Source organism: Nicotiana tabacum, chromosome 11 (assembly GCF_000715075.1).
Source record: "Nicotiana tabacum cultivar K326 chromosome 11, ASM71507v2, whole genome shotgun sequence".
NCBI lineage: Eukaryota > Viridiplantae > Streptophyta > Magnoliopsida > Solanales > Solanaceae > Nicotiana > Nicotiana tabacum.
The window spans coordinates 4,960,701-5,104,879 of record NC_134090.1 but is presented as its reverse complement, the minus strand read 5'-3'; the positions used below and the strand labels follow the sequence as shown (position 1 = coordinate 5,104,879).

Genomic DNA, 144,179 nt, shown 5'->3' with positions numbered 1-144,179 from the left:
TATGGACTAGTGGTTTTGGACCCGACCTTGGTAGAAGCTCGTCACTATTTTCAACCTACGACTAGGTTTGTTACTTACTCAGTACATGGGGTCGGTTGTACTGATACTACACTTATGCACATTGCGTGCAGATGTTGACTGATGTTGTTGCTGTGCTCGATGGTTGCGGGATTTGAAGATGTACCTGCGTTCCTGTTGTAGCTGCCTCTTGTCCATGGTAGCCTTATATTATAAAAGCTCTGTTTATGTACCATTCAAACAGACTATGTATTTATTTAATTCCGCTTTGTATACTCTATTCTTAGAAGCTCATGATTTGTACTACCAGTTCTTGGGGATTGTATAAGATCAGGATCTTTATTCACTTAAATTGCTTTAATAATTATGTCTAGTAGCACGGAAGAACTTTTCAAGTATTTCTCGTGGGATGATCGTGTATGAGAAATGTGCTAGGTATTCGGGCGGTGGAGATGGAATCAAATATGGCAATTCGTGTGTTCTATGGATTTGGATAATGGGAGTTCCTAGGAGCAGGTTGTTTCATGGTTGTGGACTGTGAAGTTGTGGCCGGAGGTAGCCAGATGATAAAATGTGTTATGATTTAGTTATTATGGATTTTCGGAGGGATTTTTTTTATATCTATTTATGGGTAACCCGAGTTGATTTGGGGGACCATAGGTAGGCCCAATTAAGATGTGTATTCTACACCGAGCCGGAATGGTTGGCTCCATACTGCTATTATTGAGGGATGTGTCATTCGGTTGATGTTGAACTTATTCGTGTTCTCAAATGATCTGTGAGTTACTCCTTTATGCAACGAGGAGTTGTGATTCATTGGTTATGTGCACAGATGGTGTGGTTCTATTTGAGCTTTATAGCGGAATTTGAGTGTGATGAGTACTTGGGTATTGCATGATCGATAGCGTAATGGTTATGTCCTATCGGGTTTTGTGCGGTATTTGTTTTGTCATTTGTCTCTCCGTCGTTATTAATTTGGAGCAGGGTAGTTCGGAGTATATAACATGAACCTCGTGTTAGAATCGGGTGATGGTTCTACGGTGTATGATGAATTTTCAGCGTTTCGTTATGGAGATACTTGTTAATCTGGCGGGGCAGTTCTCTCATTTGAGTCATATTCCATGACTGGGTACATTTGAATTGTTGCGTATTGGTGCACAGATGGCACGAGTTGTGGCTTTGAGTTATATTGGTGAGGCATGTCTATGGAATAGTTGTGTTTAGTAATATAAGGCCATTGGACCTAGAATGGGTACTATCAGGTTTGATTTCGGTATATTCGGGAGTATAATATTGAAAGTCGGCTCAGAAAGGGATTATGGTTCTGGTTGGGGGGAGAAGGCTCTGTGACTTGTTGATCTGGTAAGTGGTCATGAAATTTCGCGTGTTTCCTTTATTAACAACAGTGTACAAAGGTTTTGGGATAGAGTTTGGTTCGATATGGGTTTAATACTAGTATGTGGTTGGTTTTGGAGTAGTCACTGTGATCAGGAATGGTGCTACGAGTATGCGAGTTGTGTAATATGTTGGTTGATTATATTCGTGGTTATAGTTATAGCTCGATGCAACTTGTTCGGACTTATACGGTGTGTAAATATAAGATTTGTGTCTTGAAAGAAATTTTAAAGGTTGGAAATTAAACTCCAAGGTTTATGGGCTAAGGTTAAATTAATGACTTTCAGTTACATTGTGTAGTCAAGCCTATGTAGTGATTTAATGGCTTGGAAACAACTCTTGGCACGTTCGAGGATGAACGTATGTTTAAGTGGGTAAGAATGTAACGACTCGGCCGGTCATTTTGAGTATTACAACCCCGTTTCCCCATTTACTGCTCAAATTTTACTTTATATTTGTTGTGTGAATTATGGGGCAATTGGTTCGGGTCCAGTAAGGTTTTGGAATGAATTGGAACACTTAGTTTGAGGTCAATCAGACGTGATTTGATAGGTTTCGGCGTCGTTTGTAGAATTCGGGAATTTGGAAATTTATTAGGCTTGAATCCTTGTGTAGTTCGTATTTTTGAGGTTGTTAGGTATGATTTGAGGCCTCGAGTAGGTCCGTATTATATTATGGGACTTGTTGATATAGTTGGTTGAGGTCCCGGGGCCTCGGGTGAGTTTCTGATGGTTAGCGGATTGATATTTGAATTTGGAAGACTGCTGGAACTGAAACCTTCTGGTTTAATCGCACTTGCGGAAAAGTGGTCGCAGGTGCAAGCTCGCAAGTGTGAGCAGGGGTGTGCAGGTGCGGAATCGCACATGCGCGAGAAGGAGCGCAGATGCAGGCAGAGGGTTGTGAGGCATTGGTCGCAGGTGCGAGGGAAAATTCCGCACCTGCGTAAGCGCAGATGTGGACGGATGCGCGCAGAAGCGGAAACTGGGCAGGCGAGTGGAGTCCGCAAATGCGACATTTTTCTCGCACAAACGGATGCGCATGTGCGCAAATCTTGTCCGCAGATGCGGAAATCGCTAGGGCAGAACCTTAAATTCGAGGGTTCGACATTTTCACCCATTTTTCGGATTTTGGAGGTCGGGTTGGGCGATTTTGGAGAGGAAATTTTCCACACAACCTTGGGTAAGTGTTCTTAACTCCATTGTGATTATATTCCATGAATTAATCTTCATTTTTGGTGTAAGATTATTGAATCTTCAAGAGAAATAGAAGAAAATTTCTATAATGTCATTAAACGAATTTTTCAATTTTGAATACCGATTTGCAGTCGGATTTGAGTGAAATTAGTATGGTTGAACTTGTAATTTGATGGGTTATCGTATTTTGTGAATTTCATCGGATTTCGAGACGTGGGCCCTACAAGTAATTTTTGGGTCGTAATTTCGGATTTTATGGAAAATATTAGCATTTTGATATGGAATTAATTCCGATAAATTGTGTGGACTGAATCAAATTAATTGTGGGAGATTCAAGCCATTCGGGAGTTGATACGCGCATAATGGAATTTCTGGAGCATTGTTTAGCTTGCTCGACATTGGATTCGGCTTGTTCAAGGTAAGTAACTCTTCTAATCTTGGAGTTGAGGGTATGAACTCTGAATATATGTATTTCGTGAATTGTTGGGTGTGATGCACATGCTAGGTGACGGGCGTGTGGGCATGCACTATAGAAATTGTGACATAATTATTTCTGTGGAATTTTGTAGTTAAATGATCTTGACATTTTCCATGCGATTTTATGAGTTAAAGAAATTGAGCTGAAAAGTATATTAAAAATTATGTTGAGGCTATGTGCCAGTATTATTGGGACCCACAGAGGTCATATTGTTGTGAAATATTTATTTTAAATTAAAAATTCATACTCAGTCATATTGATTTTATTGCATATCAGATCTCAGTCTCTGTTGTTATTTATTGATACATCATATCATCATTTTGGGCTATTCTCATGACACTGCGAGCTCATGAAAGAGAGACTGGAGAGATTGATGACTGAGGGAGGCCGAGGGCCTAATTGTGAGGACATTTTTGGGATCGAACTGCATGCCGCAGCATTCTATGTTTACTTTATATATATTATACTATTGCACGTGAATTGGCCATGCGAGTTTATATATATTATACTATTGCACGTGAGTTGGCCGTGCGGATCTATATATTATACTATTTCACGTGAGTTGGTCGTGCAGCACGTGAGTTGGCCGTGCGGATCTAGATATTATTATAGCACGTGAGTTGGTCCTGCGGATCCAGATATTATGATAGCACGTGAGTTGTCCGTTCGGATCCAGATATGGTATTATAGCACGTGAGTTGTCCGTGCATCACGTGAGTTATCCGTGCTTATAGAGCTTGGGTTGTAGGAGCCCCTCATGAGTATGTACACCCCCAGCGAGCGCAATCGACTATAAACAAGGATCGGGCTACACGTCGTAGCAGGTATTGAATAGTGCTGAGTGATTGAGTATGCTGAGCACAGTGAGAGAATGTGAGACAATGAGAATGAGTACTCTGAGAGTGTGAGTACATGAGTGCAATCTCTGACATAGAGATGTGTTTTCCTCATTCTGTACTGTATCACATTATTCGTGATTTTTCTCACATATTGACAGATGGGCATAATGATGCATTTGTTTTACACTGGTTATCTGGGAAATAAAATGAGATATTTTATTTATTATTGAAATAATTTTTGGAAGAATTACTGTTCTCAAATTATTCATATTTTTGGCAATTGGGCAAACGATTTGGGTTTTCACTGATGTATTTGAAAGGAAGAACTATTATTTTTGAAATCATGATTCGACTGAGCATTTTATCTCTGTGTTTCTTGTGGTATTATTTGCTTTATGTTGTTATGGACTGTTGTGGACTAGTGATTTTGGACCCTACCTTTGTAGAAGCTCGTCACTACTTTCAACCTACGGCTAGGTTTGGTACCTACTTAGTATATGGGGTCGGTTGTACTGATACTACACTTTTGCACATTGCGTGCAGATGTTGACTGATGTTGTTGCTGTGCTCGATGGTTGCGGGATTTGAAGATGTACTTGCGTTCCTGTTGTAGCTGCCTCTTGTCCATGGTAGCCTTAAATTATAAAAGCTCTGTTTATGTATCATTCAAACAGACTATGTATTTATTTCATTCCGCTTTGTATAATCTATTCTTAGAAGCTCATTATTTGTACTACCAGTTCTTGGGGATTGTATAAGATCAAGATCTTTATTCACTTAAATTGCTTTAATAATTATTATTAAAATTGGTTAATTAGAAATTGGCTTACCTAACGGGATGGGTTATGTGCCATCACGACTAGTTGAATTTTGAGTCGTGACAAATAGGGTATATAGTTGTACGGGGTCGTTCCAACAACTACATATAACTATAAAAACTATTACATAATACACAAAATCTATGTACATAGGTACAAGAAAATCCAACACAGCAAAACATGATCATATAAATCATTTCAGAATGGAATTCACTTAAAAATGCAGCCAAAACAATCAAAAAATATTCCAACTACCATATGATACGAATATGACATATAATTATACCAATAGGGTATACAGTTCTACCAATTAATTTCAGGCAACTATATATGACTATATTACTATTTCATAATACACATGCATAAAGAGAAAAATCAAAAAATAGTGTACCACATATTAATATAATAATATATTTTAAGATATTGTACTATAATACTATTATATAAACCAAACGCATAAAGAAAAAATCAAAATGATTACATAATACACATGCATTAAGAAAAACAAAAACAATTCAAGATACTGTACTATTATACTATTACTAAATAAAAATTTAACAGTGTACTAATTAAATATAGCTAATACAATCAAAATTAAATATAACTAACATATGATACCAGTATAGTATATAGTTATACCAAAAGGGTATACAGCTGTACGCAAAGAGTTTAAAAAAGATTTTTTTAATTCAATTATTAAACAATCATTAGTCCTCTATGATACCCACATGATATATATCATATGACATTAGGATATCTAAGAGGACTGGTTCACCCCTTCAAAAAAATACTTTAGCTTAAATTTAATATTTTAATTTTTATAATATTTTAAAAAAATACTTGTGAAAAAAATAAAAAAAAATACATTCATATTTTAGATATAAAGTATCTTTTGTGAAGTTCATACTGATTTGCTTAGCTTATCATCGAACCATATCAAATTTCAGGCACCGGAATCACAATCAAAATTTAAAAAATGACTCGAACAATAACAAAGAGTTAGGAAAAAATATGAAATTTGTAGGGAGGGAGAGAATATTTTCTGACAATGAAAGGCATTCAATAGGTGATAATTTCATTCAACAAGAGAAAATTAAACTACATGCACGTAATGAGTTAATTGAATCGTAATTTGTACATATTGAGCAAACCTCTTTTGTTGTATACACAAAATCATCACATAACTAAATAATAGATATTCCTTACCCATTAATTTGTCAATATTTTAATTTTTTAATATCATAAAAATATTGCCTATCAGATAAACAATTTAACTTATGAAAATAAAAGCAAGAACAAAGAGAGGAAATTGATGAAGAGAGAAATTGAAATGTTTCTTACCTTGGATTGAAACAAGGAAGATTACGCGTGGGTTGGGTATATGTTCATTTCTCCTAAAACCTTTAGAGACTTCCTTTATGGCTAGACGGGTAATAATTTTATATGGAATAGGTATATTTAGTAATTACTATTCAAATAGGTAAAATCGAATAATTAGTTTAAGTTTAATAAGTAGTCCACGCAAATTCCTCTAGTTATTAGGGGAGAAATTCAAAAATAGTCAGATTTACAAGTGGTCATTCAAAAATAGTCACTTTTCATGTAAAGATAAATCTGAACGAAAACACTGTTCAAAATCCGTTGGAACTCTAGTATATTATACTGGAGTTCCAACATAAGTATACTGGAACTCCAGCATAATATAATAGAGTTCCAGCATAAGTATACTAGAACTCCAGCATAATATACTCGAGTTCCAATAAAGTATACCGGTCTAGTATAATATGTTGGAAGTTCATAGACATGTGCACCGAACTCCAGTATATTATGCTGGACCGGACCGGTCTCTGTTGCAGCAAAATAGTGGTTATTTTTTAATTACTTGGCAAATGTTAGCTATTTTGAATGATCAGTTCGAAAACTGATTAGCCCGTGCTATTTTTACAGTTATGGCTAGGCCCATTTCCTCCAAAGAAGAAAGAAAATGTAAAACGGAAAAGATTTGCGTGACACCATTTTATTACGGTACAATGAAAATTTGACTAAACGAAAATTTTAAAATCTTTCATAAGCCACATAACTAGAATTGTCATGAGGAGAAGCTTCATTTCCTTGAGCGCATTCTCTCAAATTATCAAATTCCTTTGTATTTGTGTTCTTCATTTGCCAGAAAGTCTGCATTTTGGTCTGCTTCCTTTCAAATATGTTTGAGAGTGCTATAGTCTTCCAATGTATGATTATTTTAATTCGAGTTGATAACATTGAAATATATTTAGGATAAGGAGGAAAACGACAATTGGAAAGGGGACAATAAAACTTTTTATCAAAAACATCAATTGTACCGAGCAATTGCGAGATATAACAAAGCTAGATCCAACGGGCAAGTGCACAAATGGTCGAGAGATTTTATTTAGAGATTAGTCATTACTTATTTTGTTCTAAAATTTTAAATTAAAAATTTTAATTTTAGAATAATTCAAAACAACAAAATTAAACTGAAATTCAAAACGCACTACTAATTTCTAAATAACAACTCTTTAGAGTTACTACATGATATTATTTCTACAAATTCAATTATGAAGCACTTTTTGCATGTTATATGTGGTTCTGGACTTCTGGTAAGTGAGATGTGAATCACACCAAAGTTGATTGGTTATCTTACATTAACTGATTATAACTCTAACTAAACATATTCGATTTAGAAACTTTACTTAAATAAGCGTAAATATTTACTAAGTTTGTGAATCACGCCAAATTTGATTGGTTTGTAAATTCAATTAAATAGGTCACCATCCATCATCTATCTAAATAATGTGCTACTCTTACTTTCTTAGGGCCGCTATTTAAGAATTATCACGTATTTGTGTTGTTCTAAAATTTTGAGCTAAAAATCTTATTTTTAAGACAATTCAAGACATTTATGTCACGAAAAATTAAATTAAAAAATTAAAGTTCAGAACATATTGATTAATTCCTAAACAACAACTATTTTAAAATGGCTACTTGGTACCATTCAAAAGACTAAAGACCACTACGAAAGATAGGTCGCCAAACTACCACCGAGATTTTATACAAGAAAGTTCAACTAAAATTTTCTTGAGCATTCTTTTCTAAAAGAAGGATAAATCCAAAATGATGAGCTAAATTAGTTAAATGTGATATTCTTGTTCTAATGTACAATGACTTGCCATAGTAGTATATGAAGTTTCATCACATGGATTTCCACTTTAACCATCATCATCCACTAATTTTGGTCCCAATCAAAAGTGACATAATTTCCTTATTGCCTATCTTATTTTGTTTCTTTAGTACATTCCACTTTGTCCAAAAAGTTGGGAGTGATAGATATGGTAACCCACACTCCTTATATTGGAGAATATTTATTGGATAAGCATGTTGTTTTAGTGGCATTGAACTATGCATGAATATTCTTGATTCTTTATTAATAATAATTTATCTTAAAAAAAACTTTGAGAACTTTTTTTACATTCACAATGTAAGAATTATGTTATACTATCAAGTTACTAGTAACATAACTTAAAATTTTGGGGTCCGTCACTAGGTACATCCCTTATAAATAAATAAATTAAATAAGAATATGTTAAATATGAAAAAGAATTTGTGATACCAAGCAAGGGAAGAGAATATGTATGTTCCCAACATTGCTCAAAACAAGACAACCAATGATTATTGTTTCCTTGTTATTATCATCAACGAACCAAGACACAAGATTTAATTATAGAAAAAACAAGAAAAGGCTGTAACTATACCTTTCAAATTGGGCTATCTCCAATGAAAAGTTATGCGTATTTCATTTTTAGTAGCATGTCATTATCTTTTGTATTTATTGTCATGTGCAGAGACAATGTGGTATTAATGAGTTTATTTAATTTTAGTAGCTTTTGATTCAGATTCTATATATATTAAAAATTTAATAAATAATATATTTTGAATTCAATAAATTAATGTGTTGTGGTAAAATACTGAACTTAAACTTGTAAAATTTAAATTTTAAATAAGCCCCTAATCATGTGTCCATGTGAATTTATGATTCGTATCCAATAGTTTCGTTGTCTTTCATGTGCATGACCAGATTTACGACATGATTAACAAGTAAATAATTATAAGAAGTTGGCATTATAAAAGTAAGATCCGATATGCTATGTACCAAACAAAGCTGGCTTAATATTGCTTATCACTTTTTATTTATTATATAATCCAGGTTTAATTAAACGTATCTTTAACTTTCTGTCATAAAAGATACTTTAGTTGCCAGCAAACTTTTGATTTTACGCAAATATAGAGAGGAAACCTCTCTATAACATGCTCGTTTGTTCCAGATATTTTTAGATATTATAGCGAATTGCTGCTATAGAAAACATATACTCCTTATAACAGAACATGAAATTTGATTTCGGAAAAACTTAACTTTTATAATGAAGTGTTATTATATAAGGATATTATTATAGAGAAATTTGACTGTATATGAAATATAATTGCCTCATTAATATAGATTCCTATAGCTTATGGCCTATTTAAGGGGAAAATGCTCGTGACCATGATTTCTTCATTTTTGGTGTTCAAACCTAAGGCATCTCGTTAAGGGTGGATGAATCATATCCATCCCACCTAGGGGTACTCGAGATTCAGTTTGGATCGATTTTTTCCTAAAAAGAAATCAATCCAAGTAAGTCGATTTTTCAAATATTAGAGCCAAACCGAACCAATTAAGTCGGATTTTTATGGATTCAATTTATGTCATTTTTTTGGTTTTTTGGGGTTATTTATCGGTTTTTTCTTAAATATGAGACATACACTACCAAGCACATATTTCAGCGACTACATTTTCAATGTAACACTATCAAACCAATTGCTCTTTGAGAAATCTATCATTTACCAAGATATATTGGTGATAATTGAATCAAATAGTGATAAATAATTTAAGGACTCAATTAAAATTAAAATAGATTATTTTTAACATGGAATAGATTCTTGTACTTAACAAAAGAAAACTACCAATCAAACAACATTATTATTATAGTAAAGGACTAGATTAAAAGTGCAAACGATTAACATATACCATAAAATAGCAAAGGACTGGACTAAAAGTGCAAACAAATAGCAAAGGACTAGACTAAAAGTGCAAACGAATAGCATTTACCATAAAATAGCAAAGAACTAGACTAAAAGTGCAACGATTAGCATGAGCCATAAAATTTTACAAACTTTGTATATATATGTGTGTGTGTGTGTGTGTGTGTGTGTGATAATAAATTTTAAAAAGCTTAGTCTTTTGGTTCGATTTTTTGATTAAAATCAAATCAAACCAAATTTGATCGTTTTTAAAATTAAAAACCACCCAACCAAACGAGAAAAGCATCGCTTTTTATCGATTTGGTTTGGTTTTTTAGATTTTTACGACTCTCCTCATCAAACCACCTCCCTTGGTAATAAAGTTGAGTTAACACTACAATATGTATTTGGTAAGTACGTATTTTTGAAGATTCATACTACTAGTGCTTGCCCATTTCATTCATTTCAGTTTTGAAATTATGTTTTGCTAATCATGAAAGCTTAAAGTCATATTTGGAATGGGTCATCAATTCGTATTGAGAAGTTAGTTAGCAATATCTAAGACTTAAATTGTTCTAAATCCAACATTCGTCCAAAACTTATGACCTAAGTACCTAACCTAAATGACAAAACGAAAATAACAAAAAATAATGTGGTGGTTAAGCTTATACTTGTATTTTTTTTTTAAAACCAATTATATAGACCTTATCTAGTCGAAAAAACTTGAAAGGTGTTCTTAACTTCTTCTTTGCCCTTTTTTGCTATAAGACAGCCAAAATAGATTTTTCTATTAATGGCGAGGAGTAACCTTCATCTGATTAGGATTTAATTTAAGCCCATTCAAGTCTCTTTCATTTGAGTCTTATAAATGTTCTTTTTTATTTTACATTTTCTCTAACGTAACTTCGTCTAATAAAATACTAGATTGTATTATCAAAATCATTATGTACACGAAAAATTATCAGAGAACTTTGTCAATTTGTTTATTATAGTACTGCTAGTCTACTTGAGAATTCATTACATATAAGCATGCAAAACAAATTTCACCAGTTGGTTTTCGATATATTGCGGGTAGTCCGTAAATTAAATATGATTACTTTCCCGTCGATCTTTGAAAGAGATTTTTCGATATTGCGGGTAGTCCACTTATATCGTAAAATAAGTGCGATTACTTCGGTCTCGATCTTTGAGAGAGATTCAACATAGCATGTAGATCTACCAGACTACAAAGAAATAAATTTGTAGCAACAAAACTCTTTCTAAACTACTAGAAACCATCACCAACAATAATCAATACTATACCTACGCAATATTTTAGAGAGACGTCATTAGACAAAGCAAACTGTAAAATAATTCACATAGATATTAAGGGGAAAAAATAGTTATTCAGATTTAGAGATCAATGAATCTAGAATTTAAACTTGATACGTTAAATTTTTAAGATTTACCACGACCACTCATTATAGTTTTAAAAAGTAAGGTTTTAAAATTTAATATTTATTAATAATTTAATGATTTTCCATATATGAAGCGATGTTCCACGTTATAAATATTGATTTCAGTTGAATCTATTATACAAAGATTGTATCCGCCTCTGATTAGATTGGAAAACCAATAAATATTTAATTTTTGTCAAGATTCGACTCTAATTATCTGTCTAAAAATTAAATATAATATATAGAATGTCATTTTCTGGCATTGTCTTCTGATAGTTGACTGCAACTTGCAATTGCTCTTCAAAGTTTTTGGTGACCTTTCTGGTTCTGAAACTGTGAAACATATAATGCAACTCATGTACACCTGACTCTATGAAGAACAAATTCAATAATTAAGTGAAGCCACTAATTATTAGCAACTATGCCTACCAAATGATATATTTATTCGTTGTTCTGATTTTTAATTTTGCTTCTCATCCGGTATTCGGTATTCGTATTGGGGCCGGGCTCGACTAGTTCGAATTCGCAAAAAAATCTCACATTGGTGGATAAAGTACTCCGTGATAACAGAATTTTATACCCATGCTCAAACCCGAGACCCCTGATTAAAGATGAACGTGTACTTACTACTCCATACCACAATCTATATTATTGGTATTTGTTATCCCCAGGGGCGTATTTAGGTCTTAGGATATGAGTTCACGTGAATTCATGCTCCTCTCTCTAAACCATATATAATAATGTTATATATCTAAAAATTACTCAAATATATGTGCGTGCACCGATGCTCAAGGACTCCTATGATACAATAATTATTGGGTGCACCTCTACAAGTGAAATTAGCAGTTCAAAACGCACTCCATAATTTCTTATAATGTTTTGTAGTATATATATATATATATATATATATATATATATGTGTGTGTGTGTGTGTGTGTGTGTGTGTGTCTGTGTGTGTGAAAATCAGTAAAATTTCAAAAAGTATAATTTTGAACCTATAATTTCAAAAGTCTAGTGGGTTAATTTAGGGTAAAAAACTAAAGTTAAACCCGTCAAATATGAATAATAGATCCATCTCTTTATAACAGTACATGCATCCTATTAAAATCGTGGATTGTCCTTATTAGTTAGTTATTAGTAATGTTTAGACTTCGACTACTTATTTAATTTGTTTCTTATTTATGAGGAATGGGTGGATAGAGGCATTAATCCAACGAAGATAAACTGGACTATCAGTAATGGCGACGATCATTTTCTTTTTTAATGTCAACGAAGGGTGACGATTATTCATTAATTAATTCAGAAAAAATAATGCCAGTACTTCATATTCTTATGATGGTTAGTCTATAGTTTATTTTAGTGATTTTTGTTATAATATTATCAAATTTTATCTTTTAGGAGAAATATGAATCAATCTAGGTTCGCTTAAGGATAGATGAACTATTCAATGTGGGGCTTGTTCTTGAAATTACAAGTGAAATTAAAAAGAAGATAGTTTGGCCTGAAATACAAATTATAAATATCTCCCTTTCCTTAAGAAGATTTAAGGGTCCGTTTAGCCATACAAAAATTTACCCTTTTTTTAATCACTTTTTTTCGAAATCAGTGTTTGGCCATAAAATTTTCAATTTTCACTTGAAGATGAATTTTAAAATTTTTTAAAAATTTGAAAAACTCCAAAAAGTTATTTTTCAAAATTTCCACTTCGGATCATTCACAAAAATTCAAAAATAGTCCAAAATTATATTCATATCCAACACAACTCTAATTTTCAAATATCATTTTCACTTAAAAAATAATTTTATTTTATTTTTTTAATTTTACAATTCTTATGTCCAAACGCCACTGATAGCAATGAGATTTTTTAAGAATACGACATTTCAACAACCCATATATATGACTAAAACAATCATGAATAAGTTGTTGAATCTAAAGTTTCACCTCAAGAAGTTATTCTGTCACGACCCAATTTTTTCTATAAGTCGTGATAACGCCCAACACTACAGTTAGGCAAAGCAACTAATAAATTAAGCATATATTGATAAAATTTAAAACCAAGAAAAATATAATAAAATCCAAACCAACCAATGTGTGTGCCAAAATCTGGTGTCATAAGTGTATGAGCAACTAGTAGATTATACAAAACCTCAAATGTTGTCTGAAATAAAAATAGACAGAATGAAAATACAAAGAGAGACACTAGTAGTTGCAGAACGGATCAGAGAAACAGCTCACCACTATGCCCCTAGATAACGTGTGTGTAAGACGATAGGTCCCCCACTAGTACCTGCACAAAAAGTGCAGCAAGTGCAGTATGAGTACGTAAACAACGTGTACCCAGTAAGTATCAAGCCTAATCTCGAAGTGGTAGAGACGAGATGACCGACTTTGACACTCACTATGGGTCAATAATAATAATTGAAATATAACTAGGATATTTAAATCAGCATGATTTACAGAATTTAAAATAATTTATTTAATCAACGAAAATAATTAAACTTCTTCAAATGCAACAATTCTCAATATATTAATTAAATTCCTTCAATTCAAATAATTTCCAATTTATCAATTAAATATCATTTACAGGAATAACAATTAATTCTTTAATAAGCAAGAATAATAATTCATTAAATTCCAAGGATTTTTCAATTTATCAATTAGCTTTGCAAGTTGAAATAAGCTATTAAAGTATCGTGTAATTATTATTATTATTAAGCACGATTTTTGTTGGGGACGTACGGCCCGATTCAGAGTGTCATGTACGTTGCCGAGGGACGTGCGGCACTATCCATAGATGCATGTATCTTGCCGAGGCGTTCGGCCCGCTCCACAAGAAAGGAAGATATTTTCTTATGTACCTACGGAAGGAGAGTTTATTTATTATGAGATAAATTTGGGAGGAAGAATAATTTTTTTTAATAATTAATTAATTTAAACAGAATATCAAATATATAAATTTTCCATCCTTTAATATTTTGATCTAACAATTCACAATATATATATATATATGTAAATATATCAAATAATATTAATTAAATAAGAAATATAATTTACACAAGTAATTCATGATTTGAGTCCTAAACTACCTAGACTTTAGCATTTATAGTAGCTACGCACGGACTCTGGTCACCTCGTGCGTACGTAGCCCCCGCAATTAGCAATAATTATTCAATTTAATCCCTATGGGGTAATTTTTCCATCACAAAAGTAGACAAGAGACTTACCTCGTCTCAAAGTCCACTTTCGATTACCACGTCGTGTAAAATTCTCTATTCAATGCCGAGAAATCCAAAACTATCCAAAAGTTATATAGAATAATTAATATATGTTAAATAATTCGAAATTCATCTATTAATAAATTACCCTATCCAAAATGGTAAAATTTTTAAAATTCACCCCGGGCCCACGTGCCCGGATTCTAAAAATTTTCGGATGAAAATGTTACCCATAATCTCAAAAACTCAAATATATAATTTTTACCCAATTCCATAACTATTTTCGTGGTTAAAATCTTACTTTTATAAAAATCTAGGTTTTTAACCTAAACCTTTGATTTCTAAGATTTACTAGTTATAATCTACTTATAATCTATGTATTTAACTCAAGGGGTGTAGAATTAACTTACCTCCAAGTTGTTAGTTGAAAACTCCTCACAAAGAGCTCCAAAATCGCCCAAGTATGGAAGAAAATGGGCAAAAATGGTGAATTCTCGTTCTTTTAAACTTTCTGCCAAACAGGTCTTTCGCACTTGCGGAAGTTGGAACACACCTGCGGAAAAATCCTCGCAGGTGCGAGTTTCACTTGCCTGGCCAATTCTCTCATTTGCGCACAAAGCTTCGCACCTGCGCGTTCGCATGTGCACAAATCGCATGCATCTGCGGTAGATTTCCCATTCCCATTTCTGCTTCTGCGCTCAAAATCTCGCATATGCGAGCGCCGCGCCTGCGAGCTTCTGTCGCATCTGCGAATGTCACACCTGCGACTGGCCAAGCGCAGGTGCGATTCTGACAGTAACTGGGAGCTTCAGTTTTGGCTCCCAACTTCCAACTTGGTTCGAGACTCGTCCGATTGACTCCCCGTCCGAACATACCAACAGGTTTGAAATCATAAAACGAACTTGCTCGAACTCTCGGAACGTGTAAAACAACATCAAATCTAAGAATCACACCCCAAACCAAATTGAATCAAACTTAAGAACTTCAAGTTCTTCAATTTACTTCCAATACGCCGAATCGTACTTAAACTACCCGGAATGACACAAAATTTTGCGTGCAAGTCTAAAATCACTATACGCAACTATTCCCAAACTTGAAATTCCAAACGAACTTCAATTTCTCAAAAACCTACTCCAAACCAAATTTAAAGAACTTTAAACCTTCAAATAGTTGATTTTTACTATTAAGCGTCAAAACGCTCCCGGGTTATCCAAAATCCGATTCGAACATACGCCCAAGTCCGAAATCATCATACGAACCTATCGGAACCGTCAAATTCCGATTCCAGGGTCATTTTCTCAAAATGTTGACCGAAGTCAAACTTGTCCATTTAAAGCTAACTTAAGGAACCAAGTGATCCGATTTCAACTCAAACGCTCCCAAACCCCGAACCAACAACCCACGCAAGTCATAAATTAATAAAAGCATGTTCGGGGAGTTTTATTTTAGGAAACGGGGTTCTAAAAATTAAAATGACCGATTGGATCATTACATATTCACTAATTAATTCTCTAATTTTTCAAGTTTCAGCATATAAAAAAACAAAAACAAAAAAAATGTTTTATTGTCTTTCTCAATCAAAAAGACTTTGCATCCCTTACCTAGAGGACGTCAGCCTCACGTTTTTGCCAAAAAAACAAGACAGAAGATGACTCCAAGATAGATTGATTTAGTACTGTGTTTGTTTTATTTGTTTTGGTTTGTAGTAGTACAGATTTTTCTTAAAATAAAAAAACTCATATATGTTTAAAAAAAGAATAAATAATATTAAAAAAAGTATATATTATAACATATTAAGAGAAAAGAGAGACGATAAAAATTAAACTTGCACAGTATTGTAACTAATATTTTCAACTGATATTACTAAAATGTAAACTTTAGTTATAAGATGAAAGCATTGACTTTGAAAAGTGTGCTCTAGTTCATACCGTGCCGTTACAGTTAGTTCATATATAAATATTAAAAAGAGTTAATATACGTATCAAACCAAATCGTGCAGCCAAAAAGAATTTCCCCTAAATATGAAAGTGATTGATCCAAAAGAGTACTATTCTTCTCAATTGAAGAAGCATTATTTCCAGTTGACTTATTGGTTATTATCATAAGAAAACTTGAAGATTCTCGTGGTTAGTGTTATGGAGATGCATTAAGTCTTGATTCTTTTCACATATCTTTTGCATCAAAAGAAATTTATGGGATACAAAAGTCATAGGTACATGCACGAAACTTCCAAAGAAAATACTTAAAAAAATAGGCCAAATTGCCAATAATCAACTTATCATCATCTCTTAATTTAGTAATTACCCATCTCAAAAAATAAACGAATTATCGTAATTAATCTCGATCGTCACATTGAAGTAGAAAAAGATAAATAACTGTAGGGCGTTTGGACATAAGAATTGTAAAATTCCTAAAAAAAAGTGATTTTTCTTTCAAGTGAAAATGGTATTTGAAAATAATATTGTGTTTGGACATGAATATAATTTTGGGATATTTTTGATGTTTTGTGAGTAATTTGAGTGAAAATTTTGTAAAATAACTTTTTGGAATTTTTAAAATTTTCGAAAAATTTCAAAATTTATCGTCAATTGAAAATTGAAAATTGAAAATTTTATGGCCAAATACTGATTTTGAAAAAAATGAAAAAATTTCAAAGAAAAAAGTAAAAAAAATCTTATGTCCAAATGAGATTTTTTCGAAAAATTCTTATGAATTTGTTTTATCTTAATATGTAAGCCAAATGAGAATGTTCATCTTAGGGCAGAGATCTTGGTAGTGGTCACAATCTACAACATCATAGCCAGCCATGTGCAGAATTTTTTTTTTTAAACATCTTTATAATTAATTCATACAACTTTCATATTTAAGATCTAAAAAAAAGGAAACTATTTAAGGGGATTTTATCATTATAATTTTTATTACATTGTCACGAATCAAACAAGATAACTCAATTACATACAAACTTAAGTATTTTAACGAACCAAATATGACCTCAAACTATGTGCATAGGACCAAATATGTCCTCTATATGGCGCCGTTTAAAATAAGGATATATATTTGGAATAAGTATTGGATGATAAAAATATTTTTGTGCGAAAGTATTAACGACCACTAAATTTCCTCAATTTTGTATAGATCAATGCATATTTGGAGAAAACATTGGACGACATTAGTATGTTAATATTAAAGTATTACCGACGAATAAATTCACTCAATTTTGTATAATTCACGGGTATATATTTAGACCTTTGTGTAATACAAAAAGGGGGGAAAGGGCTGTTATTGATTGGTGGAAAGTGCATAGGAAAAGGGGTACTGTGGACCGGCACACAGGAGAATAAAGCACCACTAGATATTTCGCCGTATGAAGTAAAGTACATAAATGTAATGGAAAAGTCAAATTTTCACACCGCGGGTGAAAAGTCCTAACCATCAAATTTGCTCATTAAAAGTAGGGGCAGTGCATGTGTGGTAATTATTTTGCCACGTAAGCAATTACCACTTGGGATCTCACAATCTTCATCACCCACAAGCGGCGCGTCCTTTTCAACACCAGATTATATGAATTTTACCTTAAAAAGATGATATATTTAAAAAAAATAAAAATATTATGACAATGTATTCAAGCTAGGGCTGCTTATCGGATTGGTCGATTGGATATTTATGCTTAAAATTTTGGTTTATCAGTTATTGAACACAAGCATGTTTGGTCATTCGATAAAAATATAATATATATATAAAAAAAAAATAGTAAATATGACTAGCTATTTGTGCAAAAATTTCATTTATGGGTTAAACCAACAAAGTATACCAATCCATAAGCTGTCTCTTCTAAATAGAAAAAATCAAAATGTACTGCACTTCAAAAAAAAAAATCATGATTCGATAAATCACCTTTTTTCTCTTTTTAAATTATTGATCACTTTTCAACAATCAACTTTAACAAACGAAGGTAAATGCATAGGCACAATTATTTCAGACAAAAACAAAGAAATGAAAGCTATTCAATTATGCACCCTCCAAATTACAAGAAAATAATTACATTGGGTAGAAACATAAATATAATAATTCTTAACTGGTTAACAGTTTATTCCATAAGAAAATTGAGTAATCTGTCCCGCACCTATAAATTGTTAACTATAAAATTTTAATCTGTTCACCAACTGTTAATTCGATAGCCCAATACCCAAAAATTCATAATTCAATTTTGCGTTTGATATATATATATATATATATATATATATATATATATATATATATATATATAAAAGTGCTTTTTTCCCTTGCTAGTTTGTCAAGTAATTCTCCATGTATGAGAATGAATACCTTGTTCTTTTCGAATTCTAGACATTAATTTCTCACGATTTATTTTAACTTTATTAACTGTATCATATTTGTTTACCCTAAAAAATGGATAACAATTGAATTTATATACGGATCTAAGAATACGTGATATAATTTGATACAAACCGAAAAAAATAAAAATATATATCAGTGCTATAATTAACTATAAAAAAGATAAATGCAAACCAAATAAGACAATTAGCATTTGCTCTTGAATTTGGCCACCTTCCAAACAAGTAAGGATTCACCTCGTGTATGAATAGTGTAACAAGAAATTGAGAGCTGAAAGAAGGCAATGTATTGCTTAGTATTGTTTTTCTGTCTTTACAAATGATCGAAAAAACCCTTTATATAGTAGGGAAGTCCTACTCTTAGTATAATTCTAAATATAGTAGGGAATCACATGATAGATTAATTAATTAGCCTTTTCTTGATATGTGTCGGGATTTCCGCCGTGATTCGGTTCCCAGTACGGATATTCTGATTTTCTGTCTTTGGGCTCTATATACTTTCTTCGATCGAGGTCGACCTCGTCCTCGATCGGTCTCTATTTTGCTCGATCTTGATCTTGGCCGATCTCGATCTTGATCGATCTAAATTTTGCTCGAACTTGATCTTGGCCGATCGCGATCTTGACCGGTCTCTATTTTGCTCGACCTTGATCTTGGCCGCTCTCGATCTTGACCGATCTCTCGGTCTCGAACTCAGCAACCTAACTTCGCATCATGACTTGATTTCACACGAAGTTGAACCTTGGTCTATCATGTTTCAATCTCGATTATTCATACGAAGGGAAAACTCGATTTTGACCGTATACAGATAGTCCCCTCGTTTCTCGAAAAGACGATAACGAGAAACGATATGAATTTTCGAACTCCGACTAGATAGGTAAGGGCGTCAGCAATGAGCCCGATTATGACGTTTGTGACAAACGTCCCGTCGGTCAAGTTACCAAGGCATTAAATGCATGTCAGTCCTTGGTTCATACTCATACTCATCCAATGCTATAAGTATTCAAACTTTCATACTCATCCAAACTTTTTCATTCAAAGCTGCTTCTCTACTCATCTTCTTCAGAAAATCCCTTTGCTTCATAATTTTCACACCGCATACAACTCTAATTCTCTTTTCCTTTGTTCATCAACAGCGAAAACCTCCAAAACAATGCCGCAAAAAGAGGCCACTTCTTCATCAAGACCCGCCGGCGGTGAAGATGCGACGGAACCTCACCCTGAGGAATTCGTTCTGGTAGGGTGCTCAACCGTCATCGACTTTAAGGTCGAAAAAGCTTCTTCGATACCGGGCCGATGTGAGCCAATCTCGAGATATCAATGTACAATCACCGAGAAAATCCCCGATAAAGTAAAAAAGGAATGCAACTGGGGTGAAAAGCACGTGGTAGTCCCATCGCCTGAAGGGGTACTTGAGTGTTTATACTTATCCCTTCATGTTGGGTCTCTTAGATCCTGTCATTGTCGCCTTTTGCAAGATGTACAACGTGACCCTCGGCCAGATCCATCCTTCTTTTTTGGAGAATAGTGATGCTCCTCCGATTCTTTTCTAGCAAAATCGAGGGGTGTCCTTTCACCCTTGATCACCTTATGCACATTTACAGCCCCGACTCTATCGAGGAGGGCTAATAAAGTTTGCTCGTCGAGCCACCAAAGCAACGTTCTCGAGTATAGACGAGACTCGTGACCGAAGTTGGATGGGCCGCTTTGTTCGAGTCATAACTTCGGACATGATCCCCGCTTATGTCATGTCGTTTCCTGATAAATGGAATATGAATCGTGAGTAGTATTCCTCTTTGAACATTTAATTTTCTGGTTCTGCTTTTCATTTTCTTTATTATTTTTTCTACGTATGTTACAACTGTGGCCCAGATGCCGGAACCGATTCTGGAACTTAAACAATGGGTTTAAGGCCTGATGCTGCAGAGACCGTACTCCGAGCGTGCTTGGACGGAATTATCAAAGGGTCGATGGGAGGCCCACAGTCATGGTAAGTTTCTTTCTTAGAACGGTTATCGTTTGATCTTCTTCTCTTGCTTACTCTTTTTTTTTTCTTTATAGGCCTTGGGAAGGACATTTCCATTAGCCCTACCTAGTGACGAAGAAGTCCCCGTTCCGAAGCAGGTCAAAGAAAAGAAAAGAAAAGAAAAGGGGCTCCGAGTTCCCCGGTCTCGAAAAAGAAAAAACCGAAGAAGAAATATCGCCAGCCCAAAGGGGGCTCTGGTATTATGCCTCCGGACTTGATCCGCCGATTGAGGTATGAGCCCGAAGAATTAGAAGATGAGGTAGCCTGTGTGCGGGATAATGTTATAGTTGTGATACAACAACCCTCCGAATTGGCGGAGATTGATAAAGGAGCTCTGGACATAATTCATGAACAAGGAAAAGTCGAGGACATTCCGTCCAGAGCTGAGATGGTCGAAGGATAGACCGGGGCAAGACTTCTCGGGCAGAAGGAGATATCTCGAGGGACGAGCTCGAGATAGTTGACATTACTGGATTCCCTAGGATTTTGGATGCTATGATCCGTGAGGCTAACATGTTGGAAAGTCAATCTTACGAGGGTATTCAGGGGACGACTGATATCCATGGATTCCTGGATGGGCTCGAGTCCGATGCCTCGGGGGATATTATCGGGTTCGGTGGGTTACCGGTACCGAGGAAAGCATCATGGTCGGGCACTATCGGGTCTTCATCGAGCCCAAGACTGGTGGACCGATTTCCGGCCCCGAGTGTTAATCCTGATTGTAGGCGAAAAATAATACTCTTCATCCCATAAGATGCCCTAGTTTTATCTCCTCCCATGGAGATTGCTAGTTACCTTAGGTCCTTGGTGATCGAAGAGGATCAAGTCATGATGAACGCGGTAGGAACCGCTTGCCTTTTCAATGAGGCCCAACATGCTCGGAATCGAGTAACTTCGAGGGTATCTCTATCGTTTATTTTATACTTAGAGTTGTAGATAGTTCTAACATCTTTTGCCTTGTTTGCAGGCTTCGGTGTTGCATCACGAGGCTTTCCTCCGAATTCGGGAGGAGCATGAGGTTGAGGTTCGGAACCTCACTGAGAAGAGTGACACCTACAAACTTCTTACTGAGAAGATTCAGGCAGATTTGGCAACGGCTCGGGATGAGCATGCCGAGATGGCTGAGTAGGTATTTTGAGTGCTTCACGATAGTGAAGATGAATTAGAGATAACTACTAATAATCTGATTCTGCAGTCCCGACAGAGGTTGGAACAAATCGGACGGCTCCAAACATAGGTGGATATGATACAGGCTGAGACGGAAGAATTTAAAAAGAACATGGACATTTGAGCCTCAAAAAAGGAGATCGTCCAAGCTCAACTGGAGTCTGCCTAGACCCAGCGCCAAGCTGTGAAAGAGAAAACCTCGGTGCAAATCGAGAAGATCAAGGAGCTTCATCATCGGTTGGATTTGGCCATTTATGATAAGGCAAGCTTGGCCGATGAACTCGAAGTGGCCAGATCCGAGGTGGCCGAGACTAGCAAAAGAGCTCATTCTAAAGTGGACCAGTTTAAGGTCGAAGTCAACTAGGCCGAGGCCAAGGGCATGGTAGAATATGTGAAATGGCAGGGGCGAAGGGAAACCTTCGAAGAGGTTCATGCCCAAGGCTTCGATATCATAGCTGAGGTCAAAAAGGCGAGAGTATAGGAAGCCATGGCCCGGAAGCTAGCCTTCCTTGAGGAAGACTCCAAGAATTCTAGTGAATCTGAATGCGGAGAAGATTCCGAGGACGAAGATACGACCCCCGAGGAATACCAAACCTCTTAGGGTTTTTTATTTTTTATTTTTTATTTTTTTTTAGGCCGATTTGGCCTTTGTAAAAACCTATTGTATATAAATATAAGGCTTTTCTTGTCCTTTCGGCTCTCGTATTTGTCCTTTGATTTTTTGTATTTACAAAGGTCGAAAATACCTTAGCATAAAATCATGTCGTGTTCGGGGGTTCGAACAAACCTTGCATTTATTTTCTTTTTGGGTTTTGGCGTTATAGGGGTTTGATATTTATCAAAGTTTTTTCCTGGAGAACATCTTAAGTCTGAAATTTTGCCGAGGGTATCCTTTTAGAACCGGTTATGATTTTTTTATTTATTTATTGAAGGCATATTTTTATTACGGATTTCGAACGTCTTCGAGTAGTGTTAAATTGGTCGTAGCCTTTCAGTTGGGGAGTTTACCCGTTGGGCTCTTTTTCCCATTTTATCTAGGCTTGCCCGAGATAGTAGTTCCCGAGTGGGGTGGCCGTGACTTTTAGAAATCGAGGCATGGCCTATTAGGTCTTTTGCTCCCAAGGCCCGATGACTTGGGCTGTTTGAGTCGAATGGCAGTCCTCGAGTGAGGGAGATATCATTGGTATTCCGGTTAAGTATTACCCTTGGGCTTATTTATAATCGAAAGTACGTAGCTCTTTGCAAACAAGGAAAAGAAATTCTTCTGATTTCAAAGCATAAGATGTTTGTAAGGAACATACTTCTCTTTATTCTCGATCGAAACAGGGTTCGAGCAATCTTTGTAAGGAACATACAACTGATCGAGAATGTAACATAATCGAAACAGGGTTCGAGTAATCTATATGGGCACGGTTCGATTCGACCGTTTGACCCTTACAATAAATCCTATCTATCGAGATCCTCCGTTTATGAAGTAGTTTCCTTTCTAGAGTTGATATTCACATATCCGAGGGTAGCCCTCTCAGTATTCGAGGTTGGTTGTAAAGGAACCTCGGATAATGTCAATATCGAATGGATCTCTTATATCGATTCGTAATTGGGCTTGATACTAAGTTAGCACGATTAGTCGTTGCCTCATTAAAAACCTCGTCGAAAAAACACATTTGGGATAAAACTCGGTCTGAGGGAAAATAAAATGCAACACGTTCTTTCAGACCTAAAGACTTCGTGACATTCGCTAAAAAATCTGTCGTCATTTCTTGTCTACCACCTGCATGTGTTCATCTGAAAATAGAAAAGGAATGAAAAAAGAGTGTACCTTAGCAATAGTACCGTTTTAGACGAGATACGTTCTAATTGTTTGGTAATTGTTCCCCATTCATTGTTCCGAGCTTGTAAGACCCTTTTTCGGTGACCTCGAGAATTCGGTACGGTCCTTCCCAATTCGGACATAATTTTCTTTCGTTAGGATTTCGGGTGTTGAGGGTGACTTTTCTTAGCACTAAGTCCCTGACATTAAAATATGAAAGATTAGTTCTTCGATTGTAATATCTCTCGATTTGTTGCTTTTGGAAACCTAATCGGATGAGGGCGGTTTTACGCCTTTCGTCCAATAGTTCTAGGCTCGTATTCATGGCCTATTTATTTGATTCCTTTGTTTTATATTGGAACCAGATACTTGGCTCTCCGACTTCGACCGGTATTAGAGCTTTGGCGCTATAAACTAATGAGAATGTGGTAGCCCCGATACTGGATTTCGAGGTTGTGCGATATGCCCAAAGAACTTCGGGTAGAATTTCCTTTCTCTTTACTTTGGCGCCGGTTAACCTCTTCTTAAGATTTTGGATGATGGTTTTGTTGGTTGATTCGGCTTGCCCGTTCCCGCTAGGATGATATGGTGTTGATAGGATTCTTTTGATCTTATGATCTTCGAGGAGTTTGGTCACTTTGCTGGTGATGAATTGTTTCTCGTTATCACATACAATTCCCTAACTTTCTCGAAAGCCTGCGCTTCAACTCACTTAGAAAAATAGTCAGTCATAAATAAAATAAATTGAGCTTTACCTGGTGAATAGCCATGGTGACAAGACCGAATAGAGCAGTTCCCCGGGTTGGTGAATCATTGGTGCATGCTTATACGCAGCTCTAAGGATACGTGATATAACTTGATACAAATCGAAAAATGTATAAATATATATATTAGTGCTATAATTAGCTATAAGAAAGATAAATATAAACCAAATAAATCAATTAGCCTTTGCCCTTGAATTTGGTCACCTTCCTAACAAGTAAGGATTTAGCTGGTGTATGAATAGTGTAACAAGAAATTGAGAGATGAAAGAAGGCAATGTATTGCTTAGTATTGTTTTTCTGTCTTTACAAATGATCAAAAAAACCCTTTTATATAGTAGAGAAGTCATACTCTTAGTATAATTTTAAATATAGTAGGGAATTCCATGATAGATTAATTAATTAGCCTTTCCTTGATATGTGAATGTGCCAGGATTTCCGCCGTGATTCGGGCCCCATTACGGATATTCCGGCTTTCTGTCTTTGGGCTCGATAAACTTTCTTCGATCGAGGTCGATCTCGTCCTCGATCAGTCTCTATTTTGCTCGATCTCGATCTTGATCGGTCTCTATTTTGCTCGAACTTGATCTTGGCCGGTTTCTATTTTGCTTGAACTTGATCTTGGTCGGTTTCTATTTTGCTCGACTTTGATCTTGGCTGCTCTCGATCTTGACCGGTCTCTGGGTCTCGATCTCGGCAACCTAACTTCGCATTATGGCTCGATTTTACACGAAGTTGAACCTTGGTCTATCATATTCCAATCTAGATTATTCATACGAAAGGCAAATGCGATTTTGACCGTATACAATATTCTAAAGTTTTATTTTAAGAAGATGATTTGTTTGACCAATCTACTCTTTGCAGTAGAAAAGTATTTCAATAACAAAAAATAATTTAGATTATAAGCAGTTATTCGATTAGATTTTAGTGTATTCCTTGTCTAGTGAAATAATATGAATAGTTAAGGTGAGAATTCATATAATTTAATTATGATAATTACGTAATAAATATATGTATAAAAAATAAAATTTATATTTACTAGTTTAAAATAAATACTGAGTATGGATAATTCTTTTTACTCCTAACAAGCTTGCGTTATTGTTTAAAAAATTATCAAGAAAATAATACTCCCAAATTTTATAAGAAAATGGTTTATTCTCTTTTTATTCAATGAGGAGGAGCGCGTGGGAGTATAGTATATCGTTGAATATTCAAAAAAAAGAATTAAATTGTCGACTTTGATCCAAACACGAGACAAATAGAAAATTAATCTAATTGGGACTTTCGAGGCAGCAGTGGGACCCGCAATAAACGAGTCTCCTAAGCTTCCGGTGCCCTTTAATTCCTGGGGTTTCGCATACGACGACACGTGTCGGTGAAAACTATGCTCTTTCTCACGCACTCTTTGGCGTCCTTTACCGTACGAGCCAACAAGTACACCGGCTAAATTGGTAGTACGTCACCAAAGATTCCTTCTCTAGGGCATTTTACTTCTCTTTTTTATTTATTCACACTATGTAATTACGAGTACTTGATAAGCGCCTCCTATTATAATATTTTTTATATTTGAGCTCGAATTCAACACCTTCCATTCGAAACCTTCTTATTATAATTAATTTGTATATAACAATTATATCAGATTATATTAATTAATTGTAATTGAATAATATTTAATGCAAATGTACATTAATCTTAATTAAATGTTATAAGTGTATATAAACAATTTATATAATGCATCTATTGATTGGTAAAGTAAGTTTTTACTTATTCAAAGTCCAACATTTAGAACAGCTTTTCTTTCACTTGTCCCTTTTTGTACGACTTGAGAGCTTTTCTTTTACTTTTCCCATTTTGTACGACTTGACTTGATTCATTGGACTTCAATAAAGATATTTGATTAAAGTATTAGTGTTTACCTTTGTTATGATAGTAAAAGAACAGTTGGAAGATTAAATTAGCATTACTTACATAATTTGAATTCAATGTAAAACCAAATATTCTTGTACAGCAATTTAAGAAATTATAATACATAATGCAATGAGTTCAATTCTCAGTTGTCCCGTGAGGATCACATGATCAGAGTTATCCAATTTGTCTTTCTTTACCTATATCACCAATGTGAAAAACAATAGGAATAACTAACCTTTTAAATTACTATTGTGTACGGTCAAAATCGATTCTCAGTCATAAAGACTGACCAAGACAATGACATCTCGATCGAAGGGTATCCACATATCAAGCTCGGATGAATTCCGAAGTCAGGGCGTCGATTTTCGAGTTATAAGACCGATCGACGGCAAAACTCGGTATCATTATAGAGCCCGTACCCGAATCGAATTACGAGGCAACTCCGACCGACACAGGCCCCGAATATCGATGCCCAAGGCAGAACGGGCTCGGACCAAGACCGGTGGTTTGACCTAACACCAAGCTCGAGCCAGTGCCGAGCCCGCCGACAAAATCCATCATAACCGCACCAAAGGAGATAATATTGGCATGAATCAAGGAAGAGACAAACTATTATGGGTCCTCCACTATATGCATTATTTTATTATGTTGTTATAGATAAAGTAGTAACCCTCTATTATAAAAGGGAGGCACAGACTACAACAGACTGATCCTCCCCAAGATACATTAAGAGTTCATGTTGCTCATTGAGCCTTCCTATTGATTATTCCCATTTTATAGCAAAAAACTGGTATTGTCATTTTTGTATCAGAAGGAATTTACGTATCCTTAGAACCACACCTAAATTCAACATTTTTCGGGTTTTCGGATAAACAGTTTGGCGCCCAACGTGGGGCTAAGGGTAACAATGATTGTTTGATATAAATCTACAGTACACTCCAGCTTACAACCTTAAATCAGCAATGGCTCTACCTATCGACCTCGAAGCCGGCCTTCAAGATGAAACTAAAAACTTAGCGCCCGAGGCCGGAAGGCTACTTGACAACGGCAACGAGGCTCCGATCGAAGAACCCGAAATTCGAGCCGAAGTACCATTGGATATCAATTCACAAATAGCTCTAGAAGCGAATCAACGTTCTAAACCGGAAAGAAGCGTTCAAGGCGATGCTCGACCCGTAGCCCGAGACACCCACAGTACGGGAGAAATCGGGGTCAGCTTTCGTATGATTTTCGAAATGCTACAAGCCCAACAAGTAGCGATAGCTCAGTTACAGAGCCAAACTCATATGCAAAGCAGGACGAACTTCAATCCACTTCTTCGAGAAGTCACCCCCATAACGGAGCCCGCCATATTCAAATCAAACGAGCAAGAATCAGGGACCACTCCTGAAATTGCTAAATTACTCGAGGAACTCACAAAACGAGTCGAAGCCAACGACAAAAAAATGGAAACATATAATGCTAGGGTCGATCAAATCCCGGGAGCTCCGCCGATGATAAAAGGGCTTGATTCGAAAAAATTCATATAAAAACTTTTTTCCTCGAGCGCGGCCCCAAAACCAATCCCCAAAAAAATTCGTATGCCCAAAATTCCCAAATATAACGGTACAACCGATCCTAACGAACATGTCACCTCCTACACATGTGCCATCAAAGGCAACGATTTGGAGGACGATGAAATAGAATCCGTGTTGTTGAAAAAATTCGGAGAAACCCTCGCAAAAGGAGCAATGATCTGGTACCACAATTTGCCGCCAAATTTCATTGATTCTTTTGCCATGTTAGCAGATTCGTTCGTAAAAGCACATGCTGGTACCATAAAGGTCGCAACAAGGAAATTAGACCTCTTCAAAGTAAAACAAAAGGGTAACGAAATGCTGAGGGAATTCGTATCCCGATTCCAAATGGAACGTATGGATTTACCGCCGGTCACAGACGATTGGGCCGTACAAGCTTTCACTCAAGGGTTGAACGGGTTAAGTTCGACAGCATCACGTCGGCTGAAACAAAATTTGATCGAGTATCCGGCAATAACCTGGGCAGATGTACACAACCAGTACCAATCAAAAATTACGGTCGAAGATGATCAATTGGGAGCCCCGTACGGACCCGCACATCAGAACCGCACTGCCACTAAAAATCAGAGGGAAATCAACAGATAACAAAGATCGAACAGAGACCGATACCAGCCATACGTCACAGATCGGATGGATAACGGTTCAGCACCTGATACGGTTCGGAACAACTGAAGGACTAATCGGGGGCAAAATTCTCGAGGACTTATGAGTAAGAGCGGCTTTGATAAATATGCCGATCCTGTAGAAGCTCCTCGATTATCGGAATATAACTTCAGCATCGATACATCCGCCATCGTATCGGCCATCGGACACATAAAAGACACCAGGTGGCCTCGACCCATGCAGACCGATCCTGCCCAAAGGAATCCCAATCAATTGTGCGAATATCATGGCACCCATGGCCACAGAACGGAAGATTGCAGGCAATTAAGAGAGGAAGTATCCCGCTTATTTAACAAAGGGCACCTTCGGGAATTTTGGAGTGATAGGGTGAAGAATCAGTTCAAAAACAAGGACTTCGGCAAGCAAAACGAGCTAGAAGAACCGTAACATGTCATTCACATGATCGTCGGCGGCGTCGATACCCCTCATGGACCAGTGCTTAAATGCACTAAAACATCGATTGTGAGGGAAAAGCGATCTCGAACTCAAGATTACACACCCATAGGGACTTTGTCTTTTAATGATGAAGATGCAGAGGGAATCATCCAACCCCATAACCTTTGCACTGGTAATATCCGTACTCATGAATAAAACTAAAATTAAGCGTGTGTTAATTGATCCAGGTAGCTCGGCCAATATCATCAGATCGAGGGTCATAGAACAGCTCGGCCTGCAGAACCAGGTCGTACCCGCAACTCTGGTTCTAAACAGATTCAATATGGCATGTGAAACCACCAAAGGCGAGATAACCCTACCGATAAATGTGGCCAGAACCATCCAGGAAAAAAAGTTTCACGTGATCAAAGGCGATATGATATATAATGCCCTTTTCGGAAGGCCATGGATCCACAGCATGAGAGCTGTACCTTCGACCCTACACCAGGTCCTCAAATTCCCTACATCGGGAGGTGTCAAAATAGTGTACGGAGAACAACCGATCGCAAAGAAAATGTTCGCCGTCGAGGAAGCAAAATTAATATCTTCATCTTCACCGATAAAAGAAACGGTTTCAGAAGGAGATACAATCAAAGAATAGAACGCCAAATAGCAATCACAGACATCGGCTTCGACCCAGTCAGGTAAGCGGAACATTGAAGAAGATGATGATCAATGGATCCCTCGATCCTTCGTAACCCCGGATGATGCCGATGCCACCAAATCAACGATTGAGGAACTAGAGCAAATCATATTGATCGAACGCTGGCCCGAGCGAAAGGTATACCTGGGGACGGGTTTGAGCCCCGAACTTTAGGAAGAAACTCATTTGATTTCTTATTGATAATATCGACTATTTTACCTGGTCCCATATAGATATAACAGGGATCCCGCCGGACATAACGATGCACCAGCTAAGCTTGGACCCTAGGTTCTGACCGGTGAAGCAAAAAAGAAAATCCCAGTCCGAGGGAAAGCACGCATTCATAAAGGATGAGGTAACCAAACTTCTTAAAATAGGGTCCATTCTTGAAGTAAAATACCCCGAATGGTTAGCCAATATGGTTGTAGTGCCTAAAAAGGGGGACAAACTTAGAATGTGTGTGGACTATAAAGATTTGAACAAGGTATGCCCCAAAGATTCCTTTCCACTGCCCAACATCGATCGCATGATCGATGCCACGGCTGGCCACGAGATCCTCACTTTTCTCGATGCCTATTCCGGGTATAATCAAATTCAGATGAACCCGGACGACCGGGAAAAGACTTCATTTGTGACCCAATATGGAACATATTGCTACAACGTAATGCCCTTCAGACTAAAAAAATGCAGGAGCTACTTATCAACGCCCAGTAAATAAAATGTTCAAAGAACAAATAGGTAAATCAATGGAAGTCTATATTGATGACATGCTAGTTAAATCCCTGCGCGCAGAGGACCATTTGACCCATTTGCAGGAAACGTTCGAGATTCTGAGGAAATACAACATGAAACTCAACCCCGAGAAATGTACTTTCGGGGTCAGTTCGGGCAAGTTCCTCGGCTTCATGGTGTCAAATCGGGGAATCGAGATTAACCCCAACAAAATCAAGGCCATCGAAGACATTACCATCGTGGACAGCGTGGAAGCTGTACAAAGGTTAACGGGAAGAATTGCCAGCCTTAGGCCGGTTCATTTCAAAATCATCAGATCGAAGTCACAAATTTTTCTCCCTACTTAAAAAGAAGAACGACTTCGCCTGGACACCAGAATGCCAGCAAGCGTTGCAGGAATTAAAACGATATCTATCGAGCCCACCACTGCTTCACACTCCAAAAACAGGCGAACAATTGTACTTATATTTGGCGGTATCGGAAGTCGCCGTTAGCAGTGTCTTAGTTCGAAAGGAGCAAAGTACGCAATTTCCTGTTTATTACGTAAGTCAGACCTTAGGAGAAGTTGAAACTAGATATCCGCACTTAGAGAAATTGGCACTTGCGCTAGTAAGCGCCTCCAGAAAGTTAAGGTCGTACTTTCAATATCACCCTATAAGCATATTAACCACCTACCCACTCCGTAATATTTTACATAACCCCGATCTGTCAGGCCGATTGGCCAAATTTCATCAAACTCAGCGGGTACGATATCGAATATCAACCCCGTATGGCCATCAAGTCTCAAATTTTAGTAGATTTCGTGACCGACTTCGCGCCAACCCTCGTATCCGAAATCGAAATAGAACTCCTTCTGAAATCAGGTATATCGTCAGGGGTATAGTCACTTTTTACAGACGGGGCTTCGAACGTAAAAGGGTCCGGGCTAGGCATAGTTTTGAAACCCCCCACGGGCAACACTATTAGGCAAGCTATTAAAACTATCAGGTTAACTAACAACGAGGCCGAGTATGAAGCCATGATTGCAGGTCTCGAACTAGCTAGAAACTTGGGAGTAGAAGTAATCGAGGCGCATTATGACTCTTTGCTGGTGGTGAGTCAAGTAAACAAAACCTTCGAAGTCCGAGAAGGTAGAATGCAAAGGTATTTTGACAGACTGCTTATCACTTTACACCATTTCAAACAATGGACTCTATGGCATATTCCACTAGAACAGAATAATGAGGCCGATGCTCTTGCGAATTTGGGATCGTCGGTCGAGGTAGATGATTTGAGCTCGGGGACTGTCGTTCAACTTTCAAAATCGGTAATCGAATATGGGCACGCCGAAGTAAATTCTACTATCTTAACCTGGGATTGGAGAAACAAGTATATTGAATACTTAAAAAATGGAAAGCTCCCGTCAGACCGTAAAGATTCCAGGACCCTACGAACAAAAGCTGCTCGATTTACATTGGCCACTGACGGAACACTATATCAAAGAACCTACGGTGGACCAATGGCAGTATGCTTAGGTCCGGAAGATACCAATTATCCTCCGGGAAGTACACGAGGGCACTTGTGGGAATCACTCTGGCACGGACACTTTAGTTCGAAAAGTGATGAGAGCAGAATACTATTGGATTAATATGAGCAAAGAGGAGAAATAATTTATTCGTAAATGTGATAAATGTCAAAGGTTTGCGCCAATGATCCATCAACCCGGAGAGTAGCTTCACTCGGTCCTATCCCCATGGCCGTTCATGAAATTGGGAATGAACATCATCGGCCCTCTGCCATCGAGCCCAGGTAAAGCCAAATTCATTTTATTTATGACTGACTATTTTTCTAAATGGGTTGAAGCGCAGGCGTTCGAGAAAATAAGAGAGAAGGAAGTTTTAGACTTTATTTGGGATCATATCATATGCCGATTCGGGATACCCGCCGAAATAGTATGTGATAATGGGAAGCAATTCATTGGCAGCAAAGTCACAAAATTCTTCGAAGAACACAAAATAAAAAGGATACTATCAACGCCATACCACCCCAGTGGGAACGGACAGGCCGAATCAACAAACAAGACTATTCTTCAAAACCTGAAGGAAAGGTTGAACGACGCCAAGGGAAAATGGAGAGAAATCCCGCCCGAAATTCTTTGGGCATACCGGACAACGTCGAAATCTAGCACGGGGGCACCCCCATTCTCATTAGTGTATGATTCCGAAGCATTGATACCGGTCGAAGTCGGTGAACCTAGTCCCAGATTTCGATTCATGGCGAAAAAATCAAATAACGAGGCCATGAACACCAGTCTTGAATTGTTGGACGAAGGAAGAGAAGCTGCCCTCATCCGATTGGTCGCCCAAAAGCAACGAATCGAAAGGTATTATAATCGAAGAACTAAGCTTCACCATTTCAAAACCGGGGACTTAGTGTTAAGGAAAATCACCCTCAATACCCGGAATCCAAACGAAGGAAAATTAGGACCGAATTGGGATGGACCATATCAGGTGCTCGAGGGCGTCGGAAAAGGATCATACATGCTCGGCACCATAAACGGCAAACAGCTATCAAGCAGTTGGAATGAATCATATCTAAAACGGTACTACTGCTAAGGTACGAACTTCCCACATTCATTTAATTAACACCTGCAGAAAGTCCGGACAAAAGCTAAATGTTGCTATGTGGAATCGATCGCTAAACCATCCAGAGCCTTTGAACCCACACCACAAAGCTGAGATGGATCTTTCGCTTAAAAGCACGTGTTGCACTCTTTTTCCCTTAGACCGATTTTATCCCAAATGGGTTTTTAGGCAGGGTTTTTAATGAGGCAAACATCAATCGTGCTGCACTTTTAAACAGTATCTAAGGCCTCTATCCAATCGACCTCGAATACCGTGGGGCATCAGGGCCTCAAATACATCAAATTCTGCTACAAGAAAGTTATTTCACAACAATAGGGTTCCAAGAGGAAATATTGTAAGAACCAAATGGTCAAAATGAACCATGCTCATGTAAATTGGCCCGAACATAGGCGCAAAACATGAACACATGTACAATGACTTGAGATTTATTGTGCAACCAAAATTAAGATTCACTCGACTATTAAGCCTACGGGCTACATTATCACGAGTTCGATACATTCACTCGACCATTGAGCCTACGGGCTACCTTTATCTCGAGTTCGATACATTCACTCGACTATTAAGCCTACGGGCTACATTATCTCGAGTTCGATACATTCACTCGACCATTAAGCCTACGGGCTACCTTTATCTCGAGTTCGATACATTCACTCGACTATTAAGCCTACGGGCTACATTATCTCGAGTTCGATACATTCACTCGACCATTAAGCCTACGGGTTACCTTTAGCTCGAGTTCGATATATTCACTCGACTATTAAGCCTACGGGATACATTGTCTCGAATTCGATACATTCACTCGACCATTAAGCCTACGGGCTACATTATCTCGAGTTCGATGCATTCACTCGACCATTAAGCCTACGGGCTACATTATCTCGAGTTCGATGCATTCACTCGACCATTAAGCCTACGGGCTACATTATCTCGAGTTCGATACATTCACTCGACTATTAAGCCTACAGGCTACATTATCTCGAGTTCGATACATTCACTTGATTATTAAGCCTACGGGATACATTGTCTCGAGTTTGATACATTCACTCGACCATTAAGCCTACGGGCTACATTATCTCGAGTTCGATATGTACAATGACTTGAGATTTATTGTGCAGCCAAAATTAAGATTCACTCGACTATTAAGCCTACGGGCTACATTATCTCGAGTTCGATACATTCACTCGACCATTAAGCCTACGGGATACCTTTATCTCGAGTTTGACACACTCACTCGACTATTAAGCCCACAGGCTACACTATCTCGAGTTCGATACATTCACTCGACCGTTAAGCCTACGGGCTACCTTTATCTCGAGTTCGAAACACTCACTCGACTATAAAGCCTACGGGCTACCTTTATTTTGAGTTCGAAACACTCACTCGACTATTAAGCCCACGGGCTACATTATCTCGAGTACGATACATTCACTCGACCGTTAAGCCTACGGGCTACCTTTATCTCGAGTTCGAAACACTCACTCGACTACAAAGCCTACGGGCTACCTTTATTTCGAGTTCGAAATACTCACTCGACTATTAAGCCTACGGGCTACTTTTATTCTGAGTTTACATTAACTCAACTGTTACACTACATATGCGGAGTATGTTCCTTCAGAGGTTGAATCTTCGACTCAACAAGCAAACCTAGGGGCTACAAATTTGATCGATCATAGACTACGAAGTCAAAATTGCCTTGTTATATATGTATGTATGTGTACAAAATTGCCTACGCAATTAATTTACAAACATGAAGAGCTAGAAACTAAGCTTTTTGGTCGAGCTCTTCCCCATCCTCGGATCCGCTTTTGCTACCATCGTCATCATCTTCATCATAAGCCAAGTCTTCAGCTTCCGCTTCGAGTTCTTTTGCCGTTTTTATCTCATCGGTAAGGTCGAAACCTCGAGCGTGTATCTCCTCGAGGGTCTCCCTCCGAGACCTACACTTGGCAAGTTAGGCAACCCAATGAGCTCGAGCATCGGCGTTCTTCGCCGCTTCCCGGACCTCCATCTGAGCAGCCTCGACATCAGCCCGATATATGGCAATTGACTTATCCGCCAAGATTTTTGATGACTCATACTCTGCGTTAGCCTCAGCAAGTCGTGTTTCAAGCTCATCGATCTTCTCAGCTTGAACCAACCCCTTTTGCTTAACATTTCGAAGTTGAACGTCGACCGATGATCATTGTGTTAATATGGTTTCCTTTTCCGCTGCGAGGCGGTCGATGGTCTCCTTCCAGCGATTGCATTCAGCACGGATTTGATCGACTTCTTCTCGAAGAAACCCGATATTTTTGATCTTTTGCTGCAACTGAGACAACGAAAGATTAACTTCCACAGTTGAAGCAGACCCATACTTTAACAGAAGGAGGCTCACCTGCTTATCGAGCTCGACCCCTTCTTCACGGACCTTAGCCAAATCCGTTTGGAGATTCTTTATAGCCTCGTCCTTTTGGCCGCAAAGAAGCCGCATGGCATCTTTCTCACCTGAGACCTTCCGGAGCTCGGTCTCACACTGGCTAAGATCGACTTGAAACCTATTAATAGCCTGCACAGTAAGAAACATGAGTCAAGTATGGAAAAGAACAAAGAAATCAAGTGTGGAAGAATCATTACCCGAGTAATGAAACGCTGAGCCTCCTCTAATAAAAGAGAAGCATCACCGATATCGGAACCATCATCGACCTCGGTAAAACAATCTCTAAAAGGATCCCCTACACCAGAGCCAGCGCCGATTTCGGGAGTCTTCAACTCTCGAGCTTCCTTTAACGCCTCCTCGGAAAAAGAAGGAAGAGAAGGCGAATGACCCATTGTCATAGCCCCGAGCAAATCACTCGGAGCACTCCGGTCGAGACTCTGGTCTTCGGCACCAACCCCGACAGGCACAGCCGCCATCGGCTCGGGAGCTCTAGCAACCTCGATGGCCTCCGTAGATCGAATTACTAAAGCCGAAGAGCTATCTTCTTCTCCTTCTTCTCTCAGTCGTTGGACCGAATCCATCGAAAGGGCGATTGCCTTTTTCCTCACCCTTCGAGTTTTGGGTTTCGGGTCCTCTGACCGAGAGGAAGCTCTTTGCTTCTTATCTTTCCCCTGTTTGAGAACCAGGGACTTGTTTCCTTCTTCATCGCTCGAAGGCCTCAGAGCGGCATCCCAGGTTAAGCCTCATAAAGAAAACCGGTAACAAAAAGAACACGCAGAACACTTCGAAGAAAACAGGAAACAAACCTCACCATGACTCTTGGCCTCCCATTTGCCTTTTGCCAAATCACGCCAAGCGCGTTCGGCATAAGAGGAGCTCGAGGCTAACTTCAAAACCCAGTCCTCGAGGTCAGGCACGACTTGTGGCATCCAAGGGGCAGCTGAACATCAGGAAAGGACATCAGAAAAATCTGGAAAAAAACATGAAAGTTAAAACAAGAATCACTTACGATCAAAATTTCATTCTTTAGGGAACAACATATTTTCCTCCGGAATAATATCACGGGTCCTCACTCGAATATATCAACCCATCCAACCTCGATCCTTGTCTTCATCGATGCTCGACATCAAAGCCTTCGATGCTCGACGATGAAGTCTAATTAGTCCTCAGAAAATCTGAGGCCGGTATAGTCGTATGAGGTGGTTCAGAGAAAAATCCACCCCCCGGCTTTGATAGAAAAGAAGCGCAACAAGATCACTATACGCCATAAAAAGTGATGAATCTGGCCAAGAGTGACCTGGTATCTTTTGCAGAAATCGATAATCACCGGGTCGACGGGTCCCAATGTGAAGGGATAAGTATAAACACTTAAAAAACCCTCCACATAAGTAGTGACGCTCTCATCGGAGGATGGAATTTACAACACAACCTCGGGACCCCAGTTGCAATCTTTTCTGATGGCCTCGAGATGATCCTCCTTTTATAGAGCACATATACATCGATACATGCTCACATTGACCCGGAACGGACGAAGGATTCTCCACCCTAAAATCGGTCTTCAAAATATACGGGCCAGGAACATAGTCATAAACGGACGGCTCCGCCGGCGCCTTATCGTCAAACGGCTGTGAGGAAGAAGCTTTCTCCTTCTAAAGTACGATTTTGGAAGTTTTCGCCATTGATATGAAAGGAAAGAGTGCGATGGAAGGTAAAAAAAGGGACAGCACCAAAAATTTGGTATAAGCGACCCTGAAGCGGCGAAATAGAGAGGATAAATAAGAAAATTTGGAAGAAGAGAAGTGGTAAAAGTTGTTTGGAAAGATTATTTATAGGCTAAGGCATGACGATTCGGTATTAGCAGTGGCCGACCACCGTCTGACACACGTTAAAAGCCTCGGTAATACCAAACCGATGGGACAGCTATGGCATACGTCATGGTCGGGGTCGATAGGAACGTCGACATGAATTTGATCGAGCCATAGAGAAATCTTATCGTTTCTCGCCAAATCCTTTCCGAGAAACGAGGGGACTATCTGTGTACGGTCAAAACCGATTCTCGGTCATAAAGACTGACCAAGATAATGATATCTCGATCGAAGGGTATCCACATATCAAGCTCGGACAAATTCCAGAGTTAGGGCGTCGATTTTCGAGCTATAAGACCGATCGACGGCAAAATTCGGTATCATTATCGAGCCCGTACCCGAATCGAATTACGAGGCAACTCCGACCGACACAGGCCCCGGATATCGATGCCCAAGGCAGAACGGGCTCGGACCAACACCAGTGGTTCGACCTAACACCAAGCTCGAGCCAGTGCCGAGCCCGCCGACAAAAGTCATCATAACCGCACCAAGGGAGAGAATCTTGGCAGGAATCAAGGAAGAGACAAACCATCATGGGTCCTCCACTATATGCATTATTTTATTATGTTGTTATAAATAAAGTAGTGACCCTCTATTATAAAAGGGAGGCATAGACTACAACAGACTGATCCTCCCCAAGATACATTAAGAGTTCATGTTGCTCATTGAGTCTTCCTATTGATTATTCCCATTTTATAGCAAAATACTGGTATTGTCATTTTTGTATCAGAAGGAATTTACGTATCCTTAGAACAACACCTAAATTCAACGTTTACCGATTTTTCGAGTAAACAACTATATTATGCTATTTGATTAAATATGCTATGTTTAGAAGATGGATTAATATGAAAAGTTAGTCCGAAAATGGGGCGCATTAATTAGGAGTATTAATTTTGACTAGTAGACTTTTAAGGAAAAAAGAATATCTCAATTAATATAACAAATAACGTGGCTTATTAATATAAGGAATCTATTTGAGATTATAAAGATAAGATTTTACTTGACCATAAATGACTTTGATGACCAGACTGCATTTGTCGTCAAACTAGTAGGAGTAACTTTTTAAAAAAAAAAAATCAGTCGGGCATTTCAGATTATTCTCTTATCATTCTGATAGTATTGAGTTACATTTTTAGAATGCTAAAGATTTAATCTATTTTCTTAAAAGACTGCAGAATTCTAAGTAAATTAAACATACAAATAAGTAAATAAAAATAGTCTAATCAAGTTGCAATATATGATTATTATGTATGTCACACAAATATCTGGTGATTTTTTTTGTTCTAAGTCTTAAAGGATAGTCCAACGCACGAGACATTTCGTATTCACGTAGAGATCGATTATAGACCACACATCAAGGGTGTGATGCAAATAACTTATCCTATTGCAATCATTAGTGGTTGTCCATGACTCAAATCCGTAACCTATAGGTCACACGAAAATAATTTTACCATTGCTCTAAGGATCCCCTTTATCTGTTCAAATATTGATAAAAAGTTTCTGATGTCTATACTCGTGGGAGATATTAGAAACAAGTTCTCTACCTTCGCTAGGTAGATGTAAGATTTATGTATACACTATCATCTCCAAACCTACTTATAAAACCTGGCTTGCTATTATTGTTATTGTTTATACTTGTGGAGATAGTAAATAATTTAACTAGCGCGAAAATTAATTGGAACGCTATGATTATTAAATACAATCCATGTTAGAAAAGTGGTCTAATCAAGTTACCTTTTCGTAAAATTTACTTTTAAGAAATATTGCCATGTGCTTTTTATGGTGTATATAAAAACAACAAAAAAACAGCTAATAAAGTGGTATTCCACATTGTTTGGTGTTCGTTTAGTAATGCATTTCTTTAACTTTTTTCATGCACATTCTTCTACTTTTCATGGTTTATTGGAGTGCTAAACTAGGTTGGTGTGTAGTAGTGATCCATTGTTTAACTCATTATTCGACAAATTACTGAGTCAAAACTCTTTATTGTCCTCAAAGTGAGGAGTATTTACGTGGTTAAATAAAATTAAAGCTATACTTTTCCTTATTTAAACTTTAAAGTATCCTTTTTGCCTTTATCTTTATTTTTCCCACTTTGAAATTTCCCACGAAAAAAGTTTACAAAGTACTTGTACTACTCCCTCCTTTTTGTTAAAGAAAGAAGCTACTGTGATTTGGCAAATAAATTATTTTTAATTAGAATTACAAACATTTTAAATAATTAATTATAAAATATTGCGATTTGGGGTAATTCTTATGTAAATTTTCAATCATCTACCCAATAACAAATCAAGTAAAATCTTTCAAGTAGGGTCTTGGTAGGGTGAAGTATACATATACCTTATCTCTACCTTATAACGATAGAGAGACTGTTTTCGAAAGATATCGGTTCAAAAAAAATTTAACTAGCTATTACATGAATCTCTTTCAAGATTTTGTTTAATTCAGATTTGACAAATGCTTATTAAAGTGGAAAACACAAGGAATTCAATATTTTTATGTTTGATTTTTACCTTACCACAATTCTTTAGCTCTTAAAACGTTTATATTTAGTACTTAAGACGCACAATTATAGACTTTGATATATAATTTTTATTTTTAAAAATTCAAAAGTTTTAATATGAGAATTCAAACTAAATATTAAATACATGGACAATCAAGACCTCTGATTAAACATGAATTACGAATCTATCTTCCTTTTTCGCGTTCTTATGAATTTTATGTAATCATACTTCAAATTCCGTTATTCTTTTACCGTACTCATTCCGATTCACTTTAAGTTATTTTTTTTTATTCTTTTCACACATATTAAGAAAATTATTTTTTAACATGAATTAAAAATAAAATTGATCACATTAACCTAATTTTTGCACATTAAAAATATAATAAAATACTTCTAAACTCTTTATTTCAAGAATAATTTTTTAAAAAAAATTAATTTATTTTTTATATCTGAAAAAATTAAATATTATGAATCATTAAAAAAAAAAGTTAAAAAAATGACTTAAAGGAGGGACATAAAAAGACAAGTACCGCTACCTTGTGGTAAAAAGACTATCTCAACCTTCACCTAATCACAAAACAATTGTAAGATCTCAATTTGGTCAAATAAACACAGAGTTAAAACAAAATAAAAAAGAAAATAATACCGGCACTTCAATTAGCCGGTAAAAGGGCAATAGAATCCTGAAATTGGATTCTCTTTTTCGTATTCATCAGTTACCTACTCTTCGGAACAACCCACTTGTCCTATTTATTTATTTTCTCAAAATGTCAGCTGTCTACAATAATTAAAGAATTTAAATAATATACACAATTCACGCAAATAACATTTTTATATTATTATATCACCTAAAAATAATTTATAATAAATAACCTTCTTAAAGGTAAAATCTCGATTTCAAAAATCAAATAAATTTACATGTTATAACAAATAATTAATTAAAGATAAGTGATATGATGGTGTAAAAATTCTTAATTAATAGAATTAATTACTTAAATTCATAATTAAATATGGAGCAAGAACTAGAGTTTTTGAATGTGGGTTGGATCGAACCCAGTAGTTTTGATCCAAATTTTATATTTATCTTTAAAAATTATTGAATATATATAAATTATTAATTTAGAAGTGAATAACTTAAAAGAAGAAATAGAATCACGAACTTATTAGTTTCAAATTCGGGTTCAGCTTCTGATATGCAGTACTATATTACGAAGTTTCATTTTTTTCCTTTTAAATCATATTTATTAAAATAGAAAAAATAGGGAATAATTAGGTACTCCTAATATTTTAATACAACCAACCCTGAAAATCGCCTATATAAACAGAGCAAACTATTCTGCCTCTACAACAAAATTATCTTCTATCTCTTTAATATATCAGAGAATTGTTAGACTTCAATTTTCATTATGTCTCTGCTTTCAGATCTTATCAACCTCAATCTCTCTGATTCTACGGAGAAAATCATCGCTGAATACATATGGTTAGTTCTTCTTCTTCTTTTTTGTATTTGCATTAATAATGGGGTTGCTCTGTTTTTAAACCATACATGAAAAAAATTTATTTTTTCTGCTTTTTAATAGTTTTTTTGCTTGTTTTATGGATCTTATGATTCTTGAAGCTATTTAAGATTGATTTCTGTGTTTATTAATAGAGGGTGTCTTGTGTTTTAGTTTTTATGTTTCTTTTTCTGGATTTTGATTTTTTATGATGTCTTGTTGTGATTTAGTGAGTAGTATTGACTATTGAGTGTAGTTTTTATTTGAACAATTAATTTAAATAGTTGTCCATCCAATCCCTTAAACTAAAAAGGAATTGTTACAATAGCTTGCCGGATTCACTTTTTATTTTTTCTAGCCAATATACATAAATTATATATTGCTTGCAGCTATTTGGGTTAATTCTTCAACTAAAAATAGCTTGAGGATGTATAAAATATATATAATCTATAAATAATTAGTGTCTAATCAATGTATATCGGTTAGAAAAAGTAAACACTAAATCCTGTCGGCTATTTGTGTAAAGATTTTTTTTTTCTTTAGTGAAAGGTTAGAGTGTTTATGTTGATCAATCTGTCAATTTCATTAGATTCATTTTTTCCCTTTTGTTTTTTTTGTTTCTTTTGTTGTTTTCCTATTTAATGAGAACTTACTTACATAAAAAAAATGACATTTTCTGCATAAAAAAGAATAACTTTTTTCATGTTTGAATTTCCAAAGCCATTGGAATATGCACAATTTTCAAGGTTGAAATTTTTCTAAAAGATAATGGAGAAATTTTAAAGTTTTTCTTTCTTCTAGATGAATGATAAATTTTTTTGGAGAAAGATCTGATTTTTATAGTCGGTTTTATCACTTTTCCTTTTGTTAAAAAATTGTATTTTTGATGTTAATATTAATATAATTTTTTGTATGTATCCTTTGTTTGTTATCAGGATCGGTGGATCAGGCATGGACTTAAGGAGCAAGGCCAGGGTATAAATTATTTTATTGATTTAATTTAATGATATATATATATATATATATATATATATATATATATATATATATATATGATTTTATATATATATATATATATGATTTTTTTTCTAGAATTTGGAATAGTGATTTTTGCTTATATGTTTTTTATTTATTTTTAATTTCTTGATTTACAGACTCTTTCTGGTCCTGTTACTGATCCTGCAAAACTGCCCAAATGGAATTATGATGGATCTAGCACAGGGCAAGCTCCTGGAGAAGATAGTGAAGTGATCTTATAGTAAGTAACCTTTTTTAATGTGCAAAATCTGCTAAATTTTTAATACTTTTGTAAAGTGAATTTTTTCTGACTGTCATTTAATTGATATTTTGATACAGCCCACAAGCTATCTTTAAGGATCCATTCAGAAGAGGCAACAATATCTTGGTTGGTTGCAGATACATTTATTTCATATCATTAATTCCTGTATTCAAATTTTTATATTTGACTTTTATTGGAAATTTGAAAAGAGTTAACTTTTCTATACGCTGATAGCGTAAACGAATTTTTATGGTCACCTAAATGTTAACAATTATAAGTAAATGTCCATAAAAAACAAGACTAGTAATCTAAGAAATAACATGAAGTACATAATACACTGATTACACTATAAGGGCAGCTCGGTGCACTAAGCTCATGCTATGCGCGGGGTTCGGGAAAGAGTCGGACCACAAGGGTCTATTGTATGCAGTCTTACCCTGAATTCTGTTAGAGGTTGTTTCCACGGCTTGAACCCGTAACCTCCTTACCAGCTACACCAATGCTCCCCTTCAATATACTGATTACACTATCCATATATATTAGCTATAAATCCTTTTTGTGAATCGTTTGTTTGTTTCATTTTAATTTTTTTTGTACTGAAGGTCATGTGTGATGCCTATACTCCTGCTGGTGAGCCTATCCCGACAAACAAGAGGCATGCTGCTGCCAAGATCTTCAGCAACCCTGATGTTGTTGCCGAGGAACCCTGGTATTGACATATTCTATTTAGCTTTTAAATTACTGATTTTTTCTTTGTATCGATATCGTTTTGAAGATTTCCTGATTGTTTGGAAAAAATTGTGTATTAATTAGGTATGGTATTGAGCAAGAATACACCTTGTTGCAAAGGGATATTAACTGGCCTCTTGGCTGGCCTATTGGAGGCTTCCCTGGACCCCAGGTAGATTATTAATACTCTTCATTTTGCTGCAATTTTCTTCTCTTTCTTGTGTTTTTTAGACATTGTTCTTTTGTATTTTGGCTTATCTGTATCTTTGTCATAGATCATTATCTTAGATTACTGGCATAACAGAAGAAACTAAAAGTGGAAAAATTATTGCAACATAATAGTTTCCTTAACGTTAGGCCTATTTTTCTTCTTGGAGTGGCTTCCTTCCCTCTTTTCAAAAGAAGTTTGTATCTCTGCTGTTATGTTTGGAAAAAGAGAATAGAAAAAATTTGAGAAGCCTGATTTAATGAAATGAAAATAAGTTACCTTGCATCAGTTTCCGATAACTTTGGTTGAATTGCAAAGATTCGTGTAACTTCTATGACGACAAACCAACTTCATTTGACTTAATCTAGAGAATTTATTTTTCTCTTGTGGATTGGTCCAATGTCTGTGGTCCAAATACCTTTTTTTTTTTTTGGGTGAGTGTTGCATTTACTTAACCATTTACCGTTTCATCTAGGGACAGTACTAATGCGGAGTTAGCTAACTTAGCTGTCTATCTAACTGTATTTATTGTTGCTTCTAGGGACCATACTACTGTGGAACCGGAGCTGATAAGGCCTTTGGACGTGATATTGTGGACTCCCATTACAAGGCTTGTCTTTATGCTGGAATTAACATCAGCGGTATCAATGGAGAAGTCATGCCCGGACAGGTATAGAGGCGTTCTTGTTTGCTCATCTAGCCACAATTGAATGATTAAATAATATTTAATGTGTTCTTGTCTAATCTTATGCAGTGGGAATTCCAAGTCGGACCTTCTGTTGGAATCTCAGCCGGTGATGAAGTGTGGGTAGCTCGTTACATTCTTGAGGTATTGTCAGCTTTTAACTGATGACATTTATCGACCATTTGGTCCGTTTTAATCCAATTCTCTTGCTATTTTGATGAGCTTGAATGCAAATTACTTATTGACTTGGTGGTTTAACAGAGGATTACGGAGATTGCTGGAGTGGTTGTGTCATTTGACCCCAAGCCTATTCCGGTGAGCTTTCTATTATGTATCTTACAAGTTCTTTTATTTGATTATCGAAACATGGATACAATCTGGTCTCTGCCTACTGGATTAGTTATGTTTCTATGAACTGATATCGTTTGGAATAAGGTGTGTATTAATGATGTAAATTTCCTTTATTGTCAGGGCGATTGGAACGGTGCAGGTGCTCACACAAACTACAGGTAGAGGCATAACATTTAATTCAATCGACTTTTATCTTTATATCTGTTCCTATGAGTTAAAACTTTCGAATTTGTTTCCAGCACCAAGTTGATGAGGGAAGATGGAGGCTACGAAGTCATTTTGAAGGCTATTGAGAAGCTTGGCCTGAAGCACAAAGAGCACATTGCTGCATATGGCGAAGGCAATGAGCGTCGTCTCACTGGAAAGCACGAAACAGCCAACATCGACACCTTCAAATGGGTATATAAACAGTTTTATCTTTCTCATCATCATTTCTTAATTTGACTATTTTTTTCTTTGGTAGTGGAGGTTCAACTATAAATATGGTTAGGAAGTTGAGATCGACTTTGGACTTTCTCTGCTGTTTAAACATTTCGAATGGGTCTTTGTTGCTAAGAAATTTTTTTTAATCTCCAAGTCCAATTAAGAAGGGGAGTTTTGGCGTAACTGGTAAAGTCCTACATGTGACCAGGAGGTCACGGGTTCGAGCCGTAAAAACAGCCTCTTACATTAAGGCTGCGTACAATGGACCCTTGTGGTACGAAAGCTTAGTGTACCTGGCTGCCCCCTCCAAGTCCAATTAAACACTGTTATATAAAATGAAACTCATAACATCTTATCGTGTTATAACACAACTTCATTTGACATGTGCAGGGGGTTGCAAACCGCGGTGCATCTGTCCGTGTAGGACGGGACACAGAGAAGGCGGGCAAGGGATACTTTGAGGACAGAAGGCCAGCTTCAAATATGGATCCATACGTCGTTACTGCCATGATCGCGGACACCACCATCATCTGGAAACCTTGAAGCTTTTTAGTATGAATTGCTTGTTTCTGGTTGCACAATTTGGGATAGAAAAGGATTGATTTATGAAACAGCCCTTTCGCTTCGTCTGTGTCTTTAGTTAGGGTAGTCTGGTCTTGTTATTTTTCTTTTATTCCAGTTGAAGTTGTATTTTCATACAGCAAGGCTGATTTCATTGCCTATGATTTGGCAATTGTGTTACAAACAAAACAATGTTATTCTTATTAATAACAAAATATGAAAGGGTTGGTTCTGTTGCTTAGTTAGTAGTTACTGCTATATTATTCCTTCTTTATTTACCCTTATTTCGTCAACAACGCTATTTCACTTGTTCAACTAGTAAAAGATGAGGGTTGATATGTGTTAACGATAAACATGTTCGTATTTTACATTAAAGGGTACATCATTGTTTTGGTTCAAGTATAACTAAAGCGTTTGGACATAAGAATTGTAAAATTCCGGAAAAAAAAGTGAATTTTTTTAAAGTGAAAATGGTATTTGAAAATTAAAGTTGTGTATGGATATGAATATAATTTTGGGTTATTTTTGAAATTTTGTGACTGATTTGAGTGAAAATTTTGAAAAACAGACTTTTGAAGTTTTTCAAATTCGAAAATTTCGAAAGTGAAAATTGAAATTTTATAAACAAACACCGATTTCGGAAAAAGTGAAAAAATTTCGAAAAAAATAATTTTTTTTTTTATATCCATACGGGCTTATTAATGTCATTAGTTTGAAGTAGCGTTGAAGTTGAAACATTAAATGTTTTTTTCTTTATTGGGGCTTGTTGGAGTAAAAATTGAACATATAACTAGTTGTGGTTGTCATATACTCCGGTCCACTTTAAGTAATTTTTAGCTCTTTTAATATATATTAAGAAATTAATCTTTTAGCGTTAATTAACAATAAAATTGACTATATTAGCATTAATTTATTCATTGAAAATATATAACAAATTAGTTCCAAATATTGTGGACAAAAAAAGAGAAGTCAAAAAATTATTTAAAGTGGACCGGAGGGAATAACAATGTAAAATCTTGTAGGACCTGAGCTTATAGGTAGAGTGTGATGAATTTTTTCTTATTAGTCCTTTGAAGGTATATAACTATGTATTAAGGAAAAAAAAAGAAAAAAAAGAGCATTTTTTTCTTTTTTTGCCTCTTGCATCTTGTATCCATTCTCATGGTTTAAATCCGACTAGAGCTCCCTACATATTTAGAGTTCAAATATGAGATCTCTAATCAAGGAATCATTATCAGATTCCAAATCCGAAAACTTTGATTAAGATTTTACAAACATTTACTATTCCTTTACAGTAAGAGTGGCATGTGGGTCGGTTAGAACCGGGATCGGCCCAGGACCGCAAGTTTAAATGGACGGTGGACCTAAACGGTCCTAATCGGATAGGACCGGGACCGTAGGGAGGCGGGTTGGGTTGTGGGTTGGTCCTATAGGGGAGGCCCGCGAGACCGGGACCGTTTGGGACCGGGACCGGGTGAGAAGTGGGCCGGTTCAAGCGGTCCTAAACGGGCCTATCCGGGCTCAACGGATAATTTAAAAAAAAAAATTGACCGTTTGGCCATTTAAAAACTAGCCGTTTGGTCTGTCAAAATAGCCATTTAACCCCTCAAACTTTGTTTTAACCCCAAACTTTTTATAATTACACTTTTTTCTTATTTTCAACTATAAATACCCCCTCATTCTTTTATTTTTCTCACAAAATCATCAATCTCTCTCAATCTCTCTCTAATATTATTCTATAATTGCTTACTTAATTGTTACATTTTGTGCAAAATTGTGAAGTTAGTGAATTGAAGTCTTTAAGTCTTCAACGATAATTAATTTTCAACAAGTTGTTCGTTAATTCGGTAAACTCGTTCCAACTCTTAAGTTTTAATATTATAGTTTTGTTTGTTTTATTTACTTTGCTTGATTAATTAAGATGGCTTATTCCTTAAAAAAAATATTTAGTAAAAATAAGAAAAAATCCAAGAGTGGTGAATCTAGTAGCCAATCTGTTCTTCCTCCACTTCCCCCGGCTCCCCGACCCAAACCTGTTACCCGTCCTACACCTCCTATTCTTGATAGCGATAATAGTTTATTACAATTTACCGATAGTCAATTTTGCCATAATATTGCACCCGATGAACAATTAAACCATGAATATATGAATGCTCTTTATGGTAATCCAACTATTGATGAAAATGATGATGAAGAAATAGATTTTGATGAAACGCAACCGGATGACGATACACCCACTAGTCCTGCTCCTGAAGTTAACCCAACTAATAATAATCCAAATGATGCCCCGTCTGACCCTCCTATTACTACCCCTACTTTTTCTAGACAACCTTCTAAACGGGTAGAAACATCTCTTGTTTGGCCCTTTTTTTACTCAATTAAGAGAAAAAAATAGGGCTAAGTGTAAAACTTGTGGCAAAGAGTTAGTTTTTAAATATGTTGGAAGTCGGGGGATGAGAAGTTTGACTAGACACATATTGCTACATCCTCAAGATAAAGTTATATATTTTCATATGAAAGCTTTGGCCGAGGGGACAAGTGCACCTGGTCAGGCTGACCTTAGTACCGGGTCAAATTAATTTCAATCGGAAATTAACACTGTTACCGGTGGTATTTTATATTATGATCCAAAAAAAGATCGGGAAGAATTGACAAAAATGGTTACTGTTATATGCTTACCCTATAGTTTTCCTTCTAACCCTCACTTTGTGCATTATATTAGAAAAGTTTATAATCTTACTTATAAAGGTTTTCCTCGCACAACCGTAAAGAGCGATATTTATAAATATAAGCATGAATATGAACAATATTTGCGCTATTTATTTACTCATATAAATTATCGTGTTGCTATTACAACTGATATTGGTAGAAGTGGTAATGACTGTGATTACCTTACTGTTACCAGTCATTGGGTTGATGATGATTGGATAATGCAAAAGCGCATTATTGCTTATAGAATAATTAATTCACGTCACACAGAGCAATTTATTTCTAGCACGATTACGGATATTTGTAGATATTTTTGCATTAATGATAAAATAATATCAATTTCAATGGATAATACTACTAGTAACACAAATGATGTAGCCTTGCTTACCACTACACTAAATTCTGCATTTAGTAACATTTTTCATGTTAGATGTATTTGTCATATTTACCATTTAATTGTGGGTGATGGTATGCGAATTTTAAATGTTGAAATTGAAAAGGTTAAAATGGCTCTTAATTGACTTTTTTATTCAAATCGTAGAAGTAGACTATAGAATATTTTAAAAGATGCGGTGAATTTGGCCTAAGAGAAAGAAAGGTTCCTAAACCTTGTCCGACTAGATGGAATTACATGTATGAAAGTTTAGTTGTTGCATATGAATATAGAAACCCCATAAACTCAACGTTTAATGCTCATGTAAGTGATGATGATGAGCACCTTACAAATGCGGATTGGGCTAATATTAAAATACTTGTAGATTTTTTAGAAAAAATTTCATATTGCTATAAATGAATTTTCTGGGCAATATTATCCTACTATTTCTAACTGTTTAGTTTATATTGCAGAACTTACAAATTTATTTGATCATTTTTCAGAGGTTGGAGAAATTTATCAACTTGCTATTGATTCTATGAGAAAAAAGTTTAAAAAATATTTTTTCCCTATTCCCCCTATTTACGGTGTTGCTGCATTATTAAATCCTACTATGAAATTAAGAGGTCCTCAATTTTGGTATGTAACTGTTTATAATGGTTTAGCACTTGAAGATGAGGAGTTGTCTAAACTTCCGGACGCAATAGCCTCAATTAAAATAAATGCTCAAACAATTTATAATGCTTATCAAGTTGCATTAGATCATGCTAGACCAAATGTTCCAACTCCTTCTTCTTCTAGTTCTCAATCATCTAAAAGAACTGCGGGAGTAAGAGCATTTAGTGCTTGGGCACGGTTCAGGGGTTCTCAAGGTTCTAGTACTAGTGATTTTTCACAACTAAATGAGCTTGAAGTTTATTTGTCACAGGGAATTGAGGAAGTGAATCCCGACGGCTCCTTTAATATTTTAGAATGGTGGAAGGATAAAGAAAAACACTTTCCGATTCTTTCAAGGATGGCCCGAGATATTTTAACTATTCAAGCTTCAACAGTGGCATCAGAGAGCGCTTTCAGTCAATCAAGACTTCAACTCGGTGATTATAGAGCATCTATGAGGGACAACTTGGAAAAATTAGTACTTTTCAGAGATTAGATCCGTTCAGAAAGAAGAAATTTTGGACTTGCTAAATCACAATCATAGGTAGACGAAACTTACGAAGAAATGCTAGCTGAACTTGCGGAGGATGATGCTTCGCCTAGAAGCGGTGATGACCAAACTTCTTTTCCGCCATCACTAACGAAAATTCCTCCGGACCTTGAAGGATTTATGAAATTTGTAAGAGATACCATATAAATTAATATGTAACTTGTATTTTGGCACATCTTGATTAGTTTCTTTTTCTCCTCAATTGTGGTATTAACACCTTATTGTGCTCATTCCATGTGTGGGAGGAAGACTAAGAAAGATATTGCTATGATTTTTTAATGCTATAATAAAATTATAACGCATTGCTTTGAATATCTTTTTAAAATATTTTTGTCTTTTTATATATCTTAAGCTGTATATATAGTATAATATAGTATATACTATGCAATTTGTAAATTATATTATAGAATTGTCACCTATATATATATATATATATATATATATATGTGACAATTCTATAATATAATTTACAAATTGTCTTAGATATTTTTATTACCATTTTTTTCTCTTACTTGTATAAAAAAAATTTTAAAAATAGAAAGTACCTGTTGAGCCCACTTAGTCCCGCTTGGATCCGCCTAGGCCCGGGACCGACCCACTTAACCCGGGACTGTTAGTTCGTGGTCCCGGTCCCGGGCCAGTTCCAACAAGAAGCCCGCGAAGCCCGAGACCGCTTAGGACCAGCCCGCCTAGGACCGACCTACTTAGGACCGGGCCAGCGAAGCCCACTTAGGATCGGGACCGGCCCACATGGCACTCCTAATATTTAACATTTCAATTGGAAAATACAACTGCATTATTTGAGAATTATTTGAATTCAACTTAAAAAAACTATTTTTTAGGCGTTTGGTCATACAAACTTTTTGGTGTCTTTGTATTTCTTTTAAATTAAATTTACAAACCTTTTGAAAGAAAGTAAAAAATAATTCAAACTATTAAAGTCGTTAATCCAAGCAGAAATACTCATAAAAATCTAAAATTTCAAATATTTTTCTGATAACTTTATATTATAGAAGTTTGATCCAAATTTTATTTAGTAGAATGAGTTTATTTTAGAAGAATTAATATTTAATCCATATATAATATGTGCATAATTAGTATATAATATAGATATATTGGCTAGGAAAGCAAATAGTGGAACATACTGCCTATTTATGTAAAGAATCTTTATTTTAAATTACCTCGGAAAAAATTTATACGAGGTTTTAAATAAAACTAACGACACTCCAACCGACTCGTCTCCTTCAAAGGGTTTAGGGTTTTAGTAAATTTAAACCTAACAATAAATTCATAGTTTTTCTTTAGTTTTCAAATTCCTATAGTTCAATTTCGCATTTAATCAAATGATGTTTCTCCGAAAAGCATCTGCTAATTTGCTCAGAAGATTCCGTTTTTCACCTCAATCACTTACTGCTACTCCAATTCAACGAAATTCCCCAATTTTACTATCCAATACTGGTAAAATTTTGAATTCTGCTATTCATTAGGATAAATATTTGATTTTTTTCGTATTAAATTATGTTCAATGATCACCATTTTTGCATTTGAGAATTTTTACAATGTAGAACGAGGTACTTTGCTCTGTCCCAGTTTATGACACTGTTTCCTTTTTAGTTTGTCTAAAAAGAATGACAAATTTCTATATTTTGAAATAATTTAACTTTAAACTTCGTGCCCATTCAAGGTGCATCAGAATATATTGGTTATAAGAATACTAATTTTCTAATATATGGTGTCACTTTTTTTATATTTGTAATAGATATTAAACTCTATAAGTAATGTGTGGTATTGAGGTGTAGTTCATTGAGGTATAATTAACTGATTGATTGTTTTTTTTTTTGGGCAGGAAAATGTAGATTTTCAAGTCAGCTAGGTTCTGGAGGGTACTTTTCAGACTCATTTCAATGGATTTTTCTGTTTGGACAAGCGGGTATTTACTACTCTTATGGGGTAATCCGAAAGTTAAATTGTTGTTTTAAACTACTCAGTTTTCCATTTATTTGTTGATGTCGTATGTCTATGTTTTAGCTTGTAGTATATTTAATATTTTCTGAACAATACATATCAGCTATATCCATTACCAATATGTTGCATGTCTATATTCATCCAACATTTTCGCAGAGGCAATATTGCAGTGCAGTCCTATAGATCTTTTAATTGTTTCTTGACTCAAACACGGTAGACCATACATTTCAATATGCATGAAACATTCGTTTTTATTGTAATTGTTTTGTCGACTCCAGGAAAAAAAAACAGTTCTACTGTAAAAGTAAACATCTTCCTGTATATATCATCATTATAGTAAAAATGATGATTTTCTCTAGAGCACCATATGTCCTGACATTAAATTTATGTAGGCATGATGTCGTATCTGGTTTTATCTACACTCTCAATAGTTTTCTCCGTTTTGTACTCCTCTTGTGATTGTGAAGAAAGCAGGAATCATTGAAAAACTTATCAATGACGTGAGCACAAATTGTACTATGATCACTTAAAATAAAAGTTGAAACGAATGGATAAAGTGCTTCAAGCTATATAAGTTCATGAATCGGAACCTTGATTTACTGTTTAGTGTATTTCTTAAAGCGATAGGTAACCATATTGAATTGTTAGTAAGCAAACAAATTTAGACTCTTTGTTTGTTTTTTAACCCAAATTTTCATGGTTTTGTTACCTATTTGCTGCAGGTTAGTGAAAGAAAAAAAATTCTAGTCACTTTGCTTGTCTCCTTATTTTTCATTACTTTGGCAAGCGTCTGTCTATACATATATAAAGTAGAGCTTGTTATTAAAGAAATACCGTCTGCTCTACTTGGATTACAAATGATGCACTAGAATTTTTCATCTTTTCATAGTACCACCCTTAACTTTCATTTTGGGGGGGGGGGGGATGAAAGTTTTTGGAATTTAGGGTACTTGTAGATATACCTGTAGCAATTAACTGAAATTAAGGTATTGCCTGTTAGAATACCATGTTAAATAATTACATTCTACATAATCTATGAAGACTAAGATTGTGGAGAGGAAAGAGATCAGTTTATTGTTTGTTTTCAATTTCTACAAGTTATCAATTTAAATTGAATGAGCGAAGCCCGTTTCCACATTCTTCTTAAGTATGTTGAGATAGAGTTGAGGATGGAAGAGAGTTTCTGAGTTTTTTTCTTGAGAATGTGTGTTCTACTGCAGAATTTCCTATCTTTTCCTTTCCTATTCATGTATGAGTGCCTCACTTTTTTTACCATTGATTTCTTCATTTTGATTCAACATTCTAAAATTAACATCTTAAAGTAAGGACCCTCATATATCGGTACTATTATTCAAGTGTTTGGTATATGCATATGTGTGTTGGCTGATCTGCTTGAATGATGTTTCCGAGTTCTTTGCTCTTGACCTTTTTTTCCCCATACTTTTGGGTCTTTAGCTGTTTCTTTAGTGAATTTAGTTCACAAATGTGTGGTTTGAAGTGTTTATTAGTGATATCGAGATGGTTTGAGTTATCAGTATATGCCATTTCTGAAGTCGTTAATGCTTCTTATTTTCCCTTCAAGTTCTGATCTATGTGAGTGCTGTTCTTATATAGCAGAAAGAACGCTCTGTTTTGACACAAGATACATTTGCATGGACATTTTTTAGTGCTTTCATGATCTATCTCAAATTGTTATTGTTCTTCCGAAATTTCGTTATTGAAGCCATGTACAATGTAAATTGCCAACAAGCCTATTTATATAAAGCATTAAATGTTTTCTCCTATTGCAGCTTTTATCCTTGGAGTAAATGTCACTCCTGCCTTGGCAGAAGAAGTTTCTACTCCAGCAACTACTGGAATTGATGCTGAAATAAGTGACCTGCGCAAAATTGAGGATGGGTCTGTGATATCTAATATACACACATCCAAATGGAGAGTCTTTACAGACAGTGGAAGGGATTTATTTTTACAGGCATGCAGGCCTCCTATGTTATCACTGATACTTTGTATTTATCTTTACAATTCAATTTGGTGGTCATACTCTCTGAACTTGCAGTAGTAATTGTATTCAACCAGGGAAAACTTGAGGAAGCTGAAAAACTGTTCCTGTCTGCACTGCAAGAAGCTAAGGAGGGTTTTGGAGATAGGGATCCACATGTTGCATCTGCATACAACAATCTGGTAGGTCCACTATAAGATGCTTTTTGTCCTTCAGGCTCTTAAACTATCTTCTTCAGGCCATTAATAAAATTATTTACCTTATCAAAGAAAAAAACCTGATACTTTAACATTATATTTCAAAATTATTGCTAATGCTATGGCTGCTAAGTATTTTTGAATCATCAAGTACTGGTAATTTGGAAAGTGATAGTCTTCAAGTTGCATTTTTGCATGTTAGTTATTTGGGAGTGATAATATAATTTCGTAGATGCCAAGGAAGTCAATGAATAATGCACATACTTTACAAAAATTAGGTTCTTGGAGACATGCTTATTCTCATTTCTATTAAGACTCCAATTTTCAGATAGTATTACATGGAGATGGTTGAATCTTTAGATGAATCCAATAACAATGTAAAATCACCCGTGTATGAATTGTCCATTACTTTGGATTTCTTATATTAAAAATATGCCACATGAAGAATGGAGTGAATACTTCTAATTTTAAGTAACAAGTTTGCACGAAACTCATTTTCTACTTGACTGATTAGTCTATTTAGAAAGGTTATTGGTTCTGTTTTTTTTGACAGGCAGAGCTGTATAGAGTCAAAAAGGCATTTAATAAAGCAGAACCTATGTACTTGGAAGCAATCACTATACTCGAGGAATCATTTGGACAAGACGATGTACGGTAGGTGTTGAGATGACTTTTCTTGAATATGTTTCATATATTATTGTGGAGACACATGGTTGTGGGGCATTCATACGTGTGCTATCTTAGTACATGAGTTTATTGGTCTTTAATTAATACCTTTCTCTTCTAATGGGTCAAATTTTGAGTAGAATCAGTTTATATATGAACCTTGCTACTCTTATACCGCCCAAGGTGAGGTCAGCTGTGTCCGAGCCTGACACTCAGGTTGAGTCGAAGAAAAGCATAGAAGGAACATGGTGAATCCTCAACGTTTGCAAACAGGTCAAACTATCAGCAGATCTGACTTCTTCCATGGTTTTCTATACGAAAGAATCATTGCATGCTAGTCTCCAATTATTTTATATTCAATCAATGAATCAATGCACTAAGCCTCTTTAAGTGGTTGGGTCAGTTTTATGAATTTTCTATGTAAAGTTTTTGCTCTATTAAAGTCCATTTCATTCCAATACTAAATCATTTGTCTTTTTAGACAAAAAGGAGTTCTCTAGGTTTCACAGTTATCCTGCATAAACACTTGTTTACTCCTGTATCTTCACTGTGTTTTCTTCTTAGTAAGTCCAAATTGATTCCGAGAGTTTATAGGTCTTTCAAAACTTCTTTTCTCCATGTGAGTTTAGGTGTACCTCGTCTCTTTTTATCACCTTTAATTATCATATTGTCACACCTCTGATTGATGAATCTGGAGGTCTACTTAGGACATGGCCAAACCATCTCGTGTTACCTCTTAATTTATCCTAAATTCGTGCTACTTGCCCTCTCTTTGGATGTGATCATTTCTAATCTTCTCTAATCTCAACTTCACATCCATCTTAAACATTTATATAACAGTCAGGATTTCGAGGTCCAGTGTTTATTCCCCATGTAATATTAGCGATGCTGCGGCTGTTCTACACCGTACTCACCCATTTATATAGGGAAAGGAATGCTTAAACGGTTTATAACAGTACAAGAGGAGAGCAGTAGTAAATGGAAGAGTTTTTGGCATAGTTATTCAAACCATGCATAAAGCTGATGGTGTACTAGAGAACAAGAGGATAGAACAAGAAAAGGGAAGATTGTTGACATTTAGTTTTCCATGCGACGAGGAAATAAATGTAGGATCTATTATTTGGATATGTTGGTATCTTAAATGCAGACAGTAATTCAGAGAGTTAGATTTGGTTGATAAATATAGCACGTCAGTAATGAGATCCTGAAATTGCATGATATCTTCCCTGTCCTGTGTGAACAGCAAGTACATGATTCTTATTTTCATCCTAAGTTGTAAGTTATCATGGTCCCATGGGTAAGAAATAGTAATTAAAGACTAAATGACTTACGAAGTAAGGAAATTGGAGGAATATTTTTGAAACTCAGGGTAGCCAACCGTTTTGTAAGAGGTCTATAATACGACCCATATGTAAAACGTCTTCAGCATTCCTTATGAAGCAAGATGCTCCATTAGTTGCATAATGATCGATCTACTCTTGTCAGTATCATGGTGCTGGTTAGGAAATGCATTGCCTCTATACAAGTCTTGTTGGAAGATATATCATAGTTAATCTCCAAGGCCACAAATTTAGTATAGAGTGAGAGTTACTTCGTTAATCCATCTAGCTGCATTTTTGATTACTCGCTCGAAAGTTGAGTATCACTTCCCCTTATATGCTTTCTTTTGTGTCGTAGAGTTGGGGCAGCCCTTCACAATCTAGGCCAATTCTATCTTATGCAAAGAAAACTGGAACAAGCTCGTGGTGTCTATGAGGTAAATGAGCAAACATTTTCAGACACTTAATTTCTTTGCAATTCTGATTCACAAAACTTTTATGACATTAAAGTCATGTTCATGACATTGTTGTATTATTTCTTAAGATACTGGATGGGTTTGCTTAGAAGTTGTGGATCTTATCTGCTCAGCTGGCATAATATTGTAGCGTTTCCATCCCAAACATCCTTTGTATAATGTATTCTTTATTGAAGGACTTGAATTGGATTCAAGCTTGCCGTCATTTGACCTTATCTTTTTTTGGGTTACATTGGCGTATCTAGATTTTCTTTGTTATACCACCTTCTTGCCATGATATCCTGTGTAAATCATTTTTTTTTCTTTTTCTGTGTACACTATTTGACTTTTCAAGAATGGCTTATATTATGTGACTTTACACTTAAGTATTAGCATTGGAAACAGTCCTACTCTAAGTTAAATGCTTCTAATGCTGACTTGAGCATGGAGCGTGAGTTTCATTCAAGTTGAAAATAGTTGAAATTAATTAACATTATCAAACTATACTTAAGTTGGGCATACCTGTATCACATATTGAATGTGTTCTTTGACGTGGTAAGTAAAAAGTTGAAAATTTGGATTGCCAATATGAAGGGAACATGCTGGGGCCGTTGATTACTTTTTCGGTTCTTCATAATCGAAATAAGAGAAAGGTTTATTGAGAAGTGGAAGTGTAGTGCTTATGCAGCTTTCCGCAAAGCATATGACTGAACCTTCCTTTTTTAACTCGGTGGATATAATTTTGGTATAGAACGGTATATATTTAATTTGGATGGTGGGAGTGATAAAATGTTGCCTTCACCAGTAGGTCTCTTGACATGCTTGAGGAATGATTGTCGGTTTTAATCTGAAGTGTAGCTTTTAGTTGGCAATTGCCTTCCTTTTTCTTCAAAATTTTCAGGTGCCCTTGTGTATCAATTACTGATATCGTTTTCTTTTCTTTTTCCTCCATATTATTAACATGGCAGCGTGCTTTAAAGGTATGTTGTTATTACCATGACTAGCGGTGTAATTACTTCAGTTGTTGCTATTAAGTTTCCAAATATATTTCTTTCACCATTTAAACTTGTAGATTAAGAGGCGTGTCTTAGGGGAGGCTCATCCGGACTATGCTGACACCATGTATCATCTGGGAACAGTAATACCACAGTTTCTGCTCCACTTCATGTTCATATAATCCTTATGGTTGGTAGAAAACAAACTTCTTGTAACCAGTCTAAAATGGAGGTTAACCCAAATATGGAGAATAGGGCGCAGTTACAACTCCAAGTAAACAAGTGGAATACCAGATACAGAGCTACCCTGTAGCTAATAAACAATTAATGAGAGGGATACACAGTTTTGTTCATGGGCTTAATTACTTACTATCTTTCTCTCTATCTCCGGTTAGGATTTGGGTTTATTTCACAATGGCTGTAATAATTCATTCTATCTGTTTTGATATAAAATCAAGACATATCCTCTAAAAACAAAAACGCAAGAAGACAGGGGGAAAAATGGCTACCAAATGAATGCCCTTAGCCAAGCTGAAATGTCAAACTTTGAAGTAATCTCCTTTACAGCTTCTGCCTCTTATTGTTTCCATTGCCATAGATGCAATATCTCTAATCTATCCTTTTCTTCTTCTGCAACTATATGCATCTCACTCATTCAAGTTTTGTTTTATCTTCAATCTCTTATTCTTGTTAAAATCTAATTTGTAGCTAAAGCTCTTTGGCTTGTATTTTATGTTTAATGGTTGAGTTTTTTCCTGTGTATATGTTTTATGTTTCCTCTCTTTCACTTAGTTTTTTCTGATAGCTTTTCCTTTTTTTATTCAGTAGTTCGCATCTACCTTTATATGCTTTTGGCTAAATAGAAAATGTAGACAAAATTAAATTTTGAAAATATGGTGCATATAATTTCTAGTGCCTCTCCCGAAACTGAAACCACTTCTGCTGGTGGGCAGTCTTTTCTTATGTAGTCTTTAATAACTTTGACTGACAAGAGAATCCCACTCCACTTCCAGGTGCTGTATCTTCAGGGGAAATACAAGGATTCAGAGGCTCTGGTTCGCGATTCTATTCGGATTTTGGAGGTCCCTAAATTTGTTACACGTGCTGATCGTGGGTATTCTATTATAGTATGATCTGTGTTTCTGTTCTTACAATTTTGTTTACCATTGTAGGATGGAGGTCAAGGTGAATCAATGATATGTACCAAGAGGCTGCGACAGCTAGCTGAGGTTGTGCTTCTAGGCTTTTTTCATTTGTTCCAAGGTTATGCGAATGTTGATTGTGCATAGAGTAAAAACCATTGAGGTTACTCTCACTGGGTACAATTAATCTAGCTTAAAGTTGTGCTATATGAAGGAACCGAGCACTATTTTTTTTTTACCCGAAATTGTTTTTGGGTCAGTTCTGTGTGATTGAGACTTAAACTTTATGTTACCCAACAAAAGGATATTTCAGAAGATTGATTCAATTCTGCTATCTGAATATGTTGACTCAATTCTGCTATCTGAATATGTTGACTCAATTCTTCTATCTGAATATGTCCTAAAAGCTATGCATGTATTTGTCTGGAAAAGACTTGTTCAAGCATAGAAAGAGCAAAATGACCTGGTATCACAAGCTAAATATTTTCCTTCTGTTTCCTGATAATGCAAATAACTCTATTAAAACTTTTCCAAGGTACATTCCAAGCTTTTGCATAGGTAACTGCTTTATTAGCCTATTATAGTTTCAATGCTTGGGTAATAACTCTGGTCCTAACTAGCTCCGCACTATGAATTACTGTTGATCTGTCTAATTAATGTCATCTGAAACCGGTGAACATTCTTTATGTATTTTGTTAGTAGTTCAACAACTTGCATCTTAGTGGATCAAAGGAAAAAGCATGTTACATTTACACTAGGAAGTTTCTTGAAATGAAATCTGTCATTCTCTACGTAAGGGGAAATACATTGCAAACGACTTGTTTGGCTATAATTGGGATTCCCAAGTCATTTTCTTTTATCTTTCTTTTAACTCATGAATACATCTGCTTATGGTTCTTTTCTTTTAGGCTTCTGATATCTCTTTTGTCGTCCTTTACTAATTAGCATACCATGTCTTAGTATACTTACAATATTGAGCTACTGCACAAATCAAGATATGTAACTCTTAACAGATATGCCTGCTTTTGTCTGTCACAAAAATCTGAATTGCTTGGTAAAGTTGGCTTACGATCTACTCTCCTTTGTAGATATATATTAAATCTGACCGAAACGAAGAGGGTGAGAACGTGCTGAGAAAGATCCTGCATATTATGGAATTAGCAAAGGTCTACCAACCTCTCTTTTTTCTCCTGAGATAATTTTTATTGTACCTAAGGTTATACTTCCAGTTCGTTTCCGATTTTGGAGTGCTGACATCTTCATTGTTAGGTTCGTAGTTTAACATGCATATTACTTGTTTAACTTTATTTTTGTAGATAAAATTGTGAATAAAAATTTTAATTTTCCTTTAATGAGCATTGGGTGTTCTAATTTTTAAAAACTTGAATCCCTTCTGGTTTCAATGGGAAAACAAGACCTACCTCTAGGTCTCTTTCTAAACTGTTAAAAAGGGCAGCCCGGTGCACGAAGCATCCCGCATTCACGCAAGATCCAAGGAAAGGCCGCACCCAAAGGTGTGATGTAGACAACCTACCCTAATGCAAGCATTAGTGGCTGCTTCTACGGCTCGAACCCGTGACCTATAGGTCACACAGAGATAACTTTACCATTGCTCCAAGGCTCCCCTTCTTTCTAAACTGTTCAATGAGCAAAAAAGGAAAAAGATGAAGAGAAGAGAGACCATCAAAAGTTTTCTATTTTATTGCTTTCCACAACGTCGGACTAAAATTACAGCTCCAGTGTGATAGTTTAGCAGTCTAAAGTCTAAACATAAGTTTGTGACTAAGGTAACAAGCAAACCAAGGATATTTCTGTAGGGTTTCCTAAATTTAATTCAAATTTATGAAAACTAGATGAAACAAGAATAATTTAAATCTTTCAATCAAGAGCTTAGTGGATGCAAAGGGAAGGGAATGTTTATTTTGCGGCTGACAGTAGTATGGTGCTTGGCTTGCATTGCAATATCATTTGCTAGTGTATCCATGGAAAAGCATTACAGGAAAATCAGAGCACTACTTTTCAATTTTCAGCATTATGTCAAAGCTGCTTAAGCTAACAAAATTCCTTTTGCTTGGTAAAATAGCATCATCACAATGCAAGAATATTCTAATGCTTTCTGATTTAATTACTCATAAGGGAAAACCTGTGACTTTGATGAAGATATTTTACCTCGTGCCAAACCTTACTTCCAAATTTTCTTTTCTGAAGATGCTTATGCTACGAAATTGAAATAAAAGGATCTCCAGCACAATTCTGGTTATATTTGGTGTTACTTTCCTTTTAAAGCGTCTAGAGTTCAAAGTTGGACCAAAATCATTGACCTTTAATGGATAATTTCCATTTTTTTTCCTTCTGAAATTATTCTGTGTTTCCAAACCTTGTTGCTCTATATCCATAGTCATGTTCTCACATGTTATTACTGATATCTACAGGGTTGGAATTCTTTAGAGACTGTAGTTGCAGCTGAACGCCTGGCCTTGACCCTTCAGTCGCTAGGAAACTTGAAAGAAGCTCAAGAGCTTTTAGAGCGGTGAATCATGTACCCTAATTAATTACTGAGTAAGGTGTATGCTTTTAAGATTCTGATAAAACATGACATGATATAATTTTTTGAGCAGGTGTCTTGATGCCCGAAGAGCTTTACTCCCTGAAGACCACATTCAGGTTTCTTCCTCAAAATCCTCAACATATACTAGCAATTCAAGATGATTATATTAGCTGTTCATTTACTATGAATTCTATGTAATTTCCCTTATCGTTCTTCATTATTAGATTGCTGCGAATTTCCTACATATTGCAAGAGTGAAAATGCTCGTCTCTAACAAGCTCCAAAAAAGTAATGTTTATCAAGCAAGGACTGAGCTTGATATGGCAAAAGATCTTTTAAGCAAGTCGATAAGGTATTTATTAGTCTTAGCTTTGGTTTTCTTTTATATTTTTGTCTTACATTTGTCTGTTAAATAGTTTTGATATTAATATCATCTCTTAAAGGTATAATTGTTTTTGTCCATGTTCAATTTTGAAATATCTCTTGTTTTGTTAGTGTTGAGTTGTCCCACATCGGCGGGATTTGTGTTCCTTGGTCTCTTTATATGGTCTTGGGCAATCCTTACCTCATAAGCTAGCTTTTGGGGTTGAGTTAGGCCCAAAGTCCATTTATCATGGTATCAGAGCCAGGCCAATCCCAATTATTGTTACCGATGTTGGGCCCCCATTTATGGTGTCTACGCTCCAGTTTGCTGGCCTGGGCGTGAGGGGAGATGTTGAGTTGTCTCAAATCGGTGGGATTTGAGGTCCTTGGTCTCCTTATATGATTTTGGGCAATCCTCACCTCATAAGCTAGCTTTTGGGGTTGAGTTAGGCCCAAGGTCCATCTATCATGTATCCGTTGAGATTTAGTTTTCTGTTTCTGATTCAGCAGTTCTGTTGAGTGCATCATACTGCAATTAACTACACCTTAATACCAAGCAAAATTAACTAGCTTTACACCGACCATCAGTATACTGCAATCCTTCTTTATCTAGGTTTGGGACCGACAATTTGAGAAACCTCAGACGGGCAGAATTGCATGACCACCATATATATTTTTGATAAGATAATAATTGTAGATCTCTAGTTATACAAGTTAAATACAAAGGGCAGATAACGTACACCAGAATATGGTTCTCTGCAAAAGAGACAGAATTATCTACTAACTGTAACCTCATGAGTGCATTAAGATTAGCAAGGGTGCTAAAGACTGGTTCTCATTCGTACAGAAGAATATTCTACTCCTTCAATGGCTAGCTTACTGTCTTCTCTCGGGACTACTCACGTAAGCGTCAAGGGGTCTGTATTCCATGCTCTGCAATTCAGCACTGACAACCATAGATGGCCGTGTATCTTGGTTCGTCAGTTTGTACAATTACGTGATGAGGTTTTGGAATTTGTTCATTGTCCAGTATTGCAGGTTTCTCTTTGAACCTCAAGTCTAAAAAGAGATCCGTCTGTCCTGAGTGCATGAACACGTATTATTTGTCTCTTACTTTCTTCTGGGACTGTTTAGCTATGTGTGTTGATCAATTATGGTAGTTTTGACTCATTTGAACTTAGTAACAATTGCTCGAACTTTAAGTTACCAAATTTTGTATTAAATGTGTAATTGGTAGCAGGGAGTTTAAAGCGTCTTTTTGTGTCAAAGGAGCTGCTACTCGATGCAGTGTACAGGTGAATAAGGAATTGAGATTTCCTTCCTGAGAAATCTTTTGTTTTTGCTCAAGATAATATATCTCTGTATGATCAGAGATATTTATGCCATTTTGTAACTTATACCTCACCCTATCTAGGAGAAAGTATAAGCATCCCTTTGTAAACTGGTCCGACAAGCTTGTGCATTATCAATATTGGTGACATCATGGCAACTTTCCTCAGTCTATTGTTTTTCTTAACTGATGATTGTAGTGTGGCTCGGGGAAATCTGGTGCCTTCCATGAAAGAGAAAGGAAATAAACAGTCTTATGGAGCATCTATGGCAACAGTAAGGAGCAGGCAATCAGCAATGATTATCCTGGTCAGTTCCCATCATAGATTGTCTGTGAAGTGAAACAGTCAGTTAATTGTTGTCCTCTGCTAACTTCTGTTATTTAAGTAATCCAACCGATATTTGTTTTAGGATGTTAAAATTATGAGATCCTTTATTGTTTTTCTTTTTTGTGAAGTAGAGGCATATGGGCATATGGTGTTCCTGTTTCTGGATGCAATAATGTACAGCTATGTTTTTCTCATTGTGAATTTGCTTCATTGGTTGGTGCCTGGGCAGCAAGTAACTCTGCCTCATGTTTTCTTTTGTTGGGTCCACGTTTTGTAGTAAGCAGGTTGTAGCAGAATATGTCTTTCAATCTTCTCAAAATTCTTCTAATTTATTACATTTCCTACTACCTTCAAAGTATACAGTTACGATTTAGAGGGAAAAGATAGTTAAAGTTATGTCGATGCTTCATGAGTCTAGGTAAATTAAGCGAATCTCAGATGAATTGACATATTCTTTCTTTTGCGCCAAGGGAGCTGAGGCGATTCAGGATTTCAATGTTGGATAAATATGCATAATAGCAATGTAGAGTTTCTTCCTCTTATATGGAAAAAAGACCCAATTGTATTCCATTTATGGACAAATATATACATTGACATATTCTTTCCATCCATAAAACAACTATGCCTCAACTCAAGCTTTTTTGGTGGCTATATGAATCTTCAGTATCCATGTCACTCCACTAGACCCATTTTAGTCTAATATTCATTTTTTACGTTTTGTAAGTCTCCAACTCGGAACATCACGTGTCAGTAGCGTTTCAAACCTTAAGTCTCAAGGACATAAGCGAACCTCTTTGACCGCTGGACTCCAGTTCTTTGTTTATAGGATTGGGCTCTTCGAGAAAACAAAATCAGGGCTTTAACTGAATGAAGCATTAAAACATAATAACTATTCGACAAAAAAGAGGATAAGGCACTAGGGGTAACCTTCTGAAGTGAGGTGCTCCACAACCTTTTTGGATGGGCAATTAAAGTTTTTTTTTTTTTTTTTTGGTTGGTAAAACAGTGAAGTATTACCATTGACAACCAAATGTTTACACCTAATGAGCACTTCAGAGAGATCTCCAAAGCCTTGAACAAAGAAAAACATCACTCAACTAATTACATAGCTGCTGCCTCAAATAACTACATCTACTTGCTTTCCTAGAGTATTTCAAGTGTTCTACCCTCTCTACAATCTCTTTCTTTATCTGCATAAACACAGCCTCAGTATTTACATTTATCCCTCTAAAAAGTTTCCAATTTTGAGCCTTCCACGTGTGGTAGAGCTTTGCACCCCATATTGCTGCTGCTAATTCCTTCTTAAACTGCTTCCAATGTCTGGTTTTGATCCATTTCATGCATTGAGTTGTCCCTTTCCTCTGCATTCTGATACCCGACCACATTTCCAGTTCATCTTGCAATTTCACTGTCCAACTACACTCAGTAAAGAGGTGTAACTGGCTTTCAGCCTTGTTCTCATCACATAAGCAGCACATTCCATCATCTATTGGTATATGGAGTCGGATCAACTTCTCTTTTGTTAACAACTTCTCTTGATTAGCCAACCATACTATAAACCTATGTCTAGGTAGCATAATGTTGTTCCATACTAAATCAGCATTTAACATTTTCTCCATGCTTCCCAGTAAGCTAATATAGCTTCTACTGACAGAATATGACAGGTTGTTTTAGGATTTATTCACATTTTGCCTCTTTTTGAGTTAGTGAGCCCATTGTGCTGCTAGGAGCTTTTAGTTATTGTGTTTGGTATGGAATGTTCACTGTAATGTAACCCTCCTTTCTTTGACAAGTAAATGAAGTTTCATCTTTCATTTCAACCTTAGCCTCTCTAAAAGAGGATATGGAAGAGACCATTTAAATTTCTTTTGGTGTTATTCTATATGATTTGTACATGATGTAATTTTAGCCTAGTGGTAAAGACTTTTCACCACCAATCATTAGGTTGAGGTTCAAGTCACCAAGGGGGAAAAAATGGTAAAGGGCCATTTCTGGGCCCCTGGGTAGGGGATTTGACGTTTGGAGTTCACCATATCAGGAAAGGAAATTATTTGCAAAAAAAGTAATCAGTGCGACCTAGTATAATCTTTAAATTAAGAAGCTTAAGATTTAGAAGCGCTATCTAACTGAATTCTCAATTTCTAGAGGGCCAATAGATAGTTTTGCTTGAGTTTCCTGCTATATATGGCAGATTTCAATTAAATCTCCTCATTCATGAGGTCCTGTGGACCTCTTAGATACTCTTACCAAGAGTCTGCAACAGAGAATTGTGGTCTTTTGAGTATTAATATTCAGGCATCTATAGAATTCCTAAAGGTTGGAGAATGTGTTCATCTCTTCTTCCTCTGTCTGGCTTAACTGACTGATCACTAGCACCCTTTTTAAAAAATAATTTTTAAAAACTTCTCCTGTTTTAAATTAGCTTTACTGTGGATTTGCCTGCAGTTGCAATCACTTAATGCCCTTTCATTGTTGGAGATGACAAAGCTGGAGCGTGAAGAATCAAAGGTTAGGTTATATCGGTTGTCTCTCATTTACAATCCTATCTGTTTCTCTGCGATGTTTCAAACATGATGAAACTGATTTTTGACTGCACCTTCTACTGAAACAGGACCCTTATAACTCTGAGGCAGAGAGTGCTCTTCGTGAATGCATTTCTGCATATAAGGAGGTATGAGAAGTTCAGTTTTATATTGGTCAGTAAGTTTAGTTTATTCAATTCATTTATGCATATTAGTTAATGATCTGCATTTGCACTTTGTTATCATGATCTTGTGGCTTTACTGGCTATTACCTTTTTTTCTTGGTTCTTGCACCACATGGGAGCTTAGAATACACCAATTATAAAGTCCCAAGGAAAGTGTAGTTGAGGAACTTCTGTTTCTATCTTTAGATATAGTTTCCTTGGAGCAAGTCGAATTCTCCTTTGAACGACAAATGTTTGGTTATCAATTACGTGTCATGATGATAGGGCAATCTATGTCCTTTCAGGATATTGTTGAGGTAATTGCTAGTGTGCTTAATGATAAATTTACAGGCTTTGTACAGAGGCGGAGCAAGGATTTCAACCTTATGGGTTCTGAATTTTGGGACCACGACTTCAAGTGTTAATGAGTGGGTTCTAGATTTAATATTTATACATATTTCATGAATTCAAATCATCAAACGGAAAATGGTCAAAAATGCCCCTAACGTATTGAAAATGGTTCAAAAATACCCTCTGTTAATCTTTCGGTCCGCAAATGGCCCTAACGTTTGTTTTTGGGCTCAAACTTACCCCTATATCTAACAGAAGGGTCAACAATATCCCTAACGTATTAAAAATGATTCAAAAATACCCTCGTTAACCTTTTGGTCCGCAAATGTCCTACCGTTTGTTTTTGGGCTCAAACTTACCCTTATATCTAACAGAAATAACCTGGTCAATTTTTTGACTTTAACTTCGCCATGTGGCATTTTCTTAATCCGCCACGTGTATTATTTGTATTAAATAAAACCCACATGTATCTTTTAAAATATCCAACGACCCTGACCCGCTCCTATATATTTGGACGGTCGGCTAAAAATAATTACATTCGCTAGTTAAATATATAAAAAATATACCTTGATTATATATAAAAATATGTATATTATACATTAATATTTTAATATATATTTTACATGATATTATTTTTAGGATAAATTATATGGTGTAGTTTTTCCTATTAATTATTGTTAGTTTATAGATATGTATAGTGTAGTCTTGTCCCACATTGGAAGAGGAGTAATATCTCCTTGTAGTGTATAGCTATAAATAGGGACCTCTTGTATTGTATTTATCATCCAATATCAATAACATATTTTCTCCCGTGCCTTCTCACATGGTATCAGAGCATTAGTGAGAAAAGATCGCTGTGCGTCATTCCAGCGTTAACCGGGAAGAAAAAACTTAGTCATCGTGTAATTTTTCTGGTGACCTAAGGCTTGTCTAAGTGAAAGTCACTTTCTGTCGGTGTTGTGCTAAAACCAACACCACCACGAGGTAGATCACCCTCCGACTACCAACCCTTAAAATTTTATCCGGCAGAAAAGCCGCCACGTGCCGGCAACAACTTTTCCGGCAAGGGTTCCGGTCACTTTCCGGCCATTTTTTCGCGAAGCTTCTTCAGGACAGTGTGCTCTTCTCAAAATTCCGAGCCTACCCATCTAATTCAAATCAAATTCCGGCCACTTTTATATTTTTCCGGCGTGAACAGTGACCTTTCTGGCCATTTTTTGAAAATATTTCTTCAGGACAGCTTGCTCGCAAAGGAATTCCGAGTCTATCCATCCTGGTTACAACAAATTCCGACAACTTTGGAGTTTTCCGGCGAGTTACAGTGTTTCCGGCGTGAACAGTGTTTCCGGCACAGAACAATGTTCTGTTTCCCTGCTGTAAACAGTGTTTTTCAAGCTATTTCTTCAGTTTTCTCACAGGAGTTACTTATTTTCAATATTTCAAATTAACCCTACTACTACAAATTGGAGCGACATGGGAACCGATGCTTTGAATAGTCGGATGGTTTCTTTAGCAGAGTATATTGAGTTCCTTCAGTATAAAGCATGTAAGCAGACATCTTCTCAGATAGCTTCTGTTGTTCAAACAGGTAATAGCGTGAGTTGTTTCTCCCAATCTTCATCCTCTGAGTCTTGGGTCATTGATTCAGGTGCATCAGATCATATTTCTGGTAACAAATCTCTTTTCACTACTATTTCGTATTCTCAATCTCTTCCAAAAGTCACAATGGCCAATGGGTCTCAAACCATGGCAACTGCAATAGGCCTAACAAACCCACTTCCTTCCTTACCTTTAGATTCAGTCCTTTATGTTCCCAATAGTCCTTTTAATCTCGTAGCTGTTAGTCGCTTAGCCAAATCACTTAAATGCGCTGTTTTATTTCTTGATGACCATGTTTTTATACAGGAACGCAGTACTGGGCGGATCATTGGTACCGGGCGTGAATCAAACGGACTTTATTACCTTATCCTTGCTAAATCATATGGACTCACATCTTGTCTTCCTTCTACAACTTGTCCTGTTACTGATTCACCAGATTTATTACATAAACGGTTGGGACATCCCAGTTTGTCAAAACTTCAGAAAATGGTATCTGGTTTATCTCACTTGTCAGCTCTAGAGTGTGAGTCATGTCAGCTCGGTAAGCATACCCGCTCCCATTTCCCCGGGCGTCTTGATAATCGAGCAGAGTCACCTTTTACTTTAGTCCATTCAGATGTTTGGGGTCCTAGTCGGGTCAGTTCCACCTTAGGATTCCGCTACTTTGTCAGTTTCATTGATGATTATTCCAGGTGCACTTGGATATTTTTGATAAAAAATCGATCTGAGCTGATTTCTATTTTCCAGACCTTCCACGCTGAAATTCAAAATCAATTTGGGGTTTCTATTCGCACATTTCGTAGTGATAATGCCCGGGAGTATTTGTCTTCCCCATTTCAGCAGTTTATGAAATCTCATGGGATTATTCATCAAACATATTGTCCGTACACATCTCAACAAAATGGGGTAGCTGAAAGAAAGAATAGACATCTTATTGAAACTGCTCGTACCCTACTCATACAATCTCATGCTCCGTTGCGTTTTTGGGGGATGCCGTTCTTACATCTTGCTATCTTATTAATCATATGCCATCTTCAGCTATCCAGAACCAAGTTTCATTCTTTGTCATGTTTCCCCACTTACCTTTGTTCTCTCTTCCACCCCGTATTTTTGGAAGCACTTGTTTTGTCCATAACCTTACTCCAGGAACAGATAAGTTAGCTCCTCGTGCTCTTAAGTGCGTATTTCTGGGTTTCTCGAGAACACAAAAGGAGTATCGATGCTACTCTCCTAACCTCCAGCGGTACCTTATGTCCGCTGATGTTACCTTCTTTGAAACTCAATCATACTTCACAGGTTCAGGTCATCACTTAGATATTTCTGAGGTACTACCAGTTTCATCTTTTGGAGATTCAGTCACTCCAGCTCCACCACCTACAGCTCCAGTTGTAGCTCCACCACCTATAGCTCCAGTTGTAGCTCTACCACCTATAGCTCCAGTTCCACCACCTACAGCTCCGATTGTAGCTCCACCACCTATAGCTCCAGTTCCTCCACATAATCCAGTTCAACCTTCTGCAGTTCCACCACTCTTGACTTATCATCGTCGTCCACATCCATCATCAGGCCCAGGTGATTCACGCCCCGCATCAGATTCTGCACCTACTACGGACTTGTCTCCTCGTAGTCAACCAATTGCATTCCGCAAAGGTGTACGATCCACACTTAATCCTAATCCCCACTATGTCGGTTTAAGTCATCATCGTCTGTCGTCACCATATTATGCTTTTATATCTTCTTTGTCCACTGTTTCTATCCCTAAGTCTACATGTGAGGCACTATCTCATCCAGGATGGCGACATGCTATGATTGACAAGATGTCTGTTTTACATGCGAGTGACACTTGGGAGCTTGTTCCTCTTCCTAGAGGTAAGTCTACTGTTGGTTGTCGTTGGGTTTATGCAGTCAAAGTCGGCCCGGATGGCCAGGTTGATCAGCTTAAGGCTCGTCTTGTTGCAAAAGGATATACTCAGATTTTTGGGCTTGATTATAGTGATACTTTCTCTCCCGTGGCTAAAGTAGCATTTGTTCGTCTCTTTTTGTCCATGGCTGCTGTACGTCATTGGCCTCTTTATCAGTTAGACATTAAGAATGCTTTTCTCCACGGTGATCTTGAGGAAGAAGTTTATATGGAGCAACTACCCGGTTTTGTTGCTCAGGGGGAGTTTAATAGTTGTGTGTGCAGATTGCGCAAGTCACTATATGGTTTGAAACAGTCCCTCGAGCTTGGTTTGGTAAGTTCAGCACAATTATTCAGGAGTTCGGCATGACTCGTAGTGAGGCTGATCACTCTGTGTTTTATCGGCATTCTGCTCCTAATCTGTGTATTTATCTAGTGGTTTATGTTGATGATATTGTTATTACTGGTAATGATCAGGATGGTATTACTAATCTGAAGCAACATCTCTTTCAGCACTTCCATACTAAGGATCTGGGCAGATTAAAGTATTTTCTAGGTATTGAGGTCGCTCAGTCAAGCTCAGGTATTGTTATTTCACAGCGGAAGTATGCCTTAGACATTCTTGAGGAGACTGGAATGAAGGGTTGCAGACCTATTGACTCTCCTATGGATCCGAATGCTAAGCTTCTGCCTGGACAGGGGGAACCTCTTAGAGACCCTACGAGATATAGGAGGTTGGTTGGCAAATTGAATTACCTCACAGTGACTAGACCTGACATTTCTTTTCCGGTGAGTGTTGTAAGTCAGTTTATGGATTCTCCATGTGATAATCACTGGGATGCAGTTGTTCGCGTTCTTCGGTATATAAAGTCAGCTCCAGGCAAAGGATTACTATTCGAGGATCGAGGCCACGAGCAGATTGCTGGGTACACAGATGCTGATTGGGCAGGATCACCTTTTGATAGACGTTCTACGTCTGGATATTGTGTTCTAGTAGGAGGTAATTTGGTCTCGTGGAAGAGCAAGAAACATAATGTAGTTGCTCGATCTAGCGCCGAAGCCGAATATCGGGCCATGGCTATGGCGACGTGTGAGTTAGTTTGGGTCAAGCAGTTGCTCAAGGAGTTAAAGTTCGGAGAAATCAGCAAGATGGAACTAGTGTGTGATAACCAAGCTGCTCTTCATATTGCGTCAAATCCGGTGTTCCATGAGAGGACTAAACACATTGAGATCGACTGTCACTTTGTCAGAGAAAAAATACTTTCAGGAGATATTGTTACAAAGTTTGTAAAGTCGAATGATCAACTAGCAGATATTTTCACTAAGTCTCTTATTGGTTCTCGTATTAGTTACATGTGTAACAAGCTCGGTACATATGATGTGTATGCACCGGCTTGAGGGGAGTGTTAGTTTATAGATATGTATAGTGTAGTCTTGTCCCACATTGGAAGAGGAGTAATATCTCCTTGTAGTGTATAGCTATAAATAGGGACCTCTTGTATTGTATTTATCATCCAATATCAATAACATATTTTCTCCCGTGCCTTCTCACATGGTATCAGAGCATTAGTGAGAAAAGATCGCTGTGCGTCATTCCAGCGTTAACCGGGAAGAAAGAACTTAGTCATCGTGTAATTTTTCCGGTGACCTAAGGCTTGTCTAAGTGAAAGTCACTTTCTGTCGGTGTTGTGCTAAAACCAACACCACCATCAGGTAGATCACCCTCCGACTATGTTTGCAAACTAAAATTTATATTTGTTAAACTTGTTAAGATCTGCAAAATTTTAAGGGAAAACTATGCCGTATAATTTCTCCTAAAAATAATATCATTTAAAATATTAATGTATAATATACATATTTTTATATATAATCAATGTATATTTTTTATATATTTAACTAGCGAATGTAATTATTTTTAGCCGACCGTCCAAATATATAGGAGCGGGTCAGGGTCGTTGGGTATTTTAAAAGATACAGGTGGGTTTATCTAATACAAATAATACACGTGGCGGACTAAGAAAATGTCACATGGCGAAGTTAAAGTCAAAAAATTGACCAGGTTAGTTCTATTAGATATAGGGGTAAGTTTGATCCTAAAAACAAACGTTAGGGGCATATGCGGACCAAAAGGTTGACAAAGGGTATTTCTGAGCCATTTTCAATATGTTAGGGGTATTGTTGGCCCTTCTGTTAGATATAGAGGTAAATTTGAGCCCAGAAACAAACGTTATGGGTATTTGCGGACTGAAAGGTTAACAGAGGGTATTTTTGAGCCATTTTCAATACATTAGGGGTATTTTTGGTCCTTTTCCGATCATCAAATACACTGCTTGAGCAAAAGCTACTGGGTTCAGTCGAACCCGTAGGCCGGCTTGTGCCTCCGCCCCCGGATCTGTATAGTAGTATTTTAGGACAGAGAAAGCAGAGTATAAGGACTTCAGACCTGTCCAGGCTCTCCAATAGAAAAATTAGATGTCACAATAGCATCTTACGTGATTGAGGCAGCACATATTTCAATTCTTATTTGTACAAACCATGACATAGTTTTTTTTTGGGCGTGTAATGTTCTTTTGGAAAAAAAAAAGAACATAGAAACTAAAAAACTATACTTACTCTGGTCAAGATGGTTCCCACAATCAAGATTTTGAGAGATGCAAAAAGTAACTCTTTATTTGAACTTTTGGACAATACTATTCCCAGTTACTCTACAGTCTACATCTAAATATGACACGGTAAGGCTCATGAGCCTTTTCTGATGTACTACTTTACAAATATTGGAATCATCAAGTGTTTTTACTTTTAGTGGACGAAATATATATGATGTATATTCTTGCTTATAGTTTTATTGCTGTTGCTTGTGCAGTTTGTAACTGAGAAGTCATTGTCTGATGCTCCTGGAGTAAAAGCTGAATACCTCTTGTGCTTGAAGCATCTAGTTGATCTATTAAGTGATAACAAGACCTCGAGCACTGATCGATCTAGCAAGCCTGCTTTACAAGAGTTGAAAGATGAAATTAAGCGCGTAGAAGTTGAACTCTCGAAGAAAGGAGGGCGTAGAAGTTGAACTCTCGAAGAAAGGGGGGCGTAGAAGTTGAACTCTCGACGAACGAAGAGTGCAATAAAAGATGAAAAAGTAAGTGAAAAACCAGTCGGAGATGAAATGTAAAGATTTGATCAAACCAGTAGCAGAGATGGGATGTACACTATTTTCTAATCCCTGAGATTTGTAGGGGAAAAAAATAAAACAGGAAGGAGAAAGAGAAGTTGGTGTGCTTTGATCTGACTGTAAAAGGCTATATTTAAATACAATTATACATGCAAACAGAGTTACTATTGGCAATATTAGTGAAACATGTGACGTATCTACTGCTCCCCGTTTCAATTTATGTGAACCCATTTGACTAGGCACGCAGATTAAGAAAAAAAGAGAAGACTTTTGAACTTGTGGTGTAAAATGAAGTACATATATTTTGTGTGGCTATAAATCATTGCATAAAGGTAAATTGTTTTCAAATTGGGAAATGGGTCATTCTTTTTGGCATAGACTAAAAAGGAAATATGTTCACATAAATTAAAACGGAGGGAGTATATTTTTCGATGCTTGATTTTATTATAACACATTATTAAATTTGTATTTCGTTTATGTAATAAGAGTAGTGTTTAGACATTTTAAACATTCTGAATAAACTAATCAAAGTAGCTACGGCTACACCATATTGTTTGATTCGATATTGAAGTATAATTATCTTTATTTTGAACGCCCAATTAGAGGTATGGCGGCAGATCCTGGAATCTAAAGGTTTCAAGTTGAGCAGGACCAAGACATAATACTTGGAGTGTAAGTTCATTGGCGAGACTCAAGGAGGGGAAGAGGAGGTGAGACTGGACTCACAGGTCATCCCTAAGAGAGGGAGTTTTAAGTACTTTGGGTCTATTATTCAGGGGATGGGGAGATTGATGAAGATGTCACACATCGTATTGGGGCGGGATGGATGAAATGGAGACTCATTTTCGGTGTTTTGTGTGACAAGAAGGTGCCAACGAAACTTAAGGGTAAGTTCTGCAGAGTGGTAGTCAGACCAACAATGTTGTTTGAGGCTGGGTGTTTGTAACGACCCGACCGATCGTTTTTAGTGTTACAGTCTCGTTCACCCATTTACTGCTTATCCTGTGTTCAATTATAATTTTGTGACTCGTCGGAGAGGTTTCAGAATGAATTGGAACACTTAGTTTCAAGACTTAAAGTTTAAGTTGAAAAGGTTGACCGGATGTTGACTTATGTGTAAACGACTCCAGAATAGAATTTTGATGATTCCAGTAGCTCCGTATGGTAATTTTGGACTTAGGAGCGTGTCCAATTTTTTTTTGGAAGTCCGTACTTAAATTAGGCTTGAAATGGCTAAATAAAAATTTAAGTTTGGAAGTTTGACCGGGGAGTTGACTTTTTGATATCGGGATCGAAATCCGATTATAAAAATTTGAATAGCTATGTTATGTCATTTATGACTTGTGTACAAAATTTGAGGTCAATCGGAATTGAATTGATAGGTTTCGGTATCGAATGTAGAAGTTGGACTTTGTTAGTTTTCGTTAAGCTTGAATTGGGGTATGATTTGTGTTTTTAGCGTTGTTTTGATGTGATTTGAAGGCTCGATTAAGTTCGTATGATGTTTTAGGACTTGGTGGTCTATTTGGTTGAGTTCCCGGGGCTCTCGGGCGAGTTTCAGATGGTTAACAGATCAAATTCGAACTTAAGGAAAAATCTGAAATTTTCAGTCTTTTGGTGCAATCGCACCTGCGGAATTTTGGGTCGCATGTGCGAGCTGAGGAGCGCAGATGCGACCATGAGGGGGAGCTGGGCAGAGCTCGTAGGTGCGACGATTTTTCCGCACCTGCGTGGTCGCAGGCGCGGTGATGGGCTCGCAGAAGCGCACCCGTAGGTGCGAAGTTTGGGAAACCAAGTGATTTTCGCAGAAGCGGTTCCGCAGGTGCGAAAAGCCTAGACAAAATGTTAAAAACAAGATCCGCAAATTTGGCTTCATTTCTAACATTTCCAATACGGTTTGGGCGATTTTTCAGAGAGAATTCACGGAAAATCTTGAGGTAAGTCATTGGTGATCATTGTTAGTCAATAATATTGGATTATCATTGAGTATTTCGACTAGATTACATGTTTTTGAGGTGAAATTAGAGGGTTTGGGCATAGGGATTTCAAAATAAGAATTTGAGATTTGGAGGTCGAGATGATGTCGGAATTTGGCAAAATTTGTATCGTTGGACTCGTGGTTGAACGTACATTCATATTTTGTAACTTTTGTCGGGTTCTGAGACGTGGGATCCACGGACTATTTTTGAGTGTAATTTCGGATTTTGTGGAAAAAATAGTATTTTGATATGGAATTAATTTTTATAATTTGTGTTGACTGAATCGAATTAATTGTGACTAGATTTGAGCCGTTCGGAAGTTAATATGCGCATAATGGAATTTATGGAGCATAGTTTAGCTTGCTCGACATTGGATTCGGCTTGTTCGAGGTAAGTAACACTTCTAAACTTGGTGATGAGGGTATGAAACCTCAAATTACGTGCTATGTGATTGGTATTGAGGTGACGCACATGCTAGGTGATGGGCATATGGGCATGCACCGTGTGAATTGCGACTCCGTTATTTCGGTGGTACTGTGTAGTTACCTGACCTTATCTGTAACCATGAAATCTCTACGTACTAGAGCTATTGGCCTGTGATCCATGTTAGAAACCATGCCTAGGCTACATGCTTATTCTGTTGGGACCCATTGAGGTCGTTACTACTATCGAGTTATTTGCTTAAATTGAAATTTCATACTCAATCATGTTCATTCGATTCATATCATATCTCAGTCTCTCTTGCTACATATTGACACATCATATCAACATTTTTGAGCTAGTTTCCTCACATTGTGAGCCTGAAAGACTGAAGAGATTGATGACTGACTGAGGCTGATGGCCTGATTGTGAGAATATTGATACTATAACATGTGAGTTGTCCGTGCGGATCCAAATATTGATACTATAACACGTGAGTTTTTCGTGCAACACGTGAGTTGTTCGTGTGATTTATAGCGCTTGGGCTGAAGTAGCCCCTCCGGAGTCTGCACACACCCCTAGTGAGCGCGATTGATTTATATTGAGGGATGTATCTTTCGTGTACATGAATCTTGTCCGACGCATTTATACCTGGAGATGGATCTTCCCCACGGGCTGGATTGACCCTACTCAGTACTGAGTGACTGATGGTCAGTTGATGTATATATTCTGGGATGGATCTTTCATATGCCGGTTTGGCCATATACAGTATTGAGTGATCGAGCATGATGAGTGAAAAGTGTGAGACAGTGAGATTGAGTACTCTGAGAGTGTGAGAACATGAGTTCATCTCTGAGATACGTTGCATTGACATGCACGCATGACATACATGCATATAGATGTATTTTCCTCATGTTGTACGGTATCACGTTATTCATGACTTCTCACACATACTGACATATGTGCATAGTAATGCATTTTACACTGGCTATCTGGAAATAAAATGAAACATCTTATTTATTGTTGGAAGGAGTTTTGGAAAAATTACTGTTTTCAAACTTACTCATATTTTTAGCAATTTCGGTAAACGACTTGGGTTTTCACTGATATACTTGAAAGACAAAACTATTTTCAGAAAACATGATTACGCTGAATATTTTATCTCTGAGTTACTTCTTTTATTACTTGTTTTACGTTGTTATGGGTTATTGTTGGCTATTGGTGTTGAACCCGACCTTTGTTCCAGCTCGTCACTACTTTCAACCTAAGGTTAGGTTTGTTACTTATTCAATACATGAAGTCAGTTGTACTCATACTACACTTCTGCACCTTGTGTGCAAATGTTGGTTGTTGATGTTGCTGTGATCGACGAGAGCTGGAATTGAAGATGCACCTGCATTCCAGTTGTGGCTGCCTCTTATTCATGGTAGCCTTAAATTTATAAAAATCGCTTTATGTACATTTCGAATAGATGATGTATTTATTTCATACCAGCTTTGTAAATTCTAATCTTAGAAGCTCATGATTTGTACTATCAGTTCTTGGGAAAATGTATCTGTTTCGTATATTTTCTTTTAATTAGTTACCTTATTAATTTCATTGGAATTGGTTAGTTGTTAATTGGCTTACCTAGCGGGTTGGGTTAGGTGTCATCACGACTAGTTGGATTTTGGGTCGTGACCAATGTTGGCTAGTCAAGATCGTTCATGTTTAGAAGGTGAAGGCAGTAAAGATGGATGTGCGAATACACCAGGTTAGATAAGATAAAAAATGAGGTTATTCGCGACAAGGTGGGTGTGACCCCTATTGAGGACAAGATATGGAAAACGCGACTTAGGTGGTTTGGTATGTGAAGAAGAGGAGCACAGACGCCCCGGTGAAGAGGTCTGAGAGGTTGACATTGAAGAGCCTGCGGAGAGGTAGAGGTAGGCCATAGAAGAGGTGGGGAGAGGTGATTAGACAAGACATGACACAACTTCAGCTGACCAAGGACATGACCCTTAATAGGAATGTATGGAGGTTGTAGATTACGGTAGTAGAGTAGGTAGTTTAGAGTGTTCATAACAGTAGTATTGGCATGCAATCTCGCTTTCTGTTGGTAGTAGGTTTTATGACTAGCCATTGTTTCTTTTATTGTTGATCACCTTACTGTCTGATTGTTTTTATTTAGATTTCAAATGGCTACTTGGTACTGTCCCTTCTTGTCTATATTTTCATTAATGTGGTGCTTATGCTTTCAGTCTATTGAAAACAACCTCTCTATCCTCACAAGGTAGGGGTAAGGTCTATGTGCACCCTACCCTCCCTAGACCCCACAATGTGGTATATTACTGAGTATGTTGTTGTTGTTGTTGTTGTATCTTTATTTTATTTTTAAACTTTTTTTAATCTTAGTTTATTTATTTATTTTTACTTAATTGCGAGTGATAAAGACCTCATTCTTCCAAAGGAAAATAACATTACGTGCCGTAACCAAATATTTTTTTACATTCACATTATTCTAAAGAACACTTGCATTTCCATCTCAATAATTTAAATAGTAACTTGATGCTTTACTAAAAGAGTATACATTATAATGCAAAACTTCGTTGCATTTTAATATTCAAATTGATTGAAAATATTTGACAAGTTCATTATTCCGAACACACATATTTAAGGTCCTTAGCTTTGAACTCAGTGTATCTTTAAAATTATGAGTTCAAATTTAATATTTTATCGAAAATTTTACAACCTTTTTTCGTATATATATTATATATTATATTTTATGTCGAAAATATTAGGTAGGGATGAAAGCGTTGATCAAAGGCTAGATCTAAATTTTTGTGGTTTACCCATCCGCTATCCAAAGTTCAATTGCCGACTAATCTGCATTTGTGTCGCATAGGCCCTACTAAAAGAGAAAATGCTTCTCAATATGATTTTTTTTTCCATTTCTATGTCTCGAACCAGAAACCCGCTATTGAAGGTAGATGAAATCTCATTCAGAAATTAAATTTTGAATACATTCTTATTAAGGTTGGTGAATTTTGGAGGTTAAGAATAAATGGTTCTGTTCGTTTGCTACTTCAAATATGTTTTTCTTCTATAAATTTTGTATGGCCAAAATGGCTTTTTAACAATTCAATTCCAATTTCATTCATTACAATATATCATGTGACAAGTTGCTATTTTAATTATTACTTGAAATTTGAATGATATCTTCTGCGGCTAACCAATGTAAATGCTTTATTTTGTGGGGGTTTGATTGCTTTAAAGCAGCGGAGTCAAAGTGCTCATAAACAAGAAATCGGCAAATGAATTTTCATATATTTATTTCTACAAGAAATCGGATTACTTCTACCTAAATATCAAACTTTTATTCCATAACTCAAACTATTTACATTCGATAACTACAAAATTGTATAAAATTTAAATAGTTATTGTATACAATATATAATTTTTTTTGTGCTATTATTTTGAGAACGACTACACAATGTCATTTTTCAATAATAATAAAAAAAGGCCTCTTACGTTTGGACATGATTAAAATATACTTTAAATTTGTCAAAAGTGAATACTTTTGATTTTCTTTAAATGTTTAGCAAAAGCTAGCGGTTAAATTTCATAAAAAAATGTGAGGAAAAAAGATTTAACTAAATACATCAGGAAAGTACCATCAAATCCTAAAAACTACATCAAAAACTGAATCAAACAAAAATAACATTAATTGCACCTAAAATTACAGAAAAGTATTCACATTTGGCAAACTATTTTAAACTTAAACCATTTTTTCTTCTTTCCTCTGCCTTAAACAGTTCAGAAATGTTTACAATGACCATCTCAAGAAGAGCACTAAAAAAAATCCTTTCTCCTCCCTTACACCACCTTTAAACTACTTTAAACTTAAACCATTTTTGTCATTTTTGTCAGAAATGTTCACAATGACCATATCAAGAAGAGCACTAAAACCCCCCCTTTCTCCTCCCTTACACCACCTCTCCACCACCACACCCACCACCACCACCACCCCTCCATGGTTCACCCCACCCCCACCCCTACCCCTACCCCACCAACATCAAGATTCATCAGACCCAATACTCAATACCCTTTCAGAAGCCATAAAAAACTCTCACACTAAACCCCTTCAAACTTCCCTTAAACCCCTCCTCCCATCTCTTAAACCCCAACACATAATCAACCTCATTAACCTTAATCCTCATTCTTTAACCCCTTCTTCTCTCCTCTCTTTCTTTACATGGCTTTCTTCTACTTCTCACAATTCAAAATATTGCCACACACTTCACACTTATTGCACTATGGCCCTTTTTCTTTACACCCACAAAATGAATTCACAAGCTTACTCTTTTATCCACACTATTGTTTCAAGAAGAGGTAAAGACTCTGCCTTTACTGTTTTTCAAGCAATCTTGAAGGCTAAAGGTACCAACTTTACATCTTTTGTGAATATTTTAAATGGACTTATTGCTGCTTATTTGGATTTGGGGTTTGTTTCTGATGCTATACAGTGCTTTAGGCTTATCCAAAAACATAAAATTAGGTTCCCATTTCAAGGTTGTACAAAGGTTCTTGAATATTTAATGAAGCTTAATTCACCAATGGTAGCTTTTAATTTTTATAAGGAGATTTTGGAATATGGGTTTCCTCCAAGTTTGTATTTTTTTAATGTTTTGATGAGTATGTTGTGTAAGGAAGGTAAAATGGTGGAAGCATGGTCGGTGTTTGCGGAGATGTGGAAGAGGAATTTGAGACCTAGTGTTGTTAGTTTCAATATTTTGATAAATGGGTATTGTAGATTTGGTGATATGGATGCAGGGTATAGGTTAAAAAGAGAAATGGAGGAAAGAGGAATTTTGCCTGATGTTTATACGTATAGTGCTCTGATCAACGGGCTTTGCAAGAACTTTTGGATGAGGGGCGCGGACGAGTTGTTTAATGAGATGTGTGTAAAAGGTTTGGTTCCGAATGTTGTTATATTCACGACTTTGATTAATGGCTATTGCAAGGATGGTAGCATTGTTTTGGCCATGGACGCTTATCAACTGATGCTGACGCAAGGGGTGGAACCAGATTTGATTACATATAACACACTTGTCAATGGACTTTGTAAGAGTGGGGATTTAGGGGAAGCGAGGAAGCTCATTCATGTAATGATTGAAAAGGGTTTGAAGCCTGATAAGATCACATACACGACGGTTATTGGTGGATGTTGTGCAGAGGGAGATTTAGATGGAGCATTTGAGATCAAGAAAATGATGTTTGATAATGACATTGAACTAGATGATGTAGCATGTACAGCTCTTATTACAGGTTTATGTCGGCAAGGGCGAGTAGTTGATGCAGAAAGGATTTTAACGGAAATGTTGAATGCTGATTTAAAGCCTGATGACCCTATTTATACTATGGTTATCGACGGTTTCTGTAAGAAGGGAGATGTTAAGATGGGTTTTAAGTTGCTAAGGCAGATGCAAAGTAATGGACATGCGCCTAATGTTATAACTTACAATGCCCTTTTAAATGGTCTATGCAGACAAGGACAGATGAGAAATGCTGAAATGCTATTACAAGCCATGCTTAATCTTGGTTTGAATCCAAATGATATTACCTATAACATACTATTGGATGGGCATTGCAAGTACGGAAATCCTGATGATTTTGATAAGCTACGTGGTGAAATGGGGCTTGTTCATGATTATGCTACTTATACTTCACTAGTTAGTTGCTTAAGTAGGAGCTCGAAACGTCAGGCCAGGAAGTGATGCATTTAATCAGAGAGCCAAAGACTACCATCTGTAACTGCCTTTTAGTAGGTGGATTTCATTCCATAAGTTAATTACCGTGGGAATAATGATCATTGGAGTGATGCAAGATGTTATCCATATAGCACTGAATGGATCAGTGGAAGTTTCTCCTGGTTTGTGAATGATGCTCTAAGATGGATTCCAACTAATGCGATCTTGGTATACATTGAGATGATGTTAGGCTTTGATGGCTTGTGATGTCCCATGGTATCCAGGTATATTTTCATTACCTCACAAAACTGCTAGAAAAGAGTAATTTCCTTTATTTCTTCTCCTTGCTATACCATTCTTTGTCTAATAATATCAAAAGAGAAAAAGTCAATAGTTTATATGAACCGTTGTGTGCATACAAGTATTTGTGAACAAGGATGCTTCATTTTTTTTGTGGAGATTATCTTATCACAAATGAAACAGTTGATTCATAGAGGGAAATTACTTTTAGCACAGCAAAGTAAAAACAAGGAAGGTTTTTTGCAATTAAACAACTCCTCATAACGGAGGTGGTTGAATTACTGTGGGCCACTATCTTGAGTGCACTCTCTACCACTTCCACCAATATTTCTATTTCTATTCATGATAATTCTTTACTTATTGTTGTCGTGTTTGATAGATGTTGATCGTAGGCTTCTTTTCTAGCTTATGGTTTCTTTGATCAGGTAAATTAGAGGTTTCTTTAATAATGCATCCAATAGAAGCCAAAATTACATCAGTGAGCAAAAAATTGGTAGCTGCTTTACAATGAATCTCCTATATGCATTCGAAGAATCTCCTTGATTGTTGATTGGCGATTGATGACGTACTTACATTATCTTGACACTTAATGGAACCTAACCAAAGTGCTTTGAAATTTTGACTTAAAAACATTGTGGATTCAACCAAGCCCGCATGGCGATCCGACAAAAGCAACATTACCAAAATACAACATGTTTGTTTTGCTTGTACTATTCATTCTGTCTAGTTTTTCATATATGAAGTTGGTTTCATTGTTTAGGCATATTAATTAAGCTACTTTTGGAATTGTTCCACTCGAGTATCAATTGTAAGATGTGTATATAGCCCAAGTTTCTAAACTTGCAATTTTGCTCTTTCACCTCTTTGTCGCCCTCCCTCTGATTAAACTTTTTTCTGTGTGGATTCTTTAAAGAATGGATCCTGTGCCTTGATCGTTTCTTGTTTCAGCGTCTTTATTGTCTATTATCTTATTACCTTTTCTGTCGTTTTGCAGTGTATTGCCTTTCATTCGTTGAGGAATTTTTGAATTGCAATCTCAACATGTCAGTGCGCTTCCCTCGGGACATGTGAAAGGTGTCTCATAGATATATATTCTTAAACCAGTCCATCAAAATTGCAATGTTCATACACCAGTGATGAAAGGCGGTCTGTTTCTCTGCAATTTGAGAAAATGCCTAAAAATCTACTAGAGGAAGAAAGTATATCTTTTTTTAGCCTCGAGGATCTGTCATGAGCAATGGAAATTACAAACAGAACATAAGTGAGCTTCAGCTGTGTGACATTCAAAGATGACCTTATGCAAAGTTCAACAGCTTTGTTGAAAATGCAAGTTCAGGCTCTGAGATAGAAACAGATCTCGGGTATCCTTGTCTCACTCCTAAACTGATAAACGTACAGAGACCTGATCCGAGCTGTTTTTCCATTTGCAATGTTATCTAAATATGCAGGGAAAGCAGTTCCAGATGGTTGCATTTCATCAGTTAATTTTACTGGGGGTTCGGTAGGGCGATTCTTTAGTAGCTGCAAGAAAACTCGGGCTGTTTCGATTTTTGACTGACAAGTGCAGATGAAACACTTTTGAATAAGTATGTGTACATGCAAAAGAAAACTCAGGCTGCAGTCAAAATTTACATAAAGAAGGGAGAATTATTTCAAAGTGATTCACGTAGCTCAGGTGGACTGAAAATCCTTGTGGGGTTCGAAACCACATCCACCTTACAGCAAAGAAAGAGAATGTGGGGTAGAGGAATTGATCAATTCATCAGGCTCATGACCCGAAGATTGCATGTTCGAATCCTGTCCCAGCCTAATCAGTGTAACATTGTTCATTAGGATAGAAGGCGTGACGTTAAGCATCCCTAGTGGTACGAAAAGAGGGGTCGTCATAATATCATCTACGCTTGTACTGCTCCTAGTTGAGTAGATTCGATAAGACATGACATGCTCCTAGCCACTCCGGGATACTATAGCATTTCGTGAATAAGGGGGGACATACCCGATTTGACCACTCCCTTTGTTGGGGGCTTGTCGCCCTGCTCTTCGAGTTTTGACTTACAAGTATCTGTCGGTTCACAACTTAAGTGTCCACAATTTATGCAAGATCTGTGTATGCCACTGGTCGAATAATTCTTTTGTATATACTAAATTGGTCCACCTATCTCTTCCGCATAGTCTTTTGAGAGACATGATTGAACTATAACTCATTGCGGTCTAATTTGATGAAATAGAAGGCCTCCTAGACCAAATTACTAAATTTAGGTCGGTCAAGTTGTATATCCAAATGGTAATATGGGCAAAGTTGAATTTGTTGTATACCAAATTTAGCTTGGGTTTGGACTATTTCTAATTTATGAGTTTGAGTTCCTTTCCCTGTTGAACACATTATATGAACTAGAATTGAGAATTTAGGACATTTATATAGAGTTTGAATAAATTCCACCATTTGTTGGTAGGAAATGTATAAAAAACATGAAATTGAGGAATATTGTTATGGATGTGATGAAAAAAAAGTGATACTCCTTCTATCCAATTTTAAGAGCTCGTATGGCCAAGTTGTCAAAAACTGCTTATTTTAAAAAGTACTTTTGTTCAAAAGTACTTTTGCAAAACAACAATTTGTGTTTGGCCAACTGACCAATCTTAAAAAATACTTTTAAGTATCAAATTACAAAAAAGGACAGTAAATTAAATGTTCAATTTGCGATTAGTATTATTTAGAATAGAAAAATAAATTTAAAATTTATTATAAAAGAATTCAATTAAAATATAAAACATTAAGTAAAAATATAAACTAAAAATTTCAATTAATATAAAATATAGTTATTGCAAAGCAATAACATTGAGTATTTGGTATTACTTATTGTTTACATGATAATTTAAATATGTCAAAATACATCATTAGATATAAATTTAAAATATACTCTTAGGAATATGAGAACGAGAATAAAAATATGATTAAAATAAAAAAAGAGAAGAAATGTATAGTAGAAATAAAAAGGGAAATGAAAAGGAAAAGAACAATGTTAAACTAATGAGGGATCATTTGGAAAATATAAATTTATTGTAAGGTTATTTTTGTCTTGAATAAACTAATTTCTACTTTTGCTCTCTTAGATAAGCTAGAGTTTGTATGCTCTCCTCAAAAGTAGAAAAACTGCTTCTGTTGCTCAAAAGTACTTTTTTATTTTGGCCAAACAATTTAAATTATTCAAAAAAATAAAAAATACTTTTTTGTCAAAAAATATATTTTTGGCCTTCTAGAAGCTTGGCGAAACAGGCTCTAAGTGTCGTTTTTGCCCAAAAAAATAAATATCCGTCGCTTAAAAAAAATTAACAAAATTTTTATTTTTTCTTTCAATTTTACTCTTTCCAACATTAGGCACTCGCTTTCCAATATTAGCATTTAATAGTCAAGGAAATAAATAAGGTTGATTTAGTAAATTACAGCTAGTACTTAATACTATTGTTTTCTTAATGAATTTAATTGCTGATTCAATTGTATTTAACAGTCAGAATTTATTGGGATTCCGGAAAATGGGCAGCATAGCTAGAGGAAAAGGCACTGCAATTCTGCAACAAGCGACAAAGGATATAATGCATATATCAAAATTGCTTACTCCTCGTCTATTTTTTGTTTTAATTAATTAAAACCTCCGTTCATATATTATAAATAAATTTTTATTTTTACTTGTCACTTTACGCATATCAAGGGAAGATAATTTTTTTTTTCTGTTATACCCACAATATTTATTACTCATTTCAAATTATTTTCTCAAATCAAATAAAATATGTATCAATTAATATGAGTATCATGGTAAATTATGTAATTCATTTATTATTTCTTAAGGGGCGTGAAAAGTTAAAACGTGTCAAGTAAAATTGAACGGAGGGAGTACAATATTTGATTCTTCTATAAAAAGAATTTGCTAGAAGTGACATTCCTTCTCATTTATGGACCTACATTTGTTGTCACTTTCTATCTACGCAAAGCAAAATAGGACCACAATACTACCTTTGATTAGTGCAGCTGTTGTCTGTGACTAAGAAAATTACCCTGCATTTTCGTTGTAGCTTCATATATCAGCTTGTACTTTTAGCTGTTCCTTATGTACATATTACAGTGAAATTTTGGTGCATAGAGGGTTAGAGACAAATCCATGGTTTTATGTTCATGAGTTTCTACATCAATCTTAAGTTAATATACAATAATAACCGATCTAAGGACTGGGTTTCAAGCTAAAATTTTAATAAAAATATAGAGTCTAGACAAAAGTTATTAGGTTCACGTCAACCCGTAATCATTGTACTAGATCTGTCCTCGAGGGTGAGTGGTATTTTGAGGAATTTCGTATTTCCTTCTATTACCGTTCAAAGAAACCTCTATTAACAATAAAAATTCTAATCAACCGGAGTAGAACATTATGAAGAAGCTTCACAAAAAATTCCTACTATTTACTTTCTATTAAGAGTAATACATAATGAAAACCTACCACATATAATGCTACAATATCTAATAGCAATAATTGTATGGAGCGGAGCCCTTCTTTTTTAGAAACTTTTCATTTTTGGAGTGTGGTACTTGTTACATCGACCAAATCTATCCACACAGTTTTCTTTTTCTTCTTTTCAGACAATTAACTGAATCCATTGCTTCATCTTCTTCAATTGTAAAAAGCTCTTTTTATTACTATTTGTTACTACAACACTTTTTAGAAATTTAAATAGAAAAAAATTATAATAAAACTTCAAAGTGGGAAACGACACATTCCATGTTATTACTAGGCCCACTTTTGTTTTCACTGTATGCACAAAGAAAATGCAAGGTAGTGCTTTTGATTGGTTATTATCTTCAACTATAATGAAGTCAAGTCGTCTGCATTGTTAGTGACAAAGAAATAACACGGATATTACCTTACTTTTAGTCATTGACATATTTTACTATTCAAATAAACATGCTTATAATTTGTTGAGTAACACGTTTTATTTAGGTTATCTTTGTTAATTGAGTATGTTGAATGTGATCACTTAATTTTTGACTATGCTTAAATTTTATCACTTTTTAGTATGTTAATTTATTTTAAGTTTAATCTACATATTTTAGCTCTTATTTCACCTTCTAAAGGTTTTACTTAAGAAAATTAAAATCACAAAAAAAAGAATCACATTTTAGAATAATAGCTTTAAATTTTGTAGAAAAGAAAGAAAAGTCTAAAATATATTTTTTATTTAGTGTATTTTCTAAATTAGAGGTATTTAACAAATAAATATTGATTAGAATATATAATAATTTTACCTTGTTATTTTGATTTTACTAGGAATATTAATTTTACCTTTTATTCATTATCCATTTTAAAAGAAAAAATAAAACAAAACAAAAAGAGAATAAATCACTTTTTGCACAAATGAATATGAATTTAGTAACAAACTTTGTCTTACCCAAAAGATTCCTCCACACATGTCACCCACGTGCTCACGCTAGCATACACATGTTGGTATACACTAATTTTTATCCCTTTTGGCTATCTTCCTCTCTATCCCAATATAGTAATAAGATCTGCATACATACTATCCTCACAACCGTATTAGTAAGATTATACTGTTTGTTTTTGTTTTCGTCTAGTGAACTTTCCATGATTTTCTCGGATAAAAACAACACATAACATAAAAGTGAGGAGGAAAAGCAAAAACGGGAAGCCTTCTTCCTCCATTCGAGTTCCCGTCCCCAGAAACTTTCGGCCATTCTTTAAATTCAGCTTCATCTTCGATACATATCGCTACAAATCCACTTTGAATCCACCGGAAATTCCATAAAAATCAGTGACAACTGACAAGGTAGCACATATCAGTTCTAATCTCAGCAATTAAAAACATTCAAGCCTAGTCGAGTATGTCCGAGGTTCATCGAGTTCCGGCAAGCTTCGAAGTCGCGGTTCTGCACCGTTTGAGTTTCTGCTTCTAGGTACTTTTCTGGTCTTTTTCCCTTTAGTGTAAACCTATGTTTGACCAAATGAAACATGAGTATGTTGATGCGTTTTACTGCTCCATCTCGTTCGTTTAATCCCTCTTTCGTTATGTGTGAATGAAACAATGTTTGTATAATGGTTGGCCATGTGAACTAAACCAAAAAATGCTATTAGTTTTCAGTTTCGTATGTATGTTTGGCTATAAGTTGTAATGAAGTGAGATTAGTTTATTTTTATCTTTGTTAGAATTTGTATTGGAAGTAAGTTTTCGATATTGGAAATTTTGGAGGAGTTTTCTGTTGAAGATACTTTCTTTTCTAGAAATACATATATGTATATATAAAAGAGTTTAGTTTTCTTTCTCTTTGGTTTCATTTTCTTGTTGAGTCCTCCCAAAACCAAATCTAAATATTGCATAGGTGAGCATATAATCTGTTTTGCCCGAGTTCATCTATTTCTTGGATTCCGCTATTGACATCAAAGTGTTCATCCCGTTGATATCTTCAATTAGCATATTAAGAAAGATGGTGATTTAAATCTTGAAACATAACTTGTTGAGTTAATATAACTTTGAATGTTGTGATGGTATGTGTATTGGTTCAACAAGAAGTTGGCCCGTTTCTTTAGAATAGACATAGTTGGTCCAACATTTATTTGCATAATTTTAACAATAAGGCTAGAAGATAATAATAAAAACCAGATTTTTGTTATTAATTAATTAACTCTTTCCCTTCTAATTAATTAATTAATTAAACTACTAGACAAATAGTAGGCGCACTTTAACTTTTAATCCTTTTGCCATAATTGCAGATTTGCTTGCGTAGCGCCATAGTAACATTTAATAATTTAAAAAAAAAAAATTCTCAAAGCAAAAATATGGTATTTTTTTCCAAGAATAATAGCGTGCTAATAATCCTTTGTCATAACTGCAGATTCGCTTGCGTAGCGCTGTTACGACAAAATTAATAAAATTCGTCTCAGTCGCACATTCACTTGTGTGGTGTGGTTAGGACAATTTAATATTATTCAAATCATTCTTTAATAATTGATGCTATATATGGTAGATTTTGTGTGGTGCGGATTCGCTTGATATGGTAGATTTTGATGTTATCTTGGGTATGGATTGGTTGTCACCTTATCATGCTATATTGGATTGTCATGGCAAGACAGTGACCCTAGCCATGCCGGGGTTACCTCGGTTAGAGTGGAAAGGAACTTCTGGCCATTATGCCAGCTGGGTTATTTCTTATATGAAAGCTCGACGTGTGGTCGAGAAAGGGTGCCTAGCCTATTTCGCTTATATTCACGATCCCAGCACGGATGTTCTTTCTATGGACTCAGTACCAGTGGTTCATGAATTTCTAGAAATATTTCCTGCCGATTTGCCGGGAATGCCACTCGACAGAGACATTGACTTCTATATTGATTTGGCTCCGGGCACTCAGCCCATTTCTATTCTACCATACCGTATGGCCCTGCTAGAGTTAAAAGAATTAAAGGAGCATTTACAAGACTTGCTTGATCAAGGATTCATTAGACCCAGTGTCTCGCCCTGGGGTGCACCAGTATTATTTGTAAAGAAGAAAAATGGTTCAATGCGAATGTATATAGATTATCGGCAGTTGAACAAGGCTACTATCAAGAACAAGTATCCACCGTCAAGAATTGAAAACTTATTCGATCAGCTTCAAGGTGTCAAGGTGTTTTCAAAGATTGACTTGAGGTCTGGTTACCATCAGTTGAATATTAGGGCATTTGATGTCCCTAAGACAGCTTTTCGGACTCGGTATGGGCATTACGAATTCCTAGTGATGTCATTTGGGTTGACAAATGCCCTAGAAGCATTTATGGATTTGATGAATCGGGTGTCCAAGCCCTATTTGGATTCTTTTATAGTTGTATTCATTGATGATATCTTGATTTACTCCAGCAGTCGAGAGGAGCATGAGCAACATCTTCAGAGTGTGCTTCAAACTTTGAAGAATAATCAGTTATATGCCAAATTTTCAAAATGTGAATTTTGGTTAGACTCAGTTACCTTTTTGGGGCATGTTGTATCGGCAGAAGGCATAAAGGTGGATCCTAAGAAGATTGAGGCTATTCAGAATTGGCCTAGACATACTTCAGTTACAGAGATCCGGAGTCCTGGGTTTGGCATGTTATTATCGTTGGTTCGTGGAAGGGTTTTCATCTATATCGAGCCCATTAACCAGATTGACCTAGAAAGGTGTCCCATTCAGATGGTCAGACGAGTGTGAGTTGAGCTTTCAGAAGCTCAAGACTATTTTGACTACGGCGCCAGTGTTGGTATTACCCACAGGTTCAGGATTGTATATGATATATTGTGACGTATCTCACATTGGGCTTGGTGCAGTATTAATGCAAGATGGCAGGGTGATTGCATATGCGTCGCGGTAGTTGAAAGTTCATGCGAAACATTATCCTGTTCATGACTTAGAATTGGCAGCCATTGTTCATGCGCTGAATATTTGGAGGCATTATCTCTACGGTGTCTCATGTGAGGTATTTACTGATCATCGTAGCCTTCAGTATCTGTTCAAATAAAAAGATCTTAATTTGAGGTAGAGAAGATGGTTGGAATTATTGAAAGACTATGATATCACCATTTTGTATCACCCCGGAAAGGCCAATGTGGTGGCCGATGCTTTGTGTAGAAAGACTATGCTTTGGCTAATCAGTTCGTGAGGTTAGATGTTTCAGAACCCAGTCGGGTTCTAACTTGCACAGTCGCTCGGTCTTTTTTATATGAGCGCATCAGAGAGTGGCAATATGATGATCCTTATTTACATGTCCTTAAAGACACGGTGCGGCACAGTGATGCCAAACATGTTGCTGTAGGGAAAGATGGAGTTCTGCGAATGCAGGGTCGTATTTGTGTGCCTAATGTTGACGGGCTTCGTGAATTAATTCTTGAAGAGGCACACAGTTCCAAGTATTCTATTCATCCAGGTACCGCCAAAATGTATCAAGATTTGCGGCAACATTATTGGTGGAGGAGAATGAAAAAGGATATATAGTTGCATATGTAGCTCGGTGTCTGAATTGTCAGCAAATTAAGTACGAGCATCAGAGACCTAGTGGTTTGCTTCAGAAGTTAGAAATTCCCGAGTGGAAATGGGAGCGTATCACTATGGATTTTGTTATTGGACTCCCAAGGACTCAGAAAATTTGACGCAGTTTGGGTCATTGTGGACAGGTTGACCAAGTCAGCACATTTCATTCCAGTGGCAGTTACCTATTCTTTAGAAAGGTTAGCTGAAATTTACATTCGTGAGATTGTCCGCCTTCACGGTGTGCCCGTGTCTATTATTTCAAATCGAGGTACGCAGTTTCTCTCAAACTTCTGGAGGGCTGTACAACGTGAGTTAGGCACGCGGGTTGAGTTAAGTACAACATTTCATCCACAGACAGACGGACAGTCAGAGCGCACCATTCATATATTAGAAGATATGCTTCGCGCTTGTGTTATAGACTTTGGAGGTTCTTGGGATCAGTTCATGCCACTTGCGGAGTTTGCATATAATAATAGCTAACACTCGAGTATTCAGATGGCTTCATATAAGGCATTCTATGGAAGGCGATGTCGTTCGCCAGTTGGCTGGTTTGAACCGGGAGAGGCTCGGTTGTTGGGTACCGATTTAGTACAGGATGCCTTGGATAAGGTCAAAGTTATTCAAGATCGACTTCGCACAGCTCAGTCTAGGCAAAAGAGTTATGCCGACCGTAAATTGCTCCGGGTTGTTGGGTACCGATATTGCATTCATGGTTGAAGAAAGAATATTGCTCCGGGTTTCACCTATGAAAGGTATAATGAGGTTCGAAAAGAAGGGCAAGTTGAGCCCTAGGTATATTGGACCCTTTGAAATTCTTGAAAGGGTGGGTGAATTAGCCTACATGCTTGCATTATCACCTAGTTTATCAATAGTTCATCCGGTGTTCCATGTATTTGTGCTCCGAAAATATCATGGTGATCCGTCCTATGTGTATTTCAGCTCAGTCCAATTGGACAAAGATTTGACTTATGAGGAGGAGCCAGTGGCTATTTTAGCCCGGCAGGTCCGACAATTGAGGTCTAAGAGTTATCCTTTAGTTCGGGTGCAATGGAGAGGTCAGCCGGTAGAGGCATCTACCTGGGAGTCCGAGTTGGACATGCAGAGTAAATATCCACACCTTTTCTCTATCGCATGTACTTTTTCTAACTCCGTTCGAGGACGAACGTTTGTTTTAGAGGTGGAGAATGTGATGATCAAAAGTGTCATCTTTAAATTTAATAAGTAATTCTATGTTCTAAGACCTCGAAAAATATTATTTATCATTCCTCGACTTGCATGCGCAGTCCGTATAATTTTTCGAAAAGTTTTTGTGTGAAAAATGGATTAAAATGTGAAATAGAGCTTTAAAACTCAATTGAGATGACTTTGGTCAACCTTTTGAGCAAACGAACTCGGATCAGTGTTTTACAATTCTGATAGGTCCGTATCGTGATTTGAGACTTGGGCATATGCCCGAAATCGAATTCCGAGGTCCCTAACCCGAGATACGGAATTTTGATGAAATATTAAAAGTTTGAAAGGTTAATGATTTTTAAGAATTTACCGATGTTAGATTTATTGACACCGAGTCCGTATTTTAGTTTCGGAGCCCGGTATAGGTCCACTATAATATTTATGACTTGTTTGCCGAATTTGGTGAGAAACAGAGTTGATTTGACGTGATTCAGACGTCCGGTTGTGAAAATTTAAGTTTTAAAGTTTTCTTGAAAATTTCATTTGATTTGGGGTTCAATTCGTACTTCTAGGTGTTATTTTGGCGATTTGATCGCGCGAGCAAGTTCGTATGATATTTTAGGACTTGGGTGTATGTTTGGTTTGGAGTCCCGAGGGCTCGGGTTGATTTCGGGTGGTTAACGGATCATTTTTGGCCTTGGTGAGATTGCTGATATCTGCTGCTGCCTTCTTCTGGTTTCCTTATACGCGATCGCATAGGTCCATCCGCCATCGCGTAAGCTTATTTGGGGCAGGGATATTTTGTTCTATGCGGTCGCAGAGGAAGGAACACGATCGCGTACGTGTATTTGGCTATGCTTCGCGAACGCGTGGATGAGGTCGCGTTCGCGTAGAAGGATTTGAGCAGTAGATGATAGGAGGAAATTGCTCTACGCGATCGCGTGGGTCTGAACGCGTTTGCGTAGGTTTGATGGGCAGTGGTCCGCGATCGCGTGAGTGTTTTCGCGTTCGCGTAGGGTAAAATGTGTGGGCAGTCTGCTTGTGCTTCGCGATCTCTCGGCTATTTCCACGATCGCGATTAAGAAAATCTGCGCAGACAGTGTTAAATCCAAAATCGAGGGTTTTAGCACATTTTTCATATTTTGAGCTAGAGATCACGGATTTGGGCGATTCTTGAAGGGATTTTCGCGGAGTTGATTGGGGTAAGTGTTCCTTATCCTATATTGATTATATTTCATGATTCCATACTCAGTTATATCATGAATCCGTGAAATTTTGGGAGAAAAATCAAATTTTTATAAAATCTTCCAAAAACGAAAATTTAAGATTTGAAGGTCCATTTAACATCGGAATTTGATAATTTTTATATGGTTGGACTCGTCTCGGAATAGGTGTTTGGATTTCGCAAGTTTTTCCGGGATTTGAGATGCGGGTCCCACTGTTGAATATTAAAATGAATTTTGGATTTTTATCCGGAAAATTAGTAAATTCATATGAAATTAATTCCTATGATTCGTATTGAGTATATAGAATTGTTTGTGAATAGATTTGACGCTTTTCGAGACAAATTCAAAAGGAAAAGCTGTGATCGAGTAATTGATTGGAATTTGCAAAGCGAGGTAAGTGTCGTGGTTAACCTTGACTTTTGAGGGAATAGAACTCTTAAATTATTTGTTATATGAAATACATGTGAACGATCTATAGGCGAGGTGACAAGTGTCTATACGTCGTCAAATTAATTGTTTGCATAATTATTTGAAAATCCTAAATTTGTTTTAATACACAAATTAATTGTTATGATAATTGTTTCTCTCATATTCTTTGTCAAATATTAATTCTTGAATTCCTGCAATAATTGCTATATGCTGATTTGATTTATGTGCATTAATTGCTACTTGACATTTAGCATATTAAATAATAAACTGCCTATTTTCTCCCTGATTTCCATAATAAATTACTATTTGTCATTGTTTGTTTCATAATTAAATCATAATTATTGTATGCTTGATGTCTTAAAAAATTTATATTAATTGTTGCATTTATTGGGGTAATTTCTTCTATAAGAATTGGTAAATGGATATATTGGAGGAGCGGGTTGCACGCCGCAACATAATTGATTGAAATGAATATATTGGGGGATCGCAACAGACTTATTAAAAAGTCCATATTGGGGGATCGGGTTGCACGCTGCAACAGACTTATTTAAAAGTCCATATTAGAGGATCGAGTTACACGCCGCAATAGACTTATTAAAAAGTCCATAGTGGGGGATTGGGTTTGCACGCCGCAACAGACTTATTTAAAAGTCCATATTGGGGGATCGGGTTACTCGCCGCAACAGACTTATTTAAAAGTCTATATATACTTGATTAAAATAAATATATGGGAGGATTGAAAATAAATATATTGTGGGAGCGGGTTGCACGCTGCAACGGAAATTGATGGAAATAATAATTGGTTATGACTGCTGAATTGGCTTCAACTGTTAAAATGAGTTACCTGATTTATTTCTATTATTGTTGTTATTACTATTATTGCGTATAAGTTATTTTAAGTGGCCTGCCTTAGCCTTGTCACTACTTCGTCGAGGTTAGGCTCGGCACTTACCAGTATATGGGGTCGGTTGTACTGATACTACACTCTGCACTTCTTGTGCAGATTTCAGAGTTGGTCCCAACGGCGTACCATAGACTTGCTCGGATTTCAGCTATTCAGAGGAGACTTGAGGTATAACTGCACAACGTCCGCAGTTCTGAAGTCCCCGTCTACCTTATTTTAGGTGTGTGTTTCTTTTCAGACAGCTTTATTTTATTCAGACCTTTATATGTATTATTCTAGAAGCTTGTGAACTTGTGACACCAATTCTGGGATGATATTTAGACTTCGTTATTTTATGAATTATTCACTTCATTTCAGACTTTACTTCCGCATTTAATTCTTTATTGTGAATAAATTTTAAAAAATATTTTAAAATGGATAATATTATTCTAACGTTGGCTTTTCTAGTAAGTGAAATGTTAGACGCCATCACGGTCCCGAAGGTGGGAGTTTCGGGTCGTGACAATTCACGTGCCAATATCATCAGTATTTACTCACGACACTTCGTGCCCACATTTCATTTCATAATCCGCCTGACAAATAACTACATGCTCCCAATTTCAACATAGATCAGACTATTATCAATTTATCAACAACAAGACAAATTGCACAAGGTATAAAAATAAACACTAGATGATTTAATAAATGACAATAATTATCCAATTTACTACACAATAATGCCTAAGACTTTAACCCAATAAAATTTGCACATATAAGCCCGAGTACATACTCGTCACCTCGCGTACACAGCTTTTCACATTTCACAAATGACACATAAAACTCGATGCCTAAGGGGTAATTCCTCCACTCAAGGTTAGGCAAGATACTTACTTTTTTTTGAAGTTAGGCCGATATTCTAAAATTTTCTTCTTCCTTGAATTGACCTCCAGACAACTCAAATCTATCCAAATTAATTCAAATCAGTCAATACTAATTATAGAAATTAATTCCATATAAAATTACTAATTTTCTAACAAAATCTGAAATTTAACTCAAAGATTGCCCGTGGGGCCAACGTCTCGGAATCTGACGAAACTCACAAAATGATGAATCCGAACCCATCCTCAAAATCGCCCAAGAACCGAGCTCCAAAAATCCAAAACGAAATGAAGGAAATGACCATTTTTTGCCCTTAACTTTCTGCCCAAAAAATACTATTCTGGCCGCTAAAAGTCCAATCCCATCGTTAAAAGTGTCCAATCTGGTCGCTAAAGGTGCGCATCAGAACTGTTTACACCAGCAGTTTTGTTTTCACTAAAAAGGCTTTAACTCCATCATACGAACTCAGAATTCGACAATTCTTGTTCCTATGAGTCACAAATAATAATACGAACCTACTCGTTCAATCAAAACTCAATTCAGAGCTCATTTGCTCAGTACGATAACAATTTCGCTCGTTAAATAATTAACTCATATTTCGCGCTAAAAACCCAACTGCGACTTGATGGAATTAGACCAAACTTTCCAGATCACTCCTATAATTCATTATCAAAATCTCGAAATTAAATTTCGATCTCTACAACTAAAAATGGACCTTTGAATCATTACATGCTTATGCTGAAAATATCAAACTCTTCCAAAACTCTTCCCCGACAGTTTGTAGTTTAGCCATCATAACTTCTTGTACTCACCTCCAACTGCCAAACAGTTTAGATTTCTGCAAATTAAATACAAAGGGCTACAACTTTCATGTTTTGCTCATCGCCCAGCTCCTAATAGATTGCAAGATATAAGCTCTCAAAGTCAGCCCTGTGCAGCAGAAATTTCTGGTGATGCACACTGCTGTAGCCAAAATCTGCAATACCAACTTCAGTAAATTTTTGGCGATGCACACTGCTGTAACCAAAATCTGCAGTACCAACTTCAGTCAATCAATTATAACTTTTTGTACAAATATCCGAATGATGAATAGATTATCATTCTGGAAACGATAATAAAAGGGCTACAACTTTCATGTTTTGATAATTTTCAGATTCCTTATAAATTTTGAGATATAAGCTCCCAAAGTCAGCTCTGCGCATCAGAAATTTCGCACATTGCTGTAAAATAAATCAGCAGTTAAAATTGATTCGAAACCACTCTGAAACCACTCCGAAACTCACCCGAGGCCCTCGAGACCTCAACCCAATACACCAACAAGTTCTAAAATATCATACGAACTTAGTTGAAACCTCAAATCACATAAAACAATGCTAAAACCACGAATCATACCCCAATTCAAGCTTAAGGAACTTAAGAATTTTCAACTTCTACATTCGATGCCGAAACCTATCAATTCAATTCCGATTGACCTCAAATTTTGCACACAAGTCATAAATGACATAACAGATCTATACAAATTTTCACAACTAGATTCCGACTCCGATATCAAAAAGTCAACTCCCCGGTCAAACTTCCCAAAAATTTAACTTTCGCCATTTCTAGCAAAAGTTCACTACGGACTTCCAATTTTTTTTTCGAACACTCTCCTAAGTCTAAAATCATCATACGGAGTTATTGGAATCATCAAAACTCTATTTTTGGGTCGTTTACACATAATTCACCATCCGGTCAATTATTTTAACTTAAGCTTCCAAAATAAGAATTGTTTTTTCAATTAAATCCCGAATCATCCGAAAACCAAACTTGACCACCCTCGCAATATACATTTCAAAGCTGCTCGAGACCTTAAGCCACCGAACGGAACGCAAATTTTTAAAACGATAAGTCTGGTCATTACAATTTTGCTGGACAAAAACTTTGTCAACCTCGTAGAAAATTAAAATAGAAAAAGAAATTCAATCAATGGGTTCTTTGGCAGAGAAGAGAGAGAGGAATGTTTGTGTTTGTGCTTTGGAGCAATAATTCAATTCAATTGGGATAGGTAGACTATTTCTTTGTAGCTTCATCCACTTTTACTTTTAGCTATCCATTGTGTATATACAGTGGATATTGATACAGTGGTCTTTGAAGGAATTTCCTACTTCCTTCTATTAAAGTTCAAAGAAAACAAAATAACAATAAGCTGAAATATTTTGTGGGACGAAGACTTTTCTTTGGCAGAGAAGAGAGAGGGACGTTTGTGTTTGTGCTTTTGAGCAATAATTCAATTCAATTGGGATAGGTAGACTCTTTCTTTGTAGCTTCATCCACTTGTACTTTTAGCTGTCCATTGTGTTTATACGGTGGAGTCTTTGAAGGAATTTCCTACTTCTTTCTCATAAAACTTTGCTTATTTGAAGTGCCAGTAGCTGTCCATTGTGTTTATACAGTTGTTTATTTCTTTCTCTCCTATTATCATCAGTTGATCTTTTACCACAACTACAATTTATCCACATACCGGATTTTTTATTTAACTGAATCAATGGCATCATCTTCTGCTTCTACGAGTACTTCACAGTTTCCTGGGTGGAACTACAAAGTCTTTCTAAGTTTTAGAGGTGGAGATACTCGAACAACATTTACAGGTCACCTATTCAAATGCTTGAAAAACAGTGGAATATTCACGTTTCAAGATGATAAAAGGCTAGAGCATGGCACATCAATATCAGATGAACTCTTGAAAGCTATCGAGCAGTCTCAAGTTGCCCTCGTCGTTTTCTCAAAGAATTATGCGACATCGAGGTGGTGCTTAGATGAACTAGTGAAGATCATGAAATGTCAGGATCAATGTAGACAAATTGTCATACCGGTATTCTAAAATGTGGATCCATCACATATTCGGAACCAGAGGGAGAGCTTTGCTGAAGCCTTTGACAAACATGAAACAAGCTACAAGGATGATGATGAAGGAATGCAGAAGCTCCAAAGATGGAGGAATGCTCTAACTGCTGCCGCAAATCTAAAAGGATATGATATTCGTGACGGGTGAGTTAAAACACATAGTAATTGCATATAATTTAAAAAAAAAGAAGAGAAAACGACAGAGAGGATTTGTAAGCACCCTCCAACTCCAACCCTTAATTTTCATTCAAATGTGGTTGCTTATGTGAAGACTACATATTCTACTATAGAAAAAAGAATTTGTACCTCAAAAATGAGTTAAACAGAATAGACACTAAATAAATTTATCATATTTACAAAATAAAAATCAAAAGGTGGAAACTTAATCAATTTATTTTTCTAAGAATACTGCTTACACAATCTAATTTCATTGATTGTTATTTAGACGTTAATATGTTTTTATTTTTTTTCCTGAAAAAAAAAGAATGATGGTTGTTACTTATGTTTCTATCAGTAAGAAGGTATTGTTCCTATCAATATAATTAGAGAGAATAAATAAAAAAATATCTTAAGCTATTCACATTTTGCTATTACCCCTGAAATCTGAAATATTATGTTTCTATTTAAAACCTCATGGAGTGCCGCTGAATGGAGAGTGGCTTCACTTCCTTGTAACGTGCGAAAGCTAAATTAACCTAAAAACAGCCGCCACTGACATTTTTTACTTTATGTTTATCATATTAATTATTTATTTTTTTCTTTTCTTTTTTTATAAGTTGACAAGAGTGGGTTGCTCTAGTGGTAAGCACCCTCCACTTCCAACCAAAAGGTTATGAGTTCGAGTCACCCCAAGAGCAAGATAGAGAGTTCTTGGAAGGAGGGAGCCGAGGGTCTATCGGAAACAGTCTCTCTACCCAATGGTAGGGTAAGGTCTGCGTACACACTACCCTCCTCTACCCCAGGGTAGGGGGTAAGGTCTGCGTACACACTACCCTCCCCGTTGTTTTCCTTTTTTAAGTTCAATTTTCTTGATGTAAACCAAGTTGAAATTCGTAGCCCTAAAATAAGAGCAACACCAAAAATAAATTAATCAAAAAATAAAAAAGAAGGTACAAAGTTAGAGCACTGCTCTAATTGATACCGCAAATCTAAAAGGATAAACATCCGCCAAGGGTGACTAAAAAATATATGACAATTTATTTAAAATGTACTTTAGACGTCGGAAATGTTTTATTTTATAATTTATGTAAAACAGAATGATAATTGATAAGGTGGGTTACTCTGATGGTAAGCACCCTCCACTTCCAACTAAGAGGTTGTGAGTTCGAGTCACCCCAAGAGCAAGGTGGGTAGTTCTTGGAGGGAAGGATGCTGAGGGTCTATTGGAAACAGCCTCTCTACCCCAGGGTAGGGGGTAAGGTCTGCGTACACACTACCCTCCCCGTTGTTTTCCTTTTTTAAGTTCAATTTTCTTGATGTAAACCAAGTTGAAATTCGTAGCCCTAAAATAAGAGCAACACCAAAAATAAATTAATCAAAAAATAAAAAGTTTTCCTTTTTTAAGTTCAATTTTCTTGATGTAAACCAAGTTGAAATTCGTAGCCCTAAAATAAGAGCAACACCAAAAATAAATTAATCAAAAAATAAAAAAGAAGGTACAAAGTTAGAGCACTGCTCTAATTGATACCGCAAATCTAAAAGGATAAACATCCGCCAAGGGTGACTAAAAAATATATGACAATTTATTTAAAATGTACTTTAGACGTCGGAAATGTTTTATTTTATAATTTCTGTAAAACAGAATGATAATTGATAAGGTGGGTTACTCTGATGGTAAGCACCCTCCACTTCCAACTAAGAGGTTGTGAGTTCGAGTCACCCCAAGAGCAAGGTGGGGAGTTCTTGGAGGGAAGGATGCTGAGGGTCTATTGGAAACAGCCTCTCTACCCCAGGGTAGGGGGTAAGGTCTACGTACACACTACCCTCCCCAGACCTCACTAGTGAGATTATACTGGGTTGTTGTTGTTGTTGTTGTTGTTGTTGTTGTAGAATGATAATTGACTAATATATTTATATCAACCAGAATATTTTTCTATTACCCCAGAAGACACTATAGTTCCTATCACTACAATTCCTCAATAACATTCTTGCACATATAATATTTTGATTGTTCCTTCAAGCATTTGTTTTATGTGCGTAGTCTTTTAATCATATCTAAGCAAATTAACAATATTTTGTAGCTCAGCTTGTTGGCTATTTACCTAGTTGATGAGAGTTCGATCCTCGCCTTGCAATCTTCTCTCCCTTTCCCCTACCCCTACGTAATAAAAAATAATAATTATGAAATACTTACTAATACTTGACTTTCTTACATTTATCCACAATTAATCTTCTTATTTTTATAGGATTGAAGCAGAGAATATTAAGCAGATTGTCGACCAAATTTCCAAATTGTGCAATAGTGCTACTTTGTCTTCTTTGCGAGATGTTGTGGGAATAGATACTCATTTGGAGAAATTAAAGTCCCTACTTAAGGTAGGAATCAATGATATTCGGATCATATTGGGGATCTGGGGCATGGGCGGTCTAGGGAAGACGACAATAGCAAGAGCCATTTTTGACACTTTATCTCATCAATTTGAAGCTGCTTGTTTCCTTGCAGATATTAAAGAAAATGAAAAACTGCATTCTTTGCTGCATTCTTTGCAAAACACCCTTCTCTCTGAATTGTTAAGAAGAAAAGATGATTACGTCAATAATAAGCTTGATGGGAAGCGGCTGATTCCAGACAGACTTTGCTCTAAGAAGGTGTTAATTGTGCTTGATGATATAGATCATAAAGATCATTTAGAGTATTTAGCAGGTGATATTGGTTGGTTTGGTAATGGCAGTAGGGTTGTTGTAACAACTAGAGACAAGCATTTGATAGGGAAGGATGATGCAATATATGAAGTGATTGCACTACCTGAACATGAAGCTATGCAGTTGTTCTATCAACATGCTTTCAAAAAAGAGGTTCCAGATGAGTGTTTTAAGGAGCTTTCATTGAAGGTAATAAATTATGCTAAAGGCCTTCCTTTAGCCCTCAAAGTGTGGGGTTCTTTGCTGCATAACCTAGGCTTAACTGAATGGAAAAGTGCAATAGAGCAAATGAAAATTAATTCTAATTCGGAAATTGTTGAAAAGCTCAAAATAAGTTATGATGGATTGGAGCCCATCCAACAAGAGATGTTTCTAGATGTAGCATGCTTCTTGCGAGGGAAATATAAAGGTTACGCCATGCAAATTCTTGAGAGTTGTCATTCTGGAGTTGATTACGGATTGCGTGTTTTAATTGACAAATCTCTTATATTTATCTCTGAAAAAGGTGAGTTTCAAATGCACGACTTAATACAAGAAATGGATAAATATATAGTGAACTTACAAAAGAATCCGGGCGAACGCAGCAGATTATGGCTCGTCAATAATTTCGAAGAAGTGATGATTAACAGTACGGTAAGTAGGCTAAACAATGTAATACTAGTATTTATTTCTAATTTTTATATTCCAAAAACATATAGGGCAGTCAATTTTAATTATTTGTTCATCTTGCTTCATACTCTTGCAGGTACGACATTTTAGTTGTTCCCTTTAGTTAGTAGGAGAAGCAAAAGTAATATTAATTGCCTAATTAGTAAAAAAAATATTAATTGCCTAATTCGTTCACTAGCCTCTTTAATTTACGTTGCCTAATTCGTTTTTCTTATATTTTTAAGCGATGGATTAGTCTAGTAGCCACTTAATCTATTTTATCCAATGTCATTCTTTGGATTAACTTGAAAATTTTATGGCATTGTATTACATAATAACTCAATCAGTGATTCACTTTACCATTATGTTTTTTTATATAAAAAAGTTATAATTTATTGGTACTGTTTCGATCATAATTACTTTTTATCACAACATGAAAAGCTTATAGACTTGACTCTAATGAACTTCTAAGAAAAATGTAATAATAGAAAATAAAACAATATAATTAATTACAAGAAGTATTTTTCCGAAATAACATCGGTATTTCTTAAAAAGAATCTAATTTATATTGTTTCTTATACTTTGGCATTGCAAGGAGTGAGAAAATAGTCATATTAGCAAACGAATTTTATACGACATTTGAAATTATACTTTGTTGACTAGTGATTTTCTTACTAGGGGACCATGGCAATGGAAGCAATCTGGGTTTATTTTTATTCTGATACACTACGCTTTAGCAATGAGGCCATGAAAAATACGAAAAGGCTTAGAATATTTAACATAGAGAGATCGTCGACCCGTGATGCCATTGAATATCTGCCCAACAACTTGCGTTGGTTTAAGTGGTTTTGCTATCCTTGTGAGTCATTGCCATCAACATTTGAACCCAAAATGCTTGTTCACCTTCAACTCGAACACAGTTCACTGCGTCATTTATGGACGGAAACAAAGGTACAATAGTTCAGTTCTATTTTACTTTTATTTTTCTCTCTAATTATCTTTGTCCTTTAATTTAATGATAATGAACAAATATTATTGCTTTTGTCATGTATTATTTGAGGTACCTTCTATTTTTGCTAGAATTACGATGCATGTCTTTAAATGATCAAAAGTTATTAATTCCATAAGCTCAAGTTAATGTATTTCCATCTCAAAAAAATTATTGTAATTTATATTATTTGGGGTTGTTCCCAGTATTATTGTAAGATCTTATGTCTTTTTTTTCTCCAAGTCTTCCCATCATCATTCAATTATTTGTCAAGTAAGATTAGATTCATATGAATCTCATCCTACGGCTGTACATAGTGGGATGGAAAGAATACTTATTAGTAAAATAAAAGGAATTTATTGTGTACAACTATTTTCTCGAATGACATATACGCTTTCATACATTGCTTTCGGATTTAACATTTCGGTTTCTCCATTTTATATTACATTTTTTTTAAAGATAAACACTTTTCTCTTTGCTACAGTTTTTTTCAATCATGTTAAATTATAGTTAGCAATATTTTTATTTATAATTTACTTTTGTTCAGTTTCTTAACAAGTAATTTTCCAAATATAAAAAATAAATTTCTAATTTCGCACAAAAATATTTTATTATTGGAATTCTGCGGAGCAGCAAAATATGTTCTTTCTTTTTTCTCTCTATCTCATTCTGTTTGTGTTCTGAACAGCATTTGTCGTATCTACGGACGCTAGATCTTAGCTGCTCTAAAAGCCTGACGCTAACACCAGATTTTGCGGGGATGCCAAATTTGGAGTATTTGAATCTGAAGAAATGTAGTGATCTTGAAGAGGTTCACCATTCCCTGGGGTGTTGCAGAAAACTCATTCGGTTAGATTTGAGGTATTGTGAAAGCGTTAAGAGGTTTCCATGTGTTAACGTGGAATCTCTTGAATATCTGAGTTTAAGCTATTGCTCAAGTTTAGAGAAATTTCCAGAAATCCACGGGAGAATGAAGCCGGAGATACATACTGACATGAAAGGCTCTGGGATAAGGGAACTACCATCATCTATTTTTCAGTACCAAACTCATATTACCGAGCTAGATTTGAGCTATATGAGAAACCTTGTAGCTCTTCCAAGCAACATTTGTAGGTTGAAAAGTTTGGTTATTTTAGATGTGTTGGGTTGCTCAAAACTGGAAAGCTTGCCAGAAGAGATAGGGGATTTAGACAACTTGGAGAAGCTTGATGCCAGGTGTACCCTAATTTCACGACCTGCGTCTTCCATCGTACGCTTGAACAAACTTAAATCCTTGGCTTTTGGAAGCTTCATTCCAAAGCTTAGAGTGCACTTTGAGTTCCCTCCTGTGGCTGAAGGATTAAGGTCATTGGAAGATCTGAATCTCAGTGACTGCAATTTAATTGATGGAGGACTTTATTGGATCCTTATCCTCTTTGAAAATTTTCGATCTCAGTAGTAATAGTTTTGAGCATTTGCCTAGAAGCATAGCCCAACTTGGTGCTTTTCGATCCTTCGACTTATCAGATTGCGAGAGGCTTACACAGCTACCAGAACTTCCCCCTGAATTAAATGAATTGCGTATGGATTGCCATATGGCTCTGAAATTTATCCATGATTTAGTAACAAAGAGGAGGAAACTACAAAGGGTGATATTCAGACCACTGTATGGTAAGGATGATGCACACAATGATTTGTTTGCACATGCGCTGTTTCAGAATATCTCTTCCTTGAGGCATGACATCTCTGCTTCAGATTCCTTGTCCGAAAATGTGTTTACCATTTGGCATCCTAAGAATAAGATCCCAAGTTGGTTCCACCATAAGGGAACAGATAGAAGTGTATCAGTCAATTTGTCTGAAAATTGGTATATACCTCATAAATTCTTGGGATTTGCTGTATGTTACTTTGGCATCTTAATTGACACCACAGCTCAATTGATTCCCGTATGTGATGATGGGATGTCGTGGATGACCCAGAAACTTGCCTTATCCAATCATTCAGAATGTGATACAGAATATAAAATTAATTTTTTGTTGGTACCTCTTGCTGTCTTATGGGATACATCTAAGGCAAATGGAAAAACACCAAATGACTATGGGATTATTAGGCTATCTTTTTCTGGAAAAGTGAAGAAGTATGGACTTCGTTTGTTGTATAAAGAAGAAGCTGAGGTTGAGGCCTTGTCACAAATGAGGGAAAATAACAATGAACATTCCACTGGGATAAGGAGGACCCGATATAACAATAGTGAACACCATGACTGTGACCAATGAAGCCAGTTCCTCTTCCTCTTCTAAGAAACAACGGTCACATTTCTAATATAGCAATAGCGAACACGACTTCATTTCCAATTTTCGGGGGAACTCTGTCTTTGAGAATCTGCAGCAACAAGTAGAGGGGCCACTCTCTTTAGAAACTTTGCAGCTCTTTCCTGCAAACCCAGGATTTTAGCTCAAATACAGGTACATATTTGTGGTTTTTTCTCCATTTGTGCCTTTTTTTCATTATAAAGCCACACTTTATTTGCATTTTGCGCTGAAGTCCCAACAGACCTTAGAGCTTTTTTGCGCTTTTCGCATTTGATAACACTGATTGATATATCATGTTTCATTTGAGAAGATGAATAGTTTAATTCTTATTTCCTTTGTTCACACTGGCTAATCGGAGTCTTTAACAAGGACATGTACCTAAACTTCTTTGGCTCTCTGATTGTTACATTTGGGGAGATCTTTGCTTTACTCTGATTGTTATATTAGGGGAAAATCTCTGTTTTAACTTTCAAATACAAATAGCTCTCTTGTTATGGTAGGGAGGTCGGGAAAAAGATGAAACAACTGACGCAGCACAGCGTGAGACTGTGGAGAAAGCTGAGTACGAGATGAAGTTGAGGTCCGTTCTCCTTTATGATCTCTCTGTTCTTTTATGGGTTTTTAAGGAAAAAGTGAAAATAAGCAATAAAAGGCTTTGTGTTAACTTGCCTACTACATCAGATGAATAATAGAATCCTAGTTTTGTGGTAGAGTTAAAGGCTCACGATCTTTTAAAAAATGCTTGCAAAATATTGAGTGTTTTCTTTCAAGACTGTTTGCACTAATTCATCTAATATGATCGTTTCAAATTAGGAATATGCAATCTTTTTTAATCTTAACGTCTGTTGTTATCAAGTTCACTCTTTTGCTTGTGCAGTTCAAATGGGAGCACAGGGTATTTTGAGAACTAAACCGATGACACTGCATAGGAAGGAAGGGCACAACTAGATTCTTGCCGGGAGAAAGAGATGCGCATTGTGATTTTGGAAAATTATTGCATTGAATTATTGGATGTTCTCTTTGTTTTCTAATTCTTTTTTCCATGTATCTCTACCATTCTTTCATTTTTCGTCTTGATGAAGAAGGATACAGTCATTAACCAATTCCCGTAATACTCTCACCTTTTCGTCAGAGCCGGCCAAAGGGCTCGGCAAATGAAATAATGGCTTTAGGCCCCCAATTTTTTAGGACCCCATTTTAAAATTAATAATATGTTAATTCCATGGTAGTTTCCTCTAACAAATTTTAAATATCTATATCTATTATATATACTATATTAATAGCACGAAGGTTCTTAGCAAAATATCGTTCGCTAGTAATTTTAGTCATTTTTCAAATATTTAGAAATAATGTGTTTCTATGCAATTTGTGAAATTGCCTAAAAATCTACTAGAGGAAGCAAGTATATCTTTTTTCAGCCTCGGGAATTTGTCATAGCAATGGAAATTACAAACTAAACATGACTAAGCTTCAGCTGTGTGACATTCAACGATGACTTTATGCCAAGTTCAACAGTTTTGTTGAAAATGCAAGTTCAGGCTCAGAGATAAAAACAGATTTCGAGTATCCTTGTCTTACTCCTAAACTGATAAACGTAGAGAGACCTGATCCAAGTTGTTTTTCCATTTGCAATGTTATCCAAATATGCAGGGAAAACCGTTCCAGGTGGTTGTATTTCATCAGTTAATTTTACCGGGGTTCGAAAGGATGATTCTTTGACGCATAGTAGCTGCAAGAAAACTCGGGCTGTTTCGAGTTTTGACTAACAAAGTGAAGATGAAACACTTTTGAATAAGTTTGTGTACATGCAAAAGAAAATTCAGGCTGCAGTCAAATTTACATAAAGAAGGGAGAATTATTTCAAAGTGGTTCACGTAGCTCAGCTTGACTGAAAATCCAAAGGGAAACTCAAGTCGCGACCAAAATACATAAAGAAAGGAGATTTTCTTCAAAGTGGTTTAGGTAGCTCAATTAGACTGAAAATCATTGTGTGGTTTGAATTCACACCAAAGAAAAAGAATGCGAGGTAGAGGAATTGGTAACTCATCAGGCTCATGACCTAAAAAATAAAGGTTTGAATCCTGTCCCCGCCCAATCAATGGAACATTGTTCACTAGGATACAAGGTAGGTAATGCCAATTGACAAAGTGACGTTAAGCATCCCTAGCGGTACGAAAAGAGGGGTCGTGATAATATCATCTACGTATGTACTGCTCTTTGTTGAGTAGATACGATAAGACTTGACTCTCTCCTAGCCACTCCGGGGTAATATAGCATGTCAGGAATAAGGGGGCATACTCGATGTGAACACTCCCTTTCTGGGTTGGGGATTTGACATTTGGAGTTCACCGTATGAGGAAAAGAAAGTATTTGCAAAAAGAGTAATCAGTTCGACCTATAATCTTTAAATTAAGAACCTTAAGCTTTAGAAGCGCTATCTAACTGAATTTCTAGAGGGGCATGCAAATGGATAGTTTTGCTTGCGTTTCCTGCTATATAAGGCGGATTTCAATTAAATCTCCTCATTCATGAGGTCATGCTGACCTCTGAACTCTGCAACAGAGAATTGTGGTTTTCTGAGTAAGTTTATATCCAGGCATCTATAGAATTCCTAGAAGTTGGAGAATGTGTTCATCTCTTCTGCCTTTGTATGGCTTAACTGACTGACCACTAGCACACTTTTTTAAAAACTTCTCCTGTTTTAAATTAGCTTTACTGTCAATTTTCCTGCAGTTGCAATCACTTAATGCCCTTTCATTGTTGGAGATGACAAAGCTGGAGCTTGAAGAATCAAAGGTTAAGTTATATCGGCTGTCTTTTATTGACAATCCTATCTCTTTCTCTAGGATGTTTCAAACATTATGAAATTGATTTTTGACTGATCCTTCTACTGAAACAGGACCCATATAACTCTGAGGCAGAGAGTGCACTTCGTGAATGCATTTCTGCGTATAAGAAGGTATGAGCAGTTTAGTTTTATATTGGTCAGTAAGTTTAGTTTAGTCATTTATGCATATTAGTTAATGATCTGTATTTGACCTTTGCTATTGTGATCTTGTGGCTTTACTTGTTATTACCTTTTCCTCTTGGTTCTTGCACCACATGTGAGCTTAGAATACACCAACTATAATGTCCCAAGGATAGTATAGTTGAGGAACTTCTGTTTCTCTCTCTAGATATAGTTTCCTTGGAGCAAGTCGAATTCTCCTTTGAACGACAAATGTTTGATTATCAATTACGTGACATTCTATGATAGGGAAATCTATGTCCTTTCTGGATATTGTTGAGGTAATAGCTAATGTGCTTTTAACGGATGAATATACAGATTCTGTATATTAGTGTTTTAGGACAGAAAAAGCAAAGTACAAGGACTTGAGACCTGTCCAGGCTCTCCAATTGAAAAATTAGATGTCACAATAGCATCTTACATGATTGAGACAGCATATATTTCAATTCTTATTTGTGCAAACCATGACATAGTTTGGTTTTTGGGCGTATAATGTTCTTTTCAAAATAAAAAAAAGGAAGAACATTTTTTTAGAAACTACAAAATTGTAATTACTCTGGTCAAGAGTCTTCCAATTTGAGCTCAATTTCTTGTAATCAACTATGCAGTGGCGGAGCCATAATTTTCGTTAAGGGGTGTCAAAATATATAAAAGTAAACATACCAGAAAATTAAGGAGAGTCAATACATAGTATATATACATATGATTTATTTTTTTACCTAACTACATAGTATATTTTTCTCGCAAAACCCCTTTCCTATAAATATAAAATTTATTTTTATTACCTAAATGACACCCCTTCCTATAAGGTGGCTCCGCCACCGGAAGAAAGGAGGGCGTAGAAGTTGAACTCTCGACGAGCGGAGAGTGTAGAAGTGTAAGCAACTATATGTATAAGTCCATAGCATGTGCAATAAAAGATGAAGAAATAAGTGGAAAACCAGTCGGAGATGAAATGTAAAGATTTGATCAAACCAGTAGCAGAGATGGGATGTACACTATTTTCTAATCCCTGAGATTTGTAGGGAAAAAAATAAAATAAAACAGGAAGGAGAAAGAGAAGTTGGTGTGCTGTGATTTGACTGTAAAATGGTATATTTAAATACAATTATACATGCAAACAGAGTTACTACTAGCAATATTATTGAAACATGTCAGGTATCTCTTATATTTTTAGGTGCTTATTTTGTGTCGATGTTTTCGGAAACAGTTTCCCTACTTTCTCATGGTAAGGGTAAGGTTTGCGTACACATTACCGTCCCCAGATCCCACTTATGTGATTCCACTGGGTTGTTGTTGTTGTTGTTGTTGTTGTTGTATTTTGTGTCAATGTTTGATTTTATTACAATACATTATTAAATTTGTATTTCGTTTTTTAATAAGAGTTGTGTTTAGACACTTATTTTAAACATTGTGATTAGACTAATCAAAGCAGCCGACGGCTACACCGTATTGTTTGATTGGAGTATAATTATCTTTATGTTATTTTTAAACTTTTTATAGTCTTAGTTTATTTATTTATTTTTAGTTAATTGCAAGTGATAAAGACCTCATTCTTCCAAAGGAAAATAACATTACGTGCTGTAACCAAGTATTTTTTTCACATTCACATTATTCTAAAGAACACTTGCATTTCCATCTCAATCATTTAAATAGTAACTTGATGCGTAATTAAAAGAGTATACATTATAATACAAAATTTCGTTGCATTTTAATATTCAAATTGATTGAAAATATTTGACAAGTTCATTATTCTGAACGCAGATATATACCGTTGGCTTCACGATGGATTATCACCATTCCACTTAATTTTTAAATGAAGTAATTCTAAGGAGGAAGTTTATTTCAAATTTACGGGTGCCGTATTTGGATAGGGACCTTTGAACGTGAGACAAATATCAAAACCCATTTTATACAGATATTTGCTGGAAATTTATTTCTTAAACAATTTATGTAACTGATAATTTAACCAAGGGCATGGCGCCGACGATGTATCAAGGTTCGAGTGATTCACCGAAGCGACGAGACCTTGAAAGCTGACGTTTCTGTTAATCGAGAAAGTTTCTGCTGACAAGACTTGGAGATATCAGAAGTGAGAATGCTGACACAAGTAAAGAAAAATTCTGTGAAAATCACGATCACCTGCTAGTAGAAGGTTTTGCATTCAATCAATCTACACAGATTGAATCGGTCCTAAGGAACCGATACACGGAAGTGACGAAGTTGCTTTGACAATAGAACCATGCAAGCCAGTCTATTGGAGCGAATTGGATTTAAAAATTAAAATAAAAGAATAAAATTTATTCTAAAAAAGACTTTTAAAAAAATGATGTTCGATTTGAGATCGAGAATTAGAAAGTTTAACTTTCAGTCTCCAAACTTCTTTATTTTTTTCTAAAACGAAGGGAATAATATATAACAGTGAGTCGATGAAACTTTTTTTTTTTGTATTGTAAAAAGTCAACGTAAACCAAAAATCTATCATCATTGAGAATTAAATATATAACTTCATAAATAGATTCAGAGTGACCACTGAAAAATTCAAACCATTCATAGAACCCTTAATATATCATTACTTTCTTACCTAACAAAGTCATTCTAGGGCCCCTAAATGACTCACTCAAATTTAACATATACACATATCACAGGCCCCAGCTCTATCCTGTATAACGGAAATATGAGGCTTTTTTTTTTTTTGGACAATACTTCAAAGTATTTTCGGATGCGGATCTAAGATTTAAAGTTTATGGGTTCATACAATAATTTTAAATTAATAAATAATAATAACCGAAATAGCAGATCAGGTTCTGAGCTAAATATTCTTATACATTTAGTGGATTTGAAGGGGAGCCTGGCAGAAGCGGTGAAGTTGTCTTCGTGTGACTTATAAGTCACGGGTTCAAGTCGTGAAAGCATTTACTAATGCTTGCATTAGGGTAGACTGTCTATATCACACCTCTTGGGGTGTGGCCCTTCCCGCACCATGTGTGGATGCGGGATATCTTGTACATCGGACTACCTTTTTTATTTTTATTTGGTGAATTTGTTTAATCCCATAGATCCGCTCCTCAGTATCTCACTATCTACAATTAAATTTTTTAATGATATACACCTAAATGGACGGTCAGATACATTGAAAATATAGTTAATATATATACATACACCTAGTGTACGCATAAGAATTTCATGTATGACTTAGAAATATTTCATCCCCATAATTCAACCCTCCTGATATAAATACAGAATAGAGTTCTATTCTCGTATGTCCAAAATTTAATTTCAAAAGCCAAAGTAGACGATGGACACGTGCACCTTTTACTAGATTTATATAGTTTTATTCTAGACCATTTATATGTAAGTTATTGATTGATTTTTGCACTAACACCGAAAGCAACCAACTACTTCCTCATATACAAAAGCACGGAATTTTTAGTATTCCAAATCCAAAAAAAAATACTCTCTTTCTTCCCTTCTTCTTCTTTCAAGAAAAAACATGTCATCGTCATTTCCTTTCTCTTTCAACAAAACAAAACCATCGAAATCCAGTACTCCTATGGACGATTTAGCTCTAGTGAAAGCAGCAGCATGGGCTTTGTATCAACAAGGATCACTCTCCAATGGTCGCGAATATTCTCCCGCGCCCTCCATAACAGAAGTACGTAAAAACCTTGATCCGTTTACTTCCTCCTTTAATAAGATTGGGATGAGGAGTGACTTTTTACTGGACCTCGAGGATCGGCTTTCAAGGAATAAAAAGGCACAAGAACCATCAAGGTACAAGTTACAAGTTATTAAGGAAGTTCAAGAAATACAAGAGTCACCAAATAATGTTTTTGTTCCAATACAATTAATTAGTACTACTAGTAATAGTACTAATAATATTTCCCTTCTTGATAAGTATGAGATTGACAGAATCTCACGGGAGTTAAATCAATATATAGAAACTAGTCATGCTGCTTATCATGAGAATATTCTTGAGAAAAAGAATAATAGTGAGAAAAAGATCAATAAATTTAAAGGGTTGTTGTTTAGATATAGGATGATAATGAACAAGTGTGGTTCAAGTTCACATGATGTAGTGGAGAGAAGAGCTTTCAGCAATCCACAGAAGCCGGAAAAGTATTATTCACCGGCGCCGGTGGTGAAGTTTGCCTCCTGCCGGCCATGGAGAAAGCATGTCTAGTTGGTTCGTTGTTGCTCGAAGTTTCAAGTTAGTCATCCGCTATCTGAAGTTTACTGGCTCAACTAACTGGATTCGCACGATACAATATCTGTTAAAAGGAAAGTGTTCTCTACCAGAAGTTTCTTTGCAAAATTCGAACCCAAGACTTCTAATCAATGATAGAGATGTCTATCCACCCTGCAGATAATTTGTGATGTATAGGCCTAACTTGCGTAGTATTTTGATAGATCCAATTTAGAGGCTTTTATTTGAATGTGTTTAGAAATTAAATTTTGAATATGTTGTTATTAAGGTGGGTTATAATGCTTGGAGAAATATTTAATAATGGTTCTGTTGTTTTGCTACTTCAAATATATCAACAACAACAAAAGACAAAGAATCCAGTGTATTCTCACATTGTGGAATCTTGAGAGGCGAAATATATACGTATACCTTATCCCTACCTTATGAAAGTAGAGAAGTTATTTTCGGAAGATTCCCGGCTCAAGAATGCTACTTCAAATATAAATAAAATATATATGTAATTTCTCTAACTCTGTTTGGTTCAAGTTGTTGGTTTTATTGTCGTTTCCTTATTTTTAAAAATTAAAAGACTTATGAATAGAGACACGCTAGAATTTAAAGTTTATGCGTTCTGGATTATAGATAAGATAGCTTACTGCATTCTTGATAACTTATTTGTATATATTAAATAATTTTTTTTTTAACGAAATACAAGGTTTGAGCCAAGTTACTGAATTATGCTGAACTTATTCACGTATGCAGCGCACTAGCTTCCCTACTTATGGATTTGTTGCAACTTGTATGAATGGTTGTTGCTCCCAAACGCACATGCAAGTTTATGTGGTCGACAAGTAATATAAGATTATAAGTCCATATATCGTACCCATAAGGACTTGTAATTAACTATCAACTAAATTAAACCAAAGAATTAATCTATTCAAGCAAATCCTAACGTATAAATATTTAACTAAAATTAATCTAGAGCAACAAATTAAGAGATTAAAGAAAATAACGACAAGCTTAAAGACGAATTCAATGTGACTGAATATTCTAGAGCTATGGGTTAGCTAACAATCCCGTTGAGTTTTCCACTTAAATCGTCTAATTGATTTATCTAGTTTATTGGTTGACAGAGTTAATATTGCTCGTAACCTTCTCTCGAAGTACTACTCGCCTATTCAAGCTAATATAATGCCTATATTCCTATTGAATTAGAATTAACAAGAACGCATTAATAATTCCTGTATAGTAACCAAGCTTGACGATTAGATATATTCCTGTCCTAACCGCAAATCCGCCAAATCTGCTCCCCCTCAGAGTTAAGATCTTGCTCTACTCATTCTTATATGCAATCTAGAATTTTTTCTTCCGAGTTCAATCCTAGATTCATAGATAGTATTCAATTGGTGATCAAGCAATCAAATAATTAAGCGCAAGATTGGATAAATAAACCAATATGATAAAATAATATGAACAATTCAAGTTTCAAACTACAACGTTCATGTAGCACCCAAAACTCTAGAAATAATAAACTATGAGATTAAAGGAAGAGTAGAGAAGAAAAACTAGTTAGAAGCCTACTCCAAGCATGTTGTGAGTTCCTCCGCGTGAATTCCCCTTCAAAGTATGCTAGATCTCCTCCAGATTAAGTTTAAAATCCCTTTTATACGAGTTGGAGTCGTGTAGGATCGAAATAACATTATCCCGGACAAAATAGGAGAATCCCGCTACGCAGGGTGCAGACCAGCGCCTCGCGCTTGGGCTGGCGCTGGATCCAGTACGTTTTCTGCCAAACTTTTACATTCATCTCATTTCAATTTGCTGCTTTTTTGACATCCACGTTAATCCTTCACGATTCTTTGTCCATATTATCCAAGCTTGATGCCTTCCACACTTCCATTGCCAACACTAGGATCATAGGTGACGTTATTTTTTCCACCTAATTGACTAAACTCTTAGGAATCTTTTCCTTTTCCATTTTTTCTTTAATTGTCTCAAAAATCATTTTTAATTGCTCCTAACAATGACATGAACACCCGATTAATATAAACTCAATAATCAAGCTAAGTTGGACATATACAATATAAAATACAATTAAAAAACGGTAAAAACAATGAATAAATAATATCTTAATATATGAAAATATGTCTAATAATTTAATTCTATGTTTATGCATACAATATAACATGTGACAAGTTGCTACTTTAATTATTACTTGAAATTTGAATGATATCTTCTGCAGCTAACTATGATAAATGCTTTCATATGTGGGGTTTGATCTGTCAGTGGTTTAAAGCAGTAGAGTCAAAGGACAGATACAACAACACAACAACAACAATAACCCAGTATAATCCCATTAGTGGGGTCTGAAGAAGGTAGTTTGTACGCAGACCTTACTCCTACCCTAGAGTAGAGATACTGTTTCGATAGACTCTCGGCTTCCTCCCTCCAAGAACTCCCCACCTTGTTCTTGGGGTGACTCAAACTCACAACCTCTTGGTTGAAAGTGGAGCGTATTCACCACTAGTCAAAGGACAGATAATATAAATGAAAAAGAGAGACAATCTTAATTATTTTATTCGTGTACGGTGAATGATCGGGTTCACTTGGTGTTTTGACTCTTTATAAACTTGTTTTTAGTTTTATGACCCTACCTCATTTTTTACACACGAAAGATTTATTTTTACACGTAAGAGATCTATCTTTTTACACATAAGAAATCTAAAAAAGTCATTTTTTTAAATTTAAAATTATAAAGGGGCATTCAAAATTGTAAAAGGATATGATGTACAAATATCACATGATCGGGTCAATTGCACAAATAGCCATTCTCATAAATACAATTTAGAAATTAGCCGGTAATTATCCTATTTTTGTCAAACTATTTTAAGCTTAACCATTTTTGTCATTTACTCTTATAGCTCTTTTTTTCTTTCCTCGACCTTAACCAAACACTTCAGAAATGTTCACAATGACCATCTCAAGAAGAGCACTAAAAAACCCCCCTTTCTCAAACCTTACACCACCTCTCCACCATCACCCCCACACCTCCATGGTTCACCCCACCCCCACCACTACCCCCACCCCACCAACATCAAGATTCATCAGACCCAATACTCAATACCCTTTCAGAAGCCATAAAAAACTCACACTAAACCCCTTCAAACGTCCCTTAAAACCCTTCTCCCATCTCTTAAACCCCAACACGTAATCAACCTCATTAACCTTAATCCTCATTCTTTAACCCCTTCTTCTCTCCTCTCTTTCTTCACATGGCTTTCTTCAACTTCTCACAATTCAAAATATTGCCACACACTTCACACTTATTGCACTATGGCCCTTTTTCTTTACACTCACAAAATGAATTCACAAGCTTACTCTTTTATCCACACTATTGTTTCAAGAAGAGGTAAAGACTCTGCCTTTACTGTTTTTTCAAGCAATCTTGAAAGCTAAAGGTACCAACTTTACATCTTTTGTGAATGTTTTAAATGGACTTATTGCTGCTTATTTGGATTTGGGGTTTGTTTCTGATGCTATACAGTGCTTTAGGCTTATCCAAAAACATAAAATTAGGTTCCCATTTCAAGGTTGTACTAAGGTTCTTGAATATTTAATGAAGCTTAATTCACCAATGGTAGCTTTTGATTTTTATAAGGAGATTTTGGAATATGGGTATCCTCCAAGTTTGTATTTTTTTAATGTTTTGATGAGTAAGTTGTGTAAGGAAGGTAAAATGGTGGAAGCACGGTCGGTGTCTACGGAGATGTGGAAGAGGAATTTGAGACCTAGTGTTGTTAGTTTCAATATTTTGATAAATGGGTATTGTAGATTAGGTGATATGGATGCAGGGTATAGGTTAACAAGAGAAATGGAGGAAAGAGGAATTTTGCCCGATGTTTATACTTATAGTGCTCTGATCAACGGGCTTTACAAGAACCTTTGGATGAGGGACGCAAATGAGTTGTTTAATGAGGTGTGTGTAAAAGGTTTGGTTCCGAATGTTGTTATATTCACGACTTTGATTAATGGCCATTGCAAAGATGGCAGCATTGTTTTGGCCATGGATGCCTATCAACTGATGCTGACGCAAGGGGTGGAACCGGATTTGATTACATATAACACACTTGTCAATGGACTTTGTAAGAGTGGGGATTTAGGGGAAGCGAGGAAGCTCATTCATGTAATGATTGAAAAGGGTTTGAAGCCTAATAAGATCACATACACGACGGTTATTGGTGGATGCTGTGCAGAGGGAGATTTAGATGGAGCATTTGAGATCAAGAAAATGATGTCTGATAACGACATTGAACTAGATGATGTAGCATATACAGCTCTTATCACAGGTTTGTGTCGGCAAGGGCGAATAGTTGATGCAGAAAGGATTTTAACAGAAATGTTGAATGCTGATTTAAAGCCTGATGACCCTATTTATACTATGGTTATCGACGGTTTCTGTAAGAAGGGAGATGTTAAGATGGGTTTTAAGTTGCTAAGGCAGATGCAAAGTAATGGACATGCACCTAATCTTATAACTTACAATGCGCTTTTAAATGGTCTATGCAGACAAGGACAGATGACAAATGCTGAAATGTTATTACAAGCCATGCTTAATCTTGGTTTGAATCTGGATGACATTACCTATAACATACTATTGGATGGGCATTGCAAGTATGGAAATCCTGATGATTATGATATGCTACATGGTGAAATGGGGCTTGTTCATAACTATGCTACTTATACTTCACTAATTGGTAGCTTAAGTAGGAGCTCGAAACCTCAGGCCAGGAAGTGATGCATTTAATCAGAGCGCCAAAGACTACCATCTGTAACTGCCTTTTAGCAGGTGGATTTCATTCCATAAGTTAATTACCCTGTGAATAGTATTGAATGGATCGGCGCAAGTTTCCCCTGGCTTGTGAATGATGCTGTAAGATGGATTCGAACTAATGCAATTTTGGATAAATTGATGAAGATGATGTTAGGTTTTGATGGATTGTGATGCCCTATGATAGCCAGGTGAATTTTCATTACCTCACAAAACTGCTAGAAAGAGAGTAACTTCCCTTTATTTCTTCTTGTTGTTAAACCATTCTTTGTCTATAACACCAAAAGAGAAAAAGTCAATAGTTTTTATGGACCGTTGTATGCATACAAGTATTTGTGAACAAGGATGCTTCATACTTTTTTGTATTGTCTTATCACAAACGAGTCAGTTGATTCAAAGATGCAAATTACTTTTAGCACGGCAACAGAAAAACAAGGAAGGTCTTTTGCAATGTAGACCATGAACTATCTTTGGTGACATATTTTTGTTTGTTTTGTTAGTACTATTCATTCTGTCTGGTTTTTCTTAACCTAGTTGGTTTCATTATTTAGACATATTATATTAATTAAGCTACTTTTGGGATTGTTCAACTCAAGTATCAAGTGTAAGATATATGTGTATAGAACAAATTGCTACACTATTGCAATTTTGCACTTTCACCTCTTTGTCGCCCTCCCTCTGATTAAACTTAATTCTCTGTTTGGCTTCTTTAAAACAATGAATACTGTGCCTTGATTCTTTCCTGTCTTTATTATCTTACGTCCTTTTCTGGTGTTTTTCAGTGTATTACCTTTCTTTCGTTGAATAGTTTTAGAACTGCAATCTCAACATGTCAGTTCGCTTCCCTCAGGACATGTGAAAGGTGTCTTGCAGATAAGCTGTTCTTATACACTAGCGATGAAAGGCAATCTGTTTCTCTGCAATTTGAGAAAATGCCTAAAAATCTACTAGAGGAAGAAAGTATATCTTTTTCAGCCTCGAGGATCTGTCATAAGCAATGGAAATTACAAACAGAATATGAGTAAGCTTCAGCTGTGACATTCAAAGATGACCTATGCCAAGTTCAACAGCTTTGTTGAAAATGCTAGTTCAGTCTCAGAGATAAGAAACAGATTTCAGTATCCTTGTCTCACTCTTAACTGGATAAACATACATAGACCTGATCCTAGCAGTTTTTCCATTTGCAATGTGGTGTAAATATGCAAGAAAAACAGTTCCAGGTGTTTGTATTTCATCAGTTAGTTTTAGTGGGGTTTGGTAGGGCGACTCTTTGACGCATAGTAGTTGCAAGAAAACTCAGGCTGCTTCGAGTTTTGACTGACAAGTGCAGTTGAAGAACTTTTGAATAGGTTTGTGTACATGCAAAAGAAGGGAGAATTATTTCAAAGTGGTTCATGTAGCTCAGTTGGACTGAAAATCCTTGTGTAGTTCGAAACCACATCCACTTTACAGCAAAGAAAGAGAATATGGGGTAGAAAAATTGGTCAATTCATCAGGCTCAAGACTCGAAAATTGCATGTTCGAATCCTGTCCCTGCCTAATAAGTGGAACATTGTTCACTAGGATAGAGTGCTGGTAATGCCAATTGACAAAGTGACGTTAAGCATCCCTAGCGGTACAAAAAGAGGGGTCTAATATCATCTATGTCCGTACTGCTCCTCGTTGAGTAGATTTGATAAGACTTGACCCGCTCCTAGCAACTCCGGGTTGCTATAGCATGTCGGGAATAAGGGGGGACATACTCGATGTGACCACTCCCTTTGTTAGGGGCTTGTCGCCCTGCTCATCGAGTTTTGACTTACACAACTTATGCAAAGTCATGTATACACCACTAGTCTAATCGTTCTTTTATATTTACTAAATTAGTCAACCTATGCCAAGTTTCGCTTAGTCTTTTGAGAGAAAACCATTGAATTATAACTCATTGAGGTCTAATTTGACCAAATTACTAAATTTAGGTCCTACAAATTGTATATCCAAATGGTAATATGGGTAAAGTTGAATTTGTTGTATGCCAAATTTAGCTTTGGTTTGGACAATTTCTAACCTCAAAATTTATGAATTTGAGTTCCTTTCACTGTGTAACAAGATTATGAACTAGAATTGAGAATTTAGCTTAGATTCATGAATTTGGAAATTTGGATGCTGAGCATTTATATAGAGTTTGAATTTCCACCATTTGTTGGTAGAAAATGTATTAAAAACATGAAATTGAGGAATATTGTTATGGATGTTATTAAAAAAGAGTGATACTCCCTTTATCCAATTTTAAATGTTGTTTTTGCCCAAAAAATGTTTCAAAATATCTGTGTTTTAAAAAATTTAACAGAATCATTATTTTCTTTCAAATTTACTCTTGCTATTGAAGAGATTAATAGTAGGTACTCGCTATCCAATACTAGCATTAAACAGTCAAGTAAATTACAGCTACTACTTAATACTACTCCTCCGGTCCACTTTAATTGATGTTTTTGGTTGTTTTCACACATATTAAGTGATTCATCTTTTAGCATTAATTAATAATAAAATTGACTATATTAACCTTAATTTGTTCGTTGAAAATATAACAAACACTCCTAGACTTTTACTCCAAGGGCAACTTTGGAAAAGAAAAGTTAATTCATTCTTGATATGAAGAAAAGTCAAATATTGTAGATCACAAAAAAAGTTAAAAAAATCAATTAAAGTGAACCCGAGGGAGTAATGTTTTCTTAATAAATTTAATTGCGGGATTCAATTGTATTTAACGGTCTGAATTTATTGGGGTTTCTGAAAATGGGCAACAGAGCGACAAAGGATATAATGCATATATCAAAATTGCTTCTTCTTCCCAAAAGGAAAAAGTGACGATATAGATTTCAAGTCATCAACATGGACGTTACAAAAGTAATTTTTGTTTTAATTATTTTTTTTCCATCTTTTTTGTTTTAATTAATTACATTACTTGATTCTTGTATATAAAGTTTATGAGAAAAGTAACATTCCTTCATATTTGTGGACCTACATTTGTTGTCACTTTCTATCTGCACAAAGAAAAATAGGACCATAGTACTGCTTTTGATTAGTGCAAATGTTGTCTTTGTGACAAAGGAAATTACTATATATTACCCTTCGTTTTCTTTGTAGCTTCATATATCGGCTTGTACTTTTAGCTGTCCCTTTTGTACATATTATTGTGAAATTTTGAAGGAATTTCCTGCTTCGTTGTTAAAGTTCAAAGAAGAAGTTTCCTTCCACATTTAATGTTACAGTATGTATCAGTTGACCAGGTCCAACGCCAATAATTCTATGGAGTAGAGCCCAACCATACAAACTTTTTCAATAGCAATAATTGTTATAACTTTGTTGAAAATATCATCTATTGTTCTCTTGCCACAACAACAAATTTTCACATATAGTTTTCTTATTCTTTTCAAAACATTAACACCGAGTCTGTGGCATCTTCTTCAAGGGGCTGGATATGTATTTGGCCTTTAATTAATTACTCTAGTTGATTCTTTTGTATGAAGTTTAGATAGGAGACGTAATCGAAGACGTATCTAGGATTTTGGGAAGATGGGTGCACCGTTACAAAGAGGTGAATTCAGAATATAAATTTTACGGGTTCAACGTTTGGTTCTTATTATTACACCCATTACGCTTTTGGAATTATAAGTTTAAAATTATTTATTTTAATAGTAATTTTCTTACATATATATCCATAATCCGTGCTGGAAATGTTGGAATCAGTTGAACCCAATAGCATACTATATGCTGCATTACCACTAGTTTAATATGCACATTTTATTTAATCATATAAGATTTTTCGGTGACGAACAAAAGATAAGAATTTTAATATGTGAAAATTTTGAAAGAATAAATCAAAAAGAAAGAAAGAAAACGAAATGTACTTAATTAATTCGCATCATGTGACGCCTAGTTTTAGAGAAAAAGAAGAAGAAAAAAATAATAAAATTGACATAAAATTTGAACTCATAATCTCACCTTCCAATATTATATATGATCAAGGGAGGGGAGCATGAGTTTATGCCCCGGAAGTAATACTCAGTGAAACCCTACCATATCCATATATAATGCTCCATTATCCGATACTAATAGTTGTACGGAGTAGAGCCCGTCTTTTAAGAAACTTTTCATTTTTGGAATGACATTTATTTAATTCTTGTCTCCTATTTATAACTTAGTCTTACTACAGCGACCACAATAAATTCATACAATTTCCTTTTTCTTCTTTCATACAATTAATTAAATCCATGGCATCATATTCTTCCTCTGCAAATGTAGAAAGCTCTTTTTTATTACTATTTAGTACTTTTCAATACATCACTTCTTATAAATTTAAATAGAAAAGACTTAAATCTTAATAAACTTCAAATTGGAAAAAGACACATTCCGTGTTATTTCTAGGCCCACTTATGTTTTCATGGCATGCACAAAGAAAATATAAGGTGCAAAATAGACTGTAGCGCTTTTGATTGGTTATTATCTTCAATTACAGTAAAGTCAAGTAGTTGTTAGTGACAAAGAAATTACTCAGATATTACCTTGCTTTTAGTCTTTAATATATTTAACGATTCAAATAAACAGTCTCGTAATTTGTTGAGTGGTGCATCTTGTTTAGGTTCTTTTTTAATTCAATCTGTTGAAAACTGAGAAATATTTTAATCTAAAAGTGTACCTAGTGGTCAATAAAGTGAGATAGAAATTATGAAATTTCAAGTTCAAATAAGAACACTAGAGGCAAAAATCATTAGGTCATTAATTTTTATATGCCTAAGTCTCCAATAAAATAGTTGAGATGGAACGAGCTAACTCGAACAATATAATCATATAAAAGAACTGAGAAATATTTTGTTGGACGAAGATTTTGTCAACCTCCGTAGAAAATAAAATAGAAAAAGAAATTCAATCAATAGGGTCCTTTTTCTTTGGCATAGAAGAGCGAGAGGGACGTTTGTATTTGTGCTTTGGAGCAATGATTCAATTCAATTGAGATATGCAGACTCTTTCTTTGTAGCTTCATATATCCACCTTTACTTTTAGCTGGAGTAGAACATTTAAGAAGAAGCTTCACAAAAAACTCTTACTATTTAATTTCTATTAGGAATAGTCGGAGGTGGATCCAGAATTTTGGGAAGATGAATGCACTATTACGAAGAAGTGAATTCAGGATATAAATTTTACGGGTTTAACGTTTGGTTCTTACCATTGCACCTATTACACTTTTGGAAATATAAGTTCAAACTTATTATTTTTTAATAGTAATTTTCTTACGTCTATATTCATACTCTGTGCTGAAAATGGTGGGACCCAATAGCATACTATATGCTGCATTATCCACTAGTTTAATATGCACATTTTATTTAATCGTATAAGATTTTTCGATGACAAACAGAAAATAGGAATTTCAATATGTGAAAATTTTAAAAGAATAAATCAAAAAGAAATAAAGAAAAAGAAATGTACTTAATAAATACGCACCATGTGATGCCTAGTTTTAGAAGAAGAAAAAATAAAAAAAAATTGACATAAGATTTGAACTCACAATCTCACTTAGAGAAATGCATCCAATATTATATATGATCTACGGAGGAAAGCATACCCTGAAAGTGATACTCAATGAAAACCTACCACATATAATGCTACAATATCCAATTGCAATAATTGTATGGAGCAGAGCCCATCTTTTATAGAAACTTTTCATTTTTGGAGTGATTATTATTTATTTCTTGTCTCCTATTTATAACTTAGTCGAAAATAGCATCCGATGTCTTACTACAACCACCACAATATATTCATACAATTTTCTTTTTCTTCTTTCAGACAATTAACTGAATCCATGTCCCCAAAAGGAGAGCTTTGCAAAAGCCTTTGAAGAACATGAAACAAAGTATACAAAGATGGAGGATTGCTTTTAACTGCCAATCTCAAAGGCTCATGTGATAATCGTGACAAGTGAGCAATAATTCAATTCGATAGTAACAATAGTTCACGTCAACTGGACTAGTATAGCATTAAAAAGAATTTTCCTACCACATTTAATGTTACAGTGTACATCAGTTGACTAGGTCAAATACCAATAATTCTATGGAGTAGAGCCCATCTCATACAAACTTTTCCAATAGCAATAATTCTTATCTCTTCTAACATATATATAACTTTGTTAAAAATATCATCTATTGTTCTCTTACCATAACTGGGATATTACCCTCCATTTTCGTTGTAACTTCATATATCGGCTTATACTTTTAGCTGTCACTTGTGTACATATTACTGTAGTTGATTCTATTTACTTTCTATTAGGAATAATACTCAATGAAAACTTACCACATATAATGCTACAGTATCCAAAAGCAATAATTAATTATATGGAGTAGAGCCCATTGTATACGGTCGAAATAAATTTCAGTCTTGGCATGTCCGATACGGTTCGAAGGGCGGTGTATCGAAGTAAGATCCCGAAGGGGGGCACGAACTAACCTAGAACCCGGGGAGGCCGGTCCGTGATGAGATCGATATCATAATCAAACTCGAACAAGAATCGAACTATGATGCGGGTAGATCTATCGTGCTGATAATCCAAAAACCAACCTACATCGACCTGGAATCAATTCAAGGGCTCGAACCAGGGTCGGGCTCGAACCAAGATCATAAATTCGAGCCGAAATCAAGCTCAAACCAAAATCGAGGATTCTAAGCAAGATCGAGCTCGCGGACAAAAGCCGTTGTAATCCCACTAGAGGGAATCTTGGCAGAAATTATGGAAAAACTAATTTAGCATGGGTCTCCCACTGAATGTTTATTTTATTATACTTGGAGCCAAATCTCTCCACTATAAAGAGGCTTGGTTATTATTTCTGTAAGGACATCTTTTTTCTGAGATTTACAATATATCAAAAGTATTATTTCCTCTACAAGAAAGGGTGATCATTATAGTTTCTTAGACTCATTCTATTTTTGTTAAATCCTAAGGTTCACTGTTCATGATTGCCTTGTCCAGATTATTTTTTCTCCAATCTATATTCACATTTTTATTTATCTTTGCATTTTGTGTTAAGTTGTACCATATATCTTCGGAACTGCGTATAAATTCAACTCTATCCATTTTTCGGGTAAACAGTTTGGCACCCACCGTGGGGCCGAGGATAACAGTGGTCACTTATCTCCGAAAACATCTTCAATTCAGGCTCGGCTACGAATAGCCACCGGCCGAATGGCTTCACCGACCGATTACGAGGCTGGCCTTCAAGATGAAACCAACAACTTGGCACTACCCGAGATTCGAGCCGAAATACCACGTCAATTCACAAATTGCTTTGGAAGCGAACTAGCATTCCGAACCGGAAAGAAGCATTCAGGGCAGTGCTTGATCCGTAGCCCAAAACACCCAAAACCCAGAGAAGATCGGGGCCAGCTTATGCACGATCTTCTAGATGTTGCAAGCCCAGCAATTAGCGATAGCTCAGCTACAGAGTCAAACTCGCGCACAAAGCAGGCCGGTTTCCAATCCACTTCGTGAAGTCACCCCCAGAACAGAGCCTGGCATAGTAAAATCTATCGAGCAGGAATCGGGGACTACTCCCGGAATTACTAAATTGCTCGAGGAACTCACAAAACGAGTCGAAGCCAACGACAAGAGGGTGAAAACGTATAATGCCAGGGTCGATCAAATCCCGGGGGCTCCACCAATGATAAAAGGGCTTGATTCAAAAAAATTCATATAAAAGCCTTTTCCGTCGAGTGCGGCACCGAAGCCAATCCCCAAAAAATTTTGTATGCCCGAAATTCCCAAATATAACGGTACGACCGATCCTAACGAACATGTCACCTCTTACACATGTGCCATAAAAGGCAACGATTTAGAAGACGATGAGATCGAGTATGTGCTGTTGAAAAAGTTCGGGGAGACCCTCTCGAAAGGAGCTATGATTTGGTATCATAATTTACCACCGAATTCCATCGATTCTTTTGCCATGTTGGTAGATTCGTTCATAAAAGCGCATGCTGGTGCCATAAAGGTTGCAACGAGAAAATCAGACCTCTTCAAAGTAAAGCAAAGGTAGGGAGAAATGCTGAGGGAATTCGTATCCCGATTTCAAATGGAACGCATGGAATTACCCCCGGTCACCGACGACTGGGCCGTACAAGCTTTCACCCAAGGGTTGAACGAGCTAAGTTCGACAGCATCACATCGGCTGAAATAAAATTTGATCGAGTATCCAGCGGAAACTTGGGCAGATGTGCACAATCGATATCAATCGAAAATTAGGGTCGAGGATGACCAGTCGGGGGAAAAATTCTCAGAGATTAATTACAAGACAGTTATTAATCAAAAGTAGATCGACAGAGAGCAAAGGTCGAACAGATATCGACCGTACGTCGCCGATCGAGTGAATAATGGTTCAACACGTAACGCAGTTCGGAACAGTCAAAGAATTGATCGGGGCAAAATTCTCAGAGGCTTATGAGTAAGAGCGACTTCGATAAATATGCCGAGCCTATAGAAGCACCTCGATTATCATAATATAACTTCAGCGTTGGTGCATCAGCTCTCGTGTCGGCCATCAGACGCATCGAAGACACTAAATGGCCTCGACCGATGCAGACCGATCCTGCTCGAAGAAATCCCAATCAAACGTGAGAATATCATAGTACCCATGGCCACAAAACAGAAGATTGCAAGCAACTAAGAGAGGAAATAGCTCGACTATATAACAAGGGGCATCTTCGGGAGTTTCTGAGTGATAGGGCAAAGAGCCATTTTAGAAGTAGGGATTTCAGCAAGCAGAACGAGCAAGAAGAACCATAGCACGTTATCCACATAATCATCGGTGGCATCGATACCCCTCGTGGACCGATGCTCAAACGCACTAAAACATCGATGGTGAGGGAAAAGCGATCTCGGATTCAAGATTGCGCACCCATGGGGACTCTGTCCTTTGGTGATGAAGATGCAGAGGGGTTCATCCAACCTCATAACGACGCGCTGGTAATATCCGTACTCGTAAATAAAACTAAAATTAAGTGTGTGTTGATCGATCCAGGTAGCTTGGCCAATATCATCCGATTTAAGGTAGTGGAGCAGCTCGGCCTGCAGGATCAGATCGTACCTGCAACTCTGGTCCTAAATGGGTTCAATATGGCATGCGAAACCACCAAAGGAGAGATAGTCTTACCAATAAACATGGCTGGAACCGTCCAGGAAACAAACTTTCACGTGATCGAAGGCGATATGAGGTATAACGCCCTTTTCGAAAGGTCATGGATCCACAACATGAGAGTCGCGCCTTCGACCCTACACCAGGTCCTCAAATTTCCGACGTCGGGAGATGTCAAAATGGTGTACGGAGAGCAACCAGTCGCGAAAGAAATGTTTGTCGTCGACAAAGCCAAACCAATGTCCTCACTTTCGCCGATAAAGGGATCGGGCTCGGAAGGAGAACGGGACACCAAATAGCAATCACAGACAGCGGCTTCAACCCAGCCAGACAACCAGAAAATTGAAGAGGATGGAGACCAAAGGGTCCCTCGATCTTTCGTAATTCCCGATGACTCCGATGCCACAAAATCGACGATCGAGGAGCTAGAGCAAGTCATATTAATCAAGCGTCGGCCCGAGCAAAAGGTATACTTGGGAATGGGGTTGAGCCCTGAACTCAGGAAGAAACTCGTTCAACTTCTTATCAATAACATCGATTGTTTTGCCTGGTCCCATTTAGATATAACAGGGATCCCGCCGAACATAACGACGCATCAGCTAAGTTTGGACCCTAAGTTCATACCGGTGAAGCAAAAAAGAAGACCCCAGTCCGATAGAAAGAACGCCTTCATAAAGGACGAGGTAACCAAATTTCTCAAAATAAGGTCCATTCGGGAGGTAAAATATCCCGAATGGTTAGCCAACGTAGTTGTAGTTCCTAAAAAAGGGGACAAATTTAGAATGTGCGTGGACTATAAGGATTTGAACAAAGCATGCCCCAAAGATTCTTTTCCGTTGTCCAACATTGATCGCATGATCGATGACACAGCCGGCCACGAGATACTCACTTTTCTCGATGCCTATTCCAGGTTTAATCAAATACAAATGAACCCGGAGGATGAGGAAAAAACCTCATTTGTCACCAAATATGGAACGTATTGTTATAATGTAATGCCCTTCAGGCTAAAAAACGTAGGGGCCACTTACCAATGCCTAGTGAATAAAATGTTCGAAGAACAAATAGGAAAATCAATGGAGGTTTATATTGATGACATGTTAGTCAAATCCCTGCGCACAGAGGACCATTTAATTCATTTGCAGGAAACGTTCGAGATTCTGAGGAAATATAAAATGAAGCTCAACCCCAAAAAATGTGCCTTCGGGGTTGGTTCGGGCAAGTTCCTCGGATTCATGGTATCACATCGGGGGATAGAGATTAACCCCGATAAAATCAAAGATATCGAAGATATCACCGTCGTAGATAGCGTGAAGGCCGTATAAAGACTAACGGGTCGGATCGCCGCCTTAAGCCGGTTCATATCGAGATCATCCGATCGAAGTCATAAATTTTTTTCTCTACTCAAAAAGAAGAACAATTTTTCTTGGACCCTGGAGTGCCAACAAGCATTAGAAGGACTAAAGCGATATCTATCAAGCGCACCACTGCTTCACACTCCAAAAACGGACGAGAAACTTTGTTTGTACTTGGCAGTGTCGGAAGTCGCCGTAAGCGGTGTCCTAGTTCGAGAAGAGCAAGGTACGCAATTCCCAGTTTATTATACGAGTCGAACCCTAGGAGAGGCGAAAACTAGATATCCGCTCCTAGAAAGGTTGGCGCTTGCACTGATAAGCGCCTCGAGGAAGTTAAGGCCATACTTCCAATGTCATCTCATATGCGTATTGTCCACTTACCCGCTTCATAATATTTTGCACAAACCCGAGTTATCAGGCCGACTGGCCAAATGGGCCGTCGAACTCAGTGGGTACGATATCGAATATCAACCCTGCACGGCCATCAAGTCTCAAGTCCTATCAGACTTCGTGGCCGATTTCACACCAGCCCTCATACCCGAAGCCGAAAAAGAACTGTTGAAATCAGGTACATCATCGGGGGTATGGATCCTTTTTACGGATGGGGCTTCGAACGTAAAAGGGTCCGAGCTGGGCATAGTTTTGAAACCGCCCACGGGTGGCATTTTTAGACAATCTATTAAAACTATCAGGTTGACTAACAACGAGGCCGAGTATGAAGCCATGATTGCAGGTCTCGAGCTAGCTAGAAATTTGGGAGCAGAAATCATCGAAGCCAACTGCGATTCCTTGCTGGTGGTAAGTCAAGTAAACAAAACCTTCGAAGTTTGAGAAGGTAGAATGCAGAGATATTTAGATAAACTGCTTATCACTCTACGCCATTTCAAACAATGGACTTTACGGCATGTGCCACGGGAACAGAATAATGAGGCAGACGCACTGGCGAATTTGGGGTCGTCGGTCGAGTTAGACGATACAGGCTTGGGGAATGTTGTTCAACTGTCGAGATCGGTAATCGAAGAAGGACACGCCGAAATAAATTCTACAAGCTTAACCTGGGATTGGAGAAACAAGTATATCGAGTATTTGAAAAACGGAAAACTCCCAGTGGACCCTAAAGATTCCAGAACCCTACGGACCAAGGGTGCTCGATTCACTCTGGCTTCAGATGGAACACTGTACCGAAGAACGTTCGATGGACCGTTGGAGGTATGCTTGGGTCCGGGGGATGTCGATTATGTCCTACGGGAAGTGCATGAGGGTACTTGCGGGAATCACTCTGGAGCTGACACATTAGTCCAAACAATAATCAGAGCAGGGTATTATTGGATCGATATGGGCAAAGATACGAAGGAATTTGTTCGTAAATGTGATAAATGTCAAAGGTTCGCACCAATGATCCATCAGCCCGAGAACAACTCCACTCGGTCCTATCCCTGGGGCCTTTCATGAAATGGGGAATGGATATCGCCGGCCCTCTGCCATCGACCCCAGGTAAAGCCAAATTCATTTTGTTTATGACTGACTATTTTTCTAAATGGGTTGAAGCGCAGGCGTTCGAGAAAATAAGAGAGAAAGAAGTTATAGACTTTATTTGGGATCATATCATATGCCGGTTCGGGATACCAGCCGAAATAGTATACGACATTGGAAAGCAATTCATTGGCGGCAAAGTAACAAGATTCCTCGAAGACCACAAGATAAGAAAGATACTGTCGATGCCATACCACCCCAGCGGGAATGGACAGGCCGAATCAACAAATATAACTGTCATTCAAAACTTGAAGAAGAGGTTGAACGATGCTAAAGGGAGATGGAGAGAAATCCTACCCGAAGTCCTTTGGGCATATCAGACAACATCAAAATCCAGTACGGGGGCGACCCCGTTCTCCTTAGTATATGGATCCGAAGCATTGATACCAATCGAGGTTGGTAAACCCAGTGCCATATTTCGATTCTCGATGGAAGAATCAAATAACGAGGCTATGAACATAAGCCTCGAACTATCAGACGAAAGGCGAGAAGCTGCCCTCGTCCGAATGGCCGCCCAAAAGCAGCGAATCGAAAGGTATTATAATCGAAGAACCAAGCTCCGCCATTTCAAGCCTAGGGACTTAGTGTTGAGAACAATTACCAACAATACCCGAAATCCGAATGAAGGGAATCTAGGACCGAATTGGGAAGGACCATATCAGGTACTCGAGGACATCGGAAAGGGGTCGTACAGGATCGGCGTTATTAATGGCAAACAGTTATCAAGCAACTGGAATGTATCACATCTAAAACGGTACTACTGTTAAGGTACAACCTTGCCATATTCGTTTATATCTCGAAACTGACCCCTACAGAAGTCCGAACAAGGGACGGATCTCTCGCCAGAAAGCATGCGTTGCACTCTTTTTCCCTTAGACCGGTTTTATCCCAAATGGGTTTTTCGGCAAGGTTTTTAATGAGGCAACCACTGGTCGTGCAACATTTATAATAATATCTGAGGCCCCATAATAGAGTTACTTCACAGCAACAGGGTCCCGATAGGAAAACTGTAAAGAGCCAAATGGTCGAAGCGAGCCATGCTCGTATAGGTTGGTCCGAACCCAGGCGTGTAATAACATGCGGAGAATTAAGATATAATGCGACCATTAAGGCCTACGGGCTATTTTTTATTTTCGAGTTCGAGCAAACACTCACTCGACCAAATAGCCTAAGGGCTACATTAATTCGAGTTCGAATCATTCACTCGACCAAGCCTACGGGCTATTTTTATTTTGAGTTCGAGCAAACACTCACTCAACCAAATAGCCTACGAGCTACATTAACTCGGGTTCGAATCATTCACTTGACCAAGCCTACGGGCTTTTTTTTATTTCGAGTTCGAGCAAACACTCACTGACCAAATAGCCTACGGGTTGCATTAACTCGAGTTCGAATCATTCATTCGATCAAGCCTACGGGCTATTTTTTATTATTCGAGCAAACACTCACTTGACCAAATAGCCTACGAGCTGTATTAACTCGAGTTCGAATCATTCATTCGATCAAGCCTACGGGCTATTTTTTATTATTCGAGCAATCACTCACTCGATCAAATAGCCTACGGGTTACATTAACTCGGGTTCGAATCATTCACTCGACCAAGCCTACGGGCTATTTTTTATTTCGAGTTCGAGCAAACACTCACTCGACCAAATAGCCTACGGGCTGCATTAACTCGAGTTCGAATCATTCATTCGATCAAGCCTACGGGCTATTTTTTATTTCGAGTTCGAGCAAACACTCACTCGACCAAATAGCCTACGGGCTACATTAATTCGAGTTCGAATCATTCACTCGACCAAGCCTACGGGCTATTTTTTATTTCGAGTTCGAGCAAACACTCACTCGACCAAATAGCCTACGGGCTACATTAATTCGAGTTCGAATCATTCACTCGACCAAGCCTACGGGCTATTTTTTATTTTGAGTTCGAGCAAACACTCACTCGACCAAATAGCCTACGGGCTACATTAATTCGAGTTCGAATCATTCACTCGACCAAGCCTACGGGTTACATTAATTCGAGTACAAGCAAACACTCGCTCGACCGTCACGCCCACGGGCTATATTTTCTTCAAGATTGAATCGTTGACAACTAATAAGTCTAAAGGGCTACATTGCCCCAAGTTTGAATAAACGTTTGTTCGGTTGTAGAGACTACGAGGTCCAAGTTTGATTAAGTGGTTTAAAACATTATGAAAATATTCATAAAGCAAATAAAATCCTCGCAACACAGGAAACAGAAACAAAAGCGAGTCGGCAAAAGAAGAGATATGCCTATACACAAAATTTATCTACATGGGAGGTTACAGCGTAAAAACTAAGTGGTCTCTTCTTTATCAGGTCCCCCCCCCCCCCCCCCGCCCCCCATTCTCGGATCCGCTCTTTCTCCCATCATCGTCGTCATCATCATTGGAAACCAGAGCTTCAGCATCAGTTTTGAGTTCTTTGGCCCTTTTTATCTCTTCCGTGAGATCGAAGCCGCGAGCATGAATCTCCTCGAGCATTTCTCTTCTGGATCGGTACTTAGCAAGTTCGGCGACCCAATAAGCCCGACCATCGGCGGATTCGGCTGCCTCTCTTGCCTGGACTTGGGCAGCTTCAACATCAGCCCGATAGACGGCCACGAGCGCATCCGCATGAGCCTTTGCCTTTTCAGCATCAGATTCGGCCTTGGCGAGTACTGAGGCCAACCGAACCTCAAGCTCCTCAATTCTTCTTGCTTGAACCATGCCTTTTTCCTTCATTTTCTGAAGTTGGGTTTCAGACGACGATAACTGGGCTCGAGCAGTCTCTTTTTCTACAGCAAAGGGGTCCATACCTTCTTTCCACCGCAAGGATTCCATCCTTATCACATCGACCTCCTCACGAAGCTTCCCTATCATCTCAATTTTTTGCTGCAGCTGTGAGACCGAAATGTTAGCTATCATTCCGTTGTAGAACCCATAGGTTTTCAAAAGCATCATTACCTGCTCAGACAAATCATTCTGGTCTCGATAAGCCTTGGCCAGCTCGGCTCGGAGATTTTTTATTTCCTCCTCTCTCTGCCCTAGGCCTGGCAAGTGGGCCGGTCCAGGCCCGGGACCGGCCCAGGACCGCGGGCCAGACGGGCCAAACGGCTAAACGGGCCAGGACCGTTTGGTCCGGTTTTAGCGGGCCTGGTCCGGTCTTGTGGGCCGATCCTATGATTGGGCCCGCCAGGCCCGGGACCGTTTGGCCCGCTAGGGCCCGGGACCGACCCGGTCCCTTAGCGGGCCTAGCGGGCCCAACAGCTATTTTTTTTTAAAAAAATTTATTTTATTTTATTTTATTTTTAAAAAAAAAACGTTGGACTGTCAAAAATAGCCGTTGGGCTGTCAAAAATAGCCGTTGGCTATTTATGAAATAGCCATTTAACCCCTCAACTTTGTTTTAATCCCAAACTTTTTATAATTACACTTTTTTCCTATTTTCAACTATAAATACCCCATCATTCTTTCATTTTTTCTTACAAAATCATCAATCTATCACAATCTCTCTCTAATTTACTTCTACTATTGCTTACTTTATTGTTACAATTTGTGAAATAATTGTGAAGTTGGTGAATTGAAGTCTTCAACGATAATTAATTTCCAACAAGTTGTTCGTCAATTCGGTAAACTCGTTCCAACTCTTAAGTTTTAATATTATAATTTTGTTTGTTTTATTTATTTTGCTTGATTAATTAAGATGGCTTATTCTTTAAAAAATATGTTTAGTAAAAATAAGGAAAAATCGAAGAGTGGTGAATCTAGTGGCCAATATGTTCCTCCTCTACTTCCCCCGGCTCCCCGACCCAAACATGTTACCCGTCCTACCCCTCCTATTCTTGATAGCGATAATAGTTTATTACAATTTACCGAGAGTCAATTTTTCCATAATATAGCACCCGGTGAACAATTAAACCATGAATATATGAATGCTCTTTATGGTAATCCAACTATTGATGAAAATGATGATGAAGAAATAGATTTTGATGAAACGCAACCGGATAATGATACACCCACTAGTCCTGCTCCTGAAGTTAACCCAACTAATAATAATCTAGATGATCCCCCATCTAACCCTCCTATTAGTGCCCCTACTTTTTCTAGACAACCTCCTAAACGGGCAGAAACATCTCTTGTTTGGCAATTTTTTACTCAACTAAGAGAAAAAAATAGGGCTAAGTGTAAAACTTGTGGCAAAGAGTTAGTTTTTCAATATGTTGGAAGTCGGGGGGAGGACGGGAAGTTTGACTAGACACATATTGCTACACCCTCAAGATAAAGCTAGATATTTTCGTATGAAAGCTTTGGCTGAGGGGACAAGTGCACCTAGTCAGGCTGACCTTAGTACCAGGTCAAATCAATTTCAACCGGGAATTAACACTGTTACCGGTGGTATTTTATATTATGATCCAAAAAAAGATCGGGAAGAATTGGCAAAAATGGTCACTGTTATGTGCTTACTCTATAGTTTTCCTTCTTCCTTCTAACCCCCACTTTGTGCATTATATTAGAAAAATTTATAATCCTACTTATAAAGGTTTTCCTCGCACAACCGTAAAGAGTGATATTTATAAATATAAACATGAATATGAATAATATTTGCGCTATTTATTTACTAATATAAATTATCGTCTTGCTATTACAACTGTTATTGGTAGAAGTGGTAATGACTGTGATTACCTTACTATTACCAGTCATTGGATTGATGAGCATTGGATAATGCAAAAGCGCATTATTGCTTATTGAATAATTAATTCACGTCACACAGGGCAGTTTATTTCTAGCACGATTGCGGATATTTGTAGATGTTTTTGCATTAGTGATAAAATAATATCAGTTTCAATGGATAATGCTACTAGTAACACAAATGCTGTAGCCTTGCTTACCACGATACTAAGTCCTGTATTTAGTAATATTTTTCATGTTAGATGTATTTGTCATATTTACCATTTAATTGTGGGTGATGGCATGCGAATTTTAAATGTTGAAATTGAAAAAGTTAAAATGGCTCTTAATTGGCTTTTTTATTCAAATCGTAGAAGTAGACTTAGAGAATATTTTAAAAGATGCGATGAATTTGGCCTAAGAGAAAGAAAGGTTCCTAAACCTTGTCCAACTAGATGGAATTACATGTATGAAAATTTAGTTATTGCATATGAATATAGAAACCCCATAAACTCAACGTTTAATGCTCATGTAAGTGATGATGATGAGCACCTTACAAATACGGATTGGGCTAATGTTAAAATGCTTGTAGATTTTTTAGAAAAATTCCATATTGCTACAAATGAATTTTCTGGGCAATATTATCCTACTATTTCTAACTGTTTAGTTTATATTGCAGAACTTGCAAATTTGTTTGATCATTTTTCAGATGGTGGGGAAATTTATCAACTTGCTATTGATTCCATGAGAAAAAAGTTTAAAAAATATTTTTTCCCTATTCCCCCTATTTATGGTATTGCTGCATTGTTAAATCCTACTATGAAATTAGGAGGTCCTCAATTTTGGTATGAAACTGTTTATAATGGTTTAGCACTTGAAGATGAGGAGTTGTCTAAACTTCCGAACGCAATAACCTCAATTAAAATAAATGTTCAAACTATTTATAATGCTTATCAAGTTGCATTAGATCATGCTAGACCAAATGTTCCAACTCCTTCTTCTTCTAGTTCTCAATCATCTAAAAGAACTGTGGGAGTAAGAGCACTTAGTGCTTGGGCAGGGTTCAGGGGTTCTCAAGGTTCTAGTACTAGTGATTTTTCACAACTAAATGAGCTTGAAGTTTATTTGTCACAGGGAATTGAGGAAGTGAATCCCGACGGCTCCTTTAATATTTTGGAATGGTAGAAGGACAAAGAAAAATACTTTCCGATTCTTTCAAGGATGGCCCTAGATATTTTAACTATTCAAGCTTCAACAGTGGCATCAGAGAGCGCTTTCAGTCAAGCAAGACTTCAACTCGGTGATTATAGAGCGTCTATGAGGGAGAGCTTGGAAAAATCAGTACTTTTTAGAGATTGGATCCGTTCGGAAAGAAGAAATTTTGGACTTGCTGAATCACAACCAGAGGTAGACAAAGCTTATGAAGAAATGCTAGCTAAACTTGCGGAGGATGATGCTTCGCCTGGAAGCGGTGATGAGCAAGCTTCATTTCCACCACCACCAACGGAAATTCCTCCGGACCTTGAAGGATTTATGAAATTTATAAGAGATACCATGTAAATTAATATGTAACCTGTATTTTGGCACATCTTGATTAGTTTCTTTTTCTTCTCAATGGTGGTATTAGCACCTTGTTTTGCTCATTCCATAGGGGGGAGGAAGACTAAGAAAGATATTGCCATAATTTTTAATGCTGTAATAAAAATATAACGCATTGATTTGAATATCTCTTTACAATATTTTTGTTCTTTTATATCTTAAGCTATACATATAGTATAATATAGTATAGTATACATACACACACACACACACACACACACTTAAGATGTATATATAGTATATAAATCGAATATAGCTTATATATAGTAAGATGTATATATATTATAGTATAGTATAGTATACATATAAGCTTATATTTATACTATACTATAGTCTATACTATATATACATCTCATAAGATATATAAACTATATTCGATATACTATATATACATCTTAAGATATACTATATATACTATACTATATATACATCTTAAGATATACTATATATACATAGTATACTAGATATACTAGATATATATAGTAGATATACATGTATATATAGTATATCTTAAGATGTATATATAGTATATAAATCGAATATAGCTTATATATAGTAAGATGTATATATATTATAGTATAGTATAGTATAGTATACATATAAGCTTATATTTATACTATATTATAGTCTATACTATATATACATCTCATAAGATATATAAACTATATTCGATATACTATATATACATCTTAAGATATACTATATATACTATACTATATATACATCTTAAGATATACTATATATACATAGTATACTAGATATACTAGATATATATAGTAGATATACATGTATATATAGTATATCTTAAGATGTATATATAGTATATACTATACTATACTATAATATATATACATCTTACTATATATATTATATATATCTTAAGATGTATACTATCGAATATGATTTATATACTATGTATATATAGTATAGTGTGTGTGTGTGTATATATATATATATATATATATATATCTTAAGATGTATATATAGTATATAAATCGAATATAGCTTATATATCTTAAGATGTATACATAGTATAGTATAGTATATATATATATATAAGCTTATATATATATATATATATAAGCTTATATATATATGTATATCGAATATATCGAATATAGCTTATATATCTTAAGTTGTATATATAGTATATACTATACTATACTATAATATATATACATCTTACTATATATATTATATATATCTTAAGATGTATACTATCGAATATGACTTATATACTATGTATATATAGTATAGTGTGTGTATATATAAGATGTATATATAGTATAGTGTGTGTGTGTGTATATATATATATATATATATATATATATATATATATATATATCTTAAGATGTATATATAGTATATCTTAAGATGTATACTATAGAATATGACTTATATACTATGTATATATAGTATAGTGTGTGTGTGTATATATATATATATATATCTTAAGATGTATATATAGTATATAAATCGAATATAGCTTATATATCTTAAGATGTATATATAGTATAGTATAGTATATATATATAAGCTTATATATATATGTATATATAGTATAGTATATCGAATATACTATGTATATATAGTATAGTGTGTATATAACTATATATATATAGTTATCTTAAAATATATATATATATATATATATATCTTAAGATGTATATATATACTATAATATACTATATATATACTATAATATATATACATAGTTTATAAGTCATATTCGATAGTATACATCTTAAGATATACTATATATACATCTTACTATATATATATATATAGCTTATATATCTTAAGATCTACTATACTATACTATATATATATAGTATATCTTAAGATGTATATATAGTATATTTTAAGATGTATACTATGTATATATAATATAGTATATATATATATTTTAAGATGTATATATAGTATATAAATCGAATATAGCTTATATATCTTTATTACTATTTTTTTCTCTAACTTCTATAAAAAAAAAAATTAAAAATAAAAAGTTTCTGTTGGGTCCGTTTAGGCCCGTTTGGGCCCGTTTAGGCCCGGGACCAGCCCACTTAACCCGGGCCCGTTAGTTCGTGGTCCCGGTCCCGAGCCGGTTCCAGCAATAAGCCCGCGAAGTCCAGGACCGCATAGGACCGGCCCACTTAGGATCGGGCCCGGCCCACTTGCCACCCCTACTCTGCCCTAAGAAAAGTTTGAGAGAGTTCCTCTCGTCGGTAGCGCGATTTAGGTCGGCCGCGTATCGATGCAGCTCATTCTGGGAATGAGAACATTGTTCTCGATGGACTGCTGCAACCTACGAAGAAACAAGAAGCGAAGTTGACGAAAAAACGAACATAAAGGCAGTACCAACAAAAAGATTTTTAAAGACTCACCTGGTTCAAAGCCTGCCGCAAACCGTGAAAAAGATCCGATTCATCACTGGCAACATCCTCGATACCAGTAAACAGGTCACGAAACGGATCCTCTTCATCGTGAGGCCTGTCTAGATCGAGGGCCCCCAGAGCTTGAGCTTCCCGAATCATCCCTATGGAAAAAGTGGGAAAAGTAGGCGAATCCTCGATCGCTGCTGCCCCAAGTGACTCGCCCGAAGCATCTCCCTCGGCTCAGAGGGGTTCAAGGGGCTCTTCGATTGTGACCCCTGCCGGTTGACTCCGATGAGAGGTGTCTTCGACATTCGATAGTTCGGGGATTCTACCTGAACCTCTCTCCGGTACATTTTCAGTTCGAGACGGAGCCCTATAGGGCATCATCGATCCAGCCGGCAATGAAGCATTGATGGCTCTCTTCGTCTGGACCGCCAGCATGGACTCATTGTCCTCTTCTTCTTCTTCATCCCTTAGGCACAAAACGGATTCTACGGTCAAAGGACTAACATTCTTGTTCAGCTTACGAGCCGTCCTCTTCTTCGGTTTTGGATATTCGGGCAACGAAGCTCTCTTCCTTTTATTTTCCTTCACCGGCCTTGGGACGGAGGTCGAGACATCCTCCTCATTAGACAGAGGTCTCAAGACCGCGTCTTTACCCAAACCTGCATATGGGAAACCTTATAAAAAATATTTCGAGAAATGCCTTGCCAGAGTCCGAGAAATGAGCTTACCGTGATTTTTGGCCTCCCACCGACCCTTAGACAAATTACGCCATGAGCGTTCGGCGTATGTGGAGGTCGAAACAAGAGCCCGTACCCAATTCTTGAGGTCGGAAACCGCTCCGGGCATCCAGGGAACCGCTACATCAGAAAAAGAGGAGTGTCGATAAGAGAATAAATGAAAGAATAAAATATAAGCAACAACAAGATCACACTTACGTTTCATATTCCACTCCTCGGGAAAGGGCATCTTTTCAGTCGGGATCAGGTCCGAAGTCCTCACTCGAACGAACCTGCTCATCCAACCCCGGTCCCTGTCCTTGTTAAAACTCGAGAACAAAGCCTTGGTAGTCCGACGCTGGAGTTTTATTAACCCTCCCCGAAAAGGTCAGGGACGGTACAGCCGGATAAGATGATCGAGGGTGAACGACATCCCCTCGATTTTGCTCACAAAATATCGGATCAGGATAACGATCCGCCACAAAGAAGGATGGACCTGGCCTAAGGTTACCTGATACTGTCGACAGAAGTCGATAACGACGGAATCGAGGGGACCCAAAGTGAAAGGGTAAGTATATACGTTCAAAAACCCTTTCACGTAAGAAGTGATATCTTCGTCAGGGGTAGGTATTATCACTTCTTTTTCGCCCCAATTGCATTCCTTCTGTAACAGATCGAGGTGTTTCTCAGTAATCGAACATATGTACCTCGATACCGGCTCACACCGGCCAGGGACCGATGAACCTTTATCAACTTTAAAATCTGAAGTAAGGACGCACGCCTTGGGACACACTCCTCTGGCCGTGGTTCTGCCGGTGTCTCATCGGCGACACACTGTGAAGAGGATGTTTTCTCTTTCTGAGGAACGGTTTGTGATATTTTCGCCATTTTTGAATTCAAAAGTAAGGAGTAGAAGAAATTGATAGAGATTTGGTAGAATCGAGGGGTCCTTTCGGAAAGAAATCACAGCTTTTCTGGTAAGTTGGAGAGTATAAAGAAGAAATTGAGAGATTTTAGAAGATAGAAGGTGTAAAAATGGTAAAAGATAAAAGTGAGAGTTATTTATAGGTTCAAGCGATGGCGGTTCATTATCAGCAGTGGCCGACCACCACCTGACATGCATTAAATGCCTTGAAGGACTAAACCGACGGAACAGCTACCATATGCATCATGGTCGAACCTGATGGAAGCGACAAGATATAATCCGATCGAGCTGTTGAAAATCATATCGTTTCTCGCCATATTTCTTTCTGAGAAACGAGGGGACTATCTGTATACGGTCGAAATAAATTCCAGCCTTGGCATGTCCGGTACGGTTCGAAAGGCGGTGTATCGAAGTAAGATCCCGAAGGGGGGCACGAACTAACCTAGAACCCGGGGAAGCCGGTCCATGATGAGATCGATATCATAATCCAACTCGAACAAGAATCAAACTATGATGCGGGTAGATCTATCGTGCTGATAATCCAAAAATCAACCTATATCGACCTGGAATCAATTCAAGGGCTCGAACCAGGGTCGGGCTCAAACCAAGATCATAAATTCGAGCCGAAATCAAGCTCAAACCAAAATCGAGGACTCTAAGCAAGATCGAGCTCGCGGACAAAAGCCGTTGTAATCCCACTAGAGGGAATCTTGGCAGAAATTATGGAAAAACTGATTTAACATGGGTCTCCCACTGAATGTTTATTTTATTATATTTGGAGCCAAATCTCTCCACTATAAAGAGGCTTGGTTATTATTTCTGTAAGGATCTGAGATTTACAATATATCAAAAGTATTATTTCCTCTACAAGAAAGGGTGATCATTACAGTTTCTTAGACTGATTCTATTTTTGTTAAATCCTAAGGTTCACTGTTCATGATTGCCTTGTCCAGATTAATTTTTCTCTAATCTATATTCACATTTTTATTTATCTTTGCATTTTGTGTTAAGTTGTACCACATATCTTCGGAACTGCGTATAAATTCAACTCTATCCATTTTTCGGGTAAACACCCATCTTTTTTAGAAACTTTTCATTTTTGGAGTGATACTTATTTATTTCTTGTCTCCTATTTATAACTTGTTCTGAAATATCATAAGCTGTCTACTATAACAACAACAATAAATCCATATAGTTTTCTTTTTCTTCTTTCAGAAAATTAATTGAATCCATGGCATCGTCTTCTTCTTCTGCAAATGTAGAAAGCTTCAAAGGCCCACTTTTATTTTCACTGTATGCACAAAGAAAATGTAAGGTAGTGCTTTTGATTGGTTATTATCTTCAAATATAATGAGGTCAAGTAGTCATGGTTGTTAGTGACAAAGAAATAACACGGATATTACCTTGCTTTTAGTCATTAACATATTTTACTATTCAAATAAACATGCTTATAATTTGTTGAGTAACGCGTTTTATTTAGGTTATCTTTATTATCTCAGTATGTTGATGTGTATCTAATGATCAATAAAGTAAGATGAAAATCATTAGTTGATTAATTTTTATCTACCTAAATATCCAATAAAATAGTTGAGATGGAACGAGACAATATAATCATATAAAAAATAAAAAATAAACTTCATAGAGAATTATTTTGCTGGAAGAAGACTTTGTCAACCTCCATAGAAAATTAAAATTGAAAAGGAAATTCAATCAACGGGGTCCTTCTTCTCTGTGTTTGTGCGTTGGAGCAATAATTCAATTCAATTGGGATAGGTAAACTCTTTCTTTGTAGCTTGATATATCCACTTGTACTTTTAGCTGTCCATTGATAAGGTGGTGGTCTTTGAAGGAATTACTTCCTTATATTAAAGTTCAAAGAAAACCCAGTAGTAACAATAATAATCCGTGGAACATTGTTCACTAGGGTAGAAGGTATGTAATGCCAATTGATAAAGTGACGTTAAGCATCACTAGCGTACGAAAAGAAGGGTCGTGATAATATCATGTACGTCTGTACTGCTCTTCTAGATGTACTTCTAGCTGTCCATTGAAGGAATTTCCTACTTCCTTCTATTAAAGTTCAAAGAAAGCCCATCTCATACAAACTTTTATTATTTGAAGTGCTAGTAGCTAGTTGTTTATTTCTTTTTCTCCTATTATCATCCGTTGATCTCTTACCATAACTACAATTTATCCACATACAAGTTATTTTCTTTTCAGATAATTAACTGAATCAATGGCATCATCTTCTGCTTCTGCAAGTACTTCACAATTTTCTTAGTGGAACTACAAAGTCTTTCTAAGTTTTAGAGGTGAAGATACTCGAAGGACATTGACAGGTCACCTCTTCAAAGGCTTGGAAAACAGTGGAATATTCACGTTTAAAGATGGTAAAAGGCTAGAGCATGGTGCATCAATATCAGATGAACTCTTGAAAGCTATCGAACAGTCTCAAGTTGCCCTCATCGTTTTCTCAAAGAATTATGCAACATCGAGGTGGTGCTTAGATGAGCTAGTGAAGATCATGGAATGCAAGGATCAATGTGGACAGACTGTCATACCAGTCTTCTATGATGTGGATCCATTACATGTTCGAAACCAGAGGGAGAGCTTTGCTGAAGCCTTTGACAAACACGAAACAAGATATAAGGATGATGATGAAGGAATGCAGAAGCTCCAAAGATGGAGGAGTGCTCTAACTGCTGCCGCAAATCTAAAAGGATATGATGTCCGTGACGGGTGAGTTAAGAACACATAGTAATTTCTTATAATGAAAACAAATGGAATACTACAAAGAGAGGTTTACTCAAGTACTAAGGAATAATTTAGGTTGTGGGTTCAAGTTACTATAGGAGCAAAGTGAGGAGCTCAAAAGGAATAATTTTCCTTCAACTGTGGTTGCTTATGTGAAGAGTACATATTTTACTATAGAAAAAGAATTTGTACCTCAAAAAATGAGTTAAACACAAAAGACACTAAATAAATTTATCATATTTACAAAATAAAAATTAAAAGGTGGAAGCTTAATCAATTTAATTTGTTAAGAATACATCTTACACAATCTAATTCCATTGATTGTCATTTAGACGTTAAAAATGTTTTTATTTTTATTTTCCTAAAAACAAAAAGGAATGATGGTTGTTATATATGTTTCTATCAGTAAGAAGGTATTGTTCCTATCAATATAATTAGAGAGAATAAATAAAAAATATCTTAAGCTATTCACGTTTTTCTATTACCCCAGAAGACACTATAGTTCCTATCACTACAATTCCTCAATAACATTCTTGCACGTATAATATTTTGATTGCTCCTTCAAGCGTTTGTTTTATGTACGGTTTCTTTTAATCATCTCTATGTAAATTAACAATATTTAGTAGATTAGTTTGTTGACTATTTACCTAGTTGATAAGAGTTCGATTCCTTACCTAGCAATCTTCTCTCCCTTTCCCCTACCCTTTATGAAATGCTTACTAATACTTGACTTTCTTACATTTATCCACAATTAATTTTCTTATTTTCGTAGGATTGAAGCAGAAAATATTCAGAAGATTATCGACCAAATTTCCAAATTGTGCAATAGTGCTACTTTGTCTTCTTTGCGAGATGTTGTGGGAATAGAAACTCATTTGGAGAAATTAAAGTCCCTACTTAAGGTAGGAATCAATGATGTTCGGATCATATTGGGGATGTGGGGCATGGGCGGTGTAGGGAAGACGACAATAGCAAGAGCTATTTTTGACACTTTATCTCATCAATTTGAAGCTGCTTGTTTCCTTGCGGATATTAAAGAAAATGAAAAATTACATTCGTTGCAAAATACCCTTCTCTCTAAATTGTTAAGAAGAAAAGATGATTACGTCAATAATAAGCATGATGGGAAGCGGATGATTTCGGATAGACTTTGCTCTAAGAAGGTGCTAATTGTGCTTGATGATATAGGTCATAAAGATCATTTAGAGTATTTAGCAGGTGATATTGGTTGGTTTGGTAATGGCAGTAGGGTTATTGTAACAACTAGAGACAAGCATTTGATAGGGAAGGATGATTCTATATATGAAGTGACTGCACTACCTGATCATGAATCCATTCAATTGTTCCATCAACATGCTTTCAAAAAAGAGGTTCCAGATGAGTGTTTTAAGGAGCTTTCATTGAAGGTAGTAAATTATGCTAAAGGCCTTCCTTTAGCCCTCAAAGTGTGGGGTTCTTTGTTACATAAGAGGGATATAACTGTTTGGAGAAGTGCTATAGAGCAAATGAAAATTAATCCTTACTCGGAAATTGTTGAAAAGCTCAAAATCAGTTATGACGGATTGGAGCCCATCCACCAAGAGATGTTTCTAGATATAGCATGCTTCTTGCGAGGGGAAGAAAAAGATTACGCCATACAAGTTCTTGAGAGTTGTCATTCTGGAGTTGAATATGGATTGCATGTCTTAATTGACAAATCTCTTGTATTTATCTCTGAAAAAGATGAGTTCCAAATGCACGACTTAATACAAGAAATGGGTAAATATATAGTGAATTTGCAAAAGAATCCGGGAGAACGCAACAGACTATGGCTCGTCAAGAATTTCAAAGAAGTGATGACAAATAATACAGTAAGTAGGCTAAACAATGCAATACTAGTATTTGTTTCTAATTTTCATATTTCAAAAACATATAGGCCAGTCAATTCTAATTATTTGTTCATCTTGCTTCATCTTCTTGCAGGCATGTCATTTTAGTTGTTTACTTTAGTTAGAAGGAGAAGCAAAAGTAATAATAATTTCCTAATTAGTAAAAAAATTAATTGCCTAATTCGTTTAGTAGCCTCTTTAATTTACGTTGCCCAATTCGTTTTTCTTATATTGTTTAGCAATTGATTAGTCTAGCTAGTAGCCACTTAATCTGTTTGATCCAATTTCATTCTTTGGATTGGCTTTGAAAATTTTATGACATGTTATTACATAATAACTTAATCAGAGATTCACTTTAGCATTGTCTATTTTTTTAAAATTTAAAATGTCACTACAATTTATTGGTATTGTTTCAATTGCAGTTTCTTTCTATCGCAACATGAAAAACTTATAAACTTGACTCTAATGAACTTCTAAGAAAAATGTAATATT

General features: G+C 36.4%; 4 protein-coding genes and 2 pseudogenes across 8 annotated transcripts in view; all 6 read left to right on the top strand.

Annotated features, from left to right (window-relative positions):
- Positions 1 to 41,272: 41,272 nt before the first annotated feature.
- Positions 41,273 to 45,923, top strand: LOC107807051 (glutamine synthetase). Its single transcript, XM_016631329.2, has 12 exons — positions 41,273 to 41,430; positions 42,382 to 42,421; positions 42,601 to 42,704; positions 42,803 to 42,851; positions 43,328 to 43,434; positions 43,539 to 43,626; positions 44,204 to 44,332; positions 44,417 to 44,491; positions 44,609 to 44,662; positions 44,819 to 44,856; positions 44,938 to 45,097; positions 45,512 to 45,923. Exons 1-12 carry the CDS (start codon positions 41,357 to 41,359, stop codon positions 45,662 to 45,664), a joined length of 1,071 nt encoding a protein of 356 aa, XP_016486815.2. The 5' UTR covers positions 41,273 to 41,356; the 3' UTR covers positions 45,665 to 45,923.
- A 5,226-nt stretch (positions 45,924 to 51,149) lies between these two features.
- Positions 51,150 to 73,174, top strand: LOC107764830 (uncharacterized). Of its 5 annotated transcripts, none has more exons than XM_075224711.1 (18): positions 51,156 to 51,429; positions 51,818 to 51,901; positions 53,727 to 53,908; positions 54,013 to 54,117; positions 54,686 to 54,786; positions 56,476 to 56,554; positions 57,541 to 57,552; positions 57,645 to 57,710; positions 58,581 to 58,649; positions 58,740 to 58,796; positions 59,798 to 59,875; positions 61,142 to 61,239; positions 61,328 to 61,373; positions 61,482 to 61,609; positions 63,150 to 63,258; positions 65,724 to 65,786; positions 65,890 to 65,949; positions 72,678 to 73,174. In XM_075224711.1, the coding sequence occupies exons 1-18, from the start codon at positions 51,315 to 51,317 to the stop codon at positions 72,876 to 72,878; spliced, it is 1,653 nt and encodes a 550-aa protein (XP_075080812.1). In that variant the 5' UTR covers positions 51,156 to 51,314; the 3' UTR covers positions 72,879 to 73,174. The 5 variants fall into 5 exon arrangements, with proteins under 5 accessions (XP_075080813.1, XP_075080812.1, XP_075080814.1 ...); XM_075224715.1 differs by having other exon boundaries at positions 51,179 to 51,429; positions 51,818 to 51,921; XM_075224712.1 differs by lacking the exon at positions 57,541 to 57,552 and having other exon boundaries at positions 51,150 to 51,429.
- Positions 73,175 to 79,170: 5,996 nt separating this feature from the next.
- LOC107764829 (uncharacterized) lies at positions 79,171 to 83,562 on the top strand. Its single transcript, XM_016583420.2, has 2 exons — positions 79,171 to 81,392; positions 82,403 to 83,562. Exon 1 carries the CDS (start codon positions 79,291 to 79,293, stop codon positions 81,133 to 81,135), a length of 1,845 nt encoding a protein of 614 aa, XP_016438906.2. The 5' UTR covers positions 79,171 to 79,290; the 3' UTR covers positions 81,136 to 81,392; positions 82,403 to 83,562.
- Positions 83,563 to 97,165: 13,603 nt separating this feature from the next.
- Positions 97,166 to 105,934, top strand: LOC107764827 (TMV resistance protein N-like; annotated as a pseudogene).
- Positions 105,935 to 114,862: 8,928 nt separating this feature from the next.
- Positions 114,863 to 118,220, top strand: LOC107764833 (uncharacterized; annotated as a pseudogene).
- Positions 118,221 to 141,170: 22,950 nt separating this feature from the next.
- The window catches only part of LOC107815978 (TMV resistance protein N), a 7,246-nt gene continuing 4,237 nt past the window's right edge, over positions 141,171 to 144,179 (top strand). The window contains 2 exon segments of the mRNA XM_075224709.1: positions 141,171 to 141,804; positions 142,592 to 143,669. Coding sequence (XP_075080810.1) covers positions 141,302 to 141,804; positions 142,592 to 143,669 — 1,581 coding nt within the window. The 5' untranslated portion in view covers positions 141,171 to 141,301.

Bases quoted from the DNA above. Each gene is read 5' to 3' on its own strand.
- LOC107807051 (XM_016631329.2), top strand. From the start codon at position 41,357: ATGTCTCTGCTTTCAGATCTTATCAACCTCAATCTCTCTGATTCTACG. The intron at 44,663-44,818 runs GTGAGCTTTCTA...CTTTATTGTCAG, and splicing joins TTGACCCCAAGCCTATTCCG to GGCGATTGGAACGGTGCAGG. The intron at 45,098-45,511 runs GTATATAAACAG...TGACATGTGCAG, and splicing joins ACATCGACACCTTCAAATGG to GGGGTTGCAAACCGCGGTGC.
- LOC107764829 (XM_016583420.2), top strand. From the start codon at position 79,291: ATGTTCACAATGACCATATCAAGAAGAGCACTAAAACCCCCCCTTTCT.
- LOC107764830 (XM_075224711.1), top strand. From the start codon at position 51,315: ATGATGTTTCTCCGAAAAGCATCTGCTAATTTGCTCAGAAGATTCCGT. The intron at 58,650-58,739 runs GTCCCTAAATTT...TTACCATTGTAG, and splicing joins ATTCTATTCGGATTTTGGAG to GATGGAGGTCAAGGTGAATC. The intron at 65,950-72,677 runs GTATGAGAAGTT...TTGCTTGTGCAG, and splicing joins GCATTTCTGCATATAAGGAG to TTTGTAACTGAGAAGTCATT.